Genomic DNA, 139,941 nt, shown 5'->3' on the forward strand with positions numbered 1-139,941 from the left:
AGAGAATCACCGTCCTTTTTCACACCCATCGTATCGAGAATACCGACTGAACGGACCTACAAAAGTTACTTCCTGTCCCGGCCACACGCCGCACACACCTGATTGTAAGGGCAACCCTGGAGACTCCGACGAAAGCCTAGCAGGGGAGGATCCAAAGCGTGAATAAAAGCTACGGGAAATACACGGAGGGACCGACCTAGCAGGGGAGGATCCAAAGAGAAGAAACTCTAAGGGTCCGCCTGCTAGGGCGCCAACTATATACTGGTCGTCCGTAACTGCCGACGTAGAGCGCAGAAGGCCTGAGCGGCGTCGCAGGCTCTGTCCCAAGGTGATCGTTGGGAGGGTCTTGACGGATCGGTGATTGTGCGGGCGAAGGAGGCCGTGGACGATGGTCGGGGTGGGTCGGAGCGTCCGAGGGGGCGCCAGTCGGATGCGCTCGGAGGGTCCGAAGGAGGCCGAAGCGGGGGTTCCCCTGACATCACCCCCCCCCTTTGAATGCGGCGTCCCGACGCATAGTTCGAAAGGGCAAGGAGTCGAAGGTCGCTGAGGCGATGTGCCGTGGTTTACCCGGGTACCTCCGAAAGAAGTCCGCAATCTTGTCTGGCGCAAAGACATGGTCGAACCGAACCCATGAGTCGTGTGAAGCGTCGTAGCCTTTCCACCTGACGAAATAGTTAAGACGCTTATACCTTATCCTGGCATCCAAGATTTCCTCGACTTCCCATTCGGGGACTCCGTCCTCTAGCTCGGGGGGCGGTTCGTCGTAGCCGGGTCGTCCATTGAAGGGGTCGTCCTGAGTGGGCTCGAGCTTAAAAACGGGGAAGACGGGGTGGAGCTTGGAGTAACGCGGGGGGAGGTCGAGCTTGTAGGCACCTTTGCTAACTTCTGCGAGCACCTTGAACGGTCCGAGGCGCTTGTGGGAGAACTTCCCGGAGGGCCGAGTCGTTCTAATGTCAGAAGCGTCCAGCCAAACCTTATCACCAACTTGAATATTCGGAGCATCCGAACGTTTCCGATCGTAGTACCGTTTATACTCGTCTTTGGCTTTAACAAGCGCGGCCTTTGCCTCGGAGACGCCGTTAGCTATCTGATCGCGAAACTCGTTCACCGACTCCAACTCTGAGCGGGCGCCTGGCTCGAAACCCATTCGGGGGAGCCGACCAGTGTCCATCATAAAGGGTACCTGTTGAGTGGAGGAGTGAATGTGGTTGTTATAGGCGAACTCAGCGGCAGGGATAAGCTCGTCCCAGTCGTCTTGTTGATAGTTGGTGAAGATCCGGATGTACTGCTCGAGCTCTTGGTTAATGCGCTCGGTTTGTCTGTCGGGTTTGCGGGTGGTAAGCCGTAGAGGTAGCCGGTTTGACGCCAATTAAGCGCCAGAGTTTGCGCGTGAAGTCAGCGATGAACTGCGAACCACGGTCCGAAATGTACTTCTCGGGGGTTCCGTGGTGCCTCCAGACATTCCGATAGTACAACCGGGCGGCTCCGACTGCGTCTACTGTCGTATGGCACTCAGTGAAGTGAGCGCGTTTGCCAAGAGCGTCGACGACTACCATGACCGCGTCGTACCCATGAGCCTCGGGGAGCTCGACGATGAAGTCCACCGTGATGGTGTGCCAGCGTTCGGGGGGGACTTCGGTCGGGTGTAGCTCTCCGTGCGGGAGCCTTCGGAGGGCCTTCATGCGGCAGCACAAGTCGCAGGTCGCGACGTAGCGTCCAATATGGCGGGACATCTGTGGCCACCAGTAGTTGCGCGAAACCAGCTCTAGGGTTTTGAACCGCCCGGCATGTCCGGCGACTCGCGTGTCGTGGCAGAGCTCGATGATGCGCCTCCTTAGGTCCTTGTCTTTCGGGACTACGACCTTGCCGCGGAAGTACAAGAGATCGCCCGAGACGGCCCACTCGTCCGAACGTGATGAGCGGGGGCCCCGAACTTGACCTCGGACCTTCAAGAGTTGCCGGGCCGCAAGCGCGACGGGCTCCTCTAGGTCAGGCTCACCGGATAGCGCTTCCTTGATGTCGCGGACAAGTTCGGACCCCGGCCCAGAGACAGTGACGGCCTCAAGCGCGCGAACGTGGAAAAGCTCAGGGTGCAAGAGGGTGACGTCTGAGTTGTCTTCGGAGATGCCGTGGTCAGGCCGGCGGGAGAGAGCATCGGGGCGGCCCATCTGGCGACCTGGGACGTGGTGCAGCGTGAAGTCAAACCTAGAAAGGTACAACGACCATCGGGCTTGCCGACGATTAAGATGTTGTGCCTTTCGGAAATACTCCAAATTCTTATGGTCAGTCCATATCTCGACCGGATGCGCGGCGCCCTCGAGGAAATGCCGATACTCCTCGAGTGCACGGATGATCGTGAGCATCTCCTTGTCGTGGATCTCGTAGTTGCGCTGGACATCATTTAAGCTTTTGGAATAGAACGCTACAGGGTGCCACTTCCCGTCCGGGGCGGATTGTTGTGAAAGAACCGCCCCCGTCGAATAATCTGAGCTGTCTGCTTCAAGTCGGAAAGGCCGAGAGTCGTCCGGGATCGCTAAGACGGGCTCTGAGACGACCGCGTCTTTGATAGCTTGAAAGGCGGCGGCTTCGGCGTCTCCCCAGGTCCATTTCTGGTCTTTCTTGGTGAGCGCAAAGAGAGGCTGCGCGAGGGCCGAGAAATCCCGAATGAACCTGCGGTAGAAATTAGCAAACCCCAGAAACTGCTGGACGTCCTTGTTGTTTTCGGGCGGAGGCCATGCGGAGACTCCGGCGACCTTAACGGGATCCATTTCGACGTGGTTGTGAGAGATGATAACCCCCAGGTACTCGATCGACGATTTCTCGAAGTCGCACTTCTCCTTGCGAAGGTACAGCTTGTGCATTCGGAGTCTCCGAAGGACTTCGCGGACGATCTCGCGGTGCTTACGGAGGTCCGAATGTGCGATAAGGATATCGTCGAGGTAGATCATAACGTCTCCTGAAAGAATGAGATCCTGGAAAATGTCATTCATCATCGTCTGGAAAGTCGCCGGGGGAGTTTGTCAGGCCGAAATACATCACCAAAGGTTCGAACAACCCTCAGTTAGTCCGAAAGGCTGCCTTCCCCTCGTCTCCTTCTTTAATCCGGACGTTATTGAAGCCCCAACGAACATCGAGTTTAGTGAAATAACGGGCAGTATATAAAAATGTGTAAAATTAATTCATATTTTTACTGGGAAAGAAATTTTTCAATTTGCCGTGTGACCGTCTCACAGCGCCTGGCCAAAGCCTTTGCCAGGAACTCTGCCCCTCTGCCCTCCGAGATCCCGGACTGGGCTAAGGAGTTCCAGGACATCTTCAACAAGGAGTCCTTCGATACGCTACCGGAACGGAGAGCCTGGGACCACGCCATTGAACTCGTCCCCGACGCCAAGCCCACCAACTGCAAGGTGTACCCCCATCTCGCCCCTCGAGCAACGCGAGCTCGACGCGTTCATCGAGGAAGGGCTTTCGATGGGCCGGATTCACCCCTCCAAGTCTCCGATGGCATCTCCGGTCTTCTTTGTCAAGAAGAAGGATGGCGGACTCCGCTTCGTCCAGGACTACCGTGCTCTCAACGCGATGACTGTCAGGGGAACCCCCGCTTCGGCCTCCTTCGGACCCTCCGAGCGCATCCGAGGCGCATCCGACCGGCACCCCCTCGGACGCTCCGACCCACCCCGACCATTGTCCATGGCCTCCTTCGCCCGCACAGCCGGGGTTTATTGTTGGCTGGGATGTGGGATACCCGGCGCGGGCGCGGACGCGGATGGATGTGCTGCTGGACAGGGACAGGGACGGTAGCTACGCGCGGGCGGCATGGACTACTAAGGCCCTGATCGGGTGCGGCGGGTCCCCGGCGGGTTCAGGAAACGGGCGGGTCGGCTGGCGGAATGTCACGTAGTCACCTCATGTAACGCGTCAGTAACGCGTCGCGAATCCATTTCTTGACCACCACTGCTGGCTCAGTGGCCACTTCAGCATGGCCGATAATGATGATCAACGATACAACGACACTGTAGCCCTCATCCAACAACCCCGCCTCACTGTGAATGCTGCCGCCATTGCTGCTAGTTTCTTTGCATCTGAAGTGCTTGGTCTCTGGAGGGAAATGCCCCGGCCAAAGAACACATCGAGCCTGACAGGCGAGGATTGGGTCAAGGAGGTTCTTGAGGGACATCCGGACCGCTGCCGCGAGAATTTTGGCATGTCTGCTATGGTTTTTGCTCTTCTGCATTTGGAGCTTGTTTCGGCGGGGGGGTTCTTTTCGACGGACGGTCTGTCAAGACCATCGAGCAGCTGGCCATTGTCGTATATTGGCTGGTTCACGGTAGCAGCCAACGCGAACTCTGCGAGCGCTTCCAGAGGTCTCCGGATACCATCAGCCGCTATCTTAACCGTGGCTTGCGCTCTCTCACTGGTTCCTTTCTCACCAAATATATTCAAGCACCAGTAGATGAGACACCGGACAAGGTGCTCTTTAATGGTACCCATTCTTCAAGCGCTGTCGTGGAGCCATCGACGGAGTACACATCTATGCTCAAGCCCGTGAAGTCGACAGCACTCGATATCGTGACCGACACGGAAATATCACCCAAAATGTCCTTGCAGCATGCGACTTTGACCTCCGTTTTGTCTACGTCCTGGCTGGGTATGAAGGCACTGCAGCAGACGGCGCTTTATTTGATCGAGCGCGTCGAATGTCACTTTCCCTCCCTCATGGACGATATTTCCTGGCCGATGCTGGTTTCGCCAACTGTGATATGCTTCTGACACCGTACCGTGGAGTTCGATACCATCTGAAGGAGTGGAAACGCGGGAATCAAAGGTCTGTCCCTGTGATTATTTCTGCTTCAACTTCTCACCCTTCAATATTAGACCACAAAATCGGGAAGAACTCTTCAATTTACGACACGCACAGCTACGCAGCGCTATTGAGCGTGTATTTGGGGCTGTCAAGCGGCGTTTTCGTGTTCTTGTGTCCTGCCCTGAGATGGGATACCACCAACAGGCTCTGATGGTTGGGGCAGCCTCAGCACTTCACAACTTCCTCCGAATACACGATCCCATCACCAACGCGCAAGAAGATGATGAGTATGATATCGAAGATCATCCGTTCCTTCGTCAGCGGGCAGAATATGATGTTCCCGAGCCTCACGCAGTCAACGCAACAGAGAAACAACGTGCAGATGCTCGTCGGGATCACATTGCACAAGCACTTTGGGATGTATACGTCGTTGATCACCCAGACCTTGCCTAGCCACTCGTTTTTTCTAGTGACAATTGATTTGACTTTGATACGTGTACATGTGCTATCTATCAAGAGTGTCCGTTAAGTCGATGCAAGGGACGAGAAAAACTAGCAAGAGAGTCACATAGCTGTCTGCTTGTGAGCACTGCCCGAATCTGCACGAAAGTCAGCTAGAATATCATGGTCTGCTCATGCGACGCACCTCACAGAACTCCTGGATATGTTCCTCTGTTGCAATAGCATGCTTCTCGACATCATCCCAGCCATGCCCTGAATACCCTTCGACCTTGATATAGAGTTTGTACGTGTCGGTGACCTGGACATCGTAAGCTTTGAGCTCATGGAAGAAACAGTGGACTGACAGTCTTCAGTCGTGTCTGGCACTGTTTTGCATCCTTCGTGGCTGAACCCTTGTTGTCTGCATCGTTCACAGCACCCACTGCGGCTGTCCATCCAGCCGGCCTCCAGCCATTCCCACTACGGTAGCGTCTGTTCTCGTGGAGTGATAAGAGGAGCGCCTTGGTTTCTGCATTGTTCCATGAGGCACGGGTCTTTGAAGTGGACTCGTTGGCCTTTGCCATGGTGGTCAAAGAATAGATTCGCGACGCGTTACTGACGCGTTACATGAGGTGACTACGTGACATTCCGCCAGCCGACCCGCCCGTTTCCTGAACCCGCCGGGAACCCGCCGCACCCGATCAGGGCCTAAGTAGATTGAATACAGAGTAGTAAGTACAGAGGCAGCAACTATGGAGATGAACTTGAGCGAGCGACGAGGAAAACAGGTACTTTCTTGGCGATAGGAAGAAGGGCCGCGACGGGACTCGGAGTCGAGTCGCAGCCGCTCAGACGACAGCCGCCGCGCCGAGGAGGACGAGCACGCCGACCGTCGCGACGCCGAGGGTTGTGTGCGCAAAACCAACGAGGGTGCGGGCCGCGGCGGAGGGAGTCGTACCGCCGGCGCTCGGGGCCGCGGCACCCGACAGGGCGGGCGGGGAGCCGGAGACCGCGCCAGAGCCGTGCATACCCGAGACGGAAGCCGACGCCGAGATGTGCCCTCCACTAACGCCGGCCGAGACCGACACGACGGGCGCCGAGCCCGAGGCTGAGTGCGTGGCGTCTGCCGGTGCCGGCGGCAGCATTTGTCAGCGAGGAAGCGAGGCAGAGGGGAACGCACCGGCGCCGCACTGCGCCTGCTGGAGGCCGAGCGCGCCCTGCAGCGCGTCGGGACACATGCTCGTGATGCACGCCGCGCTCGCCGCCTGGAAGTCCGTGTCGGCGCACGCGCACGTCGTGTTCGTCCTGGCACGAGCCGGCGGGTCAGCGACGCGAATTGAAGACGGGCGACGCACGGGGTTGCACAGGCCGAGTTCTGCGCGGCGGTCGTGAGGCACGTGAGCACGCACGGGCTCACGCCGCTCGGGTCGACGTCCGCGGCGCGCGCATTCGGGCCGAGGGCGGCGAGCGAGAGGGCGAGGGCGAGGACGGCCGTGACGAGCATGTCTTTCGTATTCGTAAGCGTCTTCGTGCGGGTGGGGCAGAAGGAAGGAACGGGCGCCACCGCGGCGTATTTATACCCCACTGCCCCGCGAAAAACGCTAATTTCCCGCTGCTCGCTTCCCCCTCGTGGGCCGCTTCTTCGCTTCGCGCGCTTCTCGCCCAACGCGGGGGTGCCGCTCCCCTGTGCGGAATCCGGACGGCGGCCATCTCTTCCCGGGCCTGATGTCGTGTGGGGTGGCGCGGTTAGCAGGCCTTTCTCGGGGAGCAGGACAAGTGTGCAAGCATGTAGACAGCAGTAGAGATGACGGTCGGGATCAGCCGCGTAACGTCATCAGTCACGCGTGAATGATTGGTCGCACACTTACATCATGATTATTGATCCTGGCTGCTTACCGCTGTCTTGCTGCAAACAACACCGCAGTCGATTAGTCGTACACCAGCAGCGCCCGCGCATAGCTACATGGCTGTCCCTGCTTTTCCTGTCCAGCAGCACATCCATCCGCGCCTGCGCCCGCGCCAACCCCCGGGTATCCCACATCCGCGCGCGCGCGCGGTGGACGCACACGCAGAGGAGGAGGAGCGCGGTGAAGGCGCCGAGGACGCCGAGGATCGTGCCGATGACCGCGGCGCTGGGCGGGGGTCAGTGTGCGCAGAGCGAGGGAGGGAGGGGACGCACGTGGAGGACCCGCGGACGGCGGCGGGGCTGAGGCTGGGGCTCGCGCTGGGGACGGTGCTGGAGGAGGAGAAGGAGGCGGTGGGTGCGGGAAGCGCGATGGAGGTCGAGAGCTGCGTGCTCTGGTTCGGCACCGGCCTGGCCGATGACCCCGCGCCGGCCCCGCTCGTCGTCGTCGTTGTCCTCGGCGTGTCACGGGGGTCCTTTCGGTCGACGCAGTGCGTGAGACGGCGCGCGTACAGCGCGGGCCGTAAGTGTGGTGCACGAACCGCATTGCGGTGGTGGCCAATCTGAATGAAGCATCGGCGTCGTGGGAAAGGCTCTGCACTGTCGACGTCGCCTCCCCGGGCCAGGCGCCGCGCGTGATTCCCTTCGTGCGCGGAGTATGTGCTACTGTAGTGCGACGGCGGATTGAGACGCGGGTGCCGCACGCCCGTCGAGTCGCTGGCCGCGAGGAGACGGTGAGAGCGGGAGGAGCGGGACGGTGATTGGAAGAAGGCGGCCGGAGAGTGGAAGGGACTTCACAGTCGAGAGATTTCGGGACGACCGTCGAGGAAGCTTGCCAAGACTCCCCGGCGGGTACTGCCAGAGTGTATCGCGGCCGCGTCGGTCCCAAGCTGAAGCCCACCGAGCGCGCTGACGTCGCGCGGGGACCGGGGTGGATCCTATCGGTAAGGTGCGTCAGCGGCGAGCGCTCAGTCACACGGCCAGTTGCAAAGCACGCACCGTCCGTGGCCCCTCTAACGGGTAGCCAGGGAAAAGATCTGGGAAGTTACTTCCAGTTAGTACACTGGCAACGCCATGGTCGAAGCGGGGAGAGACGCTCCGAGTCTGAAAGCAGGACACACCTGTTAACGGCCCGTCAAGCATCCACATGCACATGCGCGGGCCGTCGAGGACGATGGGGCAAAAGCCAAGGAGAAGACAGCGTGGGACTCGGGCAGCACAGCCCGCACCACGTGCCGCTTATCAACCACCTTCTTCTCCGCTCTCCACCGCCCCGACACGACCCGCCCACGGTCCCGGACGCAGATGCACAGGCCCGCGCGGGGACGGGCCGCGGACAAATTACAATGCTGCTGACGCCGCGCCAAGCAGCCGTGGCCGCGCACTCAACGATAAGCGGGCGCAAATCTATCTGCAAGAAACCGGCTAATACGACCGGTCGAGCCCCCAAATGGCTCTGGCGCGTCCACAGCGCTTGTCGCGGCCACCACCGGCCGCCGATAAGCCGCGGCTCGCCGGCAATCCTGTCGTGGGCGCCCGCTCAGCTCTCCCGCCCCCCGCTGGCCCCATACCCGCTCAGAACCCGCCGACCTGCCAGTGCACTAAACACGCCGCTGCCAGTGGTCAGCGTCAATATTCTAGGCGACAACACGCATCTGGGAACTCCTCGGGTGACAAGCGCACGGCTCGTGTGGACTGGCGCGGCTGCGTGCGCGACTCCGGAGTCCGAGGCTGGCCAGCCCGCGCACGTCTCTGCTGCCGTCCCCACTTGCCTGGAACGCCCCGCATCGCCCAGAACGCCTCCCGCGCGGGATCCCTGACGTCCGGAACCCCCCAACGCTGGTCAGCAAACTTGGCAACAACCACGAAGGCACTCCCCGGGGACACCAATGCACAATTGTTATATCAGTGAGCGCTGAGCGCTATTCTTGCTCGTTCGCGCTGAATTCTTCAGCACAGGCAGGGCGGACATGGCGCTCCAGTTCCTGAGCATTTCGAGGGGAACAGGCCAACGGCTGGCTCTGCGCTCGCCGCGCTGCGTTGCGCGAAACTCGCGGACGGTGGGCCGAGTGCTCACGCGTCCCGCTTGGGAACTCCAGGGTGAGAAGGGCCGATATACCCCTCCGTCTCCAGCGAGTTTACGTGGAATGACCCAGTCCCGTCCATTTCCTACCATATCGCACGCGTGAGCAGCAACACTACGGGCACACAGCTCCCAGGGAGTTTCGGGCCAAACGAGCAAGCCGTTGTGGAGCACGACTGCCACTCGCAGAAACACGGGATGGTTTTCAACCGCTTATTCCCGGGCACACCTCCCAAGTCGCCACACGACGAGACGAGCGCGGAGCTGGTGTTGACGCCAATGGAGCTGGACGGCGCTGGCAGGTCAGTCTTGAAATGAACAACATGGAGATTATACCTTACCTTTGGCAGCAACCTAGCCGACAACGAGCGCAGGCAGCACACACACCGGCTCTCTGCGCTCATCGCGGGCACAACTTTGTAAACAAGCTGCGGCTCGCCAGTAATGCTGTCCCGGGCGTCTCCGGGGACCAGAACGGCCAAACGGCGAAATTCGCCGGGAGCGAATGCGTGCGCGGAGGCCACCGACCCCTTCAACAGCTCAGCCGGCCTGTCGCCACTCGTTATCCGCTTCAAGCGTGTTAGCTCGTGGGCGGCGTTGTGCGCGAGATCGGTGAGCGCTGAGCTCAGTTATTGGTCGTTCACGCTGAGTTTTTTTAAACCTGGCGCTCCGGGTCCTGAGGATTTCGAGGGGAACGGGCCAACGGCTGGCCCTGCGCTCGCCGAGCTGCGTTGCGCGAAACTCGTCCGCAAAGCCTCGTGGGACAGCCGTGTGGCGCTTCTCGGCGGGAGGCGCCAGCTGTCGTCCATTATTACCCCAGCTCCGCGTTGCGCGCAGGCCGCCGACCCCTTCAACAACTCGGCCGGCGTCACTCGATGTCCGCTTCAAGCTTGCTGCGGGAAGCTCGAAGTAATAGTAACCAACACAGAGTCAGTCGACAATCAGGAAGAAACTTGAACACGCACGACGAGCTCAAAGGCCAGCCGCCACGCCTCTCAAGGGCCCTTCGTTGTCCATCGAGTGCGAGCGTGGCAAAGGCGCGCGTGACTGGGGAGCGGTGGTCAGTTGCCACCGAACAGCGGAGGAAGAAGAAACTCGCACATACCTTGCGGCAGCGACGACGACGACAGCAAACGGAAGACTTGATGCTGCGGGAGACCTTATCGTCACCGACCCGTGACGACACTCATCTCCTTCTGCTCATTTCTACCCCCGGCTCATTTGGTCACCCCTCTGTCCCCGACACACACCTCGCTGGCTCGGTGAGCCGCCGCGTGAATCGTCTCCCGCGGTCTTCAAGCTCTTGGCTATGCCTCCTTTTCGGCGCCCTTCCCTCAACTTTGCTCTGCACTCCCCCAAACTCGAAAAACCTCTGCACTCCCTTCGCCTTCCTGCGAGGCTCACAACGACAAACTTCCAGCAGAAAACTACTCAAAACTAGCTTTTTTTTGCTCTCGCGACCCACCATACCATTCCCACGCGTCCACCATTGTCGTAACCGTTGCTTCTGCCCATTTTGGGCTGAAATCCCGCAAGAACTCGGCCCAGCGCGCGATCGCGACCGCTGATCAACGCGAAAATGGGCTCGAGAAGAGCGGCTGACGTTCTCGTTAACAAACGGGACTTTTGTGGCGATCCAACGGCTGGATGCTCGCCAGCGATGCGTCAGGTTCGCCCGGAAACCACCTGTTCTGCCCCAAACAGACCCGCGTGTTTGGCGCGTCTCCGGCCTCTGCGGCGGGCTGCATCCGCCATGATCGACGGAGACCGCATATTCCTGGAGATTCCAGAGCGCTGGGCGCATTTCCTATCTGTTCCGCCTGAGACTCTCAGGAACGTGAGGGACAATATGTCTCTTTATTTCCTGAAGCTTTCAGGCGAGACGAGCTAGTGGTTGGTCCTGCGTAACCCGACCTCTATTTTTTGCAGCCTGCGGCGTTCCGGCCCGTCTGCCGCGTGCTCTTCGTGAAATCGCCGCCGAGACGCGCCTGGGACGCCTGGACGCGGGACGCCGCCACTCGACAGCGAGCTCTCCAGTGGCCCTCTATCCGGAAATTAGCTCTGCGCTGACGCAGATTCCTCCGCGACTGCCAGAAACGCGGGAAGGTCTTCCATCGCTTGTTCCCGGGCACACCTCCCAACGCCAGCCAAGCGGCGGAGGATCCTCATTCCCACCCTCCGCTGCCGTTGACGACAATGGCTCCATCGACAGGTCAGTCCGAGTCTTGAACAACATGGAGATTATCCCTTCACGCGTCCCGCTGGGGACCTCCAGGGTGAAGGCCTCCGTCTCCAGCGAGTTTTAAGCGGAATGACCCAGTCCTTAGGTCTGCGCAGCCTGGCTGGCCTTTTTCTCCGAGTCGGCCGTCTCCTGCCAGTTTCCCGCGAGAGTAGCGACGCCACGGGCACACACCTCACGTGCGAAACCAGCAAGCCTTTTTTGAGCACTCTGTATGCACGCAGCTCCAGGTTGTTCGTGCGCATTCCTCGAAGCGCCAACTCAAACCGCCGCTAACAATCAACAGTTACAAAAACCCCGTCGACAACGCCAATCATAACACGGCCAATCATAACACGCACGATAGAGTCCACTGGCATATGGGACTCGGAGAAACGCGGCGACAAGGCGAACTTCGACACTCCAGTCTCGATCTCAATGACAAGTGCGTCGCAAGTTGCCTGTGGGAGGACTGCCTCCACGCCGCGCAACTTTTATTCTACATACAGTCCAGCACATTGACTCTGCAGGCCCTCCTCGCTTGTCATCACCGACCTGTGACGACACACCACCTTCTGCTCCAAACGACCGTATCTGGCGACGCCCCCAGCTCTCATGGGTCGGAGTCCGCTCAACTCTCTGTCTCAGGCTGCTACACAAACTTGAACCTCGCTGCCAGTGGCCCGGGGCGGGGAATCTCAGCGTGGATTGTCTCCCTTGGACTTCAAACTCAGTGCGGCGCGGCGGAACCTCCTAGTAATTGCCGCGCAAGTTCTCAAGACGACACCAGACTGTCAAACTTTGGACAAGAGGTGGATAACACTAACCGATGCTATAACGGCGCTGGCGCAAGAGACGATACTCGAGCAATCTGTAAGCGTGAACATCTTGGCTACGTTCTAACGGCTGTGCAGCTGCCGCAGAACTACACCGCCGCCACACACACACCTTGCAACGACAGATTTCTATGTTTAAATAAGATCCTGCTAGTTGGTTGACATTGATTGTCTTGGTGTATTTCAAAATGAAGTCTTTGTTCTGAATCATCACAGCTAGTGTATGAACTGAGAACTTGTGTGTAACCAATATTAACTGCTGACATGTTTTGCAGTAAGACTTTGTAGATTTATAGTTAACTAAATTTGGGTTCAATGCGAGGTTGTAGAGATTTTCAGTATCTTTAACTGCCAGAGTATTTTGTAGTAAAACTTGATGGATTTGTGGTCAACTACCTTTGAGTTGAATGCCAGTTTGTAGAGCTTCCAAATACCTTTCTAATGATGTATAGAACATCATAAATGGACAAGAACTCACCGAGATATAGCACTATTATTATTTTGGCCAAGCCAGCCCTAAAGTAACTGGATCTCAAAAGACTCGATGTTTCGCAAGTATTTCATGTTTTGTGAGTCAACTATAGAAATTTTGAATAGGTCCAAACTGAAAACTTGCTCAATTAATGAAGCCCTACAAACTGGTGTAATATCAAGTCATTTGATCAAGATTCAATTTTGAAGTTGTTGAAGTCAATCAGTAACTTGTAATAAAAGTCAGTGGTTTTGTAGTCAACTATCTTGAGGTTCAATACCAGTTTGTGGAGCTTTTGAATACCTTTCTAATGATATATAACACATCTTAAACGGATAAGGAATGACTGAGATATAGCGCTAATGCTGTTTTGAACCAAGCTGGCCCTAAAGTAACTGAATCACAAAAGACTCGATGTTTCGCGAATATTTCACGTTTTGGAAGCTAACTATAAGAAATTTTGTATGGGTCAAAACTGAATATTGACTCAACTAATGAAGCTCTATAACCTTGTGCAATATGGAGTTATTTGGTCAAGTTCAAATTAACTGCCAGAGTATCTTGTAGTAAAGCTTGATGGATTTGTATTCAACCATATTTCAGTTGAAGACCAGTTTGTAGGGCTGGTGAATACCTCTCCAATGATATATAAATCATCCTGAACAGATGAAAACTCATCAAGATATAGCGCTAATATTATTTTGGCCAAGCCGGCCCTAAAGTAACAGAACCTCAAAAAGAGTCGATGTTGCGCAAGTATTTCACGTTTTGCAGCCCAACCATTAGAAATTTTGTATAAAGACTTACTTAACTTTTGAAGCCCTACAACCTTGCCAAATATGAAGTCATTTGGTTGACTTTGAATTTTAAAGTCAATTCAATAAACCTTGACTTGTAGTGAAACTTAGTAGTTTTGTAGTCAACTATGTTAGGGTTGAAATCAAGTTTGTAGGCCTTCAAAATACCTTCCCAACCATATATGACTCTGAGTGAACAGACCAGAAACTATCCAGTAATTAAGCAAACAATCTGGTGCTTAAATTGTATTCTGTAGTAAAAGTCTGTGGTTTTGTATACAACAGGCTTTGTGTTGAAGACCAGTTTGTAGGCCCATTGAATACCTTCCTGCTCATATATGAGCCATCTTGAACGGCCAAGAACTCACTGAGATATAAGCCTATTACTGTTTTGAAAACTCAGGGTTGGGTCAGTAATTTGCATTTTCCGAGTCAACCGTTGACTGTGAAGCCTAAGTCAAAACTGAATAGTAACATCTATAAAGGGTCCCTACAATCTGGTAACATTTATTTGAAAGTTTATAACAAGTTAATACAAAGTTGTTATAGTCAGTTAGAGTTTGTTACTTCATAAGTCTATACAAGCAAGTAGGGTTAGGGTTAGCTCAGTAAACTCGGTCAATCTAGTTAGTTACTTACTTAGTTTATTCATTTCTCAAAAGACTCGATGTTTCGCGAGTATTTCACGTTTTGTGAGCCAACCATAAGAAATTTTGTATGGGTCAAAACTGAATATCGACTCAACTAATGAAGCTCTATAACCTTGTGCAATATGAAGTTATTTGGTCAAGTTCAAATTAACTGCCAGAGTATCTTGTAGTAAAACTTGATGGATTTGTATTCAACTATATGTCAGTTGAGGACCAGTTTGTAGGCCTTTCAAATCCCTTTCTAATGATATATAAAACATCTTGAATGGATGAAAACTCATCAAGTTATAACACTAATACTTTTTTGAGCCAAGCCGGCCCTAAAGTTACCCAATTCCAAAAGACTCGATGTTTCGCAAGTATTTTGCATTTTATAGGCCAACCATTAGAAATTTTGAATAGCTCAAAACTAAACACCTATTCAAGTAATGAAGCTCTACAATCTGGTGCAATTTGAAGTTATTTGGTTGACTTTCAATTTTGAAGTCAATTTAATAAACCTTAGACTTGTAGTAAAATTTAGTGGTTTTGTAGTCAACTATGTCAGGGTTGAAACCAAGTTTGTAGAGCTTCAAATTACCTTTCTGACCATATCAAACTTTTGATGAACAGATAAGAAACCATTAAGAAATTAAGCTAACAATCTATTGCTCAAATTATATTGTCTAGTAAAAGTCTGTGGTTTTGTATTCAATCACATTTGGGTTGAAAGCCACTTTATAGACCTAAGAAATACCTTCCTGCTCATATAGAACATATGCCAAACGGATAAGAATTCAGTGAGATATGAGCCTATTACTGTTTTGAAAACTCAGGGTTGGGTCAGTAATTTGCATTTTCCGAGTCAACCATTAACTTTGAAGCCAAAGTCAAAACTAAACAGTAACATGTATAAAAAGTCCCTACAATCTGGTAACATTTATTTGAAAGTTTGTGTAAAGTCATTACAAAGTTGTTATGAAGTCAGTCAAGTCAGTTAGTTAGTCAGTCAGTCAGTCAGGGTTAGGGTTAGGGTTATTAGCTCAGTAAACTCGGTCAGTTAGTTCATTCAGTTTGTTACTTTAGTCAGTCAGTCTTTAGGGCCGGCATTATTATATTATTATATAAGTCTTTTATGGAGCTGGCCCTTAAGTAAGCAGCTGGCCCTAAAGTACAGCACAAATTAAGCAAGACTGGCCCTAAAGTAGACTGGAAAACAAAAAGATGGTTATTTTGCCTAGCAGATACCCAACACACAGAGAAAGTATATAGGAAGTGCACTCCCCCTTCCTCTATGCTCCACTAAGCAATAACAGGACAACCTAATCCTGCACACACTTTGCACTTACCCCACAGGCGGCCTTTCCTCCAGGGTGCATGCTCCATGTGCTTAAAGAAAAGTAACAAAAGGGAAGGGCAGTTATTTCACTAATGGCAAACAATGCCCATACAGCCAGTAAGAGTACTCCCAGACCTTGGTCTGGCAAACCAGCCATACAAACACCATTCTTCCCCAGGATATCTCCCAGTTCTCATTAGCTATTTCACCACCCTTCAAGAGCCAACAAAATCAAAAAGAGCCAACAACCCAATGATACACTTTCCAAGATGACTTTAAGGATCCCTGTACTCAGTCACCCCTTCTAGTGCACTAGGCTTTATACCCAACAACACTTATTTACATACTGACATGCTACAGGGACCACTGTGAATAATAACAATGCTGTTTTATAGCTGTGTGGTGAGCAAGCAGGCCGTGCCAGATATAAAGCCTAGAAGGAGGGGGTTGGACCCTCCCTTCATATAAAAGTCAAAGGGGGTGCTCAGCCAACACCAAGAACAAATTGCCAAAAAGCGTGAAAACAGGTGTCCACAATTTCGCGCCCCAAATTATTTCCTTTTTGGGAAGCATCTCCGAGACTTGTGTCTTGAATAGAACTTTTTCCTCTGGCTCTTTTCCTTCTCATTTTGGATTTTTGGAATCTTCGGAGGCTAAGCTTTCTTTCCCTCTCCTCAGTTAAGCTCCAACTGGGAGTCTGGGCAAACGACGAAGAAGAGCAAAGCAAATGCCAACGACGCTCAGGGACAGAAACGCAAGCGGGGGGCTCGTTATGACTCGGGCAGTGATTCGGATGAAGCTGCTATTCGGCAGAAGCAGTCTCGAGATAAGGCTAAGAAGCGGCGGCGGGTCCTGGGCGATGGTAGCGATGATGAAAAAGACAATGATTCTGGCCCAAAAAAGCAAAAATTGTCCAACTCTGGCTATAAAAGACTCCTTGCGCAGATGCGGAAATCTCGCACAGCAGCAGCCCCCCGCCAGTCGAATGGACCAGAGTAAGATTTTTCTCGCTTTCAAAAGAGCATATCCCCCAACCGATCATTGTTTGACCTTGCTTTCCTTGCTTTCGCTTATTCGCCTACTTCAATACCTTATGATCCTCCTATATCATCATCATTTGTTTATACCTCTTTGTTTAGTTGATACATACAACATACCTATTCAGCTTCTTGTAGCTATATATAGTATACTCTACATATTGATTACCTAATTCTCATCAAGAAATAGCAGATTAGACAGCTATATTGTTCTTCTATTAGCAGTTGACTACAGATTATTTATAGTTGTTAAATATTCATGTGACAAGTTATAAAATATATTCAGAACTAGTATTTGATTACTCATAATAATTCATTCCAACAAAATCACTGACTTGCACTTGAAAAATGTGAAAAAGTCTGAAAATTGTCAACTTTATTCATCCCTTTAACCATGGATTATTCATTTCTATGGGAACCATGCAAATTTGCTTGGGTACACAGTGTTACCCTGCCGGGTCGAAACTGTGAATTGACAGTCATATTTGGGACAAACAGGTGCAAAAACCATCTCACATCACTATGAGAAGGGAGTGAGATGGGGGCCTCGCTCAGTGAGGAGAACCCCCCAGCGGAGGGGAAAGCCCTGAGCGAGATTGTCTGCCGGAATTGGTCGCCCAGTTGCAAGGGGCGAAAATGAAATGCACCAATTGTACTCGAGCAGAGGAGGCCGGCCGCGGCGGCGCGATCCCCCGTGCGTGCATTCGGTGCCATGCGATGGAGTCCGCCAACCCGGGCGACGCGGACGTTCAGCAACCTGAAGGTTCTACGCCGGAAGTAGACTCCGCGGCGCACACCCACAGACCCGCGGCCGCGGGCCGTACCCACAAGCCGAAGGTGTGCCCGGCCGCGTTCTCCGCAAGGGCCACGCCGGCTACGGTCCTGGACTGCCGGCGGACGGCGCACAGTCTGCGCATCGGCCGCCCAACGCGGCGATTGCAACTGGGCTCCGCCCCCACCTCGCGCGCCGAATCTGCCCACTGCGGCCGGGCCCTGGCGGGATCGTGATGGGCGCGACGCAAGATGTTCGGTGGGACGGCCCGGGAGCGATGGGCGGATGTGCGGGAAGAGCGAGGATTTGCCGTGACCGGTCACCGCGCGGCGACCGCTGACAGCTGTCGTCCCCGAGCTTGACGACGACAGCTCCCGCGCCCACGCCCCCCTTCCTTGTTCTCCCTGCGCCCTTTTGTGCCCGTGTGAGCGCGGAGGATTAAGGCGGACAAGGACAAGAGGGCAGACCAAGGGCTCCTGCCAGCGTTGGCTCTCTCCTCCACTCTCCTTCCTGCGTTTCTCGTTCTCCCTCCTTTCGCAGCCTTCCCTCTCTTTGCCTCTTTTTTCTTTCAAGATGCCCCCTCCACCTCCTCCACCCGGTCCCCCGCCGCCTCCTCCCGCACAACCACAGCCCAACGCCAACCCCGCCCTCGGCACCCTCGACCTCGTAGACACGAGCGCCGGCGGGCCCCCCGCGCCGCCCGGTCCTGGCGCTGGCTCAGGGTGCGTCCCCGCCACTCTTCTCGATCGTTCCAGTTGCTGACGCTTGACAGCCCGCCGCCCCCGCCCCCGCCCCCGCCAGGCGCTGCACCCGGCGGCGGCGGACCGGGAGCCGAAGGTGAAGGTGGCGGGAAGCAGACGACGACGAGCACGAGGGATGCAGCGACGCCGACGACGACAAAGCCCGCGGAGAAGCCGCAGACGACGACGACGAGCGCAGGGAGCGGGGCCGGGGCCGGCTCGGGGTCCACGGCCAGACCGGTGTCGAGCCCGGGCCTGAGTCCGAGCACGCAGCTCTCGACCTCCCTCTCGCTTCCCCCACCCACCACCACCTTCTCCTCCTCCAGCACCGTCCCCAGCGCAAGCCCCAGCCCCAGCGCGAGCCCAACGCCGCTCGCCTCCGCCGCCCGCGCGCCCTCCACGTGCGTCCCCTCCCTCTCTCCCTCTCTTCTGCCCACACTGAGTCTGACCACCCGCCCAGCGCCGCGGTCATCGGCACGATCCTCGGCGTCCTCGGCGCCTTCGCCGCGCTCCTCCTCCTCTGCGTGTGCGTCCACCGCGCGCGCACGCGCTCCCGGGCCGCGCGGCGCAGGGTCGCGGACTACGTGCCCTGGCCGCGGCGTCGGGCCGCAGAGCCGGGCTTCGACGCGGCGCATCCCGGCGTTGCCACCCGATATAACGCCGGCGCGGGCGCAGGGGACCAGCTGAGCTGGACGAGCGTGTCCCTCGGCACAGCGAGCGAGGGCACCTCCGTGGACCCGTGGCTGCGCGGCGTCAGCTGGCCGCGGCCGTACCACCCGCCCGGCGCCGGCGCGTCCGGACGGCGCTCCCGGCCGGGCACGGGCGACACCGGGACGAGCGCGGTGCAGCAGGTGCACACGCACCCGCGGTTCTCGGGCGTGGACGTCGATGGGCGGCTCGACCGCACGCCGACGCCGCCGGCGGTGCAACCCGAGATGGCGCAACTGCCGGCGAGCCCGCGCAAGGCGTATTCGGACGGGCACGCGTTCGCACCGGACCGCGACGCCGAGGAAGGGCAGGGGAGGCATGTGACGTACCCGTTTTCGTATCCGGGGACGTGAGGGGGGTTTATTTTTGTATGGGATGTGCGATGTGGGATACCGGCCACGGATGGATGTGCTGCTGGACAGAGACAGGGACAGGGACACGGACGGTAGCTACGCGCGGGCGCTGCTCGTGTACGATTAGTTGATCATGACTGCCAAGTCACGGCTTGATTCCCAACAATTGCCAGTGGTCATGGACTACTAAGTAGATTGAATACAGAGTAGTAAGTACGGGGGCAGCAACTCTGCAGGAGCACTTGAGCGAGCGACAGGAAGAAGGGCCGCGACGGGACTCGGAGTCGAGTCGCAGCCGCTCAGACAACAGCCGCCGCGCCGAGGAGGACGAGCACGCCGACCGTCGCGACGCCGAGGGTTGTGTGCGCAAAACCAACGAGGGTGCGGGCCGCGGCGGAGGGAGTCGTACCGCCGGCGCTCGGGGCCGCGGCACCCGACAGGGCGGGCAGGGAGCCGGAGGCCGCGCCAGAGCCGTGCATACCCGAGACGGAGGCCGACGCCGAGATGTGCCCTCCACTAACGCCGTCCGAGCCCGACACGACGGGCGCCGAACCCGCGGCCGAGTGCGTGGCGTCTGCCGGTGCCGGCGGCAGCATTTGTCAGCGAGGAAGCGAGGCAGAGGGGGACGCACCGGCGCCGCACTGCGCCTGCTGGAGGCCGAGCGCGCCCTGCAGCGCGTCGGGACACATGCTCGTGATGCACGCCGCGCTCGCCGCCTGGAAGTCCGGGTCGGCGCACGCGCACGTCGTGTTCGTCCTGGCACCAGACGGCGGGTCAGCGACGCGGGAGACGGGCAGATAAAAGACGGGCGACGCACGGGGTCCCGCAGGCCGAGTTCTGCGCGGCGGTCGTGAGGCACGTGAGCACGCACGGGCTCACGCCGCTCGGGTCGGCGTCCGCGGCGAGCACATTCAGGCCGAGGGCGGCGAGCGAGAGGGCGAGGGCGAGGACGGCTGCGACGAGCATGTCTTTCGTATTCGTAAGCGTCTTCGTGCGGGTGGGGCAGAAGGAAGGAACGGGCGCCACCGCGGCGTATTTATACCCCCCGCCCCGCGAAAAACGCTAATTTCCCGCTGCTCGCTTCCCCTCGTGGGGCGCTTCTTCGCTTCGCGCGCTTCTCGCCCAACGCGGGGGTGCCGCTCCCCTGTGCGGAGTCCAGACGGCGGCCATCTTTTCCCGGGCCTGGTGTCGTGTGGGGTGGCGTGGCGCGCGTGCGGTGGGTGTAATAGGCCCCCTCGGTGGAGCAGGACAAGTGTGCAAGGACATTTACATGACGGTCGGGATCAGACGTGTCACGCGTGAATGATTGGTAGTACCCATCATGATCATTGATCCCGGCTGCTCATAGGCCGCCCCGCTGTCTTGCTGCAAACAACACCGCAGTCGATTAGTCGTACACCAGCAGCGCCCGCGCATAGCTACATGGCTGTCCCTGCTTTTCCTGTCCAGCAGCACATCCATCCGCGCCTGCGCCCGCGCCAGCCCCCGGGTATCCCACATCCGCGCGCGCGCGCGGTGGATGCACACGCAGAGGAGGAGGAGCGCGGCGAAGGCGCCGAGGACGCCGAGGATCGTGCCGATGACCGCGGCGCTGTGCGGGGGGTCAGTGCCAGTGTGCGCAGAGGGAGGGAGGGAGAGGAGGCCAGCGGCGGCGGGCTGGGGCTGGGGCTTGCGCTGGGGACGGTGCTGGCGGAGGAGAAGGAGGCGGTGGGCGGGGGGAAGCGAGAGGGAGGTCGAGAGCTGCGTGCTCTGGTTCGACACGGGCCTGACCGATGACCCCGCGCCGGTCCCGCTCGTCGTCGTCGTTGTCGTCGGCGTGTCACGGGGGTCCTTTCGGTCGACGCAGTGCGTGAGACGGCGCGCATACGGCGCGGGCCGTAAGTGTGGTGCACGAACCGCATTGCGGTGGTAGCCCAGCCGAAGGAAGCATCGGCGTCGTGGGAAAGGCTCTGCACTGTCGACGTTGCCTCCCCGGGCCAGGCGCCGAGCGCGATTCCCTTCGTGCGCCAGAGCGAGAGCGGATTGAGACGTGGGTGCCGCACGCCCGTCGAGTCGCTGGCCGCGAGGAGACGGTGAGAGCGGGAGGAGCGGGACGGTGATTGGAAGAAGGCGGCCGGAGAGTGGAAGGGACTTCACAGTCGAGAGGTTTCGGGACGACCGTCGAGGAAGCTTGCCAAGACTCCCCGGCGGGTGCTGCCAGAGCGTATCGCGGCCGCGTCGGTCCCAAGCTGAAGCCCACCGAGCGCGCTGACGTTGCGCGGGGACCGGGGTGGATCCTATCGGTAAGGTGCGTCAGCGGCGAGCGCTCAGCCACACGGCCATTTGCACAGCACGCACTGTCCGTGTCGCCGTGCGGCCCCTCTAGCGGGTAACCAGGGAAAAGATCTGGGAAGTTATTTCAAGTTAGTACACTGGCAACGGCATGGTCGAAGCGGGGAGAGCCGCTCCGAGGGACCGAGTCTGCAAGGTAAAGGAAGGCAGGACACACCTGTTAACGGCCCGTCAAGCATCCACATCCACATGCACATGCGCGCGCGGGCCGGCATGCGCAGCGCGCCGTCGACGACGGTGGTAAAAGCCAAGGAGAAGACAGCGTGGGACTCGGGCAGCACAGCCCGCACCACGTGCCGCTTATCAACCACCTTCTTCTCCGCTCTCCACCGCCCCGACCCGACCCGCCCACGGTCCCGGGCGCAGATGCACAGGCCCGCGCGCGCGGGGACGGGCCGCGGACAATGCTGCTGACGCCGCGCCAAGCAGCCGTGGCCGCGTACTCGACGGTAGGCGGGCGCAAATCTATCCGCAAGAAACCGGCTAATACGACCAGTCGAGCCCCCAAATGGCTCTGGCGCGTCCACAGCGCTTGTCGCGGCCACTACCGGCCGCCGATGAGCCGCGGCTCGCCGGCAATCCCGTCGTGGGCGCCCGCTCAGCTCTCGCGCCCCCCGCTGGCCCCATACCCGCTCAGAACCCGCCGACCTGCCAGTGCACTAAACACGCCGCTCTCAGTGGTCAGCATCAATATTCTAGGCGACAACACGCATCTGGGAACTCCTCGGGTGACAAGCGCAAGGCTCGTGTGGACTGGCGCGGCTGCGTGCGCGACTCCGGAGTCCGAGGCTGGCCAGCCCGCACAGGTCTCTGCTGCCGTCCCCACTTGCCTGGAACGCCCCGCATCGCCCGGAACGCCTCCCGCGCGGGATCTCTGACGTCCGGAACCCCCCAACGCTGGTCAGCAAACTTGGCAACAACCACGAAGGCACTCACCGGGGACACCAATGCACAATTCGCTTCCGCTGCAAGCGTCGAATCCAAAGCTGGGAATCGGGAGTGGGTAAGCAAGCTGCTCGCGCGTCGTCAACAGCGATGGCGCTGAGAAAATCAAGTCAGGGCTGGTGCCAAAGCCAAATGCCGGCAATTTTGGCCAGAAGACGTTCTGGGGTGAGTTTTCCGCGTCGAGGGAGGTTCGCGGGACATATCCAAGATGTCTCGGCGCTCTGCAGCGGGTTATATCGGTGAGCGCTGAGCGCTATTCTTGCTCGTTCGCGCTGAATTCTTCAGCACAGGCAGGGCGGACATGGCGCTCCAGTTCCTGAGCATTTCGAGGGGAACAGGCCAACGGCTGGCTCTGCGCTCGCCGCGCTGCGTTGCGCGAAACTCGCGGACGGTGGGCCGAGTGCTCACGCGTCCGGCTCGCGACCTCCAGGGTGAGAAGGGGCAATACACCCTCCTGTCTCCAGCGAGTTTGAAGCGGAGTGACCCAGTGCTTGGGTCTGTGCAGCCCGGTTGGCCTTTTTCGAGGCCAGGGCCGTTCTCGGCCGTCTCCCGTTCGTCTCCCACGATATCGCGCGCATGAGTAGCGACGCCACGGGCACACACCTCCAGGAAGTTTCTTGCGAGACGAGCAAGCTGTTACGCGGCTCCAGGCCGTTCGCGCGCATTCCTTGAAGCGCCAACTCAAACACGGCAGGCAATATGCCGCAGCTCTCCAGTGGCCCTCTATCCAGAAATTAGCTCTGCGATGATTTGGACGCAGATTCCACCGCAAGCGGCAAGGTCTTCGATAGCTTGCTCCCGGGCACACTGCCCGACGCCAGCCAAGGAGCCTAAAGTCCTCATTCCCACTATCCCAAGCTTCCGCCCCCCGCCGTTTAAGCCCAGAGATCTGCCAGAACTCGCCGGGATCACTCTGGCCGAATCTTCGCTGTTTCGGCCTGAACCGGCTCTGGAGAGCATCGCCCACGTCCGCAAAGCATCGCAGGACAGCCGTGTGGCGCTTCTCGGCGCTTTGCGACCTGCCGCGTCGGCGCGTCGGCGCGTCGGCGCTTCGGCGCCGTTGAGCGCGTTCTCCGCGAGATTGGTGAGCGCGGGGCCCAAATCCTGCTTGTTGGCGCTGGAACCTTCCGCAGATGAGTAGAGCAACACAACAGCCAGAAAACCTCCTGAGGGAATCCTCCCCGGCCTTCCTTCTTTCTGTCAACCACCACAACTCCGCCGCAGCCCGCACCACGTGCTGCTTATAAACCACTTCACCCTTTTCGCTCTCCACCGTCCACCATCCCGACCCGCCCGCGGACAGTCCCGCATGACACGGCGGAGTCCCGCGCAGGGACGCGACACGGACACTGCCGCTAACACCGCTGAAGCTGGCGAAACTTGACTCCACCTACCGCGCTACCTGCCAAAGAGCTTGCGCGGCGAGCGGGGGGGCGCTATAACCCCAGCTACTCGTAGCTAATACGGTCCCTGTCCAGCAGCACATCCATCCGCGCCCGCGCCGCGTCTCCCACATCCCACATCCCATACAAAAATAAGCCCCTCACGCCCCCGGATACGCAAACGGGTACGTGACATGCTTCCCCTGCCCTTCCCCTGCGTCCCGCTCCTCAGGCCGTGCGAACGCGTGCCCGTCCGAGTACGCCTTGCGCGGGCTCGCGCCGGGCACCGGCAGTTGGGCCATCTCGGGCTGCACCGCCGGCGGCGTCGGCGTGCGGTCGAGCCGCCCATCGACGTCCACGCCCGAGAAGCGCGGATGGCTGTGCACCTGCTGCACCGCGCTCGTCCCGGTGTCGCCCGTGCCCGGCCGGTACGCGCTGGGCAGCCGCGGCCAGCTGACGCTGCGCAGCCACGGGTCCGCGGAGGTGCCGTCGCTCGCGGTGCCGGTGCCGACGGACACGCTCGTCCAGCTCAGCTGGTCCCCCGCGCCCGCGCCGGTGTCGCCGCCGGGATGCGCCGCGTCGAAGCCCGGCTCTGCGGCCCGACGTCGCGGCCAGGGCACGTAGTCCGCGACCCGGCGCCGCGCGGCCTGGGAGCGCGCGCGGTGGACGCACACACAGAGCAGGAGGAGCGCGGCGAAGGCGCCGAGGACGCCGAGGATGGTGCCGATGACCGCGGTGCTGGGCGGGGGGTCAGACTCCGTGTGGGCATGTCGCCGCCGGGATGCGCCGCGTCGAAGCCCGGCTCTGCGGCCCGACGTCGCGGCCAGGGCACGTAGTCCGCGACCCGGCGCCGCGCGGCCTGGGAGCGCGCGCGGTGGACGCACACACAGAGCAGGAGGAGCGCGGCGAAGGCGCCGAGGACGCCGAGGATGGTGCCGATGACCGCGGTGCTGGGCGGGGGGTCAGACTCCGTGTGGGCAGAGAGAGGGAGGGGACACACGTGGAGGGAGCGCGGGCGGCGGAGGCGAGCGGCGGCGGGCTCGCGCTGGGGCGGGCACCCGGGCCGGCGAAGGAGGAGGGTGTGGTGGTGGGCGGGGGAAGCGAGAGGGAGGTGGAGAGCTGCGTGCTCTGACTCAGGCCCGGGCTCGAGACCGGCCTGGCCGACGACCCCGCGCCGGCGCCGTCCCGGTTATCCCCGCTCCCTGCGCGCGTCGTCGTCGTCTGCGGCTTCTCCGCCGGCTTCGTCGTCGTCGCTACGTCCCTCGTAGTCGTCGTCGTCTGCTTCGCACCACCCTCGGCTCCCGGTCCGCCGGGTGCAGCGCCTGGCGGAGGCGGTGGCGGCGGGCTGTCCAGCGTCAGCAACTGGAGGGATGAAGGGGAGAGGCCTGGACGCACCCAGAGCCAGGACCGGGCGCCGCGGGGGGGCCGCCGGCGCTGCTGTCTACGAGGTCGACGTTGCCGAGGGCGGGGTTGGCGTTGGGCTGTGGTTGTGGTGGAGGAGGAGGAGGAGGGGGCGGAGGTGGTGGCGGTGGAGGGGGCATCTTGAGTCGGAAAGGAAGGAAGAGATGGAAAGAGAAGAAGGTTACGGATGTCGGAAGGAGAGAGTCGGGAGAGAGAACGGGAACGAGAAAGAGGGAGCGCAGGAAGCAGAGGGCGAAGTTCGCTGGCCGCCGCGCAATTGTCCGCCTTGAGCCGTGTCCTTGTCCGTCTTAAGCCTCCGCGCTCACACGGGCACCAGCACAATAGGGCGCGAAGGGAGAACAAGGCGGGTGAGCGTAAAAGGGAAGGGAAGGACAGCGTGGGCGCGGGAGCGGTCGTCGTCATGGCCGAGGACGACAGCTGTCAGCGGTCACTCGCACCGCGCGGTAAATCCTCGCTCTTCCCGCACATCTGCCCATCGTGGCGACGGCCGGGCGCCGGATATTTATTGCGTCGCGACGCCCCGCTCGTGTGCGGCCGCCGGCGTTCAAGTATTTCAAGACCATCATCATTGCAAACCATCATCATTGCAAACCAACAGCATCGCTACAAACCAATACAGATCTAGACCCTGATCATCCCATCATCGCATTACACTTGAGCCGCACGGCGCACACGGAGTCTCTACCGGCCGTGCGCGCTCGGCGCTCTCCCGCCCGGGCCGGCGCGGAGCATCTCCTGCTCTTCGCGGCACCTCTGCTGCTGCAGGACCAGCTCACTATGAGGTTATTCTTCACCAAATATTATTGCTTGAGGTTGGTGTGTTGAGCACCGTGGTTGAGCTCTGAATGTGAGGTTGAGGTTTGAGCTTGAGCTTTTTGCTGTGGAGGTTGAGGTTTTTGATTTGGAGGTTGCGGTTTTTGCTTTTGAGGTTGAGGTTTTTGCTTGTGAGGTTGAGGTTTTTGCTTTTGAGGTTGAGGTTTGCATTGATGAGGTTGAGGTTTTTGATCATCAAGGTAGAAATTTGACAGGTGACCACACCTGCATCAAACCTTGATGGCTCCACTGATTTTTCACCGACATTTGATCTGCTTATTATTGCTATCTTGTAAAAGATACAGAATTACACTTTACCTAACAATAAACAAAGAAGATAGATTATGAGATAGGTAATCTTAAAATTTATTCAGCAGTAATACAGATCATGACTCTGTATAACAGATGGTAACTGTTTGTACTACTGCAAGTGAATGAACTAAGTATAAAGTCTTTTTTTGCTCCCAGTAGATTACCAAAACCAATTAAGGTGCCTGTACCACTGAAGTTTGAAGGAAGAATGCAAAAGCAATAGGAAACGTTTCTATAATAATCAACCTGGTTGATGCAGACAAGGTTAGAGCATTGTAATAAACTCTCAAGTTGTTTACTTATGCTATCAGTTCAATGCCTAAAAGTAAGTGTATCATGCCGAACAGTTAATTCAAGCATTTTCCAGACATTCAGATTTAAACTTTGTACAAGGCAAGCACCATTTATTTTAAATTAATTTTAGTTCATTGGTAAGAGCCTAGTCATGTAATAAAGCTGGCAGGTTTCATTTGGAGCTTTTGGCCGGGTGGTTGATCAGTTTATGTCATTGATCAAGGTTTGATCAAGGCTCCATCAAGGTTTGATGCAGGTACCCGGATGACCTTGATCATGTCATGATGAAACCTCAGCAAAAAAAAGCTCAACCTCAACACCACAAACCTCAACCTCAGTAACTCAAGCACAATCCTCAGTTCTCCACACCCAACCTCAATTCCAAAAACCTCAACCTCAATTGCAAACCTCAAACCTCAAAGCTGAACCTCAACCACAGGAACCTCAACCTCAACCAGATGCAAAACCCCAAGCTCACATCCCAACCATGTTGGAAACCTCAAGCTCAAACCTCAACCATGCTTTAAACCTCACACAGCATAGCTCAAAGCTCAACCAGTATTATTTAGTGAAAACTACTCTTATAGCTCACGGCTATATAACATGGGAGTCATGAGGCTCCCCTTCTCCTACTTACACACATCCGGGACATGCGAGTTGGACTGCAGCATCTGTGTCGCATTCACACGGAGGTGGTTGTAACTCTCCCCCGGGCCGGGCCGCGGCGTCGCGCTGCGGCCGCGGCGCGAGGTCACGGTCTCGACCTGCTGCTGCAAACGCACCCACCGGCGCGTGGCCGTATGTGCCAGGGAACGAATCCAGAGCGCCGGCGTAGGGCTCAGGTGCCGCGTGGGGCTGTGACTCGGACCCCGGCGGCGGGCCAGAGAAACGTGCAGGAGTGTGGGTGTGCGCCGTGGAACCTAGTTCCGGCGTATAGCCCGCACGCTGTTGTAACTGAATACTGCATCCGGGGAATTGGGCGACTCCTGCGCAGGCCGCCGCGCGGCACGGAGCGCACGCACGCACTGCGGGGATCCCGTTTTTCGCACCGCACGTTGCTCGGGGCTTGGCTGTCGGCGGCGGCCATCTCTGCTGTGAAACAATTGTTGCATGGCAAGTCCATTTTCCGATTCCGGCAGACAGTTTCTCTCTCTCAACCTTTTCCGTACTAGTGACTGAGGGGCTTTCCTGACTGAGCGAGGTCGCCCTTCTCACCCTCTTTTTGTAGTGCTCCTAATAATATGACTAATAGGCTGTTATATCCCGTGCATCTTCGGACGCTCCGAGGGTTATCCTTGGAGCGCAACAGGGTTTTTACGCGATGAAGGTATCTGAGCGTTTCCCTTCAAACAGTTAATCTGCACGCAGACTCTCTCGGACCTGTTCGGACTCTCCGCCCATCAACTCGGATCTTTACCCATTTGGACTTTGGTTTGTTTACTTATATCCGTTAGGCATTCGCCTTGTTTCCTTTGCCTCGTGTATGTCTTCTCGTTCCCCTTACTTACTATGCCTTTGTACTTAACCCGCAGGGAGATCCTGCGGACCACATCGGATCTCCCTGCGAGGTCATATGCCTTATGTTTACCACTTAGTATAAATACTCGTACTCTACGATCCTGTACTTCAGTTTCGTTATTAACGTTTCTTGCCTCACTCTCCGCTCTCGTCCGACTCCTCCCCGCGTTCTAAGCCTTATCGCCTTCGGCGTCTCCGAACGTATCCGCGGGAGTTCACGTATTTGTTCAGACTTGCTTTCGGCCTGCAAGACGTGTAGTCGCTCACTCTGATATAGTGTTGTGATAGCCACTCGGTTCTGCTTCGGACTTTCCGTTACTTCCTTTCGGTTCTTGCATGGTACTTAACAGTATAACGAAACTCAACTACTCGCCTTGCCATGTCTGGACACTTTTCCCCAACGACTCCCTCTCCCCAACGCGCGGTTCTGTACGCTGCGCCTCACAACCCCCCTTTGGTTTCTCCTTTGGTTCAAATGCCTTCTCGGGATTGACACTCGCATACGGAGCAAGGCCTACAAGTCCGTGTTATGGCCGACCGTCGTCAATCCCGCTTGTTCAGTCAAGTACCTATTTTGCGCTCTCCTACTCAGTACGTCTCTTCCTCTCCTGGTCCAAACACACAATTCATTGTTCCCCCTCAATTCGCGGTTCCCCGGTATCAAGACATTCCTGTCAATACCGCTCCACCATACTTCATGCCTCAACCTCGTCGCCACTCATCTGATGCTATTTTCTTGGATGAATCGCTCCTCCCTCGGCCCCTCCGTAAATACGCCGACGCTCAAACTTCGCCCCGTCTTCACGAAATTGTGGAGACTAACGAAGGTGTTGGTGGGGGAAATCCGGGAGGTGATGGCGGCGATGGTGGGGATGAAGGTGGGGAACCCGAGGGTGGAAATGAAGGGCCAGGAGGAGGCGGAGGACCCGATACCCCTCCGAACCGAGGCTCTCCCCTTCCGGGAGGTGGCCCTGGCGGACCTGGTGGCCCGGGTGGCCCCGGAGGCCCCGGCGGTCCTGGTGGAGGTGGTGGAGGTCGAAGACCTGAGTCTTCTGCGTCTTCAAATCTGAGCGAAGATCGCCAGTGGTTCCGTAACGGTATGGCCGCCCTGATTGACGTTTTGACTGGCATTCGCAATGGTCAGCAACGTCCAACTACTCAGCGGCAATCCCGATCCAACCTTCGGAACCCCGACCCGTTTGATGGCTCGGAATCCTCAAAGCTAAGACCCTTCTTGGCTATTGTTTACCTGCATTTTGCTGAACGCCCTGACGCCTTCCCCGATGATGAATCTCGCATCAGCTACGTCCTCTCGTACTTGAAGGGATCAGCACTTGCTTGGTTCGAGCTGGCCATCTACGACGCCGACCCCAACTTCTTGCCAGCCTGGCATAACAACTTTCCAGCTTTTGTTCAAGAGCTGCAAGACCACTTCGGCCCTGTGGACCCCGTCGGTGACGCCGAGACTGCCCTTCGGCATCTCCGTATGTCCTCCGGCGACCACATCTCGAAATACTTGGTCGAGTTTCACCGTCTTGCTTCGCTTGCTGGCTGGGGTCTAGTCGCCCTTCGTTCTCAGTTTTACGAAGGTTTGGCTCCACGGGTTAAGGATGCACTCCTTAATATGGAATACGACACTACTCTCCTCGGCGTCAGCGCGGCAGCTAAGAAAGCTGATCACCGTTACTGGCAACGCGAGCCGAGAAGAAACGCAAAGGCATGACGTCTGGTAATGCCGGACGCTCCGACTCTTCGAGCTCTGCTCAGAGTTCGAATTCTAACCAGAAGGGTGGTGGGAAGAAGAAGGACAGTCATCGGTCCTCTTCGGGAAATTCTGGTTCTTCCTCGTTGTCTAACAACTCGGGCAACAACAACAACGGCAACAGGGGTAACAACAACGGAAAGGGTTCGGGTTCTCCGAATACCTCCAAACCCTACGCCAATGTGCTCGACAAAGACGGGAAGCTAAGTCAAGCCGAAAAGGATAGGCGCAAAAAGAACAAGTTGTGCCTGTACTGCGGCGAAGACGGCCATATGCGGGACAAATGTCCCCATATTCCGGCCAACAAGACGGCTTCTGGGAAAGCGTCGACCGCGGAGACCTCCGGTAAATCCGCAAACACCTCCAACGCTAACGAGTCAAAAAAATAGTTAGCAGCTCTGGCGATACCTCCTCGCACGCCCAGAGCTGCGTTGACTCAGGTGCGATTTCCGAGGTTGTCCTCAACGCGTCCGCTCTTTCCCCTAAAGCCCTTTTCCTTGATCTACTCGTCTCTCTAGTTTCTCCTCTCTCTCTCGGACTCTCCCAGCCGTATTCAACCACGGTAGTATCGGACTTAGCGAAGGTAGCTTCGGGTTTCAACATCCTGTTGCATACTCTTGTCGACTCGGGCTCTTCTCATTGTTTTATATCTTCATCTACTTGTGAAACGCATCATATTTCCTCGTATTCGATCGCTCCGATTCGACTCCGATACCTCGACGGCTCTTTCTCTCTAATCGATCGGCAAGTCCGATTGCCTATTCGGTTTCCTTCTGGCGAAGTGCACCTCTTGGACTTCTTTGTCACCCGTCTTGATTCTCCCAGTGATTTGGTACTCGGATACAACTGGCTTCACCGCTTCAATCCGTTGATTGACTGGTCGATGGCTAGTATCTCTTTCCGGACTACAGTTATTGAAGATTCTGTGTCGACACACGAGCCTCTGGCTCCTTCTGCTTCGGAAGTTCCGCATCTGCCCCGAACTGTCCCTAGCTCGCACCCTGCCAACCTTCCTCGGGCTCACGACCCAACTTTAACACCTTCTTCGGATCCTATTCCTTATTCCCTTCCCTCGACATCAGAAACCCCCATCTCCGCACCGCTTGTCTCTCTGGTCTCCGCTAGTGCTTTCTCTGCTGTTCTCGCTCAGAAAGGTACAGTTCAGTACGTCCTCCGAATGCAACCCTCGGAGGAAGCACGGGCGCGAGCCGGGTCTGTTGATGAAGACCTCTCGGCTCTTCCGAATGAATACCGGGAGTTTGCTGACGTTTTCTCTGAGTCAAAAGCCTTCAACTTACCACCTCATCGGGAGTACAATTTGCACATCGAAACTGAACAGGGTGAAGTCCCTCCAATTGGCCATATCTACTCGCTCTCTGAAAAGGAGCTCGCGGCCCTTCGGGATTTCCTGGACAAAAACCTTAAGTCTGGCTTCATTTACCCTTCTAAATCGACTCACGGAGCTCCCATACTTTTCGCGAAAAAGAAGGACGGTTCGCTTCGCTTATGCGTTGACTATCGTGGTTTGAACAAGATCACGAAAAAGGACCGTTATCCACTTCCTCTTATCGCTGACCTTTTGGACGCTCCGGGACGGGCCCGAATCTACACCAAACTCGACTTGCGGCACGCTTACCACCTACTTCGCATCGCTGAGGGCGATGAATGGAAGACGGCCTTTCGCTCTCGCTACGGCTCTTACGAATGGCGAGTTGTACCTGAAAGCTTGACCAACGCCCCTGCAGCCTGGCAACGCTTTCGTCAACAGTCTGTTCGCAGATTTGCTGGACGTGTGTGTTATTGTTTATTTGGATGACATTCTGATTTATTCGGACGATCCGGAAACAACATACGGCCCACGGTCAGGAAGTCCTAAAGCGACTCCGCGCTGCCAACCTTTACTGCAAGCTTCCCAAATGCGAATTTAGCGTCACTACGACAGAGTACTTGGGGTACATCCTCTCCCCCGACGGTTTCCGTATGGCTCCCGAAAAGGTCGCCGCCGTCATTGATTGGCCTACCCCGCGTAAAGTCAAGGACGTTCAGTCCTTCCTTGGCTTTTGTAACTTCTATCGGAGGTTCATAGACGGCTATTCGGACATTACTGTCCCTCTTACCCGTCTAACGCGTACTAACGTCAAATGGGTTTGGTCTTCTGATTGTCAAAAGGCCTTTGATCATTTAAAGGCTGCTTTTTCTCATGCACCCATTCTTCACCATTGGGTTCCCGGTCGGCAAATCACGGTTGAGACCGATGCCTCCGACTATGCTATTGTGTCTATTCTTTCGATTGACGGCGACGATGGCGACATCCACCCTGTGGCTTTCCGAAGTCGCACCCTCGGACCTTCCGAATTGAACTACGACGTTCACAATAAGGAGCTCCTCGCTATTTTCGATGCTTTTTCAGTGTGGCGCCACTACCTTGAAGGCTCGGAGACTCCTATCGACGTGGTCACTGACCACAAGAACCTCGAGTATTTCTCTTCTACGAAGATACTCACGCGTCGTCAAGTTCGCTGGTCTGAATACCTTTGTCATTTCAACTTGACAATCCGCTTCCGTCCGGGCCGCCTGGGCGGAAAGCCCGATGCTTTAACTAGACGATGGGACGTCTACCCTAAAGAGGGGAAAAAACGTACCGGCAAGTTAACCCCCAAAATTTGCGTCCTATCTTTTCTTCTGACCAACTATCGGCATCACTACGGGCTACCCTGCTCAAGGACGTTTGTCTTCGCGCAACTGTTGTCATGGACCTCGAAAAACTCCACAAAGACATTCGAGAGCACCTCCGTGACGATCCGGCTGCTGTCATCGGCATTACCGCTGCTGAATCTGGCTCTTCTAACCGCTGGACTCTTGACGAATCTGGGCTTTTACGCCTTGATGGTCGCATTTACGTTCCCTTAACCAACGGGACGAAGAACTCCGAGTACGTGTACTTCAGTATCGTCATGATCATATTCTGGCTGGTCACTTCGGTCAGAATCGTACTTTGGAACTAGTTCGGCGCGACTATACTTGGCCGGAGCTCCGAACCTTTGTCCGAGTCTATGTTCAGTCTTGCGTTCTTTGCAAGCGCAACAAGAAGCCTCGACACAAGCCATACGGTTTACTCAAGCCGTTACCTGTCCCTCTTCGCCCTTGGCATTCTATTTCCAGGACTTCATTGAAGGCTTACCCAAATCTGGCGAGTACGATACTATCCTGGTTATTGTTGACCGCGCATCTAAGCAAGCGATCTTCATTGCCTGCGATAAACACATCGACTCCCTGGAGCTGGCACGGCTTTTCCTTATCCATGTCTTTTCGAAACACGGTCCCCGAACACGTCACTTCGGACCGAGGTAGAGAATTCGTCTCAGCATTCTTTCGATCTCTTGCTATGCTCTTGAACATGGAGATGCACTATACGTCTGGCTACCACCGGAGGCTGACGGACAAACCGAACGTGCTAACCAAACCCTCGAGCAGTACATTCGCATGTACACTTCATACCAGCAAGATGATTGGGACCAACTCTTACCCTTAGCTGAGTTTGCTTATAACAACGCCTCCTAACGCGTCACGGGCATCTCACCTTTCTTCGCTAACAAGGGTTATAATCCAACTCTTACGGTCAATGCTGACTTGGACGTTCCGAACATTCCCGCTAGAGACTACACTGTCGAACTTCAATCGCTTCACGAGTTCCTACGCGAACAAATTACTTCTGCTCAGGAAAGGTATAAGGAGACTGCTGATCGAAAGCGGATTCCCCAACCTGACCTGGCAGTTGGCGACTCAGTCTATGTCCTGGCGAAGTACATTCGGACGACCCGACCAACTCCGAAGTTCTCTGAACAATTCCTTGGCCCCTACGAAATCATTGCGAAACCCAGTTCTGCTTCATATACGCTACATCTTCCAAAAAATATGCGAGCCATTCACCCAGTCTTTCACGTATCTCAGCTCGAAACTTCCATTCCTAACCCCTTCCCTGATCGCGAACCGGAGCCCCCGGGCCGCGGTCGAGGTAGATGGTGAAGAACAATGGGAAGTTAAAGAGATTGTTGATTCTAAGATCGATCGGAGATGCCGAGTTAGACTCCGCTACTATGTCGAATGGCTTGGTTTCGAAAACACTGACGAGCAATACTCCTGGGTTGGCGCTGACGACATTGCGGATGCTCCTGACCTGATCGAGAGTTTTCACAAGAAGTATCCTCAGAAACCTGGGCCTGACTACTAATGCCCTTCGGACTCTCCGTCTTACTCCGACTTCTTACTCTTGGTCACTCTGGTCTTTTCGGCACTTGGTTTCTTGCGGTCTTCTATTTACATTGGGCTATTCTATTTACTGCCCTTGTCTTGGTCCCTTGGACGACCCCTCGCCCTTATCGGCCTCTCCGCCCTTCTCCGAATTCTTCTTCGACTTCTTCTTTGGAGGCTGCTCAGCCTCGGGTTCGGGGGTCGCCGGCTTCTCCTTGCGCTTTGCCTCCTTCTCGTCCTCAAGCCTCCTTGCCTTGTGGCGCTTGTGCTCCATCTCCCGTCTTGCTTTGTCCAACCTATCACGCCAGTTCGCGTCGTATTCTCGGTCGGTTATGTTCAACCGCTCGCGCAGGTCGGCTTGGTTGCGGTAAAGCCGAGCCCGGGCTCGGGACCTCCGCGCCTCGTACGCCTCTTGCGACTGGTGCTCGGGCTCCTCCGAGTGTTGCCGAACCCGCCCCGCGACCTTAGTTCGGTATGCCACGTCATAGTCGACGAACTCGTAGGCGGTGTTTTCGACATTTTCGTCGCTATGGTTGCGGCGCCAACGTCAATATGGCGTTTTGGTTGCCGTGCGCATACGACAACAAGTTGTCGATATCTTCCTTGTTGTCGCGCTAAAGGTTGGTTAGTACTTCAGATACTCCGTTGACATCCGATAACGCACTATTGCTTGGTTGAACCCTGCGAGCGACTTCTGCGTCGCGTTCAACTCCATCGTCATACTCTTGACGCCCTCGCCGTACACCCCCAACCCATCCTCCAAGTCCTGCACCCTTCGGCGCAGCCGCGCAAGCTCCGAGCGAGAGCCTCCACCCGAGGCGAACCTCTGCTCAAGGAGCCTCCGGCGGGCCTCCTGTGCGTCGCGCAGGTCGCATTTCTGCTTCTGTCGGCGACACCGCGTGCACGCCGGCCCGGTCCAGCGACGCAGGGCTCCTGCTCTCTGTCCGCTGTTGGTCGACGACTGCAGCGTTTACACTCTGTTGAGTTGGGTTAGTACGGCTCACTTCGGACGATCCGCCACGCACCGACTGGTGGCAGCTCGGCCTCGTTCGGCCCGTCCGAATCGCTGGGTGCCTCCTCTCTAGCCGGCTCCTTGCCCTTGCGGGACTTCTTCTTTGGGGCGGCCTTTTTGCTCGGCCCTTGGTTGTTGTTGTTGGGTGGCTGGCGGTTTGGTGCTGCGGACGACATGGGGGAAATTGATGGCAATGGTCGGTTTCTCCGCCGCCTTATATGGTGAAAATTTCGGCAATCACCGGCAGGTCACGTTTTGTTCTAGATGGTTCTATGACTCTCGGGGCGAGAGTCTTAACGGGGGAGTACTGTTATATCCCGTGCATCTTCGGACGCTCCGAGGGTTATCCTTGGAGCGCAACAGGGTTTTTACGCGATGAAGGTATCTGAGCGTTTCCCTTCAAACAGTTAATCTGCACGCAGACTCTCTCGGACCTGTTCAGACTCTCCGCCCATCAACTCGGATCTTTACCCATTTGGACTTTGGTTTGTTTACTTATATCCGTTAGGCATTCACCTTGTTTCCTTTGCCTTGTGTATGTCTTCTCGTTCCCCTTACTTACTATGCCTTTGTACTTAACCCGCAGGGAGATCCTGCGGACCACATCGGATCTCCCTGCGAGGTCATATGCCTTATGTTTACCACTTAGTATAAATACTCGTACTCTACGATCCTGTACTTCAGTTTCGTTATTAACGTTTCTTGCCTCGCTCTCCGCTCTCGTCCGACTCCTCCCCGCGTTCTAAGCCTTATCGCCTTCGGCTTCAGGTGGTATACCCAGTCTTTTGCAAAAGATGTGGGCCACTGCCCACCAGTCTAATGCAAAAGATGTGGGCAATTGCCCACAAGTCACAAGCCTGTAATATAAATACTAGATTAAAGAGCCAAATTGATAGCTATGACTAAGCTAATGCCATATATGGTTATAGAAGTCACTATTTCTTCAGGCCGATGATTCGGTATATAATTTGGAACAGTTTATAATACAGGGCAAGGGAATTGATGTAATCACATGTCACATTGATGGAACAGAGCCTAATAAGCAAATCAATTGATCTTCATCAAAAATGGTTCCACATCAAAAACATTCTATCAAAGGCATTGATCCCATCACCTAGAAGGTGCTAGAAAGCCCTAAAATAATTAATTATTATGAAAATACCCAAAGAGAAGAAACTCTAAGGGTCCGCCCGCTAGGTAGCTGACTATATACTGCTTGTCCATAGCTGCCGCTGTCAGGCACAGAAGGCCTGGATGGTATGGCAGGCGAGGTCCCAGGGCGACTGTCGGGAGGGTGTTGACAGATCGGTAATTGTGCAGGCGAGATGGAGGGCAGGACCGGAGTCGAAACCAGAATCAGACCAGAATCGGAATCATCTCTGAGAGGCCAAAAGGGAGGTTCCCCTGACATTTACTTTCAATCAGTTTTATTTTTTCATTTATCAAGGTTTTAGAAATATACTCATTCTTGTCACACTATTTCACAAAAATAATGCCCCCTGACTATTTTTCGTCCAAAGCCCTAGTGTGTTTCTAGTATTGTTGTCAATATGACATTGATTGACAAAAATCATTCATGAGTTTAGTATTTACAGTATCTACATCCAGAATGACCTGGCCAAATACAATTATATTATGTTTGAGAGATAATATATTATAAATGATTCTAATCATATTCAGAGCCTCAACACAATAATATATTTGTAGTATAGTATAATCATATTTGGATTCCAAATCTGATTATGTTATGAATATATTCAACTATAATCTAGTATGCTTATCCCTATATAAATTTGATATAGTTGCTACACAAAAATTTGCTAAACTGTGAGGGTAACTTGCTTTCAGGCCTCTTCAATTCTTTTTGGAGCTAAGTATAGGGACCCTCAAAATACTTACACTTAGGGACATTGCTCCAAGAATTAAGTCAGCTAGTGCCTAGTAGAAACTTGACCAGAGTTCCTACACTATGTTCAGCAGAGTAATCCCAAAGTGATTACTATTAAAACTCATTTCTCCTATAGGACTGTAGCAATTTATTCAACTTGGCATGCCACAAGGGTGTTACATCCAGTGATCGCCCAAGAGGCCTCTTTGGCTGGCAGCGGGAACCCAGGGGCCTTGGAAGGGCCAGAGGCCTCTTTCTAGGAGGCCCTTGGGGGCCCTTTTGATCATGATCATCAATTTTTACTTCTCTAGATAATCATCGACATCCGAAAGGTACAAAGCGTCATCATTGGGGATTGCATCAGCTTCAGCATCAGCCAGATCGTTTTGGCGTTGTACCTCCGCCTGCTCATCAATCTCATCTTGCTGTATAGGATCGATGCGGTGACGTGATACAGATTATACCGACTGATGCAATCATGATCCAATCACAAGGGCCTTGCAAGGCCCTCGAGTCTGGCAGCCTGGAGCCCAAGGGCCCTGGCCAAGGGCCCCAGAGGCCTCTGCCATCAAAGGGCCTTGGCACCTTGGGCAATCACTGGTTACATCGGCGCTGAAATTAAATTGTCGGCACCTTTTGTCAATCTGCATGACTGCCAAAAATTTTCGGGCCTATTTAGTGGCCTGGAGGGCCGCCGAATTTTTTTTGATGGTCTGATGGGTGTTTGATATTCATCATCCAGGCTGTGGGCCTGTGACACGCCGAAATATTTCGGCATTGGAGGGCCGGTGTGACGCGTGACCGCCCGAATTGAATAAAATGTTACAGTAGTGGTGATTTATTGCTTCATGGAATCACTATATAATAAATCATATATAACAATGGATCATATATAACATTGATTTAAAGTATGTGACTATCATAATCCATCTTACTATATTTTGAATATTCTGTGCCCATAATCTCATATAGTCATAATAGAGACATTGCGCCACTGCCATTGGAGGCATTCAATGGCTCCAATGGCTCATTAAATTTCCACTGACATTATCTCTAGACATTATTTATTCACAAAAATTGGAGATTGACTATATGATAAGGTAATCTATTCGGCCCCAAAATCTGGTCCCAAAAAGGCCAAAAAATGCAGCCATTGAAGCCATTCAATGGCTGTGGCGCAACGTCTCTAATATAATACATTGAAACATAATCATATTCAAGTGATTGACCAATGCCATAATATATTCCTAATATTCTGAACTGCATGTTGAGAGAGTAGTTGGACTTGCAGTTGAACCAATTGTTTCCGAAATGTGCCAGACAAGCATATAGCGGAACGAGAGTGCCGTCGACCATCAGCCAACCATCCCGCCATGCAGGGCACGAATGCTCTTCGACCCATTCCTTTGCCTGCTCCTTTTCCTCCTCGGTTGGCCAGCGGATTGCAGATTTCCAGACACGGTCACGGCACAAGGCAGCAATGACCCGCCGAGTGGACTTCACAACGGTCCCAAATCCCAGCCCAAGCTGCAGGCCGACTTTTCGTACGCTGACACCATTTCCGTAGTGCCCAAATCGGTAGAGGGCAACAGCGAGCTGCGAATCGACCGCAAGTTGTTCAGCAGTGTCGGAGTTGTTGTGGAAAACAGGGTCATCTTGGATCGCATCCAGCAGGGCGTCGAATGTTGCCAGCGTGACACGAAGATAGGATCGGAAGAAGTTGGGGAAGCCGGTTTTCCAGTCCTCGAGCAGCACCGAGAGAATGTTGCCCTTGGGAATGACACGACGCTCATTGAGATAGTGTTGAGCATGCAGAGAGATGAGACCCAGCATGAGCATGTCGGAGATGGGCATGTTCTCGTCGTCCTCGGCCGCGGCGTCGTCTGCCGGCGCGTTGGGAGCACCTGCAGCATCTTCCTCATCCTCGAGCTCCTGGAAGGCCTCCAGGACCTTCATGATCCTGATCATCTCCAAGATCTCGTCCGTGTCGCGCTGCCGCTCGGTCTTTTGCTGCATCGGAGCAGCAGTGGAGGCGGGAAGAGGCAAGAGAGATGGATTATTGATAAGATAGACGCGCCTCACGGATCACGCTTGCGTAATATATTTTAATTTACTCTGCCTTGCCCTACCGTGAACACCCGGGGCAAGATTCCAGTGAACAGTGATCAGCTTCGTGTCTTCGCATCGATCTGCCCAACATCATGATTGAGCATCGGAAGCTAGGCCAGGGGAGTATAAGATCTATCAGGGCCGCCCGCTGTCGAGGCCCTTCTACTACATCTTGCGCGGAGCCCCGATGCAGCCCGCCACATCGACCCGGCGGCCCCTCTTCGCGGGCCTCTTCCGCCATGCTCGACGCCTCACTAGCGACGGAGGGAAGCTCTCACCCACGGGCCGGCGCCGGCGCACCGGGTCAGACCCGCGGGCGGTCGTGCTGAGCACGCTGCCAGCCGAGTTGTGGATAAAGGTCTTTGAGCACATCCCCAACTACCTCCTGCTTTCCGTCACCCTCACCTGCCGTGCGTTCCGCGCACTCGCCCAGCCGCTCCTTTTCGCAAGCATCTCTACCCATCCGGAGGAAAGGAAGCCGTCCCCCGGCGTTCTTCGTGTCGCCGGGCAGACTGCACGTTACCGCAAGCGCGTTAACGAGCGGACCGCTTTCTTCTTTTCGCCCCAGATTTGCCACGCTGTGCGTGTCTGCCGCATCTCCCTCCCGCTCCCAGAGGACGAATGCGACGGCGACGATCTTGTCGACCACATCTTTGCTATGCTCCCCCATTTGCCGAACCTCCGCGCGCTGGAATGCCGCCACATCCGACTGACGCCCCTGCGGCTACACGTGCTTCGTCGACTGGAGCTGCCGACAATGTCGTTTGACTTGTGCTTTGGGAACATGGCCGACTTGGCCGGGATGCCGTCTATGCCTTTGCGCGAAGTGACTTTCAAGTACTCCGACGCCTCGATTGCGGGTCAGGCGAGCCCGTGCCCCGTTTTCCTCTCGCCCGATCACCTCGAGACGCTTCATGCCACAACGACACGTGTCCTCGACTCCCTCGCCAGCTCCCGTGTGCCCTTCACCCGTCTTCGCACGCTCGAGCTGCCCGGCGAGTGTCTTGCGTCACGCCACTTCATTGCTGCGCTTGCTCGTTGCCCAGAAGTGGAGAACATCGCGCTCCATGCGACGGACTATCTTCCCCAGGCCAACTTCACCCTTCCTGACGGCGTCCTGCCACACTTGCGCAGCTATCGAGGACCCCACCACTTTGCCGCGGCCTTCCTTCGCCACCGCACGGCGGAGAAACTCGAGGTGTCGGTCCCGTGCCGGCCAGCCAGCCTGGAGTCGTCGCTGGCCAAGTTGTACGGGCAACATGACAGCCTAAGCGGTGCCAGCAACACCTTGCGTTCCCTCTCGTTTCCGCTCACGAGCGCCGACATCCCCGCCCCGCTGCTCGGGACAATCCACGTTGCCTTCCCCATGCTGTCCGCGCTCGCTATCCCAGACCCGGCCCTGTCCTCCAGCGAAATCAAGGCGCTGCTAAACGCCGTCCCCGCCCACTACGCCCTCACCGATCTCACGCTCCGCATCCAGGGCCGCGACAAGTTCAACCTGTGGATCCCCCCCGCCGAGGCCGCGGCCGACGCCGCTAGCTGCTTCGGCAAGGTGCGGCTGTCGCTGGTGAAGACATACCCCAGCATCCGGCACGTGCGCTTCTTGTATGGCAGCGAGGGCGCCAGCCTGCACTGGGAGCGCAGCCAGACCAGCGGCTTGTTTGTCCAGGTCGGCCAGTGATACTCGTATGGACCCTCGATGTTTTTGTATGTATGATTCTTGTAACGACTCTGGGTTTCGGAATGTACCATTAACGGTTTAGTACACTGATGGAGAAGCACGACCTTGGTGGGATCTTCTTGTCATTATTCACTTGCCCAGAGTCTTGCCCGAAGGTTTGCCCAGAGTTTTGCCCACCTACCGTGAGCTCCCCTAATATTTAATCAACCATAATATAATTCTGGCCAGCACTATTTTGAACTGGAATCAACATTTATTTAATTTCCCCTATTGTACACGCACAGCTCATGCGATGACACATTTGACATTAGCTGCAAGTGATCGCTCCACCGTTGCTGATGCCATTGTGGAATCGATTCGTGATTCAAGTAGGTGTTTGGGTGAACATCTGATTGTGAAGGTCAATTCACACGCATGGACGATGACGCGGCGGCCGTCTAAAGTGTGTGCGAAGAGTCGCACAAACTATTGTGTCTCACCAGCGAGGTAGCCTGAGCATCACCGTTTACACACAGACTAGGAATGCTTCGGAAGCTGGCAAAGGGTGCGAGATGGTAGAACAGCAGACTATTTGTTCGCCCTGACCGTAGGCTTTCTCTGTCCCTGGCAGTCATTCCGGGTCCTCTGATCAAATTTAGGGTATGGCGAATTATAAGTAAGACCTTCTAATGATTGTCGGCTCACCCCCACTTCACGACCAACGCGGATCTTCCTGTGCCAACAGGGGCCAGCAGTCGGTCTATCTTGAATAGGCGATCAGCGCTATCAGCAGTGAACAGTGATCAGCTTCGTGTCTTCGCATCGATCTGCCCAACATCATGATTGAGCATCGGAAGCTAGGCCAGGGGAGTATAAGATCTATCAGGGCCGCCCGCTGTCGAGGCCCTTCCACTACATCTTGCGCGGAGCCCCCATGCAGCCCGCCACGTCGACCCGGCGGCCCTTCTTCTCGGGCCTCTTCCGCCATGCTCGACGCCTCACTAGCGACGGAGGGAAGCTCTCACCCACGGGCCAGCGCCGGCGGGCCGGGTCAGACCCGCGGGCGGTCGTGCTGAGCACACTGCCAGCCGAGTTGTGGATAAAGGTCTTCAAGCACATCCCCAACTACCTCCTGCTATCCGTCACCCTCACCTGCCGTGCGTTCCGTGCACTCGCCCAGCCGCTCCTTTTCGCAAGCATCTCTACCCATCCGGAGGAAAGGAAGCCGTCCCCCGGCGTTCTTCGTGTCGCCGGGCAGACTGCACGTTACCGCAAGCGCGTTAACGAGCGGACCGCTTTCTTCTTTTCGCCCCAGATTTGCCACGCTGTGCGTGTCTGCCGCATTTCCCTCCCGCTCCCAGAGGACGAATGCGATGGCGACGATGTTGTCGACCACATCTTTGCTATGCTCCCCCATTTGCCCAACCTCCGCGCGCTGGAGTGCCGCCACATCCGACTGACGCCCCTGCGGCTGCACGTGCTCCGGGGACTGGAGCTGCCGACAATGTCGTTTGACTTGTGCTTTGGGAACATGGCCGACTTGGCCGGGATGCCGTCTGTGCCTTTACGCGAAGTGACTTTCAAGTACTCCGACGCCTCGATTGCGGGTCAGGCGAGCCCGTGCCCCGTTTTCCTCTCGCCCGATCACCTCGAGACGCTTCATGCCACAACGACACGTGTCCTCGACTCCCTCGCCAGCTCCCGTGTGCCCTTCACCCGTCTTCGCACGCTCGAGCTGCCCGGCGAGTGTCTTGCGTCACGCCACTTCATTGCTGCGCTTGCTCGTTGCCCAGAAGTGGAGAACATCGCGCTCCATGCGACGGACTATCTTCCCCAGGCCAACTTCACCCTTCCTGACGGCGTCCTGCCACACTTGCGCAGCTATCGAGGACCCCACCACTTTGCCGCGGCCTTCCTTCGCCACCGCACGGCGGAGAAACTCGAGGTGTCGGTCCCGTGCCGGCCAGCCAGCCTGGAGTCGTCGCTGGCCAAGTTGTACGGGCAACATGACAGCCTAAGCGGTGCCAGCAACACCTTGCGTTCCCTCTCGTTTCCGCTCACGAGCGCCGACATCCCCGCCCCGCTGCTCGGGACAATCCACGTTGCCTTCCCCATGCTGTCCGCGCTCGCTATCCCAGACCCGGCCCTGTCCTCCAGCGAAATCAAGGCGCTGCTGAACGCCGTCCCCGCCCACTACGCCCTCACCGACCTCACGCTCCGCATCCAGGGCCGCGACAAGTTCAACCTGTGGATCCCCCCCGCCGAGGCCGCGGCCGACGCCGCTAGCTGCTTCGGCAAGGTGCGGCTGTCGCTGGTGAAGACATACCCCAGCATCCGGCACGTGCGCTTCTTGTATGGCAGCGAGGGCGCCAGCCTGCACTGGGAGCGCAGCCAGACCAGCGGCTTGTTTGTCCAGGTCGGCCAGTGATACTCGTATGGACCCTCGATGTTTTTGTATGTATGATTCTTGTAACGACTCTGGGTTTCGGAATGTACCATTAACGGTTTAGTACACTGATGGAGAAGCACGACCTTGGTGGGATCTTCTTGTCCAGCAGACCCACAGAGAATATCGAGACAGCCGCACTGGCAAAGTACGGGTCAGTACTCGCCTGATTCAAGGCAGATCACGCACATGGTGTTGCGTGCGACGAGTGGGCCGCCAGCCGGAATCCAGTCTCGGCGCGCAACGATGACCTGCTGAGGTAGAGTCACAGGCACAAAAAAGACAGCGCAACGTACCTGTGAGGACAGGAGGCACAGACGCGAAGGCGGCTCGGCAACAGTCACATCCACGGCCCCAGTCACACGTCACGGACGCACTGGCGGCCAGCGCGCTCACGAGGAAGAGCGGGCGTCGGGCGACGGCGGTAAAAGTCAAGGAGAAGACATCGTGGGAGAAGATCCGGACGCAGCACGTGCATCTTATCAACCATAGATGACAGTGTGAGATTGTGACAAACCTACTTTCGCCCATCACCTCCTGACGACAATTTTCATGGTGCACCCGTCGCTGCACGTTGATCGTCTTTCGGAGCTCCCAGACAGCTTCCGGGTAAGATACCGGTCATTTCTTTCCCTCCCCTCAGCTAATCCATCCAGAGAACCGCCAATGCCGCCCTCCGCGGGACGGTGGACGAGATGCAGGCGGTCGTCATGTTGCTCACCGCGCGGTCGCCGCTGTCGAAACCTTTGCGGCTCTGCTTTCTTCCGGTCCTGTATGTGGCCCTCGAGCCGGCTTCCATCAGCTCCCTTCCAACGCGGCCCACGCGGCGGCAAAACCACCACGCCGAACGGCTCCTCCAGCGGGCGATGCTCGCGCTGGAAGGTATACGCCTGATCTCGATCGACAAGGATATTCCCGACGGCGCGGTGCTGGAACTTTGGCCGCGCATATGGGCGTGGATCCAAACACACATGGAGAAGCACGACTTTGTTCCCTTCGGGAAAGGCTTTGTGGAATTGTTGACCCGCCACCTTGCGCTGGTGCACAACTTGACTTGCGCGGAGTCCGCCGCCGTCGGGGGAATCATCAGAGGGAGCGCAGGGCTGTGTCGCTTCTTGGGCGCTGCCTGGGGCCCCCTTCTCGCCGTTGACGATGCCCTGGGCATCTCACAGCTCTCGCAGCTATTTCACTTTGCCAAGATAGGCGCGCCGGATTCCGGTGATTTTTCCACTCATCTCGGTCAACTCAAGGACGGCGCTGGCGGTACATGGGACGATCTTGCTACGCTGCTCGTCCTCCACCTGGACCGTGCGGATGCCTTCCTCACTGCAGCGACCCCGATGGCCACCAGGAACCTCGACGAGCTCTCGTGGCGTCTGCGCGCCATCTTGCCTCTCGTATCGACCACATTTGGCCCCGACCGGGACCCACAGCAGCCAGATGCGGACCACGCTTCGCTCCGGAATGCGGCTATTAAACACGGCATACTCTCCAAACTCGCGGCTGTCCTCCTCGGGATCCTGAATAGCCCCGCCTGTTTGCGGATTGACTATACTGCCACGCTCGCGGTCCTTTTCTCCTCCATACTCCCGTCGATCGCTGGCTCTAGAGCACCGGAGCTGTTCCCCGAAGTCCTTCGTGCCGACTTCCTCTTGGTACTGTTCAAATTCGCTGCTTTGCCCCTCGACGACGCCACTCTGACGAAGCAAACTGCGTCCGCTCTCCGGTCGGCTTTTGGGAGTCTGCTACCTGCGTTGACAGTGTACCACCCCGTCCTCGTTCAGCTGCGCTCTTCCGTCAGGTCCGTCGCGAATCTGAAGGCAGAGCGCGCTTTTCGCCATGCGGAACTTGTCCCGCTGTGGAACCAGTTCATGGCCCTGATACAGGAGCGTCTATTGGTGCTGAAGCGGTACGAGGCCGGGGAGCTGACGTCCCAGCGGGGGTGTAACAACGGCAAGGTGCTTCCAATCCCCCTGGGTAACTGGATCTGCATCTCACGCTTAACTTCTATAGTGTGTGAGCGTGCAGCTGAAAAGCGAGGTCAAACAGTGCGGAAAATGCCGCACGACTACGTATTGTTCGCGGGAGTGCCAGCGCGAAGACTGGAAAGCCAGCCCAGGGCATCGCGACATGTGCGCGATCATCGTTCAACGCCGGGCTAAAAGTGCGTTGCCTGTCACAAACCCTAGAGCGCTCCGTTGACATGCTTACTCAGTGGAATATGCGTGGTCATTTGACAAGATACAATCGTTTGTCCGCGCGCTGCTCAACTGCGAATACACGACGCACGGGCCCGCGATCGACCGGATGCGCCTCGCCTTCTTCGACGCCTATCCAGACCCGCAAGACGTGCCATGCGTGCTGTTCGACTTCAAGCACGGCCCGTGCGAAATATCCGTCGCCTCCATCCGTGCGCTCCCCGAAGGCCTCGGCCAGTACTACGCCGCCGAGATCAGCCACATGATCCAGGCGCATGGCAGACTGCAGCTGCACTTTGCGGGGCTCCACCCGAACGACGGGGCGACGTGGCGATGGCGAGTTTTTCCGCTGTATGTGCAAAACGACGCAATGTACCGGCTGGTGGCGGAGGGCTGGCGGCCAGAGATGATGCCGGATGAGCTGGGGCCGGAGGACCTCGCTATGATGTTGGGGACAATGATGGGAGGCAGAGAGACACATTGATGAGTGGTAATAGTCGATACTGACCATATAGAAGATGTTTGAATGGACTTCAATTGAGCCATGGTGAATCATAGTGCCGGCTTTTGTTATATTACTTAGTACCCTTGCACACTGCTACAATTGTGTAAGTGAGATGCCATGTGAACAAAAAGAATGACCTGCAAGTGTGAAGCTGTTTGCGTCGTCCTCCTCTAACATCTCCACATCCCAACAACCCACAATTAGCCAGAAAATGTCGAAAAATCCTTGCGGCCGCCTGGGCGACGGACAGGACCACTCCCACTTCAAGTAAAGTGGGGAGACACTAGTCTGTTGATCAGGTTGCGCAAGAGAATTTTCGAGATTTTTTGGCCAATGTGGAGAGAGGGCCGGGGTCGGGACCGGGGATCGGCGCAGATCTAGCAAGGAACATGAGGTGATAATGCCTCTTGAAGCCAGAAGTATCGTGAGGCAACCTCTTCCAGCTCTCGACAAGAGGGAAGGCTCGTTGGATGGCGATGATAACCCCACTCTTCCTTTTATACACTTCGAGCCGCTTAAAAAGGAAACTATGATTGCCGACGGAGGTAAGGACCGAAGCCAAGGTTATGGACCTTACCGTGGGACGATTCCTCCATATGATGTCATACACTAGTTGCGGTGTCGTCATAGGTGCGGAGCCGTAGATAGGTTTATAACTCGTTTACGCCTCCCTGACCCACAGAAACCATGTCTGCACTGCAGCCCCCACTGGTAGCGAGAACCCCCACTCTAAGAACTCGACTAGCATCGGGAGCAAAGTAAAGTGCGCTATTCGTTGATTCATATGCGGGGTTGCGACAGCTTATCTCGGATTTGGCACAGAGGCGGCGCTAAAGTAGCCCAAGGACTCGGAAATACCGTCCGCGGGACAACCTTCGCTGCCATTGACTCTGTCGAGAACCGCGATTCGAGTACCAACGACGAGATCGCACGTCGAGGACGTAGGGAAATCGAAGAAGGCATTGCAATGATCAAGGGACATTCCGTCAAACCCACGGCAACGGGGCCAGGTAATTCCCTCCAAGGTGTGTAAAAGAAGAATAGTTTAGCCGCACACCATTGATTTTTCGTGCTTCTTTTTCTCCATGGCAGGATGGGGTACTGGAATCAACGGAGCGAATTCCGAGGCGACTACGAATAGCTATGGCTTTCCTCCGCCCCGGGGAGCGGCGTACGCTCCAAGTGAGTGTGCCCTGTTCGTTATCAGCTAAACAAGCGGCCGCTAACTGCCGGAAATGCAGATTCTGCGAACACCGAACCTTCTGACCTCGGACGGGGCTCGAATGCGTATAGCGGCGATCCAACAGGTCAGCCACCGTCTTATCCGACCCCGGGTGCCCATTATGCCGCCGATAAGGGTGAGTGTTTGCTGAGCTTCTTGGACATGTGATCAATGACCAAAAATTTTTCTTCAGTCGACGGCGGACTAGGCTACACACATCCGACGCAGCTCGGAAATCGTCCAACCACCGGAGATATGGTCGGAGAGGCGGCATACAAGCAACGCCGTGATGCCGATCAAATGTAAGGGGTGAATCTGACCGTAATAAGTGTAGTAATAGTTTGATTTTGATTTAATACCGTGTATTCCTCCCCTTGAATGATGGACTTCTATCCGAATTTTCATCAGCAAAGGCAGCGTGAGGTCGGATCGCTATTCGGTAAGAAGAAAATGCCTGCAAAGGAGTCGATAAGCTTTAACTCTTCCCTAATTTGCCCAACTTCTCAGACGCTCCACCGCCATGGAGGTTCGCGTGTGTCCAGCGGTATGTACGACCAACCACATGTAAGATGATCATGCGCTGGCACTGGTAAGCCTTGTATTCTCCGTAGGCATTTGTCACTGGCAGGATGTCTTCGATCAATCTTCATCGTTTCTGTAGAGTTCAGGCGATTCTGCCACTCACCTCATTCACTGGCACGGCCGCGGCGGTCGTCATGTTGCAGTCGTATATGCCAAATGTGCCGCCTATTGAAACGCGAACTGGAATAGGTCAGAAAAGCCACTTGAATTGCCACAGTGGAATTGACGCAACCTTCTGTGGCGCAACAACCAGGCCCACGATCATGCTGGCCGCGGCTAACCGCCCGCATGGAAGATCCATCTTCCGTTCCATGATAGGCGCGGGTGGAAAAGAATCCCACGGGACAACCGAGAATTCAATGTGTCGCTCTTCGCGGAGTTTGAATTTCGAGCCCAGAGTGGATGATCAGGTAAGCATGTGCTATCTTATCCGATAGATATGTCTTTTTGGTGTGCGTGAACGGGATGTCCAGTGTCTTCGTCCGAATTCATCTGGATTCCATTAGAGGATAAACGATGGTTGTGAATAAAGACTCAATTTGAACAGTGCTCCAACTCGACGCACATTTACCTCATCATAACTGGCTCCGCAAGCTCTAGTGACTTTCTCCTCCAACATGAGTCGATGACTTAGTTTCAGATTGACGCATGCCAGTGCCACTATAGCGCCTTCTCCGCCACATGCACATTGGGACGCTTCAAGCTTGTCCCGCCTTCCAATGAGTTGTCATCCCAGCCTGAGTAAGCTTATGAATACATATGTGCCCGAGCGGCGAGGCGTCAAAAACGTACCGGACAGTCTGACACGATACTGGAACTAACCGCTGCAGCGCATAGTGACCCGTCAAACACGGCTCGTCATCCTGGCCGTTCCACCAACCAGTCGAATGTCCTGCATGGTCGTCCATCTCCTCCAGCCCGGTCATGCGTACGCGTATGAAGACTGATCGGCAAGCCATCAACAGCGCTCAGCCTGTCCGCCCATTAACGCTGACATCGAAAGGAAGTAAGGTGGCACCTTGCCAGCGTGCATTCAGGCCGCATTTTAAACTTTGATGCTCGATGCGTTGACGCCTTGAGCGCACCTTCACGGCGGGGTTAAGACAGGTCGCACCTCAGGCTGCGGCTTCATCGGAGTGCACGTATAGGCTAGCGAACGCCGTCAGCCATAAAGCCCCGCTAACTTCCACGGTTTCTGCTGACCAAGATTCAGGATATCTTTTTTGCCCGCCCGAGAATTGTGGTAACACTTTGCGCTGCGATTTTAGGTGGAGGCTGGAGGGCAACGAGTGACATTGATTTGATGCACTTCCTCAAATAAACAGCGCCACAAACGGATATGGAAGTACTAACGCACCGCATCTGCCATTGACCGCAAATTGACCGCATCCAACTCGGAGTCCGTCGTTGCATCGCAGCATCAGAAAAACTCGAAGACCGAGGGTTGAGAGTTTTGGTAGTACCTGTGGTATGCATTATCATCTCAGTTTTAGGCAAGAAAACGAATAAGCAGCGCCGCAGGATGCCTGAGGCGGAGTTTGAATGATTATTTGACGAAATCCTATCTAGAGAATGAAAGTACGAGGGAAAGAACGAGCAAGGAGACGACTAGCTGCCAACTTACCTTGTGCTTGGGCCAGGTTTATACCATGCGAAAGCCTGAGCACTCGCAAGCCCTCCATTCCCCGTCCACTGACTCGAAGACTCCAGTAGGGACGGCCAGAGCGAAACGAAGATATGGACGGAGACCGAGAGCGTTTCGTTTGACTACTGAAGCATAGCACGTCTTGAATGGACGGGGTAAGACCAACGGCGCCCTGGCCAGCAAGAAGGGCGGAAAGGAAAGAAGCTTGGCGTACGTGAAGACTTACGTGTATGCGTGACATCTGATGGATGATATCTGATTGTGACAAGCAGATGACAGATGTGACCTTTTTTTCCCAAGGCCGAAGAAAACCGCCATTCGACGCAGTCCCTCATCGGTCGGGGTGAACCTATGTTCGTAGGAGTACAATAACTTCAGGGTGTGTGTTCGTAGCTGTCCCTCTTTTCCTGTGATGACTGGTTCCAGCATGAGCAAATGGTCTTGCCAACGTGATTGTGCACTCTACAAGCCCCCTCTGTCGTCTTCGACAATGAGCGCCCAGGAGTACATATTTGACACTCTCGGCCAGAGGTACTAAGACCCCTGAGGTCGTATTTAACCCGTCGCTCCTGATGACGTCCGGGTTCCCTTCGAATTCGGCGTCGTCTCAAATTCGTTGCAATGTGGTTACTCCCTCTGGTATTCATTCCCGCCGGTGAGCTACCAACTACGGCTCTCTATCATTCTCTCATCCTCGCACTAGTCATCGCACAGAGCCATCCACTATTCGAGCGGCAAAGCAACGGCGGCTGCGGTTCCGCATGCGCGGATGTCGACCAAGCGGTACTCGCCGCCAACTCGAAACTGTCCGAGATGTGCACCACAGGCATCGTGGACGGCTATGCGCAGTGCTACAACTGCATGATCAGCAACGGGGTGATGACGAAGGAGGGGGCCCAAGCGATTCTCGACAGTGCGCAGCGTCAATTCTTCACCTTGGCGTGGCTCTGCTGACGATACTGTTAGACTATGTGCGGGCATGCACAAGCGCTGGTTTCAGCCTGAGGCCGACAACTCTCGACGGCAGCCGCGCCGCCTCGTCTTCAAGTTCCGGCTCCACCTCTGGTTCATCCTCTTCCGGGTCCGCCGCGAATAGTTCGAGCTCAACGGGCTCAATTCAGAGGGCCGGTGCTCTTCGTCTTGGCGTATCCTTGGCGGCAACGGCGGGCATCCCGGCTGGAGGGGCGCCGCTTGTGCTCGTATAAACGCTCGCATATACCTTGAATATACCTCTGTCTGTTGCGAATATTTACAATAACATACCGCTGAAGTACTTGCACACAGGTCAGCACTTTCCGCAAATAACCGACGTTTCAATTTATATCCTCGCAAAAAAGGAAGTCACGACGTGACCCATCGCACATGACAAGAGTCACCGTGACAGCACGCGTCTCGCTCTTTCGCTGACACCACAACAACTCAATGTCTCCAACTACGGAAACAGCCCTCTGCGGGCGTGACTTCTTCGTTCTCGCCTTGGCACGCGGCCTCCATGTTGCCAGCTACTAGTACCGCGGCAGCAACCACTGCAAAACCGCCAGCTCATCTTGTCGTTCCTCCCACAAAAAGTGTCCAGAATAACTCGACAGAAGCAAGCTGGTCCCAGAACGATGGAAGCTACTGCCCATGGGCATGCGTTTCGGGCCTTCTCTGGTGCGCACGTTTGTCAGTGCGACGAACGTTCGTGCAGATTGGCGTTTTTACCTTTAGGCTGTTCAGCCTTTTGGGGCTCCGGGAGACGGGATGGGTGGCGGCTCTGAGTGAAACGATTGGTAAGTCACCCTGGCGAGCTGTTTTTCAACTTTTTTTACCGCGTAAATCCAAGGCGGGGCAAAACAAAAGTGTTTCGTTATCGGCTTGACATCGCGGTAGTCTTCTCTGTGCCAGGCCTCAGCAGCGCCAACCGGTCTCAGTATCGCTGCCCTGTATCCGCATGCCATCGCAGTATAAACCCGCGCACACGACCACCATCTCCCCTCCATTTACTCTGCTGCGATGTACTCCCTCTTGAGTAATTGTCCCATTCTGTCTGACGAAGATGCTGACGCATGCCCAGTCGAGTCCGCCGATAAAGTCGCGTGGAGCCCGGGGCTTTACCATCGCAAGCGACCTAACCTCCATATCGAAATCGACCAGGGCGGCGGGCGCGTGTTGCAGACCCCGACGCGGAAGCGCGAGTTAGCCCCGCGGTGGGATTACGTGGCTGAGATGTGCGTCTTGCTTCCGTTTTATCCTAACAATGTTGATTGTCTGATAGCGCGCCCGAAACTGCGCCGAATGCCACCATCGCATTGCGCCTTTACCACGATACGACGTTTCCTGGACGCGGGCCCGCCTTCCTAGGCGAATGCAAGACGACAGTGGGTGAACTCTTGAACCGCGAGCAAGGTCTGTCTAGATCTTCTCCCCCCATTTTCTTCAGTGTTTCGATATCTTCTGCATTGATTCGTCAGTGTTGATGGATAACGTCCTTGACGCTCTTCTAAGTCTTCTTCATCCCACTCAGATGTTTACTGAACTGCCTTCCCAGTCGAACTCGACATGAAGTCCAACAGCACACACAATCCGATTTCCGCGCGCATCGCCGTGCGTCTCAGCCACTCCACGCCTGTCTCTCCACGCACCAGCGTTGACGACCACGCTCTTACCAAACCCGCAACAACAAGTCCACAGGTAGGCTCCGTCCAGCCGCGCCAATCGCGCCGCCTGTCGGGGTTCAGCTTGCGCCGTGTCAGCGCTAGCCTTGGCAGCCGGCGGACCAGCATGGAGGTGACTTCGGCTGGCGAGGCCGAAATGCCAGCCCTCGTTGCGGCCTCGTCAGCGTCGGGAGATGTTCCCAAAGGACACGATGATGCCGTCCCCAATGCCGGCGTGGAATCCGCTGAGCGAGACGATGAGTTCAGTCACGCGGCGGCCCGCATAGAGCGACTCGTGCGCGCAACACAAGGGGTGGGCGAGCATGCCGCGGTGGGATTATGTCTTACTTCATCTTCCACGCTGATTTCATACCATAGTTGCATCTCTACCTCCACCTTGCTTGGAAGATCATTTATTCCGTCCCTCATGTCAGTATCTCTGGTCCTGCATTACCACGCCTCATGCCGTTGATTAGACTGGCCAAACTCCAAGCGACGTTGCCGTGCTGACTCAGGCCATTGCCGACCTTTACCCCAGCGACGCAGGGCACATCGCCAGCATGCTGGCCGCGATACGCGCCAGCACCGCGTCCTCCACGACATTCCTGCAACTGGCGCAACAGACGGTGGAGGCGGGGATATTCCTGCGCGCGGTAGTCCAAGGACAATTCGGTGCGTCTCCTCCTTTGAGCCGTGCCACGAGTTTGACAAGGAGTAGTGTCTGAAGGGGTTGCCCGACAAGCCGACGAGTTTGCCCAAGCACTGGGCCGGCTGAAGGCGGCCTTCGACTCTGGTGTTGAAACATTGGAAGCGCTCGTTACCACAGCGTCGTGGGGGGCATCATCAGGCATCGGTCCGCTTTACCTCCGGTCTCTGCCGTTCGACTGATTATGTTCCAGAGGACACGTCTTCTTGGGCGCTCGACCGACCGAGCTGCCTCCCGGGCACCCAGCAGGCTCTTCTCTCTTCTCTCGGCACATTTCTGCTCTCTTCTTCTACCACCAACACAGCGAACACGTTGCTCCTCACTGGTCTCCCTGGGACCGGCAAGTCCACCATAGTTCACACCCTCGCGCGCGCGCTTGCTCCGTTGCATCGGCTTGGGGCATATGTGTGCATCGATCGCGATAATTCGGCGGGCGCCGATGCCCGCGCCGTGATGCGGGAGATCGCGATACAACTTTCGTCTCACGTGCCGGGAATGGTACCGCCGGAGGACCTTCGTCTGCCGCCCAGGATGCTCTTCCGTGCGCTGATCTGTGAGCCCCTGCGGCGTCTGCGAATCGCCGGCCCAGTGGCCATCATTCTCGATGGCCTGGACGAGGCGCAGGCTCTCGCGACCCGCGCGGCATTGCTTGATTTAGTGATGGCCGAGTTCGGCGCACTCCCGCCGGGCGTGCGGGTCCTCGTTACGCTTTCATCGCAGCCGTCTTCTGCTCCGGCACACGTTTTATTCCGCAGCATGTCTGAGCACCCCGACGTTGCACGGCGTGATGTACTCCTTTTCCTCCGCCACGCGCTGGCACACACTCGGCGGACGAAAGGAATCACTCACGGTGCCTGGCCCGGGGAGGCGACAATACAGAGCCTTTCTCACCATGCCGATGTTTCCTTTGGATGGGCCACAACGGCAATGCGCTTCGTGCATCACACATACGACCCCAAGAAGCGCCTCGCCCTGTTACTGGCACCAGCCAACAACATCAAGCACAGCCTGCCTGCATTATACGCTCGCCTGCTCACACACTGCGTCGACTGGAAAGACCCCGTGACTGCCGCGGATGCGGGCCGTGTCCTCGGCGTCCTGGCCCGTGCACAGGCTCCACTCAACGAACCCGCGATCAGCGCGCTGCTTGCATTGCCTGATGGCCGCGTGGGAAGTGTGCTCCATGCGTTGAATTCGCTGGTGGAGTGGACGCCGGGACATGTAGCGAGGCTTATCCACCCCAGCGTCGCCGAGTTCTTGCTAGCACCCGCGGCTGACTCGGATCAGTCCCGGCTGTGGCGCGTAGACCAGGGCCTCCTCGCGAGTGGGTGTCTGCGTGTGCTCAATGCACAGCTCGGCTTCAACATGGCTGGCCTGGAGTCCTCGTATGCGATGAACGCGGAAATAGACGGCCTCGCGGAACGCGTAAGCACCGTCATATCGGCGGAGACAAGATATGCGGCGGTCTGGTTTGCACACCATCTCCGCGATGCGCTGCCGGACGCCGAACTCATGACGCTGCTGGACACATTCTTCACCCAGAACGCGCTCTTCTGGCTCGAATCACTCAGTCTGCTGGGACATATCCCAGTTGCGAGCGGCGCACTTGCCGTGACGCTCCATTATCTCCAAAAGCACCATGCGGACAGTACAACCATCCCCCTCGTGCGCGACCTAATGCGCTTCGTGGACGCATTCGGCCAACTAATCACGCAAAGCACGCCCCACCTATACCTCTCCGCGCTCGCCTTTGCGCCCAGCACTTCCACACTGAAGCGGCTCTATGCGCCGCGGTTTCAACGCCTCGCCCGGCTGACGGGGCCCCGGGCCGCCCGCTGGCCGGCGTTGAAACACCTGTTTCGGCCCCCGCAGCGTGGAATCAGCGCCGCTGTTGTGGACGGCAGGATCGCTTGCGGGGCATGGGACGGCACGGTGCAAATTCTCGATGCGGAGAGCGGCGAGATGGTGTGCGCGCCGCTCACGGGGCACACCCACGGCGTCACCGCGCTTGCGTCCTTCGTGGGGCCTGGCGGGGGCGTGCGGCTCGTCAGCGGCTCGGCGGACCGGACGGTGCGGGTGTGGGCCGGGGAGGTGCCAGGGCCGGTGATGCGGGGACACACGGAGGGCGTGACGAGTGTTGTCGGCGGCGAGAGCGTTGTTGTCGCCGGGTCGTATGACCGCACGGCGCGCGTGTGGGACGCAGAAAGCGGGGCGCTGCGGGCCGTGCTGGAAGGCCATACCGGGCCGGTGCACGCCGTGGCGCTTTCTCACGATGGAACGCGGGTGGTGACCGCCTCTGCGGACAAAACCGCGCGCGTGTGGAGTTTGGACGCGGCAAGGGACAGAGGCACGACGGTAACGTTCCGCGGACACGCGGGCTGGGTCAACGCGGTTGCCTTCTCGCCGGACGGGACCCAGGTGTTGTCGGGCTCAAACGATCACACGTGGTGCGTGTGGGACGCGGTGTCCGCGGCCGTCACTCTCGGCCCGATCTCCGGCGCGAGCGCAGTTTCGGCCGTTGCCTGGAGCCCCGACGGCAAACGAGTGCTAACAGGCGCTGTCGACGGCATGGTGCGCTTGTGGGATGCAGTAGACGGCGCAGAAAGGGGGACGTTGAAGGGCCACACTGGCGTCGTGTCGACCGTGCAGTTCAAGTTTGCTACTCCCCTCCAGTGTATCTCCTGCGCTGACGACGGCAGCGTGCGGGTTTGGGACCTGACCGATCTCGAGGACGTCAATGACACGTCAACAACGCACAGTGGCCCAATCACGTGCGTGTCGTACTCGCCTGACGGCGCCAGCATCCTCGCAGGGTGCGCTGACGCCTCCCTGTGTCTGTTCGACGCGCATACCGGGCTTCCCGCTCGATCGCCGCTGCTCGGCCACCTTGGCAAGATCACGTGTGCACTGTTCGCGCCGGACGGGCGCCACGTCGCGTCGGGCAGCAGCGACGAGACGGTGCGCATTTGGGACGCCGCGGCGGAGTCGAGCAGAGCGCTGCACGTGCTGCGCGGACACAAGAAGGGCGTGACTGCAATCGCCTACGCGCCCGATGGGACACGCCTTGTTTCGGGCGGGCAGGACCGCACCGTGCGCCTGTGGGATCTCGCGGGGGGCGGTGCTACACGGCAGCTACGACTACATACCGACTGGGTCACCGCCGTTGCGTGGTCGGCGGACGGGACGCACATCGCCAGTGCGTCGGACGATCAGAGCGTCTCTGTTGTTGATGCGGCCAGCGGCACACCCGTCGGCGGCCCGCTGCGGCATCCGGCCGTGGTCACGAGCGTTGCGTTTGCGCCGGACGGCAGCACGCTCGTGGCCGGGACGCGCGGGAATGCGCTCCACCTCTGGAACGTCGCGAGCGGGACGATGGGTGCTGTTCTCGCCGGCCACGCGGACTGGGTGAACAGCGTCGCGTTCTCGCCAAGCGGCAAGTACATCGTCTCTGGCTCGGACGACCGGACCGTGCGAGTATGGGATGTGGTTGGGACCGGGACCGCGCAGGCTGGTGGGGTATGGCGGGGCCACGCGGGTTGGGTACGCAGTGTTGCTGTGTCCCCCGCCGGAACGCACGTCGTGAGTGGCGGAGAAGACGGCACGGTACGCGTCTGGAAACTGGGCGTCGAGAGCCATCAGGTATATTCTTACTATCAGGCTGTCACTGAGCTTACCTGATCCAGCCCGCCGACTGGACCCCGGATGTCCAAGCAGACCGCTGGCTCGTCGATACCCATGGGCAGAAGCGCCTCCGCCTCCCGCCATGGCGTGACGATGACATATGCTACCCATGGAACACATTCGTCATCCGCCCCGACGGCGTGGAGCAGCTGATCCTAGATAATTTTGTGCATGGGGCTGCATGGGCGACATGTTATGCGGGGAACTAGCCTTACAACTGGATTGATAGCATTGTTGAGTTTATGCCATGATTGCTGACTAATACTAAGTAAATATTGGCTCCCAAACCTTCTGAAACAAGAATTAAATTGTGCATTTAAGGCCGGATTTTCTTTTTTTTTCCTTTGAAGAGTGTAACTGGGGCTCCAGTTTTATTGTTTTCCCTGGGGAATACCACAAGTAGAAGTTTAGGTACTTGCACAGGTTACAGCCTATCTGGATTCTGCTGCTACCTCAATACCCCGATTTCATTTTACCATCCAGAATAATTTAAGGTTTTCACCTGTTCGTACAGCACTAAAGTGTTTTGATGGTAAAATTGATGGGAATTATCAGGGTGGGGAACCTTGCTTTGCAAGGTGAAACAAGGTAACTCCAAGTATTTTTACAACATTAAGCAACAAGGGCCTCTGGCGTATGCTACGCCTGAGACTTCGACCTTGCTTTACCCTGCCCACCTAGAAGTGCACGTCTATTATCGTTCTCTTGAAGGTGGAGATATCATGAAGTTATGGTCTCGAACACTATCACAACTATTCTTTGTACCAAAGGCATAAGTCTGTACCCACTACAACCGAATTCCTAAATCTGCGATCAATCCCTGTCAACGACAATCCCGTGGTACGACCATAGTTGAATGCAACAAGCTCGTTGAAGACACCCCGGAATGCAAGTAACGCATCCCAAACTCTGGAGTAAAGTTTAGTATTTAGTTGACGGAAAAAATGAGTGGGCTAACCTATGCGTCATCCTGTTCTTTCGAGCCCACGGCAAGTTCCATGGGATATGCCAGAGGACGAAGACTGGGGCACGGGACTCAATGTCCGTGGGTAGCTCTTGACGGGGCAAGGGAAATGCTTGCAGTAAGGATACGTTGCCGGGTGCGGTTGAATGCGGCATACAGTTCTTTAGAACAGCTGCGGCACGTACGAAGAAGGAGTAGGGAAGGATCAAAGGCAAGCATAACATTGGATATTCGGCTAAGAAAAGGTGTTCCATTCTCATTGCAGCTATGAGATGTCGCAAGTTGGCGGCAGTCACTCCTTCTGACATGAAAGGAGCGAATGCGGGTGCCCAAGAGTCTTCCCATTTTCTACGTCGTTCCGTGATCTTTGCAATATCAGGCGGCGCAAAAATAGGCGCAGGGTATGTGACGAGTGGGACGTTCATGATCTGAGACGGTTGAGTGACAATGACGATTGGTAGGAGGTTTTCCCACCCCATTCGCGTGGTACAGGGGGCCGCAAATTCTGACAAATTGTAATCAGTTTCTGCCAAGCAAGTGGAAAAAATGATGCTTACCGGTTTCGACGCTCTATCACCCACATGACGAAGGCTATGTGGCGTAATAAGGTGCTGAAAGAGTCCAAGTACGACGTGGGAAGGTAACCAAAACTGTGCGCCTCAACCCAGGTTGGCGCTCCTAACTCGAACTGTTGGTTTCCACTGTATTTGTTGAATATAGACGCTATGTATCGCTTCTGTTTGAGGAGGTTATGCCGAAGCTTGGCCCTCTGCGCCGCTGCCAATGGTGTCTGGTGGCCATAGATGTTGTTGAGGTCCGCATCGGTGAGGCGGATTGCAAAACCCTGAATATCAGCATTTGTATTCAATTCGTTAGGTCAAGTACCTGGAACGACAAGGACACCAACCTATGCGGAGTATTGAGTATTGTCGTGGTACTAATTTAGGTTGTAGTGTGAAAAGGTACGTACTCGTGCTCCCTTTCGTTACCAAAAAATTCGCGCCGGCTGGTTTCAATTGTCTTTGCTCGAATGCGATTGACTGACGCTGGGGAGGCATGTTGAGCATCTATCAGCGGAGGCGTGATGGTAGAATCGCCCACATTCAATAGCTCGTAGAGCACGAGGAGTTGCCGTTATGTCTGAGCCGTTCCACGCTAGGCCCAGGGCGTCCACCGGTTGTTCCATAACCCATTGGGTTGATAGGGCGTATTCTTCTTGTACAATATTCACCCGAGGTCCATGATCACTTAGGATGGAGATTGTTGAAACCCCTCGCCAAATCCGGCAACATCCTTCGATGTTTGATTTGTAACATTCCACGATACGCACCAGACGAGTTTCTATAGAAAGATTGGAACCTCCACAGAGAATCAATGTGATGGGGGCCTGACGCCACCCCTCCAGCCAGGAAGGGCCAAGCGAAATCGGGTCTACTAAACTGAACAGGACGGAGGCACCCACTACGGCGATACCGGCCCAGGAGAGGTTGTGTAAGGTGTTTCGGGTCAGTGCGTGGAATCGCAGTTGAATCTCCGCAGAACTGTTTGCTATACGTCGCTCAGGTGGTTTGTAGGAGTCGAGAAGGTCGTAACCTGCGACGGCGTCGTCAACAGAGAAGGTCAATGTCTCTGGACAGTTGTCGATGTCCAAGAAACAGTGTGAGAAATCGCTGAGGTTGAGCATAAACCGATGGTGGGCGGTCAGAGGCATTGCTTGCAACTCTGCCATGTGGCGGTCCAACCTAGTGCGTACATTAGCGTGCGTGTGCCAGTGAGAGCTAGAGGCGCAGTACCAAAAGTCGATTTCCTGTCCGTTACCAAGCAACCGCCGGGCAAGTGGGTATCGCACAATGTTACGCAGGTGGTCTGGAATCTCGTTTAGTTGGTCTTGAGATGTTTGGACGGGCAGAGCAGCAATTGCTAAATGAAGGAGGGTCGGGACCCCTTTCGGAGGTTCATCATGCGTGTCGAATACGTGTTCTGACACTCCAGCTAGAACATCCCATCCTTTTAAGGTGTTTCAGGACCAGTAACGTCTGCGGGCAAGACTACGTACGGATATATGTCCATGCCGGTAAAAGGCGGGTACGATTGAACCCTGCCATTGGTGCCGTTCAAATGTCGCGCAGGCTTGTGGTGTGTGTCGTTGGCTGCTACTACTGGCGGTGTATATATGCTCCCTCGTTTAGCGCACTTCCGTGAATAGATGTTCGGCAGTTGGAGGTCGCTGCGCCGCAGGCTGCGAGCGAGATCATAGCTACTTTCCTGGGACATTGTGTGAGTACCAAAGAACTCTGTGAAGTTGTCCCCACTGCGAAGGCGGATTTGACCTTCGGACCCGACTCAAGCTCCGCCTGCTATGAGTGGGGGTCGTGAGTCGACGTATGACGCAGTGCTGTTCATTTCGATTGCTTCTTGAAGAGTTTGTGTTCCCAAGGTTGCATCCCATCCATGGGCCCTCGCCTACCCAAGCAGTAATTTCCCTAAGGAGCGGCGCCAGACACCCGTGGGAGTGACATGGCTTGTTATCGATGAGAGGCTTTGAGTTCGATAAATGATAAGTGGGTTGTTCAGTTACGAACCGGCTCGTCTGGTGCAGGCAGTGCAAGTGTGCAGATTAGCGATCTGCTTGAGTGACGTTGTTGGAAGCAAGTTGGAAGGTGATTTAAAAGCAAGTTTGCGTTGCACATTGCCCAGCAATGGAACCGGCACTGTCGTTTGGAATCCCCCTTCCACCTAACACCCTGGCGTCGCATCCTGATCTCGCGTTAGATCATTTATCTGTAACTCGTACTGGGCCCTCCGAAATACGCTATCTCGTTGACGCCAACTCAACTGCTATGGAACCATTTTTGCTCAGCGCCGTTGGCATCGTGTCCTACATGGGACAGGAGACATGTGGAAGAAAGTCCAAGGTGTGGAGCATCTTTCTGCGGCGCTCCGAAGTCTGAAGAGGGCAGGTGTTAATGCTGACTCGTCCTCCTGGGGTATACAGCGAAATCTTCGATCGCACGGTCTTCGCCATTGATGAAGTTATCCACGCTGCGGAGTCCGTCGTGCATGTAAGAGGAAGATCTGTTCGAGCTCACTTCTCTTTTGACCTTTTTTGGTTTTCAGTTACCAAAATGCGTCCATTTATGTTGCGTACCAGGCTTGGACAACGAAACTGGTTATCTCTTCGTTGTATATGCGGAAGACGAGGTGCTGAAGGTATTTCAGCCATTATGTTATCGCTCTTCGTTGATCATTGCTAGACCAAAGTCGACCATAACTATTCCAAGTTCATTCCCATAGCGTCTACAGAATGTCCTCACCTTGAAATTGGAGTGATGGTTCATGTAGAAGGAATGGTACTCCGTGAAGACCGCGTTGTCCTCGGCGGCGGTGCTTGGGAGACGGTGGGTCTAGTTTGCCGGAGCTTCTATGAAACTGAAAGATCTCTGCGCAGCACTGGACTATACGAGCTAAGGTTCTCAGTCGACTGTTCTGTTCGAAGTCCTACCCAATGTTGTAAACTCAAGTGTGAATCCTGAAAAGTGGTTTTGTTACATGTTCCTGGCGGAAGAAGCCGCAGTTGGTAGCTCGATAATTGATGTGATCTTGTGAAAATGCGTAGTCGACGTCGACTGCCAGTGGTCGCCGTACATAAAGCACAGGTCGTATTGCTGAGTAGGCATATGGCGACTTTCTTAAACGACCACGACCCTCGAATGTTCCGCAGCCAGAATCTCCTCACGTTTGATGATACGTTGCTGGACACTGGCAACAGTGAGTTGCGGAGAGTGTTGGAGGGTGGAGCGGGCGGACGCCCCTTCTTGTTGACGTTCTTCGGCAAAGTGTCTGAGGTGTTCAGCGCAGGGAACAATCGCCATGTTCGTTCTAAGTTTGTTGTCCGCCCATTTACTGATGTTCGGACAGATGCTGCTTCTTTCTCCTCCTGATGGGTACTTTGCGGAGCAGTTCAAGAGAACAGCGATATTTTTGCATGAAGCCCAGCAAAGTTGGAAAGATCACTTTCACGTACGCAGCGTTTCTGCGGTTTTCTTTTCCCAAGAGCTCAAACAATGTCCAGGTACCGATGCAGGTTCATTCTTGCGTCCAGTTCGACGTAGGGGGCGCCAACGATTTTATCGTCGTTCATGTTGACCAACAAACGCTGACTGTACGAGAAGTATTCAGTTGTTGGAAAAGAATTGACGAGTGAAAAGGGTTGTGCACTGTGGGCGTCCGCTCCCGGTGGCGCGGAAGCTGATAGGGACGTGCCATTTGCGCCTTCGGACTGTGAAGCGCTACAGCCAGGAGCTCTCGTCAGATGTGACGTCTCCGTCTTCAGAGAGGATACGCGGGGGCTTCGCGGTCGCGTTTGGAACACCGTGAGCTTACTTTGTCTTGTAGCGAAGCTTCCAACAACTGACACGGTTGCAGGCTTGGATACTGGGAGCGGAGCGCATTTTCCGCTTCTATCGCTTGAAAGACAAGGGCTCTGTTCCGAGAGCGAGGTCTTGGCTGCGTCGCGCCCGTGAGAAGGTTTCCATTCACCATGCAGAGCGCGATAAGGGGGAGCTGGTTGACTTGAGGCAGAAGAAGTTAACGAACATCGTGGGATTGATGACACGTGACTGATCGGCGTATGGCTTGCCATTCGTGGGAGAAACCTTCTTCTCTTCCTGCTTGTTCGTTACGTGCACTCTTCGTGTATTCAATCGCTCGCGTTGTTGGTCCCAGCACTCCTATTAGCGATATCTCGTGCTCCCTGTATTCGATTCACTTAGAGCACCGCGCTGTTCACTCATCTCGTGCAGAGTAGCAACTGGTATGGCTTTGCGAGCGTTGTAGAACGGCCCATAGACCCTGTCGTGGAGGGAATCCGTGTGAAAGGTGCATCTCACGAGGCGAGGTGGACCTTTGTGTGTACAACACTCCAAAACCTACTCCCAGTGTAACTTCCCGTTGAAATGCTGGGCTTGTATCAACAAACTTTTGCAGCGTCGGCGAAGTTTTGCGCGGGCGCCAAATGCCGCAAAAAAAAAAAGCAAGACGGAGAAGAGTAAGTACCAGTCTGGGCTCATTCTATTGTTCACCTTACGCAACTTGATCTGGCTAGCAGCAAAACTTGGGAACCCTGATCTTCAACCACCTCGCCCATGCAATGCTTTCATGATATTTCGGTGTGTAGTATTTGAAGTCTACTCGTCCACTGCACCCCTATGTGAACCTTGTGGGCTCACATCGCCAAGTTCGCAGTGCTTGCAGTCTATTGAATCTTTACCGGGTAATACACAAAGCGTTAAGTCGAAAGTGATTGGCCGCCTTTGGAACGCCCTCGACTCGCAGCAACGCGCGGTGTATTTTGAGCAATCGAGGGAGGCGAGAAGAAAACACTCTGAATTGCACCCCGGGTACCTGTACAAATCTACCCGTCGCGCAGTTGGCCAAGAACGGGGTCAGGTGTACCACTCAGGGCACCCGGAGAATTCCGGAGAAGTCACACGCCGTGAGAGGTACGGGATTTGGGAGGCAAATAAGGGTGCTGCGTTTATGGGACGTGGGACAATGGGTAAGTGGTGTAGGTCAGCCTATTATTGTCGTGTTCTAATGGTGATCCTGCGCTTGCAGATGTTGGTACATTAAACATTGTGTTCGGCGAAGGAAACAGAGATTTCTGCAACCTGGCGCACGCTGTCCCGTTAGACAACGGAAACACTGAGCTGGTGTGTCTTGTCGCATTTTTTGTGAAGCTTACGCTGATTCAGAATGACACTGGCAGTACTTTGATATCCCTGCGTATGATGAAGCTCCTTACATCTATGCACCGACGCAAGCTATTTAAAGCAACCTTGTGCGTCACCCTTCTGTCTGTTGGCAATTCCCTGGGGCTTAGTAGCGTGCACAGCTTAGTAGCGTTTATTGGTACAGCGTAATTGAGTATGTCAAGTTGCAGAATCTAGTTTAGGTTTCGCCGCTTCTCCCACACCACCCGATGAGGCTGGAGTACGAGGATCTGTTAAAAGCGTGATCGTGACTGTATTGTTGAGAGCTTCTGTCTGTGTAGGTCGCTGTTTCATGAAAATACTGAGGGGAGGCTTCGTTAGTAACATCGCTTGACTGGGTGATGTTATCCGTCAAGTTACTGCGAATGTCCGTAGTGTAGTGGAAGTCTGTGTCGGCGGAGTAGTACGGCAGGTGTGGGGGTGGGCTCATATAGCCAACTTCCTGGGACGTTACCCAACTACTAGTAGGATCGGTTGTTTGCCAAGGTGTGAGATTCGGTAGCCACTGCCAGAGTAAGGAGGTCAACAAGTGCGGAATAGCGCTGACAATCATGTGCACCTGCAAGTCATCGATACCAACATAGTTGTGTTGTTCTTGTTGACCCAGAGTGTCGTGGATGAATTTGATTTGTTTGTCGCCGGCCCGCCCACTCTTGCGAGCGCTAGACTTAGGATGGGGTTCACGTGAAAGGGATGAGCTTAGTGTAGTGCTTCCACGCCCTTTTGTCCATGGCGATTTGAGAGACTTCTTCGGCAATGTCTCCTGGCACGGGCTTAGCATATACATTTCTTCGTGCAACTGTGGCGCACCTCTGAAGGGCTTTGAGCTTCTTCCGCGTTTGCGGGTAAATGATAGGTGACTATGGCCAAAGGAGGTGCTCTCAGGTCATCGGTACCCAATACTCGCAGTTTATATTGTACTGTCCAATCTGCTGTTGCATGAGTAGCGCGAAGTATCGTGGTGTTGCTTGTAGTTACCGGTAAAGCGCTCCACCAACTGGTCTCGGAAGCGTTTAGGCAGCGTGGGAGCATTGTACCGCCAATAGATGTCTCCGTTGGGACCTTCACAGGAACCTTCTGAGTGCAAAGAGACACCTGTGATGACGAGCTCGGTTTTGTTCGGTAAATCCGCTCGGGCGATGTAAAGTCCCCACACTTCAATTCGGAATGGAGACAAAATCTTCAAACTTTTTCGGAAGGGGTCGCCTTCGAGGCTCTGGCGCAAGGGTGAGAGTTCTGAAAGCGTTAGCAAGAGGGGAACGCTGGGGCTGCTACTGGTGCGACGACCAACCACCGTGACGTCGAAATGGAATTGCATGGGTGCGTAGGTGAAGTCTGGCGGCACCTCGTAAGGTAGTACGCCATTAGAGTTGGGCCGCTTGAATTGTAGGAGCCACGGCGGAACTGTGAACATGTCGTAACCTTCATTGACCCATTGCGAAGGGGGGTTTTGGCCTAGTAGCTTTATCACTATATCATAGACATCATAAAACCTGAATTGGGACCGACAAAAAAAAAACGCTTACGCCAAGGTTGCGTGGCCGAAGCCTCTAGCTTTTTTAGAGCAGCGGAGACTGCGGCGCGAGTTCTTGACTCATTCAGCCTGCTATGCAGGTATGCCGCGATAAAAACCCCGCGGTGGGCGAAGCGAAGTTGAGTTTGGGCGTCCGGTGTTCCTGCAGCCTCGCGATGGGCTATGAGGCCTAAGACAGTGACATTCTGCGTGCAGTGATGATGGTATGAAGAACCTTGGACCAAAACAACACAGCTACGCACGAAGAGTCTGAGGAGCAGTACGAGGCTTGTAGTCCACGTACGACATAGCTGACCAAGTTGCCGAAGCGCTGAGTCCAGTCGTCAACATGCGAATGGCGCTTGGCCCGCATGCCTCTTGGAATTCCAAAATCTAGTCGACAATATTAGACAGTCCTCCTTCTCCAAGTCGGTGTGAGAGACACAAACTTGAGCAGCACTACATATATCAGAGAGCACCTCTGGGCCGGAGGGTACCAGCGTTGAGCGTAGTTGTTCGTTGTCCGACATTAGGGGGAAACGTGGGCGTAAGACAGGAGCGACCTAGCCAGGCTTAAAAGAACGGGGTCCATAAATATAACCAAGTGATGAGAAGCCGGTAGCAGTCACAACGCCCACAGACCTTCCTCTTTCAGACAACTTTCTTTCCCGGCTGGTTGAGGTAATTGGAGAATGTTGAGCTGGTTCGAGAATAGTCGAGTCAGATTGTCCATCCAGTGCATTCCCAGCAGAGGCGCGACCAGAGGCTGAACCAAACTTGCGCATAATACATATTGTGTGCGCAATTCGTAGCCCCAGAAGTTGGACACGCTGGATTCGAAGTACTTGAAGTAAGCAAGCGTACCTCCTGCGCAGTTTACAGGTTAGCACGCCTGTGGCCCGAGCGATACTTCAGGGAGCGGGGGTTATCCACAAGCAGCAGTAGGCAGCAGTAATTAATATCACTGGGGGCACACGCTATGGCGTGCCGGAACACGCGGACCTGCCGCGTGGCCGGCCGCGTGGCTGGCTCGTACCTACGGCGTGCCAGCCAATTTCTCACCAAGTGGCAAGACTATGACGATGGGATGACGTCATTTATAGCGCCTAAACAATTTAGACTAACTTGGCCGTTCTTTATACATCCTTGCCAATAACCTGAATGGTATTCCCGCATAGCTTGGTACTTAGCTTAGCTGCTCATCATCAACTAAGAGTCAGAGGCCAATGTCGTCAACGGCGACGACAACCGTGACCTTGACAGTGGACACATGCTGATCAGAATTTAGCGCCAGATATACATCTTTTCGTTCTCTTCCACTCCACCACCAGCAATCCGACAAACATCTTACATAGCACACCAACGACGTTGGCCCCAACTCAATCATTTCCTCCACTACTCTCTATGCACATAAATGCCCCAGTTCTCGCTGCACCATCTACACAAACTACGGAAGCTCGGGCCGCCTCCACCAGTGCCAGTACTCCTAGAGGTTGACTCGCACCATGACGACTGCGTCGCTGACATCCTCCTTCAATTGTGCTGCAGCCCGCGACGGGCGACTTCATGACATTGTCTGTGTACCTCGAAATCGCCACAAGTCGCTGACTCGCTGTTGGGGATCCGGATGACGCACACTTCACCGTCTTACTGTCTTGCCGCTGTATCTCGCCAGCAGTGTCCCATAATCCGAGCTGCCAGTAGTATGGCAATGCACATTGTTTGCAGTCGACGCGCCTACCTGCTCTCCTCTCGCCGCTTAAAGCGGAAGTCAGAGAAGTGACTCTTGAGGGTGAAAAATGACGCTTCCCTGCCGCCGTTGACAGCATTATAGCGAGTGCGCGGGTACGTGCCCGTGCACAGAGATGCCCTCGTTGGAGTCATACCTCTGCGTCAAATAGCACCGTGCTAGTGACGGTGCGTTGTGTTGCCCGTGCCCCCGGTCGTTTTTTATCTTTGCAGCCGGGCCGTTAATGGGTGTTGCACTGCCTGAACGTCCACTCTGTTGGCGCCTCACGAAGGCTGGCTCGGTCTGCCGAGGCACAGGGTGGTTGCCAGCTTCAACCGCATGTGCTGCTGACGAGCCACCTAATGCAGAGGCGGGGGTTGGCGTCGATCTGGCGGCGGGGGCCCAGGTTTAAAAATGCTCGGTCACGTTTGCGAAGGCGCGGGGGCTGATGTGTTCGACTCGATTCTGCGCGACTGTGGCGACGTCCAGGAGCTGCCAATGGCCAACTCGGCCATATACCTGGGACTGGTGCGCAGGGTGCCGAGAACGGGGCTGCATGAACTGGAAATTTGGGCCCTGACAGCGCCAACCAGGCTCCAGCCCCCCACCGTCTCTGGGAATGCCCGCGCTGGCGGGTGCACGCGTGTGCTGGCATTCTGGTCCGTTTCCGCTAGGCCACGAAAGCCGTCCATCCAAGCATCCTTCGCTTCCAACAACAAGGCCACAGCCACGGCCCCACATCCGCATCCGGGTCACGCTCCCGGTTGTCCCGAATATGATTCAATCCCAACTTGCTCGTGGCGAGAATGCGGCGGGCGCCAGCCCTTGTACCAGACGCTAGCTTGCCTATTCCATCAGGAAATCCCCTCATGCGCAAAGCGTCGCTGCCGCCAGAACACATCACCTCTATCCAGGGCCCAGGCGTGGCAGCGACAAGGGCTGCACGGCCACGGCTGGCCAGCCGCCGCTGCACCCTCTAGACATTTCTGGCCGGCTGAATTTCGTGCTCGTCAGGCGCGGAAGGAGCTCAGAGCACGGCTGCTAAACAGCTTCAAGTTCCCGGCAATGTGTCACGGGCGACGTTGGTGGCGGAGGAAGAGAGCGGCGAGGGCAATGCACGCGAGGAGGAACAGCCCGTCAGGGACGCCGCCCGCGACCGCGACGCCGCTGGTGCCGGATCTGTTGTGGCTGGGGAATGTACATGTGTAACTTAGGCCTCACCGCTGCTCCCGCTCGGCCCGGCGCTGCCGCTTGCACTCGCGGCAATGCGCGGGGGCAGGACGAGGAAGTCCGCCCACCGCGGGTCTGCGGAGACGGCCGTGACGGCGAGGGTGTACACCGGTCGCTCGCCGCGCCGAGGGCCGGCGCCGGTGGCAGCAAATTGGAAACCTCTTATCTAAATTATCTTTCAAGTTTACGAGTCTCCAATGTAAGATTGTTTATATAATATTGTGATGATGTCATTGTTCTTTGAAGCTTTTGAAACTTGGCTGCAACGGGGCTGGCACGCCGTAGGTACGAGTCAGCCACGCGGCCGACCACGCGGCCGGTCCGCGTGTTCCGGCACGCCGTAGCTCATGCCCCCAGTGTAAGTAGGTGTGACCAGTAAATTCATGTCACGCGTCGGTATGCCAGCGTGACGTCAGGAATGGGCCGGGACCAGTCACCCAACTGGGAAGACTGGCCCAGGGCAGACATTGCGTGTTGTTGGGAAGCTCGTGATGTTGGTAGACTAAAAGAGAGGGTCCTTTTGCGCGGAATACATTCACAAAACTCAAGGAGGTTACACATGAAGGCACGCAAAATGTAAGATATTGAGTATCATTGGTGTTTCAGAACATACACTCAGTCACTAGTCACTTCGTCGGGGTCGATCACCTCGAACTCTGCGTGGTCCACAACTTCGCCAGCATCCACTGAGTCCACAGGGTGGTTCGAGCCTGGAGTCGTACCGACCGTGCCTTGATCAACGACTTCTTCGTTTGTCGCCAGCTTGACGCGCTTCACTGAATAGGGTATCAGTCACGTCGACATTTAGAGCCGCAACTGAACTCCGCACCTGGTGGCTCGCCCAATCTTTCTGGAATGGAGACCGGAGCGCCGGGCTGAGCAGTAACGCTCTTGTTGTCCTGATTGACCAGTCGAGGATCGACGGTAGTTTGGATAAGCGCAGCCCCGGTGGGTGAAGACTTGAGGTGCAACAGTGCGTCTGCGGCCGCGGTATCTTCCTTACTGATTTGGCGGATGTCGCGAGTAGATATGAAGTCGCACATTTCCTCAGGCATACCGCTTTGCAGGATCGTCACCGACACAATGGTTGCTAGGACGGTTCAGTTTTATTGCAATCGGCGAGGTGGGGCCTTACCGCTGAAGCAATCATACGTGAGTGTTGGCGAAGATTGGGACACTTTCAGCGTATAGTGCTTCAGCACGAAATTGACCTCCACCAGACTTCCCACCATCATTTCTCGAATGTCGTCACCCTCCACCAGCACGTTCTTCTCATTGTACACCTGCAACGGGCGCACGTGAAAACGCTTGCAAGCTTCTTCAAAAGCATCCTCGCATACGTCTGGCACCGTCCAGTCGCGCGGGTGCACCAGCACTAGATCCTTGTCAAGTGACTTCCTCTAGTGAGAAATCACTTACCAGCGTCGCCCTCTCGCTTCTTCTCGAAGACGGGTTTCGTGAAGCGTAAAAGGCTGCCCGATGGGTCCTCCAATAGGAAATGACGCGAATTGGAGTTGTCGCAAATGCCCAGCTGAATGCGCCCCACGCTATCGAGCTGGCGATCCCACTCTTTGGCGAATATGGTGCCCTCTTGAGAGGGTTGTTAGAATGTGAAGGCAAAGAAGGGCAAACGTACCCGGTTTCTCGAGAAGGAATGAGAATTTGGACTTTTCCACGCGATCATTGAAAGAGGGGCGCCAAGCGCCAACCCCGTCGACATTGGCTTGAGAGTCGGAGACTCTGCCAACAGCAGAGAGCACGGCAACTTTCCCCCGTTTACCCTCGTCTAGCACACATACAACATGGCCATTGTCCTTACGCTTCCATGCGTATTGTAGTTTTTTGGAAGCGAGAAACAAAGGGGAGGAGAGCAAGTGCTGTTGCAAGTCGGCTAGAGCTGGTTGCTATAAGGGCAGAACACCACAGTGTCCGACGCTGTACTCACTAGACATCCACGTTGCTTTGTAAGGACTTGTAGGGTTTAGAAGAGTAACTCTGGGTCGCCTTTCCATTACCAGCGCCTTTTTAAAGCGTTTCAGTAGCTAGACCACATGGCGTGCCGGCCATCGTGGGGAGCGGTGGCGGATGTGAGAGTGGCAAACGACGTGAGAGTAAAGAAGAGAGAGAGTGCACAGCCACGAAGGACATGATATTTCAAATTTGACAGGTGTACGTTATTCGGTGGTCTCCTCCGCCGGCTGTGCCGCATCCTTCTTGAACAGCTTGGATACCTTCTTAGCACGAATGATCCACTTCTGCTTATGGAAGAAGCAGTTAGTGAACAATTGGATGTCTGCGCAGAACTGACCACGCGCCAGGTGTGGCAACCGAACGCAAATTTCTCTTCAACGGTTTCCACGCGAAGCAGCTCCGCAGCGATGGCGAAAGCACCAGAGGGCTTCAAATAGACTTCTTCCTTACTCAACAACGGCATCTCCGCTTTGTGCGCAGGATGCTCCTGCAACTCCCGGTGTGAATCCCAGTCGACCATGTTCTGTGAGGGTGTCAAATTAGCTGCTTCTTTGACGATTTCCTTACCCAAACAGTGTCCTTATCGCACTGCACAATGATAATTCCGGCATTGTAGCTAGTGGATGTGTTGCACCAGTTCTCATAGGCCAAGTAAAGCTTTACATGGTGATGTCAAACGACTCGCCCGCGCATTAGAGACTGACTGACCACATCCGGACCAAACTCCCACTTTGTGATGAACGCAAGAGAGTTTAACGTGCTCTCAAATAACTCGCGCATCACGGGCGCTTCTATGCCTGGGTTGCTGAGCAAAAGAGTCTGTGGAAGGTGAAGTCAGATAGATCAAAATAGGGGGGCACTGTGGTTGGGCGGTACATAGTTCCCGTTGTCGTCCGTTTTGAAGTCCGCTAAGCGACCAGGGAACACCACTTGAAGGTTGGAATCGTCTCTCATGGCGAGATAGTTCCTCGTAAAGCACGGACCATCCCCTGCGACGGGCGGTCCAAGGTAAAAATCTTCATGGAGGGTCAACTGGGGTAAGTGAAACGCCATACTGGTTGAGTGTGGCTCTCACTGTCTTATTCTTTAAAAGGAACGCCCGTGCGAGTAGCTCGCACCCATTTGGATGTTCGCTATCGTATTTCCCCGCAACAAGAATGGAGATGAGGTACAGATCGATCATTACTCATGAGACGTCGGAACACATTGAGACTACATGCCATCACGTCTTTCAGCTGTCACAGAACCAGGTTCCGTTTAACCACCACTCCATGGGAGACGGTCCACCAACTAGAGTAAATGGTAGGGTGAGCAACCACTCAACAGAAATCATACTACTGACCTCTTTAGGAAGGTAGCGAAAACGTCGATGCTGTTGACTACCGTATGGGGGTCCACGAACCGCCCCCTTCTTTGGCATACCACCAGCACGTCCCCAGTTATGACTGGTTGTAAGGGCGGCCCACGAAGAAGTTTAACCTTGTCCATAAGCAAGACATTCCGAGTGTCGTTCTGGTCAGTGGAGTTGAAGAAGATGCCAAGCACCACGTCTGAAACCTTCGCAAGGGAGTTGGGTAAGAATGCGCGGACCAACACAAAACGGTCGTAGGTAACTCCGCCGAGATAACGGAGTCTGGAGCCATGGAGGGTTGTGGCGTTCAGTTCCGGTCCCCCTGCTCTTCGATCCAACCAAAAATCAGGCATCAAGTCTTCAAATCTTCGAGAACGAGAGAGCGGACCGTACAGAGGCACTCTCACAGAGTAGGACGAGTTGCAGCAGACTGGGAACAAAACTCCACCAACGTATTCCTCGTGAAAAACCTGTTTTGTCCCAATCAGATCAGCCAACGCCGACAAACGCAGTACCTTTTCTATCATATAGTCGACAGTCCGTCCAACCCCCATAATTTGCGTTTCTCGCAAGTTAGTCGTCGACCACAGATGATTATGGTGGAGGGTCGTCTCTTTGCGGATTAGCACCTTGTTTGGACAGTTGCGGCGGTCACATAGATCGAAGGAGTTGCGAAGGGCGAAGACGCCATCAGGGCAACCCTGTGCAACTTGCTCCCCAAGCGCGTCGGGTTCCTCCGAAAGACAGTCGAACTTCGGCGACGAGGCGGAACCGATCAAATTGAAAGCTGCGAAACTGCATGGGGCAGAACTCAGGATGACAATCCAGCGATTGTTGATGAGGGGGTCGATGGGAACTGACGACCACTTTATGACCTCTGCGCCAGAATTCGGTTTTGAAGTCCCGAACGTCAAAAGCGCCAGAGGTCATCGTAGCGCCATCTCGCACGCGGGTGATGCCGTCACGAACGTCTTTGGGATACTGAATAATAAGCTTCGAAGGCGTCAACCAGATCGCTTGCCAGGTGTGCAGCGTAGTTCCGAACCAAAGATCAACGGGCACCTCTTGCGGCGCTCTCGCTCACGGTGTAGCTAAAGTGTTCGGGCGGCTGACGATAGTCAACAGCGGGGGGGAAAATGACATCGGCCTCGGTATCGTTACTGTGGATGCTCTCGGCGTCGTCAGGGTCCGAGCTGGCCGCCCCTTCTTCGGAGACATCGAGTGGTGCGGAGCTTTCGTCTTTGGGAGCTTCGAACAAGAAAGCTCGGTGCTTCCCTGCCCAAACGGAGTGTTCAAGGAAACTGGGCACGAACATGTTAGTGTCGGTGGCGTGGAGGTAAGGGATCCAGGGAGGGAGATCTTTGGGCTTGCGACCCAGTTTCTCAAGCAGTGCGGTGAGTACCTCCAGTCCTCCTTTACCCACAATGAAATTGAAGTCTTGAAGGTACCACGCTTGATTCTCATCCATTATCTCTTTCTCCATCAAGCGCATGCCGGTGGAACCAACGAGACCGCCGTTATATTGCGCGAGCACGTCCAGAATGGGTAGGAGTTGGTCACCCAGATGTTCGCGCAACATGAAGAAAATTCTTTGTCGGATGTACGATTGAACTTGCGAGCGATGAAGATTGTTGCATTGAGAAAGGCTCAAGAGGTCGAAAAACTTGAGGTACCGATGGACCATGCGCCAGAGCTCGGGAGGCAAGCCTACATCCAGCGTCGGGGGAAGATTGAGAGAGTCAGGTCCTGAGATGGGCGAGGGAGAACGCGAAAAGTAGGTATGCTCCGCGGCGAGTTCAGCTGTTCACAGACTTAACATTTGCAGAGTTCACGCGAAGAAACCCACCTTGGGAAGGAGAACCTTCCTCTTCATCGTCCACTGTGGAATCTTTAAGTTCAGGCGTCCCACGAGGGAAGAGCACCTACGAGGAGAGGGACCGCGAGTGGACGGTTCGCTATCCGCTTCCAAAGGAACTGCGCAGCGGCTGCCGTCACGCTGCAGCACCACAAACAACCTCTGCGTGACTTCATCGAAGACCAACTCCTCCTCGTCATCGCTGTCGAAGGATGAATACGACCAGGCCGGAGAGGGTACGGGAATAGTGGGCAGAACGACGTGCAGTGCATCGTTTATGTTGTCAGCTGGGAGGAGAAGTAGTCAGGTCGGTGGACAATACTCATATCTGCAGCATCCTTCATTTGATTGTGTAAAACTATAGGGTAGGAACGAATAGCACTGATTAGCGACCACGACACGGCGCAGACTATACTACAAACCCATCTGCGCGACGCCTTCGCCGACGGGCTCGTCCATATGGGACATCGTTGAGCAATCTAACTATACCAACAATTCTAGCGTCACTTCTAGGTCTATCGGCGCACCCTACTGCTCACTTGAGAGAGGGGAAGGGGGTTGAAAGCAGCGACTGGGCAATCTGGCACTGGCGGGCGAACGCCTCGTTGTGAGGATCGTAGAGGTAAGAGATGAAGTCGTCAAGATCTGTGTAATCAGGTTAGTTCTAACGGATATGGGACAATCAGGCCGCACACCTTTTTCCCAGCTTAAACCGAGCATAACGGCCGTTTCGTCGTTGACATAGGGCTCCATTGTAAAGAAAGGAAGCCACAAATTCAGCGACCAAACTGCCCCATGTAGCAAACAACCCTCCGGCACGAAAGCGCTCTGAGTTTCGCCGGTCGCAGGTCGGACAGCACCCAATTGAGGAGTCGCAGCGTCGATATCATGGTAGGTAATATCCGAAAATGCGGCGTGAGCTGAGTCGATACCTTGGTTCGTGGTATGAGAACGAGCACACGCGAACCGACTGCGTGTGAGAAACGCACCGAGAACCGACAACTCGTACTCTGCATATCCACCGACATTCTCGAACTCCAATGTGAAGTGCATTTGGCGCGGGTTACCGATGGGGAGGTCGTTCTTTAAGCTGAAGCGATCGCGATAAGGAAGAAGCGCTGCGGAATGGCATCGTAGCTGGGAAATGAAGTCGGAGAGGGAATGTGGGTGCGTTTGTTACATTAAAAGATCTGATGGTCACGTGGAACATGATTGTCAGCGTCGGGCTCGGGCCGTATCGGGGCGTCGGGGGGTCCGACTTCGAAGAGGTCTGAGGAGCACGAGAGATGGGTATTCGCCCGGAGAATAGACGATATTAGCCTAGCGACTACATCTTGTAAGTACGACTTTTATACGCTACGGTATTAGGGATGGATCGGATGGGCGCCAGGTCCCAGGGCGGATCGGATGGGCGCTGCGTAGGGTCGTAGGGGTGAATGGAAGGGGTTGGAAGAATGAGGGGGCGTCCAGGAGGACGACGGTATACGGGCCCGTGCGGCCTTACGGCCCGGACGGCCCGACCCGAACCGTGACATCACCCCCCTCCGTTGTGGGCGGCGCCTCGACGCCCCTATGGGTCCCGTCCCCTGGTCTTGCTTTCGGATTTTCCATCGGCCATTTACGAGTTCTTTCGGGCGCGAACGGGTTGAGAGTATAAAAGTCCTCGAGTGCCTCTTCTTCGCCCTCCAGTTTGTCACGCAATTCCCACGTCCACTCTTCGCGAGGGTAGCCTTTCCACTGAATTAGGTACCTTAGGCGGTGTCATCCTTGCTTGCGTACCGAGCGAAATGGCCTCAACTTCGTGAGTGAGGCTCGCCGTCCCGCATTTCTGCCGGGGGTGGTGGGGCGGCCCGTTGATGATCCGCTACGAGGGGGTTCCAGGGTCGTAATAGCGCCGTGTGGAATACGGGGCTTACGCGCCAAGTTGGGGGTAGCACCAGTTCATAGGATGTTTTACCCACTTTGCGCTTAACTTCGAACGGCCCGAACCTCTTGTCATCCAGTTTTTTTGAGGGTCGATCGCTGGTCAAATTCGTCCCCTGGAGGTAAACTTTGTCCCCTTCGGCGTAATTCGGGTCCGGAGAGTGCTTTCGGTCGTAGTATTTCTTCATCGTTTCCTGGGCTTCTTTCATAGCTTCGGCCGCATCGGCCCGGGCTTCCTTCATTCGTTCGGCAAACACCGTAGCGGCCTCGGTCGGGACCTCTTGCGGGGCCTCGGACCCCTTTCTCGGGTGGAATCCCAGCGTGAGGAAGAAGGGCGAGAATCCCGTTGAAGAGTTAACCTTGTCATTAAACGCGAACTCCGCTAGGGATAGCCAGTCGGACCAGTCGCTCTGCTGGAAGTTGCAGAATGTTCGAAGGTATTGCTCGACCTCCATATTCGCACGCTCTGTTTGCCCGTCCGTCTGTGGGTGATACGCCGATGAAGATCGAATCTTGATTCCCAGCAATTTGCTCAAGTCGCTCATGAAATGCCCGATGAACTGCTGGCCCCGGTCGCTAGTTACTTCCTCTGGGAATCCGTAATCTTTCCAGACGTGATCGCGGTACAGTCGAGCGACTCCTTCCCCGGAGATGTTTCCCGTGCATGGGAGTACGCGTATCCCTTTACCCAGTCGATCGACGATTACGAGAATGGCGTTGTACCCGGAGGATTCGGGTAGTTGAACGATCAGATCGATTGATATGCGCTGCCAAACTCGAGTCGGCACGCTATTCGGGACCAAGGTTCCTACGGGGCGTCTCGGGAATATCTTCGTTCGTTGGCACAACGGGCAGGCTCGTACGTATGCCTGGCAATCGGCTTGAATAGACGGCCACCAGTAGTTGCGGGTCGTCAGCTCGAGGGTTCGATGCCACCCCGGGTGTCCCACGATGGGGATGTCATGGTGTTGCCGTAGCACCCGATGCCTCAGTCCCATAGCCGGGGGTACGTATACCAGCCCGTTCCGAGTCTTGAAGCCGTCGTGCTGTTCCCAGCCTTCGGGTTCTCCGTCTTCCCAGAGTTTGAGGACCTTTTCCTCAGTGGCCGATTCGGCCCGCCGGATCGAGTCCATCAGCCCGTCACCCTCCGTATGCTCTAGTGTCAGCATAGCGCGGATCGCGTGTTCCTTGAATAGCCCCGCAGGAAGTAGGACGATGTCCTGGTTATCTTCCTTTCCGTTGTCGTACCCGTTTCGTCGGGATAACGCGTCGGCCCGCCCGTTCGTTTTCCCCGGTTTATGTAACAAAGAGAAGTGATACTCGCTCAGTTCGAGAGACCATCGTGCCTGCCGCCGGTTCAGTTTCTTAGCCGTCATGAAGTACTCCAGATTCTTGTGGTCGGTCCAGATTTCGAACGGCTTATCTCCCCCGTTCTGAAGATAATGTCGCCACTCGGTAAGGGCCCGCATGATAGCGAGCATCTCCTTGTCGTGGATGTCGTAGTTGCGCTCGGTGTCGTTCATAGCTCGGGAGAGGAATGCGATCGGGACCCACTTCCCCTCCTGTTCTTGCGAAAGGACGGCCCCGGTGGCGAAATCGGAAGAGTCCGCTCGACCCGCCATGCCCCGTGATCCGTAGGGAAGTGTAGTACGGGTTCATCCGTGACCCGGTCTATCAAGGTCTGAAAGGCCTCCTCTTCTTCCGGTCCCCATTTCCATGGGCTGTCTTTTCGGGTCAGCCGGGTCAGTGGCTTGGCGACGCGCCGAAGTCTTTGATGAATCGTCGGTAGAAGTTGAGGAACCCCAGGAAGCTTTGAACCTCTCGCAGGTTACGAGGTCGGGGCCATTCGCGCACGCCAGCGACCTTGATCGGGTCCATGCGAAGTTGCCCATTCCCGGCGATCACACCGAGGTATTCAACTTCGTTCCGCTCGAAGTCGCACTTGTCCGGTTTCAGGTACAATTGGTTGTCCTTCAGGATCTGTAGGACCTCTTTCACCGTTTGCCGATGTTCGGAGAGATCGCTAGAGTATATGAGGATGTCGTCCAGGTACACGATCACGCCGACCCTGGGAAATCAGGTTGGAAAACAATTCGTTCATCATGGATTGGAACGTGGCCGGGGAGTTGGTGAGGCCGAAAAACATCACAAGTGGTTCGAATAGGCCCCGATTGGTAATGAACGCGGCTTTCTCCTCGTCGCCTTCTTTTATGCGGATGTTGTTGTATCCCCAACGTACGTCGAGCTTGGTGAACCACCGGGCGTTACGTAATTTATGCATGATGTCCGATATGAGCGGTATCGGGTATCGGTTTTTGATGGTGATCTCGTTTAACTTCCGGTAGTCCTGTACGGGCCGTAATTTCCCGTCCTTCTTCTTGACGAAGAAGAACGGGGATGCGTACGGGGATTTCGAGGGCCGAATCCGCCCGGTTGCCAAATGTTCCTTGATGAATGCGTCAAGCTCCTTCTGTTCCTCTCCTGATAGGGGAATGCAGCGCCCTTTGACGGGTTCGGCGTCTGGGTGTAGTTCAATGGCATGGTCCCACTTCCTCCGTTCCGGGAGTTTGTCGAAGTCCTGTTTTTCGAAAACCTCTTTGAATTCCTCAAGGTAGTGCGCGGGTACGCTCTCCTCGGTGGTTCGGGGCTTCTCGGCAGCGTGGGCGGCGGCGGCCAGTTTGGTGGCCACGCTCTGCATGGCCCGGATGTGGGCGGGCGCGTTCGAACCTTCGTCGTAGATCCTCGTGACGAAGAGGCGATCCCCTTTGCCCAGGGGTTCGTTGTCCTCTTCGTCCCATTGTTCCAGCAATCGGGCCCGCTTGCACTCGGGCGGGCATCGGGTGAAGGCGATCGCCCCTTCACGCCAGTCGATCACGGGGTTGTGCTTCTTGAGCCAGTGATGCCCGATGATCACGTCACTGTTCCCGGTGTCCGTGATGGCGAATGTCAGAAGTTCGGAGTGATCCTGAATGGTGACTCGTAAGCGGGTGACGTGGGTGATCGCCCCGTCGGCGTTGATCGTCCCGTCAGCGTTGTACACTGGGACTGGGTGCGGCAGGGCTTCGAGTTCCAGTTGCGAGTCCTCCGCGAACCGTTTGCGCATGAACTCGGAGGTGGCGCCACTGTCGAGGAGGGCGTCAACCGAGTACCCGCGGAGGTTGTTGACCCCTTGAAGGGTGACGGCTACCCGCGTAGCCGTGGTGCCCTCACTTTTCCGAAAGGGGGGAGCATCTTGCAGTTGTCGCAAGGCTTCGGCTACGTCGGGGGTGTACCCCGTTCGTATGAACTCTTCTAGTTCGGGCCCGTTCTCGGCTCGGCGGGCCGGATGTATCCACTGTTGTAGTTTCGCACGAGCCTTCTCGGGCTGGTCTCGAATTTGGGCGACAAGCCTCTCGGCGCTGGCCGCGGGCCAGTTTTTCCAAGCGGGCCTTGGAGTGTCTCGTATGGTTTTGTGCGGGTTCTTCCTGCGGGCGGAAACGGTGGTTTGCGGGGTTTGTTGTTCGGGGTTGGTTTCTACGTCTGGTCCCACGTATCTCTGGATTGGCAACACGGAATATCGATTATGCGGGTTGTAACTAGAGACACTTGTGGTATACGTCGGCGAGGGCGTAGGCTTCACTCGCGACGATCGCCAAAATCCGCTTTATCCGCATTATCCTTGACAAACTCGGAGAAGATAGCCCGGATCTGGTTTGCCGATGCGGCCCGGTTCGGGCACATCCGACTGATGTGCCCTTCCTGGCCGCAGTTGTAGCAGCGAGTGCTGCGGGCCGTAGCGGGGGCCTGGGCCCGGTCGATCTCCATAGGCGCGGGCCCCGTCGAAGGTCCGGCGACCGTGGTTGCCCCGTTTCCTCGGGTGCGGCCACGGTAGGTCCCGGGCGGCGCTGATTGCTGCGTTTGGGCCCACCCGTTGAACGGGTTGCGGTTGCTGAGCCCGCTCTTGGCGGGGCGGGTGCCGTCGGGGGCGTTTTGGCCCGAGGGTGGTTAACCTTGTGGCTTTCGTCGAAAATGCGGTAGCGGCGGAGTGCGCCGTCCTGCTTGATGGCCTCTGCCTTCCAGGCCTCGTAGGTGTCGGGGAGCGTGTCTTTTCGGTAGACCCGCTCGTAACGCCCCGGAGCATACAGTTCTTGGCGACGCGAATAAGGTTGACGTCGTCGTAGTGCGCGACTTTGTTGAGAGAGTCGAGGACCGTGAAATAACTAGTTGCGTCCATGTCCTTGGTCTGGACGAAGGTTTCCATCTTCTGCTGCGCGATTTCGGCGTGAGCTTCCCCCGGAAGGCCGCGATGAAGGCTTTCTCGAAGCCTTCGTGACGTAGTATAAGCTGCGGCGGTACGGAGCTTCATGGCTTGGGAGACGTTTTCCTTCCACGTGACCGCGTTCCCTCCTTTGATGTAGGAGAGTGCGTACGAAATCTTTCGTACCTCGTCGTTATAAACATTCGGGTTGGCTTCGAAGGCCAACCAACAATCGGCCAGGAAGGCGTCTACTTCGCTGGCGTCGCCCGTGAACTCCTTAGGGGAGAGACGGTTACTCGTGTGTTTCCCCGTGGGGCCGATGAGCCAAGTCCTCTCTGGCTTGGCGGAGCAGATCGTAGCTCTGCATGACTCCCTGCTGTACAGCTGCGTATTCCCCGTTTACTCGGGACAGCTCGGCCTCGAGGACCACTTGTCGATTCGTCAGGGCGGTGTTTTCCGCCTTGAGTTGCTCCATCTCCTGACTCGTTCGGAACAGATGGGCGAACAGGAACTCCTGTTGTTCGCTATGGCCCAGGGCCATGAATCGGGCACGTTCGTCCCCCTGGCTTGCGGGGGTGCCCATCGTACTGTCGTGCTCGGTAGACATTTGAGGAGCACGAGAGATGGGTATTCGCCCGGAGAATAGACGATATTAGCCTAGCGACTACATCTTGTAAGTACGACTTTTATACGCTACGGTATTAGGGATGGATCGGATGGGCGCCAGGTCCCAGGGCGGATCGGATGGGCGCTGCGTAGGGTCGTAGGGGTGAACGGAAGGGGTTGGAAGAATGAGGGGGCGTCCAGGAGGACGACGGTATACGGGGCCCGTTCGGGCCCGTGCGGCCTTACGGCCCGGACGGCCCGACCCGAACCGTGACAATGATGGCAATTCACAGAATATCGAACTGTGGCTGTGTATACCGAAATAGTAGCAGCCCAGGATTGGCGCATGGACCCTGCAGGGACGCTAAGTTCCAGAAGCTAAGCAAACGTCCGCAGTTGCACGAGGTGACAGGTGTCTATCTACGGGAGACTCCGCCGCGAGAAGTACATTTCCAGTTCTCACAAACGCCCGATAACAACCACTCGAAATCCACATCCTGACTAACCAGCCGTGCGGGTACCTCGTCCGCGAACTTGAATATACAGATCCCGCGCATCTCCTTCCAAATGCGATATTTCCGAGGGCACTCGTGTCCGCATGGTCGAGCAAGGCCTTGTGAACTCGTCCTCAGTTTGATCCATGGAAACAACGGTCCGACATGGTGGGCAACATACTCGATATACCACAGCCAAGATTCAGACGGTGCCCAACCCGCTAGTGCGCATCGCTGGTCAGTGAGCCGAGGGTAGGGGCAAACGACGTAGTGACCCGCGATAAAATTCATTTGCGATGTAAAACGAGCCGAAAAAAGCGTTGGCAAGACAGAATAACCAGGAGCGACGAGCAGATAGGTGACATGGTGCTAGGTCGGTAGTCGTTAGGGAGGGGAGCGCGGTATGCGATGTCGCACTCACATGCTTCGGGTGGCTGAAGGCCACGCATTCCTCCACTCTGCCCTCGTATTCCTCTCGACGGACACCATTACAGTGCCTGCAGAATTCAGTTTCAACCCTACTTCGTTCAGCTCATACTGCGTACCTTGTAAATCCAAGTACTCTCTCGAAGAAATGACGCCATGTGTCGACACTCGCCTGAGTGCAAAGCAGCTCCATACAGTTGATGTTGGCGTCGCGATCTTCTACCGCAGAAAAGGTGCAGATGGCGAGTGGGATTGCGGACACAACGGCAGACTGGGTCTTCTCGAGTAAGTTCAAAAAGTGGGTAACCAAGGCGCGCGGCGTAATCGGAACGGGTGCCTCGACCACCATCCAAGAATGGGGCGATGCGGTACTGAAGCCTCTGTCGCATGACTTCGTTGGCGATGACCCTCATCCCTTGGTTGCACTGTGACAAGGCGCGGAAGGTCGGCCAAGGTGCCCATCGCATAATAGCGGACACACAAGCAGGCGAGGAGAACACTTGTGCCACAAAAGAAGTCGACATGGGGGTGTTCTTATTCCAGACAGAGACAGAGTAGCGGCTATTTAACTACATTACATGGCCAGGATGTCACGTCCGATCAAATTCTCCCGGATGAGCCTGTCAGCAAGTTAAGCGTAAGCAGCCTGAAGAGATGAGAACGTACATTTTGACGATGGCTCGTGCAGAAAGTACGTCGAGGCTGGTCATGTCACCAACCCCGTCGCTACTTGACTGGGTGACGTCGTTGATGAGAGTGCGAACGACCACCAAGTTACCGTACCAAGGGAAAGGAGAGCGCGGAAGCAAGGCAGCGATGGATTGGTTGACAGGCTGCTCATTGTCGGGATTTATGAGCGGGTCGGGTGGCTGGTTGAGACAGAACACCGCATAAGCGTAGTCGAGTGGATCGGGGTCATCCATGGGCCAGTTTCTAACGATAGCCAGAGAAGACGGCACGTCAACCACAAAAGTGTGGCGCTCGTAAGTGGGTGGGATCTACCACATCGCGTCCAAATCGCGGGGCCCTGAAGGTTTCCCAACGCCTGGCTTTGTGGGTACATGTACCAATAGTGGACGCGCGAGACCCGTGGGGAATAACAAGCCCACGACAGTGCCAGAGTCAGGTCCTTTCTGTCGACCCAGGGGTTCGTTGAGTCAACTATCCCTAAAGAACTGAACGACATACCGGCGCTAAACGCTGAATGGTGTGCTGTCGTTCCGAGATAACTGCTCTGGTGAAGAGCGGTACTGAGCTGTGAGGTTCTGTATCCATGGCTGGGTGCTTATGCTTAGCACGGTACCTTTATAGCCGTTGGCCGTCCCCCCAAGAAGGTGATCAGTTGTGGTCTCCAAGCCAATGGAATGGGGTTCCGATTAAGCAAAGCAAGCGGTGTGACAAGGAAAATTGCTGTCACAGCGATTATCATCCTTGTTTGGAATTTCCATGTTCAGGCATCTTGGCTTATACTGTCATTCAAAGGAAGCACACGACCTATAACTGTTATCCGACACAAGCTATTCACTAGAATCCAACTCGTCTACTTCTTCACTGGTTGCGCTACCCGACGAACTGGACTGTAACTCGGGCGTCTCGTCCGTGCTGAAGCTTCCCCATGGGCTGGTGGTCAGCAAATCATCGTCGTCAGAACCCGTATGGCCTAACTGGCGCGCTTCAGGATATGCAAACGAAGTACTGACACCACTTACGGGATTGATATCAGCAGGCCTAGGCTTCACCAACTTGATTGTTTTCGCCTGCACTTTGTATGTCTGCTCCGACAATGAATTTTAGTAGCGATGTTCCGTAAGCTGACCTACCATTTGAACCTCCAGACCCCCGGGGACCTGCTGACTTTCCCTTCTGCAGCGCAGCTCACAAACAAGTGCCACGGTGTCGCCGGACGTCAAAGGGAACTTCGCGGGTAAGTTTTTGAAGCCATACACCTCGTAAGTCCAGTCATTGACAGGTACTAAAACTTCCGGGAATCCCTCCGACGCGTCCATGTGGATGACAACCTTGTCTTGAGAGCACCAACTTCGGCTGCGAACCTGCAAAGGACGTTGAGCGGCACACAAATGGTAGCGGGCTTGGTTGCGCGTTACTCACAGCGGAGATAAGGCTCAACGAACTGCGGTCAGTCGATACCACTTGACGAAGGTTGTGCATTTGGGCGTCCCACGGTTCTTGGAAGACGAGTCCGCCCCACCCTTGTGCTGTCCAGTCAGGCAGCTTCAGGGTGAAGCAGACACCATCTTCACGCTTGATAAAGCTGGGAAAGTTGACGAGTTCCCCAAAGAGGACGCAACGATACACGTCTTCGGGTGCTACGCTGTCGCGGGAGGTGGTAAATGCGTCACTACTGCCGCTGTGGACAGTGGGAGGGTGGAAATCAACGTGGTAGCGCGCATTCCCCATGAATTTGTGACCATGACCATTGAGGGTAGAGATAAGGTGAATAGGCTTCAAAGTGCAGTCAGGCGTTAGCAGCTGACCATCGCGCTGGTTGCTACGTCGAGACGCAGCATCCATAACATTGGCGAGAAGGAGTGCAGGCTCCGTGGCGTGCAACATTATGGTCGCTAACGAAGTCATTGTAGAAAGTCGGCAATAATTGGGGAGCATTTATAGTGAGTTCATGTCGAGCTCGACAACAAAGATTCTGTCCCCATCTCAGCTCTCCGAACAGCGTCGGAATCCTGTATGGAGCAAGCGATGAAGACTCATACTCTACCATCAGCCTTCCAACTTCTTGCTGAGTTTTGCCAGGTTCCTCGACGCGCGAAGGCGTCGTGGAAGTCACTTCTGGAGTATCTAGGCACCCTAGAAACTTCGCTGCAACAAGACATTATAGCAGCGGCGGAGAGCAGACCCGGCAGCAAAAGGAAGCGATTACCCGCAGCAATTCCAGCAACGCGGCCAACGAAGCGTGCCAAGAATGAAGCGGTGGGAGGGACTGCGATCAGCGACGTTGTATCTACACCCTCCGTTGACTTCCTCCGCGTACCATCGGAAGCGATTGTGCAAGGTTGTATTGCAAGGTAAGGGTAAAACCACAGACCCGCTGTTATTCACAAACCCGGATTTAGTTTCATTGATAGAACAGGCAATGCTGCGCTCACTAAGAGCACATGCATCGTGTGCGCCAGACGCATGTTCGCGACCGACTTTCAGAAGCTCAGGATGGAACGCATCCCCAACAAACACTTATTGTCACCGACGCATCCACACCCAGACCAAGTGCTAATCGAGGGGGCTTTGTTCCACTCCACTGTAACGAAGGACGGAGTCAACGACGTCTGCAATTCTTGTCTCCACTCGTTAGCGAGATGTGAGCGCCCGCGGTTGTCATTATCGAACAACCTTTGGCTCGGCGACGTTCCTTTCCAGCTCCAGATACTGACTTTACCGGAACAACTACTCGTATCGTTATATTTTCCAACTGCCTACATTTTCAAGATATACCCTCAGAACATCAAACAACCAAGTTCCGTGAACGTCCAGATACCTATGCCGGCCACACATGAGAAACTAAGGGGCAACGTATCCACATTTCGCTTACCCACCTCCCAAATCGCGGACATGGTGGCGGGGAACTTAGTCCCTCGGCCCTCACTCTTGCTGGCAGCAGTTATCGGGGTGACGTTCGTCGGACTTGGCCAAAAATCCGTGTCGTGTATGCCTGGTTTATTTAGGGTAAGAAGAGGGCGCGTACGGGATGCACTCCAGTGGTTGAAAGCCAACAATCCCCTCTATGAGAAGGTCACGATCTCACCGGAAAGACTTCAGAGCCTCCCCGAAGACGGAGTACCTCCAGAGATAATGAACACCGTTCGCTTCTCGGACGATATAGACGCGGTAGGAAGGGAACACGCTGGTTATGTGCCTCCAGACCACGGAGAAGAGGAGGAGAATGATCATGAGAGCCAATTGGAAGACGACGACGAACAGAGAGGTGAACCAGATGAGCAAACCGAGCCAGGCGAAACCGATCATGAAGCTAATGAAGAAATGCATTACGTGGAAAAACAAGTCCATCCCGCTACAACACAAGCACTAGAAGGTACGAAACTGCGCACGAGAAGAACCATTCCATTGACACATAATACTTCCGCCCGCAGATTTGTTGGACCCATACGATGAAGAAGGGGAGCTCGATAATCATCCGACGACTAATGACGGAGAGGACTCTGGTACGCAACTGACCCCGGATATGGGTCTTCTGCTATTGTGGAGTTTTTTCCCAATCGCCCAGTGGGCAACTCTTGAATCAATGGCAGAAGGCCCGCTCCGACAGCTACCCCCTACAACATTAATTAAGTTTGTTTAGATCCGGACGTGTTTCCTCTCCAGGCTCACGGGGTGTCAGGACGTTGGTGGGGACAATATTCCAGACGCCACGCTCTTCGCACACGCGGTGGAAAACTTGATACCGAGTGGCTTCTCTGCTGACTATGGGATACGCAAAGGAAACGCCTTCGTCAATGAATTCGCCCGTCGTGATGAAAACAAAGAGCGATTTGACAGGGGCCCATCGAACCCTAACCACTTACTGGGGGCATACCCAGCACTTTTTCCTTATGGATTAGGAGGATTTGAAGTGGACAGAGCATTACACGTGTCATACGAGGAACAGGTCAAGTGGGCGTTGCAGCATGAATCTGGCCGTTTCCGGCGCCACACATCCTTTGTTTTCCAAGTATTCGGGGTACTGTGGAAGCGCCAAGTTTGTCGCTCGGCCTCCCTGCAGGTAGACCACAACAAATTCATGGCTCACTACGAAGATTTCATGCGCTTGAAGCCCAGTGACCTGCTGGCAGCCAGTGAGGAGGAGAACCAGAAGGCTACCATCTCCAATCCCACCGTGCGACTGCTACGGAAACATATCACGACTGTCCGAGCCAAAGTGATGGGTACGGATGAAAACCGCGTAGCGATCAGAGCTCAAATATGGGGCATGAACTTAAAGTTCAACCCGCCAACGTTGTGGACCACCATTAACTTATCCGATAGCAACGATCCGATCGCACAAGTGCTAGCTGGGCGTGAAATCAACTTGGACAACTTTGTGGCTAAGGTGGGCCCCAACGCTACGGAAAGGGCTCATACTATCAGCTCCGACCCCTATGCAGCTGCGGAATATTTTCACATTGTCGTTGGGCTTTTGTTAACGGAGCTGGTGGGACTGAAATCGGGGGGGAGGGGCGCTATCACCAGAAAGGAAGGAATTTTCGGGTTTGTCAACGCATATATTGGTACCGTGGAAGCGCAGGCACGAGGATCACTGCACTTGCACATTTTGTTCTGGCTGAACGGAGCGCCTACCGCCGCCGAAATGCAAAACGCACTTCAGAGCGAAGAATTCCGCGCCAAAGTCCGAAACTTCATCCATCACAACATTCGGGCCGACATTCCTTCAGAAGACAGCGTGAAACCAAAAAAAGAAACAACGGGGCCTACAGTCGAGCATTGCCTATTCAAGACCGGAAGATCCTCGATTACCGAATTACGAAGAACGCCGCCAACAGACTGAGGCTCGTAACGCAGCTGTCCTGCAAGCCCACACTTGTACAACCTACTACTGCCTGAAAAACAAGAATGGGAAACTAGTCTGTAAGCGCGGACATCCCTGGCCTACGTACGCCGAGGACTGGGTGGACACTCAAGGCAATTGGGGGCCTAAGAGACGGTTTTCCTTTCTGAATCCTTGGAACCCACCCTTATTTGCTACGACACGGTCAAACATGGACATCAAACTCATGACAAACTCTTGGGAAACGAAAGATATAGCATTCTATATCACTCTCTACATCGCCAAGAAGCAAGTCCAGGCAGCTAACGCCTCCGCCATCCTCGCCACTAGCAAAGTGTTTTCCGCGAAAGAGCATGTGGTGTCAGCAGAGAACTCTATTGAGAAAGTCAACAAAAAATTACTGCAGCAATGTGCGAACACACTAAGTCGTCAGTACGAATTGAGCGGTCCCGAGGTAATCAGCTACCTGATGGGGTGGGGGGACCGCTACATTTCGCACACATTTGTCAAAATTTATTGGGATATTGTCACCGCGACGTTGTGCCGCGCCTATCCAACCCTTTCAAACAAGTGTGTTGACCACTATGGATGAGAGTGAAGCTAATTTAAATACAGGACTGGACGGGAAACAGATTCACGTGGTGCTTACGCGAAGACGGACTCACGTGCTTCTTATGTAAGACAGACCAACACGCGCATTGCACAACTTGATGTTAAACAGCTAGGTCGCCTGAGGGTGAACAACGGTCAAATCTGCTTACAAGATCAACTAGGTCAATATGCAGATAGAGGTGAAGGGCTTCTTGGAATGAACGTCTACGAATTCTTCACCAGAACATACCACGACAGTCGTACGGTGGTCACTTATCAAGCAGAGCCAGAGCCCGGTGAATCCAAACGTCCAGGCAGACCCCCAAGTGAACGCTTTCCATACCTACCTCAATCAGAGAGAAAAGGAGCAAGAATGGTCCGTGGCGCAAAACAGGAAACTGCATTGCACATCGTTGGACGGTGGCTCCCTAACAGAGACGACGCTAACCAGGAATACTACTCAGCACAGATTCTTCTGCTGTTGAAGCCGTGGCGCGTTCTCGCAGACCTGATGGGTGTGCATGAGAGCTTCCTGAATGCTCGCTTGGCCTTTGAAAGCGAATGCAATGCTGAAATTCATCGGATAATCGCCAACCTTCAATATTACCACGAGTGCTCATCCAGCGCTAATCGCCGACGGCCCCAGTCCAATAATGAAACGGAGGAGAACGATGATGATGAATACGGAACGCACACTTCGCAGGACGTACAATCGGTTACAAGAAACTACACAGAAGAGGATGTGGAAAGAGCCCGCGCCAACAAGTACGCCGCAGCGGAACAACTGTACGGAAAACGAGCTATGGAAGCGGCCTACTCGTCCGGGTATCTTCGTCAAATCAAATCGATCAGTAGCTGAACTCCCCTTGCTGAAACCAGTTTCCAACGACGAAATGACCTGCTACCAGGAGTGGGAAGCGAAAATTAACTCAATAAGACGCATTGAGGGGATTCAAGAGCCGACGCCCACGCGGAACACTTCAGAGACCGGGCACTCGGAGCGTGTACTAACCGAGTTCGACGAAGACTCCGAAAGTTTCTTGGGACCCCCCATCACGTTGGACAACGACACAAATAGAAGATGGCGCTCCGAAGAACAACAACGCCGACTGGATATGCTTAACGAGGAACAGCGTCGAGCACACAATATCATCGAAAGCCACCTCTTGAAACATATACAAGGAGAAGAACCTCCACAACTTCTGATGATTGTGCAGGGCGAGGGCGGCCGAGGAAAAACCGTGCTGTTGAGGGCAATTACGGACACGTTCGAGCTGCACCGATCACGGCAGAAGCTTGCGAAAACGGGTACCACAGGGATTTCGGCCAGTCTCGTAGCGGGGGTGACGCTTCATCAATGGGCCGGTATACCAGTAGTGTTTTCCGAGAAGGAGGAATGGATAAAGAGTGCGTTTCCCACCTTGAGATCTAATCATGCTGATAAGCGCCATAGAGAGCAGTGCCAATATTCAAGAGCGGAGAAGAATGAATATCCTACCCGCCAAATATCTCGTAATTGACGAGTACTCCATGCTCACGAAAAAGACGCTCGCTCAGTTATCCCACATCCTAGGATATGTCAAGGCGACTATCGGCGAAGCGCCACCGTCCCAGCCTTTTGGCAATATCAACATCATCCTCGTAGGAGACCCACATCAGTTTCCCCCCGTAGGCAATCCTACAGGGGCCCTGTACAACGACCGATGTGATCACTCTCTGCTTTCGCAGCTCGGTCTGGCATTCTACCGCCAGTTCACCACGGTTGTGACACTGACTGAACAAAACCGAGTCACTGATGCAGGTTGGAGCGCGCTTCTACGGCGTCTGCGACATGGCGACTGCACGGTGGAAGACATGGCACTGTTAAAATCGTTGACAGTATCACAAAACCTCCACATGCGATGGGACCAACATCCGTGGAAGGATGCGGTGCTTGTTACACCTCGTCATGCGGCGCGAACTTTGTGGAACTCTGCTGCACTTGAACGTCACCGGGCAACAACGGGGTACAGTATCTATATATCTAAAGCAGAGGACTCTACATCTCGCCCGCCTCGGCAGTTGACGTTAGAGGAACGCGTCCTGGTGGCTGGATTCAACGATCAAAAACCTGGAAAACTAGCGGAGTTTGTGGACATTGCCATAGGGATGAAGGCAATGGTTCTGTGGAACATCGCAACTGAGGCCGACCTCGCAAACGGTACTCGCGGAACCATAGTTGATATTAAGCTGGACCCCAGAGAACCGACGCCTCTCCAACGAGAAAAGGACGGCAGAATACGATTGCAATACCCCCCTTGCGCTTTACACATCAAGCTCGACCAATTTTCTTTTCCCCAATTCGAAAGCCTGCCACCAGGAGTTCTCCCTATCTCTCCGACCTCCTCATCATTCTACATCACGAAGCCTAATAAGGATAAATTGACCATTCGCAGACGTCAATTTGCTATCACCCCCGGTTACGCCTTCACAGACTACAAGTCACAGGGCCAAACGATAGCGTACGTTGTAGTGGACTTGGAACAGCCACCACATGGTCGATTGACACCCTTCAACGCTTATGTCGCGTTATCCCGTAGCCACGGTCGAGAGAACATCAGACTCTTACGAAGCCTCGATCCAACCTTATTCACTACGCATCCATCCGACAGTTTACGCGAGGAAGATCGACGACTGGCAGCTCTCACCGCTGTCACGCGTGCACTGCATCCACTGATTCTACACTAAAATCCGAGCTGCGGACCCAACAAGGCGGAAAAAAATCCCACCCTCTCCGTACAGGACCGGATGTAATAACAGAACACAGAATTCTACCATATTTAACCCTTACCGTCGTGTTGCGAGGTGCAGCAGACTACGAAGTCCACCGCAAATGCCTCAAACCTCACTCTTGTCGCGCTGGACAACTAGATGCGTCCATTGTGCATCAGCCGAACCTCGCCGTCGCTGCTCAGGTTGTCAAGTTGCTCGCTACTGCAATGTTGACTGCCAGAAGAAGGATTGGCCAAACCATAAGACCGCTTGCAAGGACCATGTACAAAGCCTAGCGGATATCAAGGATCCCCTTACGGCCAACGTTATCCAGTTCTTTGCAAAATTTGTCGACGATTGGAGGTCCTCATTCCCCCAATGGGCAATGTTTGCAGCGAACGCAGCGAACCAACCAGTCGATTACCTGGAGACCCACTTGTGAGTTACGAACGCGGTTGGCTCAAACATCTGCTCACAAGGCAACTACTCAGCTTCACAGTCACAGTGCAACCTACAGCGGACGGCACAAGAACCAGTAGGAAGGCATTCTTCGACGTACGTGCTAACACTCCCTACCTCCCAATACTTAAGTTAGTAACTGCCATACTCTAGGTTACGCAGTCGTCAATGGTGCACAACGACAAGTTCTACACCGTGCTTCCTGTTGAGGCATTAAAAGAGGGCGACATCCAACAGAACCAGAAAGATTTCACCGAACAATTCGAGAAACTCACTAAGAGTCGCAACCACCTGCGAATCGTGGTAACATCAACTGTCATTTGCACCATATACACCGTCCCTATCGCAGCGATATTCCCACCAGAACTCCAAGGCTGGATGAAAAATAGCCAAATCAGCGATTTCATGCGAACCGTGTACGAAAACGAGTTCAAAGCAACGGTGGCGGCGGGCAAAGGTTCGTCACAGCGTCTGTATTCATAAAACGGCCCTGAAAAAAAAAAGTTCACCGGTCCCTTCTCAGAACAGTGGAATTGTTCGGTGTACGTACTCACGGGTAAAGTACTGTACGTGCCCGAAGACGAATAGGAATGTCATGTAGTGCGCGATGAAATGAATAGGACGACTTTTAAAAGAAACCCCAAAATATCAGTGATCGGATTCTAATCAATCAAGTATTGCGGTCTTGACCTTACTCAATATTACTACTCATGTGGGAGGACCTATCCTTCGCTCCGCCAGCACGGCGTCAACGTCTCCAGCGGCCGAGCCTCCCCATCCACCTCCCATGGACGAAGCACTACGAGAGTTTTCGCCACAGAGCAGTGCTTTCAGATGGGTCCGCACGAGAAGACCGTATTACTGCATACCTAACGGAAAACTGGTGCTTATGATGCAGAACGAACTCTGGTTCGCTAGCAGAATCTGGGAGGAAAGAGTCGCAGAGAGAAATTGTAGCGAACATTACAACGTCAACTTCCTCAGCTGCTGACTTCACCGCGTGGAAAACAACGATGGCACTCGGCCTCCTCCCGTAGAGGACTGCCTGGCACAAACAGCAGAGGAATTGTCTCAATGGGAGGAGATCCAGTCCCTATGTACGTGGGATCTTTCAACTGCGGAAGACGGCCCGATGCTTGTCGCAGGCTCTCGAGTTGCACTGCCACCCACCGTTTTCCCCCAAGGACACCCACAAAGCGGCGTCATAGTTGACACAGACCCCAAAGGGGTTTGTCGAGTCCGCGTCGCTTGCGATGGGGCGCCGTTGGATATCAACTCTCCCTCTCTTGTGGAAAACCTCCTCAAGATAGTGGAATCCGAGTTAGACGAAGTCCTTATCGACCGACCACGTCTCAGACCACACTTCATCAATGGCCCTGTTCAGCTTCAACTGGGTGACAGAGTTGTCATATTGAACGGACACCACCGCAAGAGAATCGGGAGAGTGGAACGCATACATCGCGGAAGGCAACATACAATGCTGACACTCATCGACAACCACATAACTATCAGCAACGTCGCACTGTCCAATGTTGGATGGCTATTCCTTCCGGGTGACCCTGTCTCTGTATATTACGGAGCTCACGCTGGAATCAGAGGGAGAATCAAAGGGACATTCGCACTGAAACACCTGAACCATGATCTCCAGCAATTCCCACCGGGGGGAATAGAAATCGAAGCGGTACGAGTCCTTTCTGCAAAAGGATCGCGATGACACGAACACAGGACAGAACGGATGACGTGGTAAGTCCAAGTCGCCTGGAAACACAAGTGTACAATGAAAAACCCAAAGATTCTAGTACCAACACAGTTTATCCGGCTGGACGTGCGCCTTCTGCCTACCCTAACCGCCCGGGCTCCAATCATCGTCGACGAGCATTGGCTGTCTCAGCAGGCGCTAGTAGGGAAAACTCTCAACGTCATCATCGCTCCAATAGAGAGAGGGCGCATATCGGAGTTGCAAGCTTCGTCCATAGGCAAAGCAGGATCGATTCAACTTCAAGAACCGATTACTCCGACCAACTTCGGTAACCCATTGACGGTTAAAATGCTCCATACGTCAATAGAGGTTCGTATCCTTCCGGAATGGCTGCTGCCTATCCACGATATACCCTGCGACTCGAACGGGCGGCGACGCTGCATCATCGTCGGGAAGGACGTCCACGGTCACTTGACTTTTGTTGGCAAATACGCTATTGCGCTCACCGCAAAGGATGAGTGGCCAATGCAAGCCACGGTGCTCGACGACACTGGGACTCCGATGGCAATTGCCTGGTTTCCCCGATCATCTCTCTGTCAATCCACCGGGTAGCAATAGAGGCGTGGAAGGGCTTTTTAAAGCCGAGGTAACTGAGAAGTAGGGTAATCCACTGTATAATCAGTGTAATAATGCTCTACGAGATGTTAAAACGAGGATATCTCTGAAGAACCAACGTCTTCAGGACTCTTTGTTTGTACTTGTTTGTTTTTGTTGTTTACAGGTGTTTGTTCGCGAGTTTTTCACATACAGGACCTTGTAAAGCAAGGTAATCTCCTTGAAATGGTGTCTCTGATGCAAGTTCATTTCCATCTCACACTGGGGTTTCTGCCAAAAAATAGGCCCTGAAGTAGGATTAATTTATGATCAATGGCAAACAAAAAAAATGTATATTTTCACAATTTAGAACAATAATAAATAAAGCTCCAGGAAAATAAATTTGTTTTATAAAGAATTGGGGCATATATTGAGTCATCAGATTGGACTTGTCAGGGGAACCTCCCTTTCGGCCCGGAGACGCGCCCGATTCCGGTCCGACTCCGGTTCCGACTCCGGTCCGGCCCTCCATCTCGCCCGCACAATCACCGATCCGTCAACGCCCTCCCGACGGTCGCCCTGGGACCTTGCCTGCGACGCCGCCCAAGCCTTCTGTGCCCGACAGCGGCAGCTACGGACAAGCAGTATATAGTCAGCTACCTAGCAGGCGGACCCTTAGAGTTTCTTCTCTTTGGATCCTCCCCTGCTAGGTCAGCTTCATTTGTATTCGCTTACCAATGTTCACGCTTTGGATCCTCCCCTGCTAGGACCTTGATCTCAACAATCTCCAAGCATGTTCTACTGGCCTCCAACTCATGTGTGGGGCTACGATTATATTGAATAGAGTAAGGAGGACTGGATTAGGGCTCAGGAGGATGAATTGTTAGAGAAATATTAATCTGTGTTCTCTATATAGTTCTGTAAATAAAAGGCCAAATAAAATTTGAGTTATATACTGTAGTATTTTATTCAGTTCATATGTCACGTGTCACACTAGCTATAAAACCCGAATTTTTTTTCACATGTCACACCTGTCAGTGGAACCTCCCTTTTGGCCCCTCGGAGACGATTCCGATTCCGGTCCGATTCCGGTTCCGACTCCGGTCTGGCCCTCCATCTCGCGTGCACAATTACCAATCTGTCAACGCCCTCCCAACGGTCGTCCCTAGCAGATGGACCCTTAGAGTTTCTTCTACTTGGATCCTCCCCTGCTAGGACCTTGATCTCAGGCCTCTGGGGTTGCCCTTATAGAGTCTAGCCACTACTGTTTGGCACCTTTGGTGGTAGGCCTGTTGGGCGTGCTCTATATCAACAAACCGCTGTCCATGTCAGTGCTGCGGAAAGACTGGTCCATTGCTTGCCGCCAGTTATCCCCAAGTCAAATACTTTTGTCAACTAATGTCTCTCGAGTCGACCCATACAAGCACTCAAGCTGCGGCAACCCAACCAGGGCCTAAATTTGAGTTTAATATCAAGACACTTCTCAGGCGGGGCTTGAGAAAACCTAGGCTTGGGAGCATACACCTACCATTCCAAACCAAACCAAAGCAGAGCTGGTGAAATCAGGCGAGTTTGTATTTTCTGCGACTTGCTACATGTTATTCATTTCCATGTCCTAGGCTGGCAAAGGCGGCAATCTCCGAACAGCAAGAAACTGAACAGTTGGCTATGATGCTACACGTTCAGAGTTTGCATAGGTCGAGGCAAGAGAGCCAATGAAGCTATGGCAAAGATGTTATAATAGCCACATTTGAGAAAATATCTATCATATTCTCTGTAAACATCGCTTTAAATCTTGCAGAGGATGTTCTAATGTTATTCATAGTTGGGACGAGAAGCAGATGAGGCTTTTATTACTTTTGGGGCTCAGCTTGCTTATGTCATCCACAACGATGAGTCCAAGTACTATAATCCGCCGGTTGAGGAGGGGGATGGCCTGCCGATGAGTATGACTTCTTCCCGAATCTAGTTCTTTGCAGAAGCCAAGGGATGACAAGAAGAGACTGCAGAAAAGAGAGTCCAACACAACACAAGCGAGCGTGCAATATTAGAAAAACATGTTTGTCAAGCAAGCGAAATTGAAGTTGATGAGTAGAGTAACACACTGTGCCATGTGCGCACACGTCTCCCCTTATCCCAGACAGACACAGTAACAAAGCGCCAAGCACCCTCTTGTTCATCCCAGGTGGGCAGTTGTTATCAGAGTGCAGTGACCATCACGGTCACTACACTCTCAAGCACTACCGTTGGTGGTAGGCTGTATTTCTGTTCACTGTTTGGTGCACTCTGCGCCAACAAACTGTCTGGCCCATCTTTGGTGATGGCACCATCATCTGTTGGCGCAATGTGGCCATCTTTCCTAGTGTGCATTTCATGACTGTGCTGCAAATACCATAAGCTACCGCAGCTCAACCCTTATATCACTATTTCCTTTGACTACACACATACTGTCAAATTTTATTCAATTTGAATGCCAAAAGTAGTGTGATATCTAATGCAAAAATATCAATTCAAATTATTTCCTAATTAGGTAGTTCTTGGTGCCGGAGGCGCCCGGAACTGTCAAAAATTGCTTTTTTGGGAGAGGTTTTCGAGCAAAATGGTGTTGTAAGAGCAACCCCGGAGGCCTGAGATCAAGGTCCTAGCAGGCTGTCATAGTTCGGGTCGGAGCGCCTGTAAGGGCAACCCTGGAGACTCCGACGAAAGCCTAGCAGGGGAGGATCCAAAGAGAAGAAACTCTAAGGGTCCGCCTGCTAGGGTGCCAACTATATACTGGTCGTCCGTAACTGCTGACGTAGAGCGCAGAAGGCCTGGACGGCGTCGCAGGCTCTGTCCCAAGGTGATCGTTGGCAGGGTCTTGACGGATCGGTGATTGTGCGGGCGAAGGAGGCCGTGGACGATGGTCGGGGTGGGTCGGAGCATCCGAGGGAGCGCCGGTCGGATGCACCTCGGATGTGCTCAGACGGTCCGAAGGAGGCTGAAGCGGGGTTCCCCTGACACTTTTATTGTATATCAATCAAAGTGGCAAAAAAGGCCATTGTTTTGGACCATTAGAGATTATCAGCAGCTGCAGAAAATAGCCTTCAGAAATTTTAAACTGGCTGCCAAATTTCAGAAACATTTTTTTGAGAATGCTAAGGCTTTTCTGCAAAAATTTCGAGCTTCTAGTGGTATGTCTGTAAGTGGCTGGTACTTACAACTGATTAACCTTTACTGTAACATATTTGAACCTGTTTTCAAATTTCTCTCATCAGTCGATCAATTTCTCTCAAATATTTTGCAAAACCAAGTGCTGATAATCTCTATTATTTTCTATATATAAATCCTGCTTAGGGGACCATTTTTCGGCTGAAGCCCTGGTGTGTCTGGAGCTACCTATTTAAACTACTTGAATTCATTCAAAGAGGGTAAAATTGTATTGTAGGGGTACAACATAACACATAACAGCAAATATCTTGATACTGGAAACATTGGCTAACAGCCACAATTACTCTCCCTTAGGCCAAGCAGATCTTCAAATCGTAGGTAAACAACGGAAGATCTCGATAATCGTCGATTCGCACGATGTAAGGTCAACCTCAATTGAAATTGTCCATTAAATACAAAGTAACGAAAAAGGCAGCGGTGAGATGATACACGAGATGGGGGTTCAGAGGGGAGGGGGAGTTCAGTTGAATCATAGGTTTTCACTTGCTCTCTTCAGTCTTCTCCAACGGGAAGCCGTTCTCATCTACGACGACGGCAACCGGGACAGGCGTGGTGTACATGGGCGGCGCGACGAATATCTCCTCGGCGTCGACATCCTCGATTTCGAGCACGGTGTAGTACTCCGCCTCGGGCGCAGCGCGGGCGCGGAAAGCGCGGACGGCGAGTACGGAGAGGACGAAGAACATGCGGAGGAGGACGCCAATGCCGCAACCTGGGGTAAACATTAGAAGAGCACGTGGAAATGAGTCGGCACGCACCAAGAACGAAAGCGACGGCGCGGCCCTCCCATGGACCCAGACTCATCAACGCGACATGTACGCGGCCGAGGAAGGACTCCGGGACGCCATGGCCGTGGGCGTGCATATGGTGGGCGTGCTTGTGCTGCGCATGGTGCACGTGCACCTTGACCGGGGCGTCAACGGGGAGAAGATGGTGCGGGCCATGGCCATGACCGGGGCCCTCCAGAATGGGCGGCAAGCCGGGGGGGAACTCTGTTCCAGGCGGCGGGCGCGTAGGCTCTCCGCCGCCACTCTTGATAGAAAACCCAAAGGCAATCTTGACGGCGGCGACCATCTTGCCCGCCTGGTAACGGAGACCACCACGGCCGCAGGGCTTCCCTTGCTGGCCATGGGTGAGGGCAGGGACAACGTTGGTGAGCTGGATGGGGACGGGGACAGCCACAGCGCCGACAGCGCCCTCGACGATGGGCATGGGCATGGCGTGCGGGATGCCGATCCTGCCTATCGGGACGGGCACGGGCTTGGTTAGCCGTGCCACATCGACGGCGTGCAGCTCCGCCACGTTGCCGTTGCTGGACGCAATGATGACCCGCATCGGACTGGCGTTGGCTGTGGCCGGGCAGCTCGTCAGCGCACTCATGACTCATCGCAAGCACGCACCGAGGCCGCCACTGAGGACGGCGAGTGCCACGACGTTGCTGGAAAGCTTCATGGCTGATTCAAATGAGTGTTGGGATGGAGGGTGGGTGGGTTTGGCTGGTGCGCTGGTGCAGGGATGAGGGTTTCGTGTGAGGGGGTGTGTGACGTGACGGGCATGACACATTCGTGATCCCCGAGATGTGACAATACTGCGGAGTGATGGGGCCTGGGCCAATGAATTTTGCCAGTGTAAGTAGTTTAAGTCGTCCAAGTCATATTTTGAACATGTTAGGTCACACATGAAGTACAGTACACGATCCAACAAACAACACACACTTGGGCTAACCTATACTACCTAGACATCTTTTAGTCGAGTCACCATCAAACACATTCCGCTCGCCCCCGCCCGCCCCGCAGGCCGCGGAGCCAGGTGTGCCCGGCCAGAAAGTCGACCCTGCGCAGGCCTTTCGCGCGCTCCGCCTGTTCCTGGTGGTGAACGCGGCGGACACGTGCGCCTTGCGTGCCGGCGGAAGCGCGGCCCACTTCCGCCGTGGTGATGAGCACGTGCAGCGTGTGGTGCAGCGCTGCGAGCAAGTGGCGGGTGTCCCAGGATCGATCTTGCGGTTGCGGCCCAGCCGAAGCAAACATCCGCATGGTGAGAAAGGCTCTGGACTGTCGCCTCCCCGGGCCAGGCGCCGTGCGTGATTCCCTTCGTTCGCCGCGTGTGGGCCAGCGCGTGCCAGTGGCGGTGTCGTTGAGGACGCGGTGCTGGCGCGTATCGTCACCGTGGCCAGCATTGCAGTGGCGTGCCCTGTGTCGCTGGGATATAGCTCGGCAATGGTCTGAGTTAGCACGGCAACGTCGTTTGGGTTATTTGCGGAAAGTGCTGACCTGTGTGCAAGTGCTTCAGTGGTATGTTATTGTCAATATTCGCAACAGACAGAGGTATATTCAAGGTATATGCGAGCGTTTATACGAGCACAAGCAGCGCCCCTCCGGCCAGGACGCCCGCCGTTGCCGCCAAGGATACGCCAAGACGGAGAGCACCGGCCTTCTGAATTGAACCCGTTGAACTCGAAGTATTCGCGGCGGACCCAGAAGAGGATGAACCAGAGGTGGAGCCAGAACTTGAAGACGAGGCCGCGCGGCTGCCGTCGAGAGTTGTCGGCCTCATGCTGAAACCAGCGCTTGTGCATGCCCGCACATAGTCTAACAGTATCGTCAGCAGAGCCACGCCAAGGTGAAGAATTGACACTGCGCACTGTCGAGAATCGCTTGGGCCCCCTCCTTCGTCATCACCCCATTGGTGATCATGCAGTTATAGCACTGCGCATAGCCGTCCACGATGCCTGTGGTGCACATCTCGGACAGCTTCGAGTTTGCGGCGAGTACCGCTTGGTCGACATCCGCGCACGCGGAAGTGCAGCCGCCGTTGCTTTGCCGCTCGAATAGTGGATGGCTCTGTGCGATAACTAGGAACATAAGAGAATCATCGAGAGCATAGGCGGTAGCTTACCCGCTGGAATCATTGCCAGAGCGATGGGCCACATGGGAGTAAGTTGCAACGACGACAGAACCGGCCGGTCATCAGGAGCGACGGGTTAAATACGACCTCAGGGGGTGGTATTGCCTTGGACGAGAAGTGTCAAATCAACCACTGTCGCTGGAAGTGGCAGGGACTCCTTTCAATCGTCCTGGAAAATGAACGATTGAAAGGAGCTTGTACTTAGACTTGAGGGCGCTCGCGAAACCATTTGACAATGGTGGCTGCACCTGGAACTAGTTATTAGAAACAACGAGGGACGACTCCGAAAAGACACACCTTACAGTGATTTTTCGTTCATGGCAGAGATGGATTAACCCTTGGTCAATGAGGGATATGCAAAAGAACAGGCACACACCCCACCAGACCCAAAGGAAGCGATGTCGCGTTTCGGAGTACATTGTGGTTTGGGAAAACCCATGTCACATCTGTCATGTCATCATGACATGCACGTTACAATCAGATGGAGGTCACGCATCATCCACGTAACGTATGCCAAGCTTCTTCTTCTTTTCCTTCTCCCACTCCCAGGCTTTTTGCCAGCTGGGTGCGTGCAGTCTATACCGTGATGTACTACGGCATACTGGCCCAGACATCCACCCTCGCTTTCCGGCTGCATCTACTTGTGCTCGCTCCCGCCGTGTGGAGTCCTGTAAACGGATGACCCTGATGTAGCGAAACGAGCGAGCCATGTGGGTAAGTTGATGATATCTTGACTTGTCCCGCATTGACTTACCTTTCACAGAGTTTCCTTGAGTCATGGATTCACTGTTCAGGCTCCGCTTCAGCCGCATGTGGTAACCCCCGCGTCCTGTCAACTCGTGCGTGTTGCTCATTCGTTCTCTTTGTCGAACTCGGAATTCATTCATGGCAGGCACACCAGAGAACCCTCGGCCGTAATTACGGATCTAAGTACTATCGAAAAAAATTGATCAGCGCTCCTACAATGTTTCCGACGTGCGTTGATACTTCCTATATCTGTTCGTGCCGCCGTTCATCTGAGTAAAGCGCATCTCATCGCTATTACTCATCGCCTTCAAGTTCTGCTCGACGTTCAAACTCCCAGCGCATATCGTATCGATAGCAATTCGGACCGCAACTTGCTGGACACAGACACGGCCTCCAGCCAACTCCGAGTCTTGCTCACTGGCAGTGTAACATGACCGACCGCTGGCGCGGGATGTCGTCAAATTTTATCTCCGCCACGATCAGAATGAACCATCGAGTGAAGGTACGTTGACGTTGTCCTGTAGGCGTAAGTGCGTAATCATGCATCACAGTCGCTGCGGCCTGAATGGCAGCGAATGCACGTTTGCAAGCCGCCACCGTACTTCCTTTTCATGTCAGCGTGGATGGATAGACAGGCAGAGCGTTGTTGGTGGCTTTCCCATTGGGTGGTGCCGATGAATCAGTAAGCATGAAGACCCCGGTGATTCGACTGGGTGGTGCATGGATGTAGCGGCCGGGATGCCGCACTGCGTTCGACAGACAATCAAATCTAATATACTATTCAGGATCAAGGGCGGGTTGGTTTAGCGTCGTGTCAAATTGCACGGTGAGTTGTTTGACGCCTTGCCGTTTGGCCGAGCATGCACTTACTCGGAATGGACGAGTAGTTGTTAACGGGACAAACTTAGAGCGTCCCAACGCGCATGTGGTGGATATGATGCCACTGGCGTACGTCAAGCCGAAACTAGCAGTAAGGAAAAGTCCAAGCAACATCCGGCTCGGAGTCGACCTCGCAATCTACAAGGATGAGGTAAGTGCTGTAAGTTGGGGCCTTCAAGTTGAGTGTCTTATGACTTTCGTCCTGCAACAATTGTTCATAGTCCAAGTCAGCGGCGTGGGCATACGAGACCCTGGCATATACTCTCTTCGATAAGATGATTCTCCACACTTATCTTATCATCCGTTCTGGGCTCGAAATTCAAACTCCGCGAAGAGCGACGGATGGAATTCTCGGTTCTCCGGTTCGTTTTTTCCACCCGCGCCTATCATTGAACGGAAAATCCATCTCCCGCCAACGTGGGGACAATTGGCCGCGGCCAATATGACTGTGAGGTTCATTGCGCCACAGAAGTTCGCGTACCATACCACTGTGAGTACACGGAAGGCAATTTGAGTAGTTTATTTGACCTACTGCAGTGCCAGTGCCAACGCTGTTGCGTTTCAATGGGTGGCGCGTCGTTCAGCATATGCACAACGCATGACTGCGACCGCCGCGGCCGCTAATGTACAGTCCAAAGATGGACAATGAACATCGATGGAAGACTGACAAGCTAGGCCGCTGGCTACTTCGGTCACAATAGGCTGGCAGTGCCACGGATTCCACCGACCGTCCCATGGGCGTTTACAAGTGCGTCATCATCTTACATGCCAGTGCGGTTGTTACCAGCCTACACACCACCAGACACGCGGACCTCGATGGCTGTGGAGCGTCTGAGAAGTTGCACAAAAAAGGGAAAAGTTAAAGTTTGTCGAATGCTTTCCAGGCACTTTCTTCTCACCGAACAGCGATCCGGCCTCATTGACTCGGATAAAAGTCCATCATTCAAGGGGAAGAATACACGATATCAAGATCACAATATTACTACACTTCTTACGAACACATTCGCCCTCTACATTTGATCGGCATCCTGGCGTTGCTCGTATGCTGCCTCTCCGACCATATCTCCGGTGTTTGGACGATTTCCAAGCTGTGTCGGATGTGTATACCCTAGTCCGCCGTTGACTGGATGAGAAGCAATGAATTTTTGGTCGTGGATCACAAATCCAAGAAGCCTGACGGAAGCTCACCCTTATCGGCGGCATACTGAGCACCCGGGGTCGGATAAGACGGTGGCTGACCTGTTGGATGGCCGCTATATGCATTTGAGCCCAGTCCGAGGTCAGAAGGTTCAGTGTTCGCAGTGGTGCCGGTGGAGTCTGCATTCCGGCGGTTAGCGCCGGTTGTCTATTAGCTGATAACAAGCTCCAGTCGAGCCACCTCACTTTGAGCGTACGCCGCTCCCCGGGGCGGAGGAAAACCATAGCTGCTCGTAGTCGCCTCGGAGTTCGCTCCGTTGATTCCTGTGCCCCAGCCTGGAGTGCAAAAGAAGCACAAAACTCAATGGCGTGCGGGTAAACCGGACTTCCTTCACACACACCTTGGAGGGAATTACCTGGCCCCGTTGCCGTGGGTTTGACAGAATGTCCCTTGATCATTGCAATGCCTTCTTCGATTTCCCTACGTCCTCGACGTGCGATCCCGTCGTTGGTGCTCGAATCGCGGTTCTCGACAGAGTCAATGGCAGCGAAGGTTGTCCCGCGGACAGTATTTCCGAGTCCTTGGGCTACTTTAGCACCGCCTCTGTACCAAATCCGAGATAAGCTGTCGCAACCCCGCATATGAATCAACGAATAGCGCACTTTACTTTGCTCCCGATGCTAGTCGAGTTCTTAGAGTGGGGGTTCTCGCTACCAGTGGGGGCTGCAGACATGGTTTCTGTGGGTCAGGGAGGCGTAAAGAGTTATAAACAAATCGACGACTCCGCAGTATGACGAAACCACAACTACTCTATGACATCATATGGACGAGTCATCCCACGGTAACCCTCCGTCGGCAATCAGAGTTTCCTTTTTCAGCGCCGCAAAGAGTATATAAGGAAGACTGGGGGTTATCATGCCATCCAACGAGCTTTCCCTCTCTCTGGGAGCTGGAAGAGCTTGTTTCATTCAACTCCTCTGGTTTTCCTTCATCAAAAGCCTTTCCAGATACTTCTTGCGTGCCACCTGCTGCACAGACCAGCTTCAAGGGACATTCACAGCTAATGTCGCTTGCTCTGCTTGTGCTCAGGCGTCCGCAAGGGTATCTGGAAGCTTTTGCGAAGAAAACTGAGGATAGGATGTATACTGACCTATTTCATTCAATTAGGCGGGTCACGGTCACATCAGATTTTTTGGCCGAAATATTTCGGCGGGTCACAGGTCACAGCCAAATCTTTTGGTCCCAAACTGTCCCAATCGGGAGGATTTTCAAATTTTCGGCCCCTGCAGCGCGCCAGACTTCCTAATCGGGTAGTAGGTCACGCGAAATTCGGCCTGCGGCCGAATTGGACATTTCAGCCAAACAGTCACGGGTCACAGGCCCGCTGAATTGATCGAAATGGGACAGTACCTTCGGTTCAAATGTGGTTTGAACACGCCAAACACTGTGTTTAACGTTCCGTGGCCCTTTCAAGTCATCTTTTCTGCCCACATGTCTCATACTAAAGCTCCTCAGCGCTCCTCTCTCATATTTCCCCACAAGAATCCAGGCTGATCACCCCATCAATTCTAACTGCAACAGCATGCATGGGCCACTGGCATACCTGTTATTCTCAGCTGCACTCATACCATTACCCTTGGAGAATCCACCGCTCAAGGGTTTCAATGTGGTACACATCGGCACTGCTTCTGTAACACACCTTCTTTGAAGCATAAATAGATGGCACTTCGAAGACGCTGGAAGTTGGATGGAAGCATCGCCTCCGCCATTGGCATGGGCGTGAGCTTGGCATCACTCGGATGTATAGTGAGTCAGCGCCGAGCGGCCCGGGCCTGTGGGCTTGTTTGATATAGGAACTTAAATAACTTGAAGTACTAGTATGGCAGTCTTGACTTCAATTTTTTGTCAGTACTATCACTACACTTCATATTGAGCTCAAAATCTTATGTGATTTTTCCTAATAACTTTCTGCATGTGACGTGATTGAAATTACTAAGATGAAAATCGAATCGGACCCGATCATACCTGATCATCGGATATGGTGATGTGATATGGACCATATCACATATGGTGACAGTGTAATGTGATAGCTTACAGTGTGACAGACTGTCCACGAGACGATTTCAAGCATGCTGAACTTAAAAGAGAAGCTGCTCGCCTCTCATCTGTGCCACCTCTGCATGAGTACGCCACAAACGTTAACCAATTTGGTACATAAACATAATATATAATATAATAATAATAATAATAATAATAATGTGAAATATTATATTATAATATTTAATCCTACTCCAATGAACCTTTGGCATTTTCAACCTTGGTTTCCAGTATATAGTTTACTCTCCAATAGTAGCTTTGTCAGGGGAACCTCCCTTTCGGCCCGGAGACGTGTCCGATTCCGGTCCGATTCCGGTTCCGACTCCGGTCCGGCCCTCCATCTCGCCCGCACAATCACCGATCCGTCAACGCCCTCCCGACGGTTGCCCTGGGACCTCGCCTGCGACGCCTGTCAGGGGATGAGGGTCCAGGTGCCTAGTTGATACCAAAGCCGGGGGAACAGCCCCACGGCCAACTACTTAAGTACAGGGCTATCTGCGCACGGACCAGTCACGTGATCAGTCACAGCTGTCACATCACATGCTCCCCTTACAACGCCGCCCAAGCCTTCTGTGCCCGACAGCGGCAGCTACGGACAAGCAGTATATAGTCAGCTCCCTAGCAGGCGGACCCTTAGAGTTTCTTCTCTTTGGATCCTCCCCTGCTAGGTCAGCTTCATTTGTATTTGCTTACCAATGTTCACGCTTTGGATCCTCCCCTGCTAGGACCTTGATCTCAGGCCTCCAGGGTTGCCCTTACAGCAGAAGAAACTCTCTACGGGATCAACCGGACAAGATTGCCAGGTTCGGCGCTGACTCAGGCTCGGAGTACGAGTCCGTTCCGCCCTCGTCACCGCCCCTGCCACTTGTCCCCTCCTCCTCTACTCCTGTGGTCCCCGCACCTGTCATGCCGTCCGGAGTCACTCCTACTGCAGACGCCCGGCTGGACTCACTCAAGGCGAAAATTGATAGCCTAACTGAGGCCCTTCCTTTACTCACCAACCAGGCTTCCGCTGCCACTGCCGCCGCTAATAATGCTGGCGGACCCCAAACACCATCGCCGGAGACGTCGATTCCGACTCCGACTCCGGTCCAGGGCGACTCCGAAGCTCTTTTTGGCGACATCAACCTCGCCTCAAAATTGGTCTTGCGACCAAACCCCCCGTTCACCTTCAACGGCGACCGGAAACGCGGCCGCGCGTTCCTCTACACGGTCCGCACCTACGCCCGCCTTGCCCCTGAGGCCTTCGTGGTCAATGGAGAGGCGAGCGAGGAAAAGGCTGTCCGCTATGCCATGTCGTTTATGGCAGAAGGACCCACTCAGCAATGGGCGGAACGCCACGGAAGCAAAGCCCCGTTTCCGTTTCCGTCCTGGGGCTCGTTCGTTTCCAAGTTTCGACTCCGGTTTGTCGAGGAGAACGAGCAAGATCACGCTCTCTCCAAGCTGGAGACTTCCGCCTATCACATGGGCACAAAGGATGTCTACCAGTACACTGACGACTTCGAGGACCTGATGGACCTCGCCGGATTCGAAGATACGTTGGTCAAGGTGACCAAGTTCCGCCACAGACTTGATCCCCTGATCATCAACGGAATCACGTCCTCGAACACCCCCCCGGGATTACCTTAGCTGGCGCACCCGGCCTTCTGTCAATACGAGACCCTGGTCCGGGCCAAGCTGATCAAGTCAGCCGCCCCCAAGACACCTGGCGGTTTGATTCGGACTCCGTTTCCGGTCAACCGCATCCCGGCTCCGGTCCCTTTCCGCCTGGTGGCTCCGGTTGTGCCACCCGTGGCCCGCGCCCCCACTCCAGCGCCTCCAGCTCCCGTCCCTAGGGAGTTGGATCGCACCAGGGCCCGGGGTGCCCCTCGTCGCGCCTGCTTCAGGTGCGGCGACCCAAACCATCTCGCCCGGGATTGCCCCCTCCCCGCCGATGTCCGCTCAATGGACATCCTCGATGAGGTAATCCAACAACCCAGTGAGGAGATGTTAGCGGAGTTGATCGCCCGCTACATGGACACAGCTGCCCTGCCGGAGACGGCAGCGGAGTCGATGCCCGGAGAGGATTTTATCTCCCGCAACAAGTGACTGGTATGCCCTCGTTTGCGTCCATAAATCATTTTGCCTCCTTGTATGATGAATGCAGTCCTTTGCCCTACAATGAGCCCGAAACGAAAGACACACCCTCTCCTGCCCCCGCCTCGACTCTGTCTCCGACTCTGCCCGCGACTCCGGTCATTATCCTTCGCCGCCTCACTGCCTGGGAAAGGAAACTACCCAAGCAGTATACCGTTGCCGGGGTGAACTCCCTCCACCTCCCGTTAAAGCTAGAGTCCACCACCAGCGCGCTGAAGCTCTTGCTCTCTGGGCTTGTCGCCTGTGGTGCCACCTCCAACTTTATTGATACGAACTATGTTGCTCGGAACGGCATTCCGGTCTGCACCCTCGATCAGCCGATTATGGTTTTCAATGTTGATGGCACCCCCAATGACGCTGGCTCCATCAAACAGATCGCGGACTTGGTCCAACTGGCCGTCACCCATCTTGGCAAGCAAGACCTCATCCTGGGGTACTCCTGGTTGCGGAAACACACCCCAGAGATCAATTAGGAAACCAAGGAGGTCAAGATGACATGATGCCCTGCAACTGCTCAACCTGCCGTGAGGAGGAGCGTGTCAAATGGACCGAGCTGCGGCGACTCCGGTCGCTCCAGAAACGTCTCCGCTCCGGCCTGTTCCCCTCGGTTTGCACTATGGACCTCTCTGGCCCTGATGATGGAGACAATTCCAAGTCCGGTCTCGATTCCGGCCTGCCTGATCTGATACCGGATTTGGACTTGGACCCGGATGATGACCAGCTCGAAGATGGTGACCACATCTTCTACATGGTCACCATCTTCTACACCTCATTCCAGCCCTTGGAGGAGATACGCACAGGCAGCACCGTCTCACAGAGCCTGGCCGAAGCCTTTGCCAGGAACTCCGCCCCGCCACTCTCAGACATCCCGGACTGGGCTAAGGAGTTCCAGGACATCTTCAACAAGGAGTCCTTTGACAGGAGAGCCTGGGACCACGCCATTGAACTTGTCCCCGACGCTAAGCCCACCAACTGCAAGGTGTACCCCATCTCGCCCCTTGAGCAACGCGAGCTCGACACGTTCATCGAGGAACGGCTGTCGACGGGCCGGATTTGCCCCTCCAAGTCTCTGATGGCATTTCCAGTCTTCTTTGTCAAGAAGAAGGATGGCGGACTCCGCTTTGTCCAGGACTACCGTGCTCTCAAATGCGATGACCATAAAAAACCAGTATCCCCTCCCGCTGATCAACGACCTTGTTACTTCACCAAACTTGACGTTCGTTGGGGGCTTCAACAATGTCCGGATCAAAGAAGGTGATGAGTGGAAAGCAGCTTTCTGGACTAACCGAGGCCTGTTTGAGCCCTTGGTGATGTACTTCGGCCTGACAAACTCTCCCACGACATTCCAAACGATGATGAATGACATTTTTCAGGACCTCATCCTCTCCAGAGATGTCATGATCTGCCTTGACAACATCTTGATTGCCCATTCCGACCTTCAGAAACACCGGCAGATCGTCCAGGAGGTCTTATGGCAACTCCGAGAGCACAAGCTGTACCTCCGAGCGAAGAAGTGCGACTTTGAAAAATCATCAATTGAGTACCTCGGAGTCATCATCTCCCACAACCATGTCGAAATGGACCCCGTCAAGGTTGCAGGTGTCTCCGCTTGGCCGACTCAGGAAAACAAGAAGGACATTCAGCAGTTCCTTGGGTTTGCTAACTTCTACCGCAGGTTCATTCAGGACTTCTCGGCCCTTGCGCGTCCTCTCTTTGCGCTCACGGTCCTTCTTGGTGAGTGGCTCACCAAGAAGGACCAGCAATGGACTTGGGGCGATGCGGAGGCCAGTCTTACATATTACATGCTGAACTTACAGGGTTAGAAGTTCAGATGATATTATTCATATCATACACATTATACATTTGCTGAAGCTCAGTTCAGTCCTTGGGCCAAATTTGTTCAAAGGTTGCACAAACTCATAATGCAAGGGAACTGAACATTTAATAAGGGTATATCAGAGATTTTCATCACTAGCATCTTTGATTGCAGATCTAGTAGATATATGCAACTCAATGCATCAATCTTTCAAGGTGAAAGATAGTGTAGAAAAAATTTGATTTTTTGCACAAAGATTTCCTTTTTTAGAACAAATATGTAAGAGGTTCAGGCTAGCTTTTTACACATTACACATTTGGAGGAGTTCAGTGTTGAGTTAGTAAGCCCGAAGTGTATGATGCATCATTCATCTTGTTCAAGTCAACTGTGCTTCGTGAAGTGTGTGCGCACAGTCTTTACACAACTTCTTTGCTACTGTGTAAACTATCAGCTCAGAACAGATATAATTTCACTGACAAGTACATTTACAACATTCAAATATGCATAATCATGATTTATCATTCACTCTGGCATCTTGCTGTTGTTCTTCAACGCAGCCTTGACAAGGTCCCTAACGCCTTCCTCTGCCCTATTCCTGAGCTTGATTACCTCCTCCCGTGCTTGTGTGATAATCGCGATCACCTCTGCAGTCAACCCCCACACCTTGATTTCTTCTGCACTCAAAGGCGCATTTCGTGTCAAAATTGCGATGTAAGCTTCCTCAGCCTGGGCGCGCGCCATGTCTTCGCGTTCGCACAACATGATTGTCTCGAAAGGATCAACATCAGGCGCAACGAGCAGATTTCGCAGGGCAATCTTCTTGATATTGTCCATCTCGAACCGATCTGCAAGCCTGAGAATCGCTTGCCAAGTAGTCTTGGGGGCAGTGTAGTTGGTAATCAATCTATCAAGGCTGTTAGCAACGAGACGGGAAAGACAATACCAAGGTACGGATTGTAGTAGAGCCAGAGGAGATGCTCGAAGTCTTTGCTCTTGACGCCATCAAGGTGGAAGACGGGCTCCGGCCCGGTGGCTGATATCTCGACTGGCGCCATGTCGCGGAGCACAGGTGAGTCGCGATGGAGGAAATACGCGTGGACTCGGAAGAGGACATGTTGTACCTAAGTCCAGTGAAATATTTAGTTTTGAAAATGATCATGCTGACGACCCACTTCGAAAACAAGCATGCCATGATCCCGAAGCCAGAAGTGGGTGCTTTGAGAGCATGGCTTCGAGTCCGGATTCATGCTTGGATGACACCCAAAGCACACTGGGTAGTACAGGCACAGGACGTGCACATTTGCGGCCTTTAATAGTCAACTGGGGGATCATGATCGCGATAGGGCTGGATCGAAGAGCAGCAGCGTGAAGGCCAATGGTCAGCGCAAAATCTATCATGGGGCCAAGGGTGCGCCACGGTACTCAACGACGAGGAACATATTTTGGTGGGTGGATGGATGATTTGATTTTGGATGTGCCACCGTTTCGTTGTGGGTTGGGAAGGATAATGGATCGCAGGGAGAAGCACAATGTGTCGGCACTCGACCCGGAATTGTTGACGGATATATGATATCAAGTTGGGGAGGCCAGTCTCTGTCGAAGTCTCAGACGCGAAGGTCCGGCGGGACTTCGTCAATTGTGGAACTTGTGGTGCTTTGGTGGTGGTGCGGGTTGGGAACTGAGATGAGTATGGCGCGGATAGGCTGAGTGTGTGGTCGCAGCCGAAATGCGGAACCAATCGTCCACAGGATATGCAAATCGCACAGCGGAAGGTATCTTCTCCCAGAACTTCAAGGACAAAGAATATCCGAGGCTTTTCTTCTTGTCACAGTTGAGGGAGAAGTAGTAGAGGTCGCAACCATGAGGCCTGGTCGTCATATCTCGAACCCAACCACTGGCACCTCTCCAGAACTCGCCCGCTGCATGCGTGCGAGATGATAATCCAGGCTGTGTGGATGACGACGCGGCACCGGGTGAGAATGCGGAAAGACGGATATGACTCTGAGCGCGAGCTGGAGGGTATGTTGTTCTGCAGGGAAAAGAAGGAATACATATCAGAGTAGGAGAAACTGGCATAAAGGTCTGTCAAAGCAAATGGAAAAAAGCGTCATGCGGTCACGGTGTGACCTGCATCACGGTGTGACCTGCAGGTTCTTCCATCTCTCAATACCGCGAGGTAACTTGAATCAAGGCCATAGCACTTTGAAAGAAGGGGGGGGGTCACCGGTCGGTCGTACTTCGTGGCAGTCATGATGCCCCACCCGTTGCGAGCACGCGGTCCAGTCGCCTGACGGCCGACGTGCTATTTTTGGTCTCACTGGCCGTCCCCCCTTCCTTGCGCTTTGCCATGGTCAAATTCACGCTATACACCGGCGGCTACAGTGCGTTAGGCCATACAATTCTCGGGTTTTGCTCACCGGCAGTGATGTAGCATCGTTCATCGTTTCCTACCTCTTCGACACGCAGACCTCTGCCCTCACGTACCTCCAAACTATTCCCACTTCAGCCAATCCATCCTGGCTCAAGCAGCATCCAACCGACAATAATGTCATCTAGTACGTGGTCATCAACCCCCTGGAGCCTGAGACTTACATGCGCAAAGTGCCGTCAACGAAGTAGGACCGCTCGGGATGCTGCAGTCCTATACAGTTACTCCTGCGGGTGGTCTCTCCCTCCTCGATCAAGTGACTTCGGGCGGAAACGGGCCTGCTTTCTGCGGCCCGCTATTGACAGGACAGGTCGCTATCATGAACGTGAGTGACCACCCAGAGCTTTGCGTGGCTCAGTTCCTGCAGTATGGCTCTGGCAATGGCGAAATCGTTCCAACATCCAAGACCGGTACTCAATTCAATAACTCCACGTCGACCCTCCTTTCATTCACTCCGCCACCTGGTGGTACCTCGAACCCACATATGGCGGTTGAGCATGGCAGCGAGGTCTTCGTCCCAGACCTAGTGTGTTATAGTAACTTCGCGCATCATATCTCATGCTGATCGTTAGCCAGGGCGGCGACAAAATCTGGCGCATCGGTCAAGTTGGCGGCGGCGCTGGGGATTTTGCAATCCATGGTTTCATTCAGCACCCAAAAGGGACGGGACCCAGGCATATGGCCATACTGGGTTCGCTGTCGCCGCGTATCTCTTCTCTTGCTTAATATAGAATATAGGCTCAGACTTGTTTGTCCTCCATGAAACCGCAAATCTCCTTACAAAACAAGCCATCCCCTCTTACCCCAACGGTACCTCTCCCTTCCTCGCCAATGCCACGACGGTTGCTTCGGATAGCCCCGCGGGTGCGACCTTCGCCGCTGCGGAAATTTTGCTTCCAGTCACCCCCCAGCCTCTCATATACGTGTCAAACCGAAATATTGCCGGTACACAAGATCCTCGCGGAGACACCATCGGAATCTTCAACCCTTCTGACTTGAGCATTGTCAAACAGGTCTACACTGGCCTTGTCAATATCCGTGGGATGGAACTGGGCTTAGGACCGACCGGGGAAGAATATCTTGTCGCGCTTGGCGCGGTTAGTGGGGGGATGGTCATCTTTAAGCGGGTGGATGGGGGGCGAAATCTCGTCGAGGTTGCAAGGAATTCGAGCGCAGTCCCGCGCACGACAGTGGTCATGCTCCCAGCCGTTGAAGCTGGTCATAGTTAGTACGAGCTTTCTGCAGACGACTCGGAATTGTCTATGCAGAAGTGTTGCCGGGCGAAGCCTGACAGCCAATATTCGTTTATGAAGGCAACATTTACGTCTCGCACTGTAATTTTTGCGTCCAATCTGTTGCTCATAGAGAAGCAACATGAGGCAGGCATAGTTCGAGCGGTAGCCTGACGCTCCATGTTATGTGGCTCGGGCACCAGCAGTGCGGGGAGCCAAATTCACATCCTCCACCACTCGGCCCATAGTTCCCATCGCCCCTCAGTTTTGCACCTCTAGGAGGCGCGGGTACATAGAGAAGAGAAAACGGCAAAGATTTGGCGTGGCGCGCACGGACCATGCTGTGCCGCACGTGCCACATCATTCCCTTCCTTCTTTCTCGACCTTGCTCGACCTTGACTCGACCACTCGTTTTCCCTCAGCACGGACTGTGCTGGCCGCCAACGCACGGTTGCTTGATGGCCTGCCCGCTGCTGGGCACGGGTAGGATCGGGGAAGACCGGAGGAGCTGTTTGGTGGGACTTGGGGCGGCAGGGGAGGAAGCTTTGGACTGTGTGACGGTGTGTTCTTGGTCTTCATCGTTGCATGGGTTGTACTTAGCTCCTGATTGCAGGCTTTTCATTGCTCCCCGTTGATGTAGAAGCTCCCGCACTGCCGCTCGATCCTCACCAGCGCCGGTCTGCGTTGTGTCGTCAATATCGCATGAATGTAGAAGACTAAAGCTTACCCTCACATCCCACGTCTGAGAGCCGCCACCAAGCGAGACACCACTCAATAGTCGCGTTATTCGCTGTCTCAGCCGACGCTGTTCTCTCGGGTGGAACAAGGAGGTCGCAGCCGAATCCGCCTCCGGAGCATGTCCAGCGTTTCCTGCTTCTCGATACGGAGCGGTCAGTCTATAACGTCACGGCTTACTTTTCTGAGTATGGCTCAGAGAACTGCAATCCTGGTACACGGCCCTGGAGGCATCGCGTTCAGCTACTTCCCTGCTGCTGCGGGTGGCCATGAGTTTGGCATGGCGACTTTGTCGACGGACAACAAGACTGTAACCACCAATGCCAACTTCGACAACCTTGTCTCCCAATACCGCAAACTATTCTCTCCCAGAGAATAATGCTTTGGAAGTGAGCACAACTATCCCGCCAACACCAAACACGGATGCCTGCACCTGTCTTCATAACAAGCTTCCGTGCTTATTCAAGCCGGCGACCAGCAACATGGGCACGTTGACGGGGGTTCTCTGCAGCCTGCTTGGTCAAGTTGGAGGCAGTTGTGTGGATATTGGAACGAACAAGACCACTGGTGTGTATGGGACAGTTGCTAGCTGTGACCCTGGTGTGTTTTTCTTTGCGACTTGAGCATTCCACAGTCTCACCTTTCGCCATTTAGCCACTCGTCTCTCTTACGCCTTCTCCCAATACTACGAACTAACCGCTCGTGTGGCCACTTCTTGCGACTTCGCGGGCAATGCCACGCTATCCGACTCGGTCAAGTTGTCGCCCCCCAACGTCGTTGCGCGAAGCTCAGCTGTAACCCAATGCCTCACCAGCCCGAGCGCAGTTTTCACCCCCAAAGCAAGCTCTGGTGCCCCCGGTCCCTCGGGCAGTGCTGGCGGTGGAGGTGGAGGTAATGGTTCGGGTGGTAATAGAGGCAGTAGTGGTGGAATGGCGGAAGCCACAACACAAATGGCGCGAGTGTCCCTATGCGGGTCGGGGTTGGTGGTCTCACCTTGATTGCTACTATCTTCCCTACTACTATCGAATGGGACGGACGCACATCGGACATGATAGATACGACTACTACTGCTACCATATTCTTAGCTACAGCTCTGCGTGTACATATAGTTTTGTGCCTTGGCAGACGATCTCATCGCTCGTTTTTTCTCCTTACGGACTGTTACGGACACAGAATCTAATTTAAATTTGAAGGACTTGTCAATTGACATGAGCACAGCTCGGCGTAAAAATGTTCTTTTGAGCTCCAAGTTCAAGTCCATCTCAAGATTCAAGAACTTGAAGCATATCACCATGGTATTGATATCGTAACTTACACAATTTCTCATAACTTGCAAAAATTTGCCAAAAAAAGTCGAGTATTTCTATCTTTACGCTGCTCTTAACTGCGTCGCCGTACTAGTACTAGTTATATAACTCCTGCGGGTGATAGAAACCGCATGGCAAAGAGAGAACAACACCGTCAGCTCGAGCATTAATATTACCAAGGTTTTGTAGTCTGTTCCGCATATCCTAGGATAAAGTAGATATATTGTATCGGACATCTTGTATTGTAGCTTTATCTTCAATCTAATAGGTGTATTGCTCTAACATGATTGAAAGTGTAAGGGCAACCCCGGAGGCCTGAGATCAAGGTCCTAGCAGGGGAGGATCCAAAGAGTGAATAGAAGTAAGCAAATACAAGTGAGGCTGACCTAGCAGGGGAGGATCCAAAGAGAAGAAACTCTAAGGGTCCACCTGCTAGGTAGCGGAACTATATACTGCGCTCTTGACGCGCCAAGGTTGATCGTTGCTCCGTGCAGTATGCCTGCGCCATGTCGCAGGCCAGGTCCCAGGGGGATCGCCAGGCGGGGGGCGGCGATGCGCCTGACGGAGGCGGTGATGCGATCACCGGAGTCGGAACCGGAGTCGGACCGGAATCGGGATCGTCTCCGAGGGGCCGAAAGGGAGGTTCCCCTGACATCACCCCCCCCTTTGAATGCGGCGTCCCGACGCATAGACCGGAACGGAATCGAGTCGAAGGTTGCGGAGGCGATGTGCCGTGGTTTGCCAGGGTACTTACGGTAGAACTCCGCGATTTTGTCCGGGGCGAAGACGCGGTCGAAGCGGACCCACTGGTCGTGCGACGCGTCGTAGCCTTTCCATCTGACAAAGTAATTCAGCCGTTTATACCTCACCCTTGCGTCCAAGATCTCCTCTACTTCCCACTCCGGGACTCCGTCCTCGAGGTCCGGAGGGGGCTGGTCGTAGCCGGGCGTCCGTCGAAGGGGTCGTCTTGGGCGAGCTCAAGCTTGACGACGGGGAAGACCGGGTGGAGCTTCGAGTAGCGCGGAGGGAGGTCGAGCTTGTAGGCACCTTTGCTGATCTCCGCGACTATCTTGAACGGACCGAGGCGGCGGTGGGAGAACTTCTCCGAGGGGCGAGTCGTCCTGATGTCAGAGGCATCCAGCCAAACACGGTCGCCAACCTTGAACTCCGGAGACGGAGTGCGTCTCCGGTCGTAGTAGCGCTTATACTCTTCCTTGGCCTTAGTGAGCGGCCTTGGCTTCGGCAACCCCAGTGGCAATTGGTCGCGGAACTCGTTCACAGACTCCATAGCGGAACGGGCTCCGGGTTCAAAGCCCATGCGCGGAAGCCGTCCCGTGTCCGTCATGAAGGGGACTTGCTGCGTGGATGAGTGGACGTGGTTGTTGTAAGCGAACTCCGCGGCCGGAATCAGCTCATCCCAGTCGTCCTGCTGATAGTTGGTGAAGATCCGCAGGTACTGCTCCAACTCCTGGTTGACGCGCTCTGTCTGACCGTCCGTTTGCGGATGATACGCGGTGGACGTGGCTGGGTTGATGCCGATTAGACGCCAGAGTTCTCGGGTGAAGTCCGCGATGAACTGTGAGCCACGGTCGGAGACGTACTTCTCCGGAGTCCCGTGATGGCGCCAGACATTCCGGTAGTAGAGGCGGGCTGCTCCTACTGCGTCGACCGTGGTATGGCACTCGGAGAAGTGGGCTCGCTTCCCAAGGGGTGTCCACGACGACCATGATCGCGTCGTACCCATGGGCCTCGGGAGCTCGACAATGAAGTCGACGGAGACGGTATGCCAGCGCTCGGGGTGTTTCCGTCGGGTGTAGCTCTCCGTGGGGCAGTCTCCGGAGCGCCTTGGTGCGACAGCACAAGTCACAGGTCGCTACATACCGGCCGATATGGCGAGACATCTGAGGCCACCAGTAGTTCCGGGAGACCAACTCCAAGGTCTTGAAGCGACCGGCATGTCCGGCGACTCGAGTGTCATGGCAGAGCTCGATGATGCGCCTCCGGAGGTCCTTGTCCTTGGGCACGACAATCTTCCCACGGAAGTGGAGAAGACCACCGGAGACGGCCCACTCGTCGGAGCGTGAGGAGCGGGGGCCTCGAGCTTGACCTTGGACCTTTAGGAGTTGCCGGGCCGCTAGTGCGACGGGCTCCTCCAGGTCAGGCTCACCGGAGAGGGCATCGCGAATGTCGCGAAGAAGTTCGGAACCGGGACCGGAAACGGAAACACCCTCGAGTGCGCGGACGTGGAAGAGTTCGGGCCGCAGAAGGACGACGCCGGAGTTGTCGGAATCGATTCCGTGGTCGGGTCTCCAGAGAGGGCGTCAGGTCGGCCCATGTCGCGACCGGGCTTGTGGTGCAGCGTGAAGTCGAACCGGGAGAGGTAGAGGGACCAGCGGGCCTGTCTCCGGTTGAGGTGCTGCGTCTTCCTGAAGTACTCCAAATTCTTATGGTCAGTCCAAATCTCGACGGGATGCGCGGCACCCTCGAGGAAGTGTCTATACTCCTCGAGTGCGCGGATGATCGCGAGCATCTCCTTGTCGTGGATTTCGTAGTTGCGCTGGACATCATTTAAGCTTTTGGAATAGAATGCTACAGGGTGCCACTTCCCGTCCGGGGCGGATTGTGAAAGAACCGCCCCCCGTCGCATAATCAGAGCTGTCCGCCTCGAGTCGGAAAGGCCGTGCGTCGTCCGGAATCGCCAGGACCGGTTCCGAGGTGACCGCGTCCTTGATCGCTTGGAACGCGGAGGCCTCCGCGTCGCCCCAAGTCCATTGCTGGTCCTTCTTGGTGAGCGCAAAGAGAGGGACGCGAGGGCCGAGAAGTCGCAAATGAACCTGCGGTAGAAATTAGCGAACCCAAGGAACTGCTGAACATCCTTCTTGTTTTCCGGAGTCGGCCAGGCGGAGACGCCTGCGACCTTGACGGGGTCCATTTCGACGTGGTTGTGGGAGATGATGACTCCGAGGTATTCGATTGACGATTTTTCAAGTCGCACTTCTCCGCTCGGAGGTACAACTTATGCTCTCGGAGTCGGCGCAAGACCTCCTGGACGATCTGTCGGTGTTTCCGGAGGTCGGAATGGGCGATCAGGATGTCGTCCAGGTAGATCATGACGTCTCCGGAAAGGATGAGGTCCTGGAAAATGTCATTCATCATCGTTTGGAACGTCGCGGGAGAGTTTGTCAGGCCGAAATACATCACCAAGGGCTCGAACAGGCCTCGGTTAGTCCGGAAAGCTGCCTTCCACTCATCACCTTCTTTGATCCGGACGTTGTTGAAGCCCCAACGAACGCCGAGTTTGGTGAAGTAACGAGCGCCTTTGAGCCGGTTGATGAGGTCGTTGATCAGCGGAAGGGGGTACCGGTTTTTGACGGTCATCGCGTTGAGGGCCCGATAGTCCTGGACAAAGCGGAGTCCGCCGTCCTTCTTCTTGACGAAGAAGACCGGAGACGCCATCGGAGACTTGGAGGGGCGAATCCGGCCCGTCGACAGCCCTTCCTCGATGAACGCGTCGAGCTCGCGTTGCTCAAGGGGCGAGATGGGGTACACCTTGCAGTTGGCCGGCTTAGCGTCGGGGACGAGTTCGATGGCGTGGTCCCAGGTTCTCCGTTCCGGGAGCGTGTCGAAAGACTCCTTGTTGAAGACGTCCTGGAACTCTTTAGCCCAGTCCGGGATCTCGGAGGGCGGGGGAGCGGAGTTCCTGGCGAAGGCTTCAGCCAGGCGCTGCGAGACAGTACTGCCAGCGCGTATCTCCTCCGAGGGACGGAACGAGGTGTAGAAGATGCGGTCACCATCTTCAAGCTGACCATCGTCATCGTCGTCGTCAGAGTCCCGGCGTCAGATCAGGCAGGCCGGAGTCGTCGCCGGAAACGGAATCGTCTCCGTCATCAGACCCAGAAAGGTCCATGGCGCAGACCGAGGGGAACGGGCCGGAGCGGAGTCGCTTCTGGAGCAGCCGGAGTCGCCGTAGCTCAGTCCGTTCAACGCGTTCTTCCTCGCGGCAAGTGGAGCAGCCGCGGGGGCACCGCGTCATCTTGACCTCCTTGGTTTCCCAATCGATCTCTGGGTTATGCTTCCGCAGCCAAGAGTACCCCAGGATGAGGTCTTGTTTACCGAGATGGGTGACGGCGAGTTGAACGCTCGGAATGGCCTTTGTAGCGTAGGACCAAGTCCGCGATCTGGTTGATGGAGCCAGCATCATTCGGAGTGCCGTCGACGTTGAAGACCGGAATCGGCTGCGCCAGGGTGCGGACCGGAATGCCATTCCGAGCGACGTAGTTCGTGTCGATGAAGTCGGAGGTGGCACCACAGTCAACAAGCCCAGAAAGGGAGAGCTTCAACGCACTGGTGGTGGACTCTAGCTCCAACGGGAGGTGGAGGGAGTTTACTCCAGGGGAGGCAGCGACAGTGTACTGCTTGGGCAATTTCTTTTCCCAGGCAGTGAGGCGGCGAAGGACGACAACCGGAGTCGCGGGCGGAGTCGGAGACGGAGTCGAAATGGGGGCAGGGGAGGGTATGTCTTTCGTTTCAGGCTCGTTGTAGGGCAAAGGAATTGATTCGTCATACAAACAAGCGAAACGATTTATGGACGCGAACGAGGGCACACCAGTCACTCGTCGCGGGGGACAAAATCCTCTCCGGCCATCGACTCCGCAGCTGTCTCCGGCAGCGCAGCTGTGTCCGAGTAGCGGGCGATCAACTCCGCTAACATCTCGTCACCGAGTTGTTGGATCACCTCGTCGAGGATGTCCATTGAGCGGACGTCCCGGGGGGGGGGCAATCCCGGGCGAGATGGTTTGGGTCGCCGCACCTGAAGCAGGCGCGACGAGGGGCACCCCAGAGCCTAGTGCGATCCAACTCCATGGGGACGGGAGCTGGAGGCGCCGGAGGGGGGGCGCGGGCCGCGGGTGGCACGACCGGAGCCACTGGGCGGAAAGGGGCCGGAGCCGGGATGCGGTTGACCGGAAACGGAGTCCGAATCAAACCGCCAGGCGTCTTGGGGCGGCTGACTTGATCAGCTTGGCCCGGACCAGGGCCTCGTATTGACGGAAGGCCCGGGTGCGCCAGCTAAGGTAGTCCCGGAGGTCCGGGGGTCGTTCGAGGACGTGATTCCGTTGTTGATCAAGGGGTCAAGTCCGTGGCGGAACTTGGTCACCTTGACCAACGCGTCTTCGAATCCGGCGAGGTCCATCAGGTCCTCGAAGTCGTCGGTGTACTGGTAGACATCCTTTGTGCCCATGTGATAGGCGGAAGTCTCCAGTTTGGAGAGAACATGATCTTGCTCGTTCTCCTCGACGAACCGGAGTCGAAACTCGGAAACGAACGAGCCCCAGGACGGAAACGGAAACGGGGCTTTGCTTCCGTGGCGCTCCGCCCATTGCTGAGCGGGTCCTTCTGCCATAAACGACATGGCATAGCGGACGGCCTTTTCCTCACTCGCCTCTCCGTTGACCACAAAGGCCTCAGGGGCAAGGCGGGCGTAGGTGCGGACCGCGTAAAGGAACGCGCGGCCGCGTTTCCGATCGCCGTTGAAGGTGAACGGAGGGTTTGGTCGCAAGACCAATTTTGAGGCGAGGTTGATGTCGCCAAAGAGGGCTTCGGAATCGCCCTGAGCCGGAGTCGGAGTCGGAATCGACGTCTCCGGGGTGGTGTTGTTTGGGGTCCGCCAGCAGTATTAGCGGCGGCAGCGGCAGCGGAAGCCTGGGTGGTGAGAAAAGTAAGGGCCTCAGTTAGGCGGTCGATTTTCGCCTCGAGTGCATCCAGCCGAGTGTCAGCGTCAGGAGTAGCTCCGGAAGGCATGACAGGTGCGGGGACGACAGGAGTGACAGAGGAGGAGGGGACAAGTGGTAGGGGCGGTGACGAGGGCGGAACGGACTCGTATTCCGAGCCTGAGTCAGCGCCGAACCTAGCAATCTTGTCCGGTTGATCCCGTAGAGAGTTTCTTCTGCTGTAAGGGCAACCCCGGAGGCCTGAGATCAAGGTCCTAGCAGGGGAGGATCCAAAGAGTGAATAGAAGTAAGCAAATACAAGTGAGGCTGACCTAGCAGGGGAGGATCCAAAGAGAAGAAACTCTAAGGGTCCACCTGCTAGGTAGCGGAACTATATACTGCGCTCTTGACGCGCCAAGGTTGATCGTTGCTCCGTGCAGTATGCCTGCGCCATGTCGCAGGCCAGGTCCCAGGGGGATCGCCAGGCGGGGGCGGCGATGCGCCTGACGGAGGCGGTGATGCGATCACCGGAGTCGGAACCGGAGTCGGACCGGAATCGGGATCGTCTCCGAGGGGCCGAAAGGGAGGTTCCCCTGACAGAAAGCCATTTCCGAAACAGCAATAAATTGCTGGAAATTGCCTGGAAATTTATGGGAAATTCACTCTGATTTTCCGAAATTTCTGGGGGACTAAAGGAATCACAGAAATTCCGGAAATCGAAGAAATCAGGTAAAATCCTTGCTGATTTTAGGAAATTTCAAGAAATCTCATGGGATTTCTGGGGGAGGTATTTCCTGATGTCGTATTCCCCGATTCTGAATGGGAAGGAGGAGAACCGCAAGAGATTCCGCAACTCCTGTGGGACTCATCGAGTCGGTGGAGGACGGCCGAGATACACTATTGCGATAGAAGGACATCTCTCCCTATTCCAGTGGATGAGCCAGCGTCGTCACTTATTCCAATAGAGAGAACGCAACCACTCCTTGGCAAGTTAGCCCTCCTCGAGTCTTTCTCTTGCAACCTGAATCTTGCTCGTGGCTCTTTATGGCCTCCACTCTTCGGCCAAGCCACCAATCTCCGGCGTCTCTCTATAAAGAATGCTACTGTGGTGCTGAACCATGCCTTCCCTGTACAAAACTTGAGGTCACTGGAACTCCTATCGGACGACGCCAAGCTCGAGAGTATCATATCGCTCATGCATCTCACCAGTAACATCGAAACATTAATCATCCATGGAATCGGCACCGATAGCAACGTCAACGGGCTGACCAACACGCCGTTCCCGGTCTACCAGCGGCTGCGCTCATTGACCTGCCTGGAGCCGTCCGAAAACTTCCCAAATGCCATTTTCGACCGCCTCACTGCGCCGACTTTGCACACGTTGCGTCTCCACTCGGTCGACAAAGCCTCCTCCCGAGCCGTGCTATCCCTCCTGCAACGCTCCGGCTGTGAACTTGCAGCGTTCTCCCTCGCAAACCAACCAGAGGATGTGTCCGACCTCGACTCCCTCCTCCGCTCGAAACTATTCCGGCGCGTAAGCACGTTTTCATTCACAGTCGAGTGGGATATGCAAGAAGATGAAGCCGACGACTTCGTGCAGAATCTGGGCCAAGGCATCTGGCTTCCCGGAATGACAACACTCTTCGTCAACCTTCCCGCTTCATACTCAATCGCGCCGTTCATCAACATCGTCGAAACTCGCATGGCCACCGACCAAAGCGATACGAGCGAAGACGAGGAATCGGGCGTCGTCATCAGCAGAGTGTATCATTTGGAGAAGCTCGTGCTTGTTTTTCACCCCAGCACGGTACCGCAGGAGGAGATGGATGACTTGAGGCGTCTGCATCGGGAGCTTGGTGTGCGAGTCGTGATACCCAATGGCTTTCCTTCAGTCCAGACACTGGTCTATAATTAGGCAAATCAAGGATCTAAAACCCCAACGATGCGTTCAAGAAGACAGTTTCTTCATATTCACGAGTACTTACTTCAAGTTTCAATTCGTCTTTAGCTCAGAATATCTTCCCTCTCTTATGATAGCACCGAATTTCTATGGTTCCCGTCAAATTTAGGATCCAGCAGAGTAGATGATAAAAGCATTGGTTATCTCGAGTGGTGTTTGTGTGCGTTTGAATACGAGACTACTCATCATGCCCCGTCCTGTTCCCATCCCTCAACCAGATCCAGCTCCCGCACATCCACCCCCGCAAAGTCCCGACTCTTGATCGCGCGACTGCGGACCTCCGCTGTCTGAAAATACATCCGTGTCAGCGCGAGAGCGTCCTTTGCCTGGAAGTCCGCACATGTCAGATGAAAAGAGCTAACTTGCCAGATGATACTCACGATAACATATATGCCCCAACCCACCGACGTCTGCCACCAAACTGGCTCGTCCTCCGCCCACACTCCGACCCCGCCCAGGAACAGGCCCGCAAATGTTTTAAGCACCACAGTCGCACTCGTTTCCTCCTTGGCATGACCGTTGGCCCGAGGAGCGGCACCCAGCCACGAGCGGCGCAATACCGCGCCGATGGCCCGTGGTAGGACCAGTGCTGAAATGGCATGGACGACATCGTGGGTGAGCGACTTCTGGTCCTTGTGAATGATGCGCGTAGCCAGCAACAACGGGTCCTGGTCGTCGTCTTGAAGGGCAATCACGGCTTGGTCGTTATTTGCATCGTTCGCGGCCCCAGCAGCAGCTCGGCCGCGCCTGCGTCTCGCAGTACCCGGTAGAGTAAAGACACTGCGCACTCGCTCGGTAAGGTACCGTCGAGGCAGCAACGGGGGTGGACGTCCGAGGAGATAGCTTTCCAAACGCGTTCGGAGCGAATTATAGATGGGTTGTATGAGGGATGGGACGAGCAGTCCAATGAGAAGGGGGAGTCGGCGGCCATAGCCGAGGTTTCAGTTGAGGAGGAGAAGGGGAATTCGAGGCAGTCGTCGAGGTTGGTGTTGGGGTCAAAAAACGCGATCCCGTTAGTCTCGCCCCAGTTTCTGTCCGCATAATACCGTAAAGCAGGGCTGGCAGTGCCCCATACAGCGGCGAAACCCATTTCGAGACTGTTCCAGGCAACAAGAGACGGAATGGCAGTGTCGGGAGAGTGATGAAGAGTGAGCGAAGGAGGTCGGAAGTCGTATTGGGTATCATCAGGCGGAATAGGCTGTCATTGGACCCGTCAGTTCCTATGAGAGAATAACGAGCAATGTAACGCACCGCTCCCCAAGATAAGACCTCAAAAACGCCAGTTCGTAAGCCACCATTGCGGACAACACCATAACCCGGCTCTGCAGCCCCAAACTGAGCGGAACGATCTCGAGCATGAGCAGTCCCGTGCCGGTAAACACGGTGTCTACAAGCGTGCCCAGCGTCCGGTAAATCGTGTTGAGGAGGATAACGGCGGTATGCACTCGGGCGGTCAGCGGCTCCGCAAGCTCGTATGGGCGAAGACAACGCGGACAACGGAGCGTTAAGAGGTCAAATATTGTCTGATTTTGGGTGCGCGGGCGGGGGGAGACCGGGAGGGAGGCAGTCCATCGGATAAGACACGATTCATGGGCCAACGGCGCGCAGGTAGGGCATGGATGTACCCAAGGATCTTTTGCGACCGTTTCTTCGAGGCAGATGAAGCATCGTTTCAGCTGATGTCCAGTAAGAGGCGGGGAGCGGAGGGAAGAGAGCTTTACTCTAATGTCGTCGATAGTCGGGACGCGTGGGGTACTCATGTATGCATGAGAGACAGAAGCAAGAATAGAATAGTGTGACCCAGTCCGTGACGTGGCTCAAATTCGCTTCAAATGGCCATCTCCCCGGTCCTCACCATCCCGGCAGAGTTAACGAGCAAGATATTCACAGTAGCTATTTCATTCTCCCTGGCGGACTGTGATCCCGTGATCCTCCGTCTTGCAGCTGTTTGCACACAATGGCGTTCCGTCGCACTCGGAAACGCAACTCTGTGGCGGGCAGTCCCGGTCCACACAGGCAGACGCAACCCTGAACAACTAATGGAATGCTTCAACTCGCGCAGTCGTACACTCCCTCTCGACGTCGCCATTTGGGTCCTGGGAATCCAACATATTCCACGAACTTTATGGGCCTTCTCCTCACGGTGGAGATCGCTCCAGGTGCGCCTCGCCCGTGTAAACGATAATGTGTTCGATAAGGACGCGGGCTACACCAAGAGCGGTCGCGACCTTGAACTGCCGCTTCTCGAAGAGTTGAGCGGCAATATTGTTTTTGCCTGGCACGAAGTTCTTGCGCCAAACCTCCGTCGTCTAACGATGAGCCAACCACACTATGTTGCGCATTCTCGCACCACTCTCCCACTTCACCAACTGACTTTCCTTGAGCTCCACTCTTCTTCCCTGGTTGACAACCTCCTCGTTCTCCTGCGCCTAACGCCCAACCTGACTACGCTTGTTCTCGGAGAGCTCTACACCAGCCTTCACAGGCTGGGACCCACCAACGATATCGGCCCTCTCCCTCTCTATAATAACCTCCACACCCTCGCTGTCCAGCACAGTGACAAACTCCATCTTCTCCTCGATCAGCCACCTGTTTAGCCCACCAGATACTGAGAATTATCAGTGACAACCTGCTAGAATAACACTGATAAGCCACAGTGAATTTTTCGGTTCCCATATAAATGAATAATTATTGAGGAGAGGTATGAATAAATACAAGTACTAAGACCTCGGAGAGCCTACAAGTCATATCTGGTGCAAGTTATCAGTTGCTATATGCTGTGGATAATTGTCAATAATTCTGGGAAATAGAAACTTATATAGTAATAGTTTTGCTATGTGACACATGTGACACATTGTCCCAAACAGGAAATCCTTACTAACGCTTGTGCTAGTCCTAGTTTCAACTTTCAAGACCTGGGATAATCTGATAAATTTCCAAAAAAGGAAATTTTCACGATTTGACAGTATAATCATCAGAGGATGTCACAGATGGTCACAAAATCAAAGTTGTGTATTTTGTCTATACAAACAACTTACATTAAGTAACCTATATTGGCAGCTAAATGGTTGTGTGAGTATTGGCCAATCACTAGTTGATTCACACCAGATGAGATGATATCTTCATAACTAGACAGGGCACAGAGCTGGTTGAAGTACTACTAAGGATGCTCAACTGGAGTGGTCAATATTCCCACCAATACAATACTGTAGCATTTTATTCAATTCGGCGGTCACGCGTCACACCGGCCTTAAAATGCCGAAATTTTTTCGGCGGTCACACTCGACAGCCTAGACGCCGAATTCCCTCGGCTGATGTACCATTTTTGGCTGGCGCGGCCCTGCGGGCCGCGCCGAAATCTGCCCAAAATTTTCGGCGGTCACACTTGGAGCTGCCGGACGCCGAAAATTTCATTTCGGCGCCGATGTCACACCGATTTCGGGCGCCGAATTGAATAAAATGCTACAGTATTCTTAGTATATCCGTACTGCCTAATGATGATAAATGAGACTTTTCGATCTAGCCATATCTTCACCAGTTCTCCATGGATTTAGATGATTGTTGTACTAGTAGGTAGGTGGTCATATTACCCTGATGTGGTCCAATATGAGTATAGTGAAATACCTTTAGACTATACCGTTATACCACTTTTCTGTACTTTTGCTCCTTGAAATTCAATCAAATATAATGATGACTTGATATCTGTCTAAGGAATGTCTGGATAATCATGATCTCAGTTGTATTATGGTCTAATGGATATTCACCATAGCTCACCGACACACACCCATTTTTAGACATCTTATATGTCTGTGTATGTCCCATATATACTATCATCCAAATAGCCTAATAAATCACTCAGAAGTGAAGGATTCCTAAGGGGGTATAGGTAGGAAGCATTGGAAGGTGTCCCATTATGAGATTATACTTCTCACACCATCATATATGCATGTCATCTACTGTTATTCTCCAATATACTGATAACTGCTATTACACATCATATTTGCAATACAGCTATAATCTGCTACTTGATTATAAATCAAAGTATGTGAAATTGAGACAATATGGTATATACACCTAACCATATGCTCTGATTGATTTCTGTATGTTCTTGAAGGATAAATTGAGGAAGATATTCAAACAGAGATTAGGTGCAAAACTGGTTTACATAAATAGCGGGGTCTATACACTGAGTACTGGACATTGAGATGCATATATGAAGGTTTTTTGATGTCTACTAGGACCCTGTACTGTAATTAGTTGTGGTTCTAGCATATGTCCCTAAAGGTGGCTGAAGAGAGGGTAGGTACTCATAGACTAAAAGAGAGTGTCTTTGCTCTTACAACTGGCCAGAAATTAATTTCAAGTATAATTCAAGACTTGAACATAGGATGGTATAGACCCTCCAATGAACCTGTCCAGCACTTAAATCAACCTCATAACTAATCTGGATCTCGCACAGTACTATTATCAGTGTTATCTATTTTAAAGATGATGGGTTCACCATTGCATGAGTCTTAAGAGTCTGAAAAATTTGAGTATATTCACCAGTAGGGGTAAGGTCTACCTCTTAGAAACTGGTGCCCCTGCCCCCTCTAGCATATCTTCATCCTAGGTTATACAGCACCTAAGGTCTTCATGAATTGACTGACCCTAGTATTGGCTGCATGATCACTAATTGGTAGGATGATAGTAGACCATCCTGTGGAACTATATCAACTTAGATCATGACATTATATGCATGGTGTGCCAAAATATCAGCAAAATGCTCATCAACTCAGTATTCCGTCATACTTGGCAGTCAATAGATTGATGTGATGGTACTAGATAAGATAGGTGGATGAATGAAATAGTGATAGGATGGTGTACCCTCCAAATGAGGTCCCTCCAAGCCTTATCCACCCAGGCTAGCTAGAGATCCATGGTTATCTTTCAGGGTTGATGGAGATCAAATACCACTAATAAGTTGCATTCTCAGTATCATATGCACGTGGGATTGGTAATAAACAGGCCTTAGCTTGAATTCTCTGGATATATAAGTCACCTACCCTACAATGTTGAAGTACTATATATTCCCTTTTACATGACTGAATAGCAATTACAGTGCTTATATTCATTTGATAGTGATCAAATATCCTGGTCCATTAATACTACTTTTGGGAACCTTCCTGACTGTACTCAATTCATGTATTTCTCTCAAGTAGTTATTGAGATAGATATTCATTAGTTATACATCAGTTATTTATTGGCTAGTGCTGATGCAAGTAATCATCTGCCACTATAGGCGGCTTAATGAAAGTTATCCATATAGTTAAAATGTACAACTTTGATTTTGTGACAATCTATGACATTTTATGATGATTATACTATCAAAGGGTAAAAACTTCCTTATTTGGAAATTTGTCAGGTCATCACAGGTCTTGTAACTAGTGCAAGTTATTATACGTGGATATTTCCTATTGAGGACCATGTGTCACACAGGTCACATAGCCATATTTGATGGAGCACTATTACTGTACTGTTCCTAGAATTATTGACAATTATCCACAGCATGTAGTGACTGACAACTTGCACCAGATATGACTTGTAGGCTCTCCAAGGTCTTAGTACTTGTATTTATTCATACCTCTCCTCAATGATTATTCATTTGTATGGGAACCTGTAAGGGCAACCTCGCGAGGCTCGAAATCAGAGTCCTGAGCAGAGGGGGAATCCTTAGTGAACTACTACAACAGGAAGGGACGCTACAGACTCACCTGAGCAGAGGGGGAATCCTTAGAGAACAAGCCAAGGAGCCCTCTGCCCAGGTGCACTACTATATACCAGTGACCGGAGTAATGATAGAGTGACTGCATAGCGACGGATGACGGATGGGAGAAGTCAGGCGTCGCTAATGGACCCTAGGTGAGTGTCGAGTAGCCCTTGAAGCTCCGGAGAGGCAGGTTTGGGACCGTGATGCCAAGGGAGGGGCCCAGGCATCCCTAGAAGGCCTAAGAAGGGCTTCGGGAGGTCCAGGCTGCCTCTGGGCGTCTCCGCTTGTGACCGTGACCGTGACAACCGGAATCGGAATCGGAATCGGAATCGACTCCGGGTGTGTGACCGTGACGTGACGGCCGTAAACGGAGAGGGAAGGCGTGGAGCGGAAAGGGAAGGAGTCTGGTCCAGCCCAAGGGCCGGGGAGTGTCGAAGAGGACCAATGGGAATGGCGGCCAGCCATGACCACTGGAGGGTAGCGACAGGGGGTCACTCGGAGACGTCCCCGGACGTCTCCAGAGAGGTGGAGATGTGAGGGCGTGCAGCCTGGGGCGCTGCAGTAGGCACGAGCCTTAACGGCAGTAGGCCTCACCCAGGGGAAGGCCCGATGACGGGGGGCCGTGGTGGCGGAGTGGAGAGCGGAGCCATGGCAAGGCTCAGCCATCCGAACATAAGCCCGAACGCTGACATGGGTTGGGGACACCCAAGAGGTCCAGCAGGTAGAGATCGTAGGGAGACCTTGATAAGTGACAGCCCAGAGAGGCTAGAAGGCCGTAGGCTCAAGGTCTCGGAGGGAAGTGGTGCGTCCACATCCGGAGAGGTCTCCGATGGCATTAGTGATCCCTGATGATGACTCCGCCGGTGGAGAGACTCCCGGAAAGGGGTGGCCAGGGAAGTCGAAGACTGAGGATCACTGGATGTGGGATGTGGTGCGGGCAGTGGAGGGAGAGCGTCAGGGTGCGGAGACGCGGAGACACGAGCGGAGACGCGGAGACGCGAGCGGAGACGCGGCGCTTGATGGGATCAAGTGACGGCATCAGGGTTTCCCCTGACAGAACCGAAAAATTCACTGTGGCTTATCAGTGGTATTCTAGCAGGTTGTCACTGATAATTCTCAGTATCTGGTGGGCTAAACAGGTGCGATCAGCTCACTGCCCCGGCTCTGCACACGCTTCATCTCTGCCATCTAGACGCGGAATCTGCGCGCGCGGTACCCTTGTTCCTCTATCGCTCAAAATGCACAATTCAAACGCTTTCGCTCACCGTTGGTCCACGGGTCTCGTCAAGTGCGGAGCCAGGAGCGAGTCCTTCCCTCTTGCTCATACGCGTACCAGAGATTAGCGGCACAGTCCGCCACTTCAGCCTGATCTTCGACGAGGACCTCCTGCCGGAGGAAACCGCTGCCCTTTGCAGTGATCTTGTGGAGGGCACTCTGTTCCCCCTCCTCCGGAAGCTCAGCCTGGTCATCTCCGACCCACAGCCATTAACAGACCTGAAACAGTACATCGAAGCCCTGGCCACCCGTCCTTCACAATCGTCCATCGAAGTAGAAATTGCACTCTCTCCCGACTCAGGAACGGACCACAACAGCAGGGTCCTGCGGCGTCATCATATCCCAGCTCATGCAGCCCCAACCCAACCACAGCCCTGTTCCACTGTCAGCAGAAAGGCGAGACAGCAGTGCGAATCAACATACCACAGCGGACGGTCCGATTGTTCCTCCGTGTCCCGCTGCCTATGGGCGAAGAGTGCTCAGCTCGGGCAGGGTAATGCGACGGACCACCAAAGCGAATGTTGGCAGCGTATACCCGGCGCCTTCTCCGCTTCCTGACGTGGACAGTGGATAGCGGGCCCGCGCGAATCGCGGCGCGTTTACGTGACAAGCTCTGGCCTAGCGTTCACTGACGCTGGTCGTTCGGACTCGTTCCGGCCATTGACACAGCAGGAATGAGGGGTCAAGCTACTCAGAGTAGCTTGATGTCCAGTGGCAACCCTTGACTGCCTTCCAGAAAAAGTCTGACGATCTGCTGCAGGTTGTTCAGGCGTGTTCGCAGCGGAACTGTCCGCCACAGCGTCGCGTCTCCCAGTGCAATCGATCTCCATGTGCCGCACACAGCGGTCAGACGGACGAGCTCTGGCTCGCCTTTATCAAATCCAGCATTGATAGCTGCGAAAAATATTTTCGATACCAGCTCGGGAGGGAGGGTGGTAACTGGATAAGCAACCGCAGAAAGCTTAGCATCAATGTCTTGTAGTTGTGCCTCAAGCGCGCGATGATTTTGGCTTTGCGCGCACGTAGAGGGGCTGTAGGGTTTGGAGCTACGGCCATATTGGCTGGGGAAGTCGGGAGGCGCATGGCACGTACTTTCGCTCATGGTGGTGCAGAAGAAGTTGGTTTGACGATCGTGCGACTTTCGAAATCCGTGTGTGATGACATCATGATCATAGTGATGACTGATGTCGCTTTGACTTGGTCTGTGGACGACTTAATTATGTTCAAGTTGATCGCATAAGTAATCACGCAGATCGTCTCGTTCCTTCCCTCCGTTCCCCCTCCCCCGCTTTAATCGTCCGCGCTATGGTTCTGCGTGCACACGGGTTACGGTGCAGGACACCACCATTCGATCGCGATACTCTGCTGCTCGTTTTCCAGGCTAGGAAAAATCGCGAGACATCTTCGCCGATGTTCTTCTGGGGGGCGACAACGAGATGGCAGCCACGACGACATATAACTCAGTAGACATTGGATGTACCCAATCTGCCAGTGGATGTGCAGTAGCGTATCTATGTATAGAAGGGCAGGGACTGCTCGCTACCGCATGTAAGCCACCAGTAATATAAGAGAGCAGAGTCATATCCAGAAGATGGAGACCATATCTCAGAATGTGTGAATGTAGAAGGTAGGTAAGGGCGCGTCGAAGGATGACCTAAACAAGCGTGACGACGACGTAGCGGTCGAGGGATGAAGGTATTGTGGGTCTCGGAATGGGTCGTTTGGGTGTACAAGTTTGCAAACTTCACATAGATGGTGAAGCCGGCTGGGCGGATTTGGGGACATTGGGACACTGGGGTGAAACGTAATGTTCGCGGTGGTACGAGGGCCTCATCGGAAAATCCTGCATGCGGCTGTGGCCGCAGAGGTCGTACTACGTTGGGAGTAAATGGATGACCATAGGCCGTATTTCGGTCTGCATGATGGGGAAGGCGATGGCAATCGTGCGATACAGCACATATAGTGCCGTCAAATGACCAGGGTGCGATGAGGGGCGAATGGAGACATTGGGGATGTCATTAACCGCGGCGCAAAAGCGTTAGGAGCGGAGAGTGTCGTGCTCGTTTGTCCATCACGACGACGGAGTCGAAGCCTGGCTCATAGCAGCGCCATACGCGAGTTGTTTTCGCGGGGATTCGGATGATATGTGAGCGGAAAGTGGGATTCTGGGTTGATTCTGGGAGGCTTTGAGTGGGGGGAATGGGGTGTCTGCAGAAGAACATGTATGCCGTCAGTGTCTGAGAAGGACAGCTCCGAGGAGTCCAAGCAGGCAGACCACACACTATCATGCACTCGAGAGCGCCCCATTCTCCCGCTATCTCCTCCCATCCCGCTGGGGTCGACTCCTCCTCGTCGCCCGCTCCAAGTCAAGTCGCTGCCAGTGCCTCTCGCGAGGACTTCAAGCGCCCGTTGCAGCGCTGTATGGGTCCCCAACGGCGCATGCCCACCCACCGCCAGCTGGCTACACCGCAAGCCCACCCGCCTCCCCGCCAACGTCGCGCCGGCATGCACAGCGGGCACGGACGCAGTCGAGCACATCCGAGTCGACGTCGGGACGAAAACGCGATTGACGTGGCACGTGCAGCACCGCATGGTCCGTGCGCGCCACGTCAATCACGCAGATCTTCCCGTTCCTTCCCTTCCGCCTGGTCTTCCGCGCGATTATTGCCGCGATGGTCCTGCTAGCACACCGTAACGGTGCGGTAACCCCGCTTTCGATAGTCTGCGAGCTAACTGTGCTCCTGTTCCAGGCCGGGCAAGCTGACAAGACGCCCGCGTTCTTCGTTGGGGACAACGACACCCGCGATGGCCTCACCTTTGCTGGCAGTAAAGATACTAGGCACGGTCACGATGAGACGGTCGGTTGGTCGGTCGGTTGCCCGGCTGGCGCGGCAACCAGGTAAAAGATCAGAGGATCATTTTACTTAGTTGTCACGCCCTTTCTAGCGTTAGAATACTTATTGACATACAAACTATGTATCCTTGTGCATCTGGCGCAACATCTAAGCTGCAAGGACAATTATCAGCCAAATTAGGCAATCTGTGATTCATCTCCCAGATCAGATTATCATTTATTGCTTGCCTCACTACACCGATGGCGCCGCCCACTCAGCGCGAGATGATTCGGCGCGCAATCCTATACCAATTCCAGCTACGATTGCTCTGCATCGGTGCATGGCGAGCATCCCTTGGTGACAGTGACTCCGAGTCTGATGACTCTGATAACAACTCCAGTGATAGCTCAGATGCTGCAGGGAACATACATCTGACCATGCTGCATACTTTGCAGGCTCTCCTTGACACCACAGCTATCATCCACCGGGTTACTTCCACTCGATATCTTACTCCGCGCCACAATATTATCAAGATGGGCCAACTTGAACTTCTCACTGCCTTCTCGCAGAGTCCCCAAGATCACGAACGCTTTGTGAACATGGTGCGCGTATCGCCCTATGTCTTCAGCTCAATCGTTGCTATGATTGAAAATGATCCTGTCTTCCAAAACAACTCCCCGAATGAGCAAACACCTGTCGACCATCAACTCGCAATAACACTCTATCGGCTGGGTCGGTTTGGGAATGGTGGCTCAATTGAAGATATTGCACGTTTTGCCGGTGTGGGCCACGGATCCGTTCCCCTCTTCACCAACCGTTGCTTTGATGCGATTGAACGTTTGCATCCGATCTTTGTGCGTCCACTCACACGGGATGAGAAGGAGATTGAGAAGAGCTGGATTGACCGACATCTGGGCTTCCATGGGTCATGGCGAGAGGGGTATATCATGTACGATGGTACAATTGTACCATTGTCCGAGAAGCCCACACTAAATGGTCAAGCCTATTTCACGCGGAAAAGCAACTACGGGCTGAATGTGCAGGTACGCTTAACTCTTTCTATTCATACAGCTCTGATTTATAGCAGATTGGCAATGTGCCTTCAAACCTACGAATTGTCGACTATTCGCATGGGTTTACAGGCTCTGCTCATGATGCATCAGCTTTTGAATATACGGCAGCACGAAAACACCCTGAACTTCTGTTTGAAGGAGACGAACATGGATTTGGTGACTCTGCATATGCTCTCTCCGAACATATGATTCCCATGTTTCGGAGTCCCGCTGCAGATCTTCCCGAAAACCACCTATTCTGCTTGACATTATCTCATCTTCGTGTTCGTTCTGAGCACTGCATGGGTGCCCTCAAAGGCCGGTGGCAATCATTCAAAGGCCTGCGACAAAGCATTGCCAAAAATCGACACCACGTTCGGGCATGTCGGTGGATCACGATTGGAATCATCCTTCACAATATTGTTGTTGAGCTTGAAGGCATACCAGAACACGATCCCTTTATTCTACAGGGTGGCGGTAATGACGAGCAGGAGGACATGGCAATGGGGAATGACCTTGTTGAGGGTGAGGCAAAGCGCCAGTGTCTCGTTGATGAGGTCAACACATTTCATCGTCATTAAAAAGTATAGTAGTAAAAAACAAATATACATGAAATAGGTTGTTTAACTAAAGAGTAGATTTAGTCAGAAGCATGGGTAGATGTACCATCTAGAGCGGCAATCTTTTCCAAATACTCTTCTCGTGTCCAGACACCAGCCTAAAATATCGTAAATCCAGCACAAAAAGTCAAAGAAGATGTACCTTGAATTCTTCGAACACAAGTTTACGTTGTTGAATGTCCAGTTTGCGTCGTTTGTGTTGATCAGCTTCGCGTTGCTGTTTTTCGAAGGCCGCAAGTGTCGTCTTAGTCATGTCCATAATCTCTTCCTCGAAACCCCGTTTCTTAGGAACAGTGGTTAGCGAAGAAGCACGGACAAGTGTGCTTTCCCGAGGGCCGCTTCGTGGCGTCACAGCAGGTGGAACGGGAGTCGGAGTGTTGGTAACGTTTGTGAAAACTCGATGTGGTGGCTGCGCGATCTCTGGCGTTTTGGGAGTTTCGGGAAGTCGCATATATGGTGGAAGTTCAGGCTTAAAGTCTGTGTTGCTTGGTTGTGACTGGCTCCAGTCACTGAAAGGCTGCGACAACCCCCAATCCGCTCCTCCACCTGACGACTGTGACCCATCCCAGTCAGCAAGACCAACCGGGGGTTCGTTCTCGAGCCAGTCAGATAGAGAAGCACCTATCTCGGGCATATCTTGACTTGACGATTTAGTTTCTGTTTGCGACACTGCTGGGCGCTCCGCTTGGATGATAGTTGTTCGCTGGCGGCCAGAAGGTGTTATCCCAGTGGTTGCGCAGATGGGGACAAGGTTAGGACGAGTTGACCATAAGCGATAGAGGTCGGGGAAGAAGGGAAAGTCGGCCTTGATAGCATCCCAAATGTTGCATGCATCCTGGGGCGTGTCGTGGTGGGGGCCATCAGCCTCGATGTAGTGCCACTGGGAGTCGTCCTCAGTAAGGCCTTCACCAGTCTTCTTCAGCCTCTTCATGTGCTTTTTGAAGGTATCTGCAAGGCTGTAGCTTGTAAGTCTGCAATAAAATGCGAAAACAAGGACCACACACGCGTCAATTTTCCTCTTCACCCGGTTTGCACCATCTTTCCCTGTCCCCAAACCCAATGCCTCCGATATACGCGTGTGGACCTTGTTCTTTGAGTCCCCAGATGTGTTCTACGCTGTTGGTGAGCCAAAGTTCATCGTAGTTATAACCCTCACCTGGCCAGGCTCTTTACCAAACAGGACCTTGAAGTTGGCGGGCTTGGCCAACTCAGCTATGGAGCCGTAGGTGGAGTTTTTTGACAAGTGTAGCTAGCTATTGCTAGTGAACAACTTGTCAAATCTGGTAGCTTTGCTCAGAGGCTGAAAGTGTCACTTTTGTGACTATATTTTTAATACTTTCTTTAATTACTATTGACCTTATTAGGTAGCTTATCATGATGTAATTGATGGCAGTGAGGCAAAGTCATCCATGTGGAACGATTTTTGATTGCCATCAATGATTTCAATCACTACATCAAGTTACATCATTTTAGTCCTAATTGGGTTTTAGCCTTATTCACTATATACCGGGTCATCGGCCTGAAGAAAAGGAGTTAAAAGTACCATATATAGTGCCTATTAGTCATATGATTAATATCAATATTCAATTAAGTCATTATTTCCAAATTAAGTGCTAGCATTTGTCAAATGTCACTAACTATTGCTAGCCTGCTTATAGCTGGCTTTTTTGACAAGTTTTCTGCTAGCTTTAGCTAGACATTTGTCAAATTGCCCCCTCTACGGGTGAGCTATGAGTCTCTTGACCTCGTCTTCACTCCAGGTCTTGTGTCCCATCGCAGCGAGTCGACGAAATCCGAAGAATTAAAGTAACAAATGTGACACGAGTGACTACTGATGATCCTCTGATCTTTTACCTGGTTGCCGCGCCTGCCGGGCAACCGACCGACCAACCGACCGTCTCATCGTGACCGTGCCTACTAGTAGCGGAGGGCCGACGAACGGACTGGCCAAAGGCGCAAACGGTGCATGGGCTGCTCTGCATCCTGTTGCCTCCGCTGACAAACACCCATATCTGCAGGAAACGCCCGTGGCTAGCAATACAGCGTGGCGCGCGCAGAACAAGCCAGTCACCGTGTGACACTTTCTCATCCTGACACTCATCTCCTGCTCAAAAAACATCGACATCGATGCTAGGCAGCTAAGATGTGGCACGGGTGCGGGAACCATTGTGTCCGGCCCGGCTGTCTGGCTGCCTCGTGAGTCAACACCAGAACGACAATCTCCCGAAGTAATGCGCCGGGCCGTCCTTTCGTGCGTTATATATAACCACTGCTGGCCTTCGGCATTACTGAAACAACACAGGAGCAGCAAAAGATGCACATCGTCTCACTCTTCCTGTCTCTCAGCGCCTTCTTCTTCTTGTATGCAACTGCCTCTCCAGCGCTTCAAGTCCCAACTCCTGTGAGCCTGGCCAAACGGGCTGCACGTACATCCCCGCCTGCTGGGGCAGTTGTCGTTCGGGGGTCTGGTACGCAGAGCGGAGAGTTCAGTACGATACAGGCGGCAGTCAACTCACTGGATGGGTCATCAAGCAAGGTCATATTCATTTATCCCGGCAAGTGCCTTCCTTTCCGAGACCGCATCGACGAATAATGTCATAGGTACATATCACGAGAAGGTCCTCATTACTCGCGCCGGTCCGTTAACCGTTTGTTTCTTCTTCTTCTTCATTTCAGCGGCAGCAACTAATACGCTGGTTAGATTTATGGCTCGACGGCAGACACCTCGTCATACACATCAAACACGGTTACAATCACATTCTCCGACTCTGCAGCGGCGGAAGGGAGCGATGATCCAAGTGGGACGCTGCGTGTGAAGAAGGACAACTTCGCAATGTACAACGTAAATGTGAAGAACACGTTCGGCGTTGGCTCTCAAGCACTCGCTCTGAGCGCATATGGGACAAATCAAGCATATTATGGCGTGCGCCTTTCATTTCCCACTTTCAATCCCTCTCATTAACCTCAGTGTGGCTTTTACGGATACCAAGACACGCTGCTCACCGAGACGGGCAATCAATTCTATGGTGTCTGCTACATCGAAGGCACTGTCGACTTTATTTGGGGGCAACATGCACGGACGTGGATCCAACGAAGTGTTATCGCCTCAACAGCAGCTGGGTCTATCACTGCCGATGGTCCAAGCAGTGCATCCGATAACAGCATATGTGCGTTCTATCGCTATTTGCTTATTTTCTCGTGTCTGTTTGGTCAATCTAATGACTTCAATACATTGACAGTTGTGATCAATTGCTCGAATATCATCCAAAGCTCTGCTGCGACCACTTCTCTCACAGGGAAAGTGTACCTCGGCCGACCATGGACCCAGTGGGCTCGGTGAGTACCTCCTTCAGTTCAGTAAATATGAGGTCAAAACCATAACAGCGTTGTTTACACATCCTGCACGCTCGGCGCGCAGATTAATTCTGCGGGGTGGTCCGTCTGGTCGTCTTCCACGCCAAACACCCGGGAATGTCTTGTTTGCTGAGTATGCCAGCAGCGGTATGTCTTTTGTTTTTCCCCTCAATGCAGACCAACTTATGGTGGTATGGCATTAGGTGCCGGTGCGTCGGGCACACGGGCGTCCTTCTCCAAGAAGCTCTCCTCTAACTCCGGGTATACGGCCGCAGATATATTAGGGAGCAACTGGATATCTTGGGTGGATCAAGCATATATTTGAGCACTGTGATATGATTCCATCTCAGGATGAAAAAATAATTACCAGTGAGATGGGTAACCGGGATGATTAGTTTGTTGGTGTAAGGGCAACCCTGGAGACTCCGACGAAAGCCTAGCAGGGGAGGATCCAAAGCGTGAATAAAAGCTACGGAAATACACGGAGGGACCAACCTAGCAGGGGAGGATCCAAAGAGAAGAAACTCTGAGGGTCCGCCTGCTAGGGCGCCAACTATATACTGGTCGTCCGTAACTGCCGACGTAGAGCGCAGAAGGCCTGAGCGGCGTCGCAGGCTCTGTCCCAAGGTGATCGTTGGGAGGGTCTTGACGGATCGGTGATTGTGCAGGCGAAGGAGGCCGTGGACGATGGTCAGGGTGGGTCGGAGCGTCCGAGGGGGCGCCGGTCGGATGCGCCTCGGACGCGTTCGGAGGGTCCGAAGGAGGCCGAAGCGGGGGTTCCCCTGACAGTTGGCCTCTGATTATTAAAAGGAAAACTAAGGTTGTTTATGTGGTTAAAATACATAACTTTGATTTTTATTAAGGTTGGTGATGCTCCAAGTCCAGTTTAATGCAATTCTTCTTGGCCCCTTTCAGCCAAATGCAGGATAGGTTCAAAACCTACTTTGCAAAACTGAATGCCAAGCTATGGTTCAAAGTGGTTCCAAACCTGCATTTTTCAGGCTAAAATAGCTTAAACTCCTTTGGACCGTCCAAGCGCATCTGAGGTGCATCCGACCAGCGCCCCCTCGGACGCCTCCGACCCATCCCAACCATTGTCCACAGCCTCCTTTGCCCGCACAATCACCGATCCGTCAAGACCCTCCCAACGATCACCTTGGGACAGAGCCTGCGACGCCGCTTAGGCCTTCTGCGCTCTATGTCGGCAGTTACGGACGACCAGTATATAGTTAGCACCCTAGCAGGTGGACCCTTAGAGTTTCTTCTCTTTGTTTGGATCCTTCCCTGCTAGGTCAGTCCCTCTGTGTATTTTCTGTAGCTTTTATTCACGCTTTAGATCCTCCCCTGCTAGGCTTTCATTAGAGTCTCCAGGGTTGCCCTTACAAATGATTTCGACACGGTTTCAAAACCGGTTTCAAAACATATGTGAGTTTTGAAATCTGCAGCCAGCTGACCCGGTTTCAAAACCAACACGTAGGGCATGTAGGCCTTAGGGTTTCATGAACTCATAAATAAAATTAGCACATTCAATCTTCAAAAGCTGTGAAGCAATATTTAAAGCTGGGGAGTAGCCCCAGCCTGTCTAGTATAAAGTTATATGTGTTACCTCCATGAGACTTTATGGTTCGGGTCGGGCCGACAGGCTGTCCACCCCTGCAGGACCATTCGGGCCTGGTGTACCGCCACTCTTCTTAACTTTCTATTCCTCCCACCTCTTTACTTTACCTCTGTGGGCTCTATGCAGTGCCCATCCAATCTGCCCTGAGACCTAGTGCCTGCTCGATCCAATCTCTAATACTTGTCAAACCCTGGGTTTGTAAGGGCAACCCCCCGAGGCTTGAAATCAGAGTCCTGAGCAGAGGGGGAATCCTTAGTGAAACTACTACAACAGGAAGGGACGCTACAGACTCACCTGAGCAGAGGGGGAGAAAAAGCCAAGGAGCCCTCTGCTCAGGTGCACTACTATATACTGGTGACCGGAGTAATGATAGAGTGACTGCATAGCGACGAACGACGCATGAGAGAAGTCAGGTGTCGCTAATGGACCCTAGGTGAGTGTCGAGTAGCCCTCGAAGAGGCAGGTTTGGGACCGTGATGCCAAGGGAAGAGCCCAGGCATCTTTAGAAGGCCCAGGAAGGGCTTCGGGGGGTCCAGACTACCTCTGGGCATCTCCACTTGTGACCGTGACCATAACTGTGACAACCGGAATCGCAATCGGAATCAGAATCAATTCCAGGCGTGTGACCGTGACGTGACGGCCAGAAACAGAGAGGGGGGCATGGAGCAGAGAGGGAAGGAGTTGGGCTAGCCCAAGGGCTGGGGAGTGTCGGAGAGGACCAATGGGAATGGCGGCCAGCCATGACCACTGGAGGGTAGCGACAGGAGGGTCACTCGGAGACGTCCCCGGACGTCTCCAGAGAGGTGGAGGTGTGAGGGCGTGCAGCCTGGGGGCGCTGTAGTAGGCACGAGCCTTAACAGCAGGAGGCCTCACCCAAAGGAAGACCCGATGACGGGGGCCGTGGTGGCGGAGTGGGGAGCGGAGCCATGGTGAGGCTCAGCCATCCGAACGTAGGCCCGAATGCTGACATAGGTTGGGGACACCCAAGAGGTCCCCAGGTAGAGGTTGCAGGGAGACCTCGATGACCGACAGCCCAGAGAGGCTATAAGGCCATAGGCTTGAGGTCTCAGACGAAAGTGGTGCGTCCACATCCGGAGAGACTCCCAGAAAGGGGTGGTCATGGGAGTCAGAGGCTGGGGACCACTGGATGCGGGATGTGGTGGGAGAAGTGGAGGAGGAGCGTCAGGGTGCAGGAATACAGAGACTCGGATAGAGACACGGAGAGCGAGTGGAGACGCGGAGCAACCATGATCTGTTAGTTGATTATAGATCAAAATGTGTCAAGTTCAGTCAATGAGGTATATAAAGATATCCATGTACTCTGATTGGTCTCTATATATTCTTAGAGGATGAATTAAGGTGAACATTCCAAGACAGGTTGAGTGCAGAACTGGTTTACACCAATAGTAGGGTCTATAGACTGAGTACTGGACATTGAGATGCATGTATGGGGGTATTTGAATGTGTACTAAGACCCTCTACTGTAATTACTTGTGGTTCAGGTATGTGTCACCAGAGGTAGCTGAAGAGGGGGTAGGTACCCATAGAGCAAAAGATAGTGTCTTCGCTATTACAACTGGTCAGAAATTAATTTCAAGTATAATCCAAGACATGAAGGTAGGATGGTATAGACCTCCAAATGAACCTGTCCAGCACTTGAATCAACCTCATAGCCATTCTGGATCCCTCCCAGTACCATTATCAGTGTTATCTATTCCAAAGATGATGGGTTGGCCATGGCATGGCCTTTATGAGTCTGAGAAATCTAAGTATATCTACGAGTAGGGGCATGATCCAGCTCCCAGAAAGTGGTGCCCCTGCCTCTGTAGCCCATCTTCATCCTGTGTTATATGACACCTAAGGCCTCCAAGAATTGACTTGCTCTAACACTTGTGGTATGATCACAAATGGGTGGGATTATAGTGGACCATCATATGTCACTATATCAACTTAGATCATGGGACTCTATGGATGTAGTCCCAAGATATCAGCAAAATACTCCCTAGCTCAATATTAAATCATACTTGGCAGTCAATAGGTTGATGTCATGGCACCAAATGATATGACTAGATGAAAAAGATAATGTTAGGGTGCTATACCCTTCAAATGAGCACTCTCCCAACTTTATCTGCCCTAACTAGCTAGAGATCCATAGTTATCTTGCAGGGTTGATGAAGATCAAATACTACTGATGTGTGGTACATTGCATTACTAGTATCATATTCACTCAGAATCTGAAGCTGAAATACCAGAGCCCTGGTGTGGAGTATGTGAACATAGGAGTCACCTACCACACATTAGTTTAAGTACCAGATATTCATACTATAGTGATTAAAGACCATTGTCAATTAATGGTACTGGTCAAAAACTTCCTGGTAGTACTTGAATCATGTGTTTACCTCAAGTAGTTATAAAGATAGAGGCTCATCAGTTGTAGCTCAGCTAGTAATTGACTAGTGCTGGCATAACTATTCAACTGGCAGTGTAGGTGACTTAATGAAAGTTGTTTGTATATGCAAAATATACAACTTTGATTTTGTGACGATCTGTGACATTCCCTGATGATTGTACTGTTAAATGGCGAAAATTTCCTTTTTGGGAAATTTGTCACGACTGTGACACGGTGTAATGGCACTGAACTCAGGCCAAGTCTCTCAGGTCTTTAATTATTCATCATTATTCATTCCCTGCTAATTATCTCATTAGTATATAGACTTTAAGGATATTATTCAAATTATTTATACCATATAGACCACTGACAAGCCTACAATGTATTGGACATAGTCAAAAATCAGCTGAAGAACTTGAAAAACTTATAATTATTCATTCCTTTATCCATAGATTATTCATTTCTATGAGAACCATGCAAATTTGTGTTGCTTCACAGTGTTACCACGCTGGGTCAACACTGCGAATTGACAGTCATTTTTGGGACAAACAGGTGCTTAGCTAAGTTAGGAAAGATACATAAGATCTTAGGGACCTTTTATAAGATC

General features: G+C 54.1%; 19 protein-coding genes across 19 annotated transcripts; 10 read left to right on the top strand and 9 right to left on the bottom strand.

The window, feature by feature from the left end:
* Positions 1-23,951: 23,951 nt before the first annotated feature.
* On the bottom strand, positions 23,952-25,331 carry MIND_01162300 (uncharacterized protein; the record flags this gene model as incomplete). Its single annotated transcript, XM_037368146.1, has 3 exons — positions 23,952-24,528; positions 24,791-25,135; positions 25,186-25,331. The coding sequence occupies 3 exons, from the start codon at positions 25,329-25,331 to the stop codon at positions 23,952-23,954; spliced, it is 1,068 nt and encodes a 355-aa protein (XP_037215072.1).
* A 12,836-nt stretch (positions 25,332-38,167) lies between these two features.
* MIND_01162400 (DDE Tnp4 domain-containing protein) lies at positions 38,168-39,078 on the bottom strand (the record flags this gene model as incomplete). Its single annotated transcript, XM_037368147.1, has 2 exons — positions 38,310-38,322; positions 38,360-39,078. 2 exons carry the CDS (start codon positions 39,076-39,078, stop codon positions 38,310-38,312), a joined length of 732 nt encoding a protein of 243 aa, XP_037215073.1.
* A 271-nt stretch (positions 39,079-39,349) lies between these two features.
* Positions 39,350-40,852, top strand: MIND_01162500 (uncharacterized protein; the record flags this gene model as incomplete). The annotated part of the gene is made up of 1 exon (XM_037368148.1): positions 39,350-40,852. Exon 1 carries the CDS (start codon positions 39,359-39,361, stop codon positions 40,850-40,852), a length of 1,494 nt encoding a protein of 497 aa, XP_037215074.1. The 5' UTR covers positions 39,350-39,358.
* An 892-nt stretch (positions 40,853-41,744) lies between these two features.
* Positions 41,745-43,259, top strand: MIND_01162600 (uncharacterized protein; the record flags this gene model as incomplete). The annotated part of the gene is made up of 1 exon (XM_037368149.1): positions 41,745-43,259. Exon 1 carries the CDS (start codon positions 41,766-41,768, stop codon positions 43,257-43,259), a length of 1,494 nt encoding a protein of 497 aa, XP_037215075.1. The 5' UTR covers positions 41,745-41,765.
* Positions 43,260-43,829: 570 nt separating this feature from the next.
* On the top strand, positions 43,830-45,959 carry MIND_01162700 (MYND-type domain-containing protein; the record flags this gene model as incomplete). The annotated part of the gene is made up of 4 exons (XM_037368150.1): positions 43,830-43,886; positions 43,934-45,235; positions 45,291-45,441; positions 45,493-45,959. 4 exons carry the CDS (start codon positions 43,830-43,832, stop codon positions 45,957-45,959), a joined length of 1,977 nt encoding a protein of 658 aa, XP_037215076.1.
* A 2,940-nt stretch (positions 45,960-48,899) lies between these two features.
* On the bottom strand, positions 48,900-49,610 carry MIND_01162900 (uncharacterized protein; the record flags this gene model as incomplete). The annotated part of the gene is made up of 4 exons (XM_037368151.1): positions 49,409-49,610; positions 49,142-49,247; positions 48,988-49,092; positions 48,900-48,933 (listed from the first exon to the last, which is right to left on the bottom strand). The coding sequence occupies exons 1-4, from the start codon at positions 49,464-49,466 to the stop codon at positions 48,900-48,902; spliced, it is 303 nt and encodes a 100-aa protein (XP_037215077.1). The 5' UTR covers positions 49,467-49,610.
* A 440-nt stretch (positions 49,611-50,050) lies between these two features.
* On the top strand, positions 50,051-50,634 carry MIND_01163000 (uncharacterized protein; the record flags this gene model as incomplete). The annotated part of the gene is made up of 3 exons (XM_037368152.1): positions 50,051-50,084; positions 50,133-50,342; positions 50,396-50,634. 3 exons carry the CDS (start codon positions 50,051-50,053, stop codon positions 50,632-50,634), a joined length of 483 nt encoding a protein of 160 aa, XP_037215078.1.
* Positions 50,635-51,424: 790 nt separating this feature from the next.
* Positions 51,425-56,661, top strand: MIND_01163100 (WD40 repeat protein; the record flags this gene model as incomplete). Its single annotated transcript, XM_037368153.1, has 8 exons — positions 51,425-51,639; positions 51,687-51,817; positions 51,960-52,396; positions 52,444-52,494; positions 52,542-52,737; positions 52,784-52,918; positions 52,965-56,410; positions 56,455-56,661. 8 exons carry the CDS (start codon positions 51,425-51,427, stop codon positions 56,659-56,661), a joined length of 4,818 nt encoding a protein of 1,605 aa, XP_037215079.1.
* An 11,613-nt stretch (positions 56,662-68,274) lies between these two features.
* Positions 68,275-69,671, bottom strand: MIND_01163300 (uncharacterized protein; the record flags this gene model as incomplete). The annotated part of the gene is made up of 6 exons (XM_037368154.1): positions 68,275-68,435; positions 68,489-68,749; positions 68,795-69,034; positions 69,079-69,249; positions 69,296-69,556; positions 69,605-69,671. 6 exons carry the CDS (start codon positions 69,669-69,671, stop codon positions 68,275-68,277), a joined length of 1,161 nt encoding a protein of 386 aa, XP_037215080.1.
* Positions 69,672-86,266: 16,595 nt separating this feature from the next.
* MIND_01163500 (ATP-dependent DNA helicase) lies at positions 86,267-87,505 on the top strand (the record flags this gene model as incomplete). The annotated part of the gene is made up of 2 exons (XM_037368155.1): positions 86,267-86,625; positions 86,671-87,505. The coding sequence occupies 2 exons, from the start codon at positions 86,267-86,269 to the stop codon at positions 87,503-87,505; spliced, it is 1,194 nt and encodes a 397-aa protein (XP_037215081.1).
* Positions 87,506-95,835: 8,330 nt separating this feature from the next.
* Positions 95,836-96,808, bottom strand: MIND_01163600 (F-box domain-containing protein; the record flags this gene model as incomplete). The annotated part of the gene is made up of 3 exons (XM_037368156.1): positions 95,836-96,068; positions 96,115-96,705; positions 96,757-96,808. 3 exons carry the CDS (start codon positions 96,806-96,808, stop codon positions 95,836-95,838), a joined length of 876 nt encoding a protein of 291 aa, XP_037215082.1.
* An 897-nt stretch (positions 96,809-97,705) lies between these two features.
* MIND_01163700 (uncharacterized protein) lies at positions 97,706-98,285 on the bottom strand (the record flags this gene model as incomplete). Its single annotated transcript, XM_037368157.1, has 3 exons — positions 97,706-97,944; positions 97,998-98,207; positions 98,252-98,285. The coding sequence occupies 3 exons, from the start codon at positions 98,283-98,285 to the stop codon at positions 97,706-97,708; spliced, it is 483 nt and encodes a 160-aa protein (XP_037215083.1).
* Positions 98,286-100,896: 2,611 nt separating this feature from the next.
* MIND_01163800 (uncharacterized protein) lies at positions 100,897-101,757 on the bottom strand (the record flags this gene model as incomplete). Its single annotated transcript, XM_037368158.1, has 5 exons — positions 100,897-101,009; positions 101,075-101,203; positions 101,270-101,359; positions 101,425-101,627; positions 101,687-101,757. 5 exons carry the CDS (start codon positions 101,755-101,757, stop codon positions 100,897-100,899), a joined length of 606 nt encoding a protein of 201 aa, XP_037215084.1.
* A 5,838-nt stretch (positions 101,758-107,595) lies between these two features.
* Positions 107,596-108,320, bottom strand: MIND_01163900 (BTB domain-containing protein; the record flags this gene model as incomplete). The annotated part of the gene is made up of 3 exons (XM_037368159.1): positions 107,596-107,977; positions 108,025-108,194; positions 108,246-108,320. 3 exons carry the CDS (start codon positions 108,318-108,320, stop codon positions 107,596-107,598), a joined length of 627 nt encoding a protein of 208 aa, XP_037215085.1.
* Positions 108,321-109,420: 1,100 nt separating this feature from the next.
* MIND_01164000 (Isomerase YbhE) lies at positions 109,421-110,730 on the top strand (the record flags this gene model as incomplete). The annotated part of the gene is made up of 6 exons (XM_037368160.1): positions 109,421-109,454; positions 109,505-109,628; positions 109,676-109,826; positions 109,869-110,027; positions 110,078-110,192; positions 110,240-110,730. 6 exons carry the CDS (start codon positions 109,421-109,423, stop codon positions 110,728-110,730), a joined length of 1,074 nt encoding a protein of 357 aa, XP_037215086.1.
* Positions 110,731-111,788: 1,058 nt separating this feature from the next.
* On the top strand, positions 111,789-112,466 carry MIND_01164100 (1,3-beta-glucanosyltransferase; the record flags this gene model as incomplete). The annotated part of the gene is made up of 2 exons (XM_037368161.1): positions 111,789-112,068; positions 112,123-112,466. The coding sequence occupies 2 exons, from the start codon at positions 111,789-111,791 to the stop codon at positions 112,464-112,466; spliced, it is 624 nt and encodes a 207-aa protein (XP_037215087.1).
* Positions 112,467-120,628: 8,162 nt separating this feature from the next.
* MIND_01164200 (uncharacterized protein) lies at positions 120,629-122,203 on the bottom strand (the record flags this gene model as incomplete). Its single annotated transcript, XM_037368162.1, has 6 exons — positions 120,629-120,769; positions 120,824-121,190; positions 121,232-121,641; positions 121,695-121,778; positions 121,826-122,119; positions 122,165-122,203. 6 exons carry the CDS (start codon positions 122,201-122,203, stop codon positions 120,629-120,631), a joined length of 1,335 nt encoding a protein of 444 aa, XP_037215088.1.
* An 8,358-nt stretch (positions 122,204-130,561) lies between these two features.
* MIND_01164300 (DDE Tnp4 domain-containing protein) lies at positions 130,562-131,934 on the top strand (the record flags this gene model as incomplete). The annotated part of the gene is made up of 2 exons (XM_037368163.1): positions 130,562-131,344; positions 131,389-131,934. The coding sequence occupies 2 exons, from the start codon at positions 130,562-130,564 to the stop codon at positions 131,932-131,934; spliced, it is 1,329 nt and encodes a 442-aa protein (XP_037215089.1).
* Positions 131,935-134,116: 2,182 nt separating this feature from the next.
* Positions 134,117-135,460, top strand: MIND_01164400 (Carbohydrate esterase family 8 protein; the record flags this gene model as incomplete). The annotated part of the gene is made up of 7 exons (XM_037368164.1): positions 134,117-134,127; positions 134,185-134,224; positions 134,276-134,441; positions 134,575-134,621; positions 134,675-134,896; positions 134,942-135,309; positions 135,358-135,460. 7 exons carry the CDS (start codon positions 134,117-134,119, stop codon positions 135,458-135,460), a joined length of 957 nt encoding a protein of 318 aa, XP_037215090.1.
* Between the last annotated feature and the right edge of the window lie 4,481 nt (positions 135,461-139,941).

The sequence above is a fragment of the Mycena indigotica genome (assembly GCF_014461135.1).
Source record: "Mycena indigotica strain 171206Taipei chromosome Unknown Mind.scaff0011, whole genome shotgun sequence".
NCBI classification, from domain to species: domain Eukaryota; kingdom Fungi; phylum Basidiomycota; class Agaricomycetes; order Agaricales; family Mycenaceae; genus Mycena; species Mycena indigotica.